General features: G+C 41.4%; 1 protein-coding gene across 1 annotated transcript in view; it reads right to left on the reverse strand.

Annotated features, from left to right (window-relative positions):
- The window catches only part of LOC123485421 (zinc finger protein 850-like), a 14952-nt gene extending 14455 nt beyond the window's left edge, over positions 1 to 497 (reverse strand). The window contains exons 1-2 of the mRNA XM_045216322.1: positions 327 to 497; positions 1 to 239 (exon numbers count right to left, since the gene is read on the reverse strand). The exon at positions 1 to 239 is cut by the window's left edge and continues 383 nt beyond it. Coding sequence (XP_045072257.1) covers positions 1 to 239; positions 327 to 497 — 410 coding nt within the window. The remainder of the gene's footprint in view (positions 240 to 326) is intronic.
- Positions 498 to 144179: the final 143682 nt, after the last annotated feature.

A 144179-nucleotide genomic window follows, 5' to 3' on the forward strand; every position in this document is an offset into this window, starting at 1 on the left:
TGATTAAAACTCTTCCCACATTGAGTACAGCTATATGGTGATTTCTCTCCTGTGTGTGTTCTCTGGTGTGATTTTAAATCTTTTAAAATAACAAAAGTCTTTCCGCAGTCAGAGCAGTCGTAAGGTTTCTCTCCTGTGTGTGTTCTCTGGTGCACTATCAGGGAGCTTGACCGAGTAAAACTCTTCCCACATTGAGTACAGCTATAAGGTTTCTCGCCTGTGTGTGTTCTCTGGTGTATCTTCAGATCGCAAGATGCAACAAAACTCTTCCCACATTGAGTACAGCTATAAGGTTTCTCTCCTGTGTGTGTTCTCTTCTGGTGCACTATCAGGGAGCTTGACTGAGTAAAACTCTTCCCACATTGAGAACACCTATATGGTGATTTCTCTCCTGTGTGTGTTCTCTGGTGTGATTTTAAATCTCTTAAACTAACAAAAGTCTTTCCGCATTCAGAGCAGTCGTAAGGTTTCTCTCCTGTGTGTGTTCTCTGGTGCATTACCAGGGAGCTTGACCGAGTAAAACTCCTCCCACATTGATCACAGTTATAAGGTTTCTCTCCTGTGTGTACTCGCTGGTGTATTTTAAGTTCTGATGAAGACCTGCAACGTTTCCCACAGTCAGAGCAGCAGTGAGATTTCTTCCCAGTGGGTCTCAGATGGTTTTTCTTAAGGTGTTCTGATCTGGAGAGAGACCTTTCTGCCTTGTCAGCATCATGTTGTTGAGGCTCCCCAGAGGATCCACGATAGCCACGTCTCTCTCCTGTGTGAACGACAAAGTCAGACAGATGGTTAAAGAACCACAACAGCAGAAATACACTGTTTATTTGAGGTAAAAGGTGATACCCAGAGCGTACCCATGAAATTGTACAACAATTGAATTAAATTATTTGACAATTGTCTTTTATACAGTCAAGTGAGCAACAATAGTCATATTTTGTCTTGTTTTCACATTAGTAGTAACATCGATGATTCTAGGCTCGAAATAAGTTATTAAAGTTGTTGAAATCCTAAGCAGAGTGCCAGACGACTTTTACTCTCCAATATAGGACCCTTTCTGTGTTTGCTGTTTGTTGCTATGCAACACAATTTGGCTGCAGAAACACCTCCATGCTAATAACCTCTAGTTATGGATGTAGTATATCTGAACTCCTCCATGCTAATAACCTCTAGTTATGGATGTAGTATATCTGAACTCCTCCATGCTAATAACCTCTAGTTATGGATGTAGTATATCTGAACTCCTCCATGCTAATAACCTCTAGTTATGGATGTAGTATATCTGTACTCCTCCATGCTAACAACCTCTAGTTATGGATGTAGTATATCTGAACTCCTCCATGCTAATAACCTCTAGTTATGGATGTAGTATATCAGAACTCCTCCATGCTAATAACCTCTAGTTATGGATGTAGTATATCTGAACTCCTCCATGCTAATAACCTCTAGTTATGGATGTAGTATATCTGAACTCCTCCATGCTAATAACCTCTAGTTATGGATGTAGTATATCTGAACTCCTCCATGCTAACAACCTCTAGTTATGGATGTAGTATATCTGAACTCCTCCATGCTAATAACCTCTAGTTATGGATGTAGTATATCTGAACTCCTATATGCTAATAACCTCTAGTTATGGATGTAGTATATCTGAACTCCTCCATGCTAATAACCGCTAGATATGGATGTAGTATATCTGAACTCCTCCATGCTAATAACCTCTAGTTATGGATGTAGTATATCTGAACTCCTCCATGCTAATAACCTCTAGTTATGGATGTAGTATATCTGAACTCCTCCATGCTAATAACCTCTAGTTATGGATGTAGTATATCTGAACTCCTCCATGCTAATAACCGCTAGATATGGATGTAGTATATCTGAACTCCTCCATGCTAATAACCTCTAGTTATGGATGTAGTATATCTGAACTCCTCCATGCTAATAACCTCTAGTTATGGATGTAGTATATCTGAACTCCTCCATGCTAATAACCTCTAGTTATGGATGTAGTATATCTGAACTCCTCCATGCTAATAACCTCTAGTTATGGATGTAGTATATCTGAACTCCTCCATGCTAATAACCTCTAGTTATGGATGTAGTATATCTGAACTCCTCCATGCTAATAACCTCTAGTTATGGATGTAGTATATCTGAACTCCTCCATGTTAATAACCTCTAGTTATGGATGTAGTATATCTGAACTCCTCCATGCTAATAACCTCTAGTTATGGATGTAGTATATCTGAACTCCTCCATGCTAATAACCTCTAGTTATGGATGTAGTATATCTGAACTCCTCCCTGCTAATAACCTCTAGTTATAGATGTAGTATATCTGAACTCCTCCATGCTAATAACCTCTAGTTATGGATGTAGTATATCTGAACTCCTCCATGCTAATAACCTCTAGTTATGGATGTAGTATATCTGAACTCCTCCATGCTAATAACCTCTAGTTATGGATGTAGTATATCTGCATGGAGCAACAATGGTGAGCGAAGATTTTAGTTTTTCACAACGTATTCTGAATATTACAGCGCACTATCAGTGGAAGATCAGGAGTGCTACTCAAGGAAACTCACATTAAGCTCTGTGTCGCTATTCACTAATTCACCACCATGGGGGAAAACTCAGGGGAGTTCTCAGAGGCTGCCAGCAACAATAGCCTCCATTTACAGGTTGCGTATGACTGCATTTCCCACTACTTTAGGATTATAATTGTAAGGCTCGTTTGAATGTCCTGCTTAATATAATGATTGTGTCATCATCTCAAATCAACTGCTTTATACTTAAAAAACACTTCAACTTCAACCAGTAAAATGCTCTTTGGCTATCTTTGACTTCACCTAACAACATAGACCTACTGTAGGACCCATAACTTCACCTAACAATAACATAGACCTACTGTAGGACCCATAACTTCACCTAACAATAACATAGACCTACTGTAGGACCCATAACTTCACCTAACAACATATACCTACTGTAGGACCCATATCTTCACCTAACAATAACATAGACCTACTGTAGGACCCATAACTTCACCTAACAATAACACAGACCTACTGTAGGACCCATAACTTAACCTAACAATAACATAGACCTACTGTAGGACCCATAACTTCACCTAACAATAACACAGACATACTGTAGGACCCATAACTTCACCTAACAACAACATAGACCTACTGTAGGACCCATAACTTCACCTAACAATAACATAGACCTACTGTAGGACCCATAACTTCACCTAACATAGACCAACTGTAGGACCCATAACTTCACCTAACAATACCATAGACCTACTGTAGGACCCATAACTTTAACCTAACAATAACATAGACCTACTGTAGGATACATAACTTCACCTAACAATAACATAGACCTACTGTAGGACCCATAACTTCACCTAACAACATAGACCTGCTGTCGGACCCATAACTTCACCTAACAACAACACAGACCTACTGTAGGACCCATATCTTCACCTAACAATAACATATACCTAATGTAGGACCCATAACTTCACCTAACAACATAGACCTACTGTAGGACCCATAACTTCACCTAACAATAACATAGACCTACTGTAGGACCCATAACTTCACCTAACAACAACATAGACCTACTGTAGGACCCATAACTTCACCTAACAACATATACCTAATGTAGGACCCATAACTTCACCTAACAACATAGACCTACTGTAGGACCCATAACTTCACCTAACAACATAGACCTACTGTAGGACCTAGAACTTTACCTAACAACAACATAGACCTACTGTAGGACCCATAACTTCACCTAACAACAACATAGACCTACTGTAGGACCCATAACTTCACCTAACAACATAGACCTACTGTAGGACCCATAACTTCACCTAACAATAACATAGACCTACTGTAGGACCTAGAACTTCACCTAACAACAACATAGACCTACTGTAGGACCCATAACTTCACCTAACAGTAACACAGACCTACTGTAGGACCCATAACTTCACCTAACATAGACCTACTGTAGGACCAATAACTTCACCTAACAATAACACAGACCTACTGTAGGACCCATAACTTAACCTAACAATAACATAGACCTACTGTAGGACCCATAACTTCACCTAACAATAACATATACCTACTGTAGGACCCATAACTTCACCTAACAACAACATAGACCTACTGTAGGACTCATAACTTCACCTAACAACATAGACCTACTGTAGGACCCATAACTTCACCTAACAATAACACAGACCTACTGTAGGACCCATAACTTCACCTAACAACAACATAGACCTACTGTAGGACCCATAACTTCACCTAACAACAGAGACCTAATGTAGGACCCATAACTTCACCTAACAACAACATAGACCTACAGTAGGACCCATAACTTCACCTAACAACATAGACCTGCTGTCGGACCCATAACTTCACCTAACAACAACACAGACCTACTGTAGGACCCATATCTTCACCTAACAATAACATAGACCTACTGTAGGACCCATAACTCCACCTAACAATAACATACCTACTGTAGGACCCATAACTTCACCTAACAACAACATAGACCTACTGTAGGACCCATAACTTCACCTAACAACATAGACCTACTGTAGGACCCATAACTTCACCTAACAACAACATAGACCTACTGTAGGACCCATAACTTCACCTAACAACAAGATAGACCTACTGTAGGACCCATAACTTCACCTAACAACATATACCTAATGTAGGACCCATAACTTCACCTAACAACATAAACCTACTGTAGAACCCATAACTTCACCTAACAATAACATAGACCTACTGTAGGACCTAGAACTTCACCTAACAACAACATAGACCTACTGTAGAACCCATAACTTCACCTAACAACAACATAGACCTACTGTAGGACCCATAACTTCACCTAACAACATATACCTAATGTAGGACCCATAACTTCACCTAACAACATAGACCTACTGTAGGACCCATAACTTCACCTAACAATAACATAGACCTACTGTAGGACCTAGAACTTCACCTAACAACAACATAGACCTACTGTAGGACCCATAACTTCACCTAACAACAACATAGTCCTACTGTAGGACCCATAACATCACCTAACAATAACATAGACCTACTGTAGGACCCATAACTTCACCTAACAACATAGACCTACTGTAGGACCCATAACTTCACCTAACAATAACATATACCTACTGTAGGACCCATAACTTCACCTAACAACATAGACCTACTGTAGGACCCATAACTTCACCTAACAATAACATAGACCTACTGTATGACCCATAACTTCACCTAACAACATAGACCTACGGTAGGACCCATAACTTCACCTAACAATAACATAGACCTACTGTAGGACCCATAACTTCACCTAACATAGACCTACTGTAGGACCCATAACTTCACCTAACAACATAGACCTACTGTAGGACCCATAACTTCACCTAACAATAACATAGACCTACTGTAGGACCCATAACTTCACCTAACACCATAGACCTACTGTAGGACCCATAACTTCACCTAACAACATAGACCTACTGTAGGACCCATAACTTCACCTAACAATAACATAGACCTACTGTAGGACGCATAACTTCACCTAACAATAACATAGACCTACTGTAGGACCCATAACTTCACCTAACAACAACAATACCTACTGTAGGACCCATAACTTCACCTAACAACATAGACCTACTGTAGGACCCATAACTTCACCTAACAATAACATAGACCTACTATAGGACCCATAACTTCACCTAACAACATAGACCCACTGTAGGACCCATAACTTCACCTAACAATAACAGACCTACTGTAGGACCCATAACTTTACCTAACAACAACATAGACCTACTGTAAGACCCATAACTTCATCTAACAACAACATAGACCTACTGTAGGACCTATGACTTCACCTAACAACATAGACCTACTGTAGGACCCATAACTTCACCTAACAATAACATAGACCTACTGTAGGACCCATAACTTCACCTAACAACAACATAGACCTACTGTAGGACCCATAACTTCACCTAACAACATAGACCTACTGTAGGACCCATAACTTCACCTAACAACAACATAGACCTACTGTAGGACCCATAACTTCACCTAACAATAACATAGACCTACTGTAGGAACCATAACTTCACCTAACAACATAGACCTACTGTAGGACCCATAACTTCACCTAACAACATAGACCTACTGTAGGACCCATAACTTCACCTAACAACAACATAGACCTACTGTAGGACCCATAACTTCACCTAACAACAACATATACCTACTGTAGGACCCATAACTTCACCTAACAACATAGACCTACTGTAGGACCCATAACTTCACCTAACAATAACATAGACCTACTGTAGGACCCATAACTTCACCTAACAACATAGACCTACTGTAGGACCCATAACTTCACCTAACAACATAGACCTACTGTAGGACCCATAACTTCACCTAACAACAACAACATAGACCTACTGTAGGACCCATAACTTCACCTAACAACAACATATACCTACTGTAGGACCCATAACTTCACCTAACAACATAGAACTACTGTAGACATACTACCAACAACATAGACTACTGTAGGACCCATAACTTTACCTAACAACATAGACCACTGTAGGACCCATAACTTCACCTAACAACATAGACCTATTGCAGGACCCATAACTTCACCTAACAACAACAACATAGACCTACTGTAGGACCCATAACTTCACCTAACAACATAGACCTACTGTAGGACCCATAACCTCACCTAACAACAACATAGACCTACTGTAGGACCCATAACTTCACCTAACAACATAGACCTACTGTAGGACCCATAACCTCACCTAACAATACCATATACAGTGAGGGAAAAAAGTGTTTGATCCCCTGCTGATTTTGTACATTTGCCAACTGACAAAGAAATGATCAGTCTATAATTTTAACGGTAGGTTTATTTGAACAGTGAGAGACAGAATAACAACAAAAACATCCAGAAAAACACATGTCAAAAATGTTATAAATTGATTTGCATTTTAATGAGGGAAATAACTATTTGACCCCTCTGCAAAACATGACTTAGTACTTGGTGGCAAAACCCTTGTTGGCAATCACAGAGGTCAGACGTTTCTTGTAGTTGGCCACCAGGTTTGCACACATCTCAGGAGGGATTTTGTCCCACTCCTCTTTGCAGATCTTCTCCAAGTCATTAAAGGTTTCGAGGCTGACGTTTGGCAACTCGAACCTTCAGCTCCCACCACAGATTTTCTATGGGATTAAGGTCTGGAGACTGGCTAGGCCACTCCAGGTCCTTAATGTGCTTCTTCTTGAGCCACTCCTTTGTTGCCTTGGCTGTGTGTTTTGGGTCATTGTCATGCTGGAATACCCATCCACGACCCATTTTCAATGCCCTGGCTGAGGGAAGGAGGTTCTCACCCAAGATGTGACGGTACATGGCCCCGTCCATCGTCCCTTTGATGCGGTGAAGTTGAAAGATTACCACCTGTGATAGCGAAACACTGTCCTCTCCATTACTCCAGCCTTCTTTAACTTTGGGCGGCATGATGGTAGCAACGTAGGCTAACGCTGGTACACCATTCCAGTCAGCACAGCTAGCAGGACCGATGGAAACCGCAACAACCAGCAGGGATTTAAACAGCAGAAGCCCGGGACTATCCACGGCTAACTGAGGCTAACGGCGTCGCGAGATCCAAATTCAATAGGTAGGCTAGTAAACAAAACACTTTTTAAAGGAAAAACTTTTCCAGACAATGTCAAAAAAACGTATAACGGCCATCGAAGAGACTGTCGACCAATCATGTTCACGTTGTCATGCAGCGTCACGCGGTTGCTAAGCTAATTGGCACGTAATCCCTTTTAAAAAGTCAGGGTATGAGTTGAGAAACCTGCCTATTGCCAGCTTTAATATAGCAGATAGATTGCAGCTTCCATCATTTCCAATCCCCCATATATTATTTTGTAAATATGTATATATATATATACACAATACAGGTCAAAGGTTTGGACACACCTACTCATTCAAGGGTTTTTCTTTATTTGTACTATTTTCTACATTGTAGAATAATAGTGAAGACATCAAAACTGTGAAATAACACATATGGAATCATGTAGTAACCAAAAAAGTGTTAAACAAATCAATAAATATGTTATATTTGAGATTCTTCAAATATAAAATATATAAAATGTTATTGTGTTACTTTTTATAATTTTTGACTTTAGTTTATTTAGTAAATATTTTATTGACTTTATTTAACTGCACTGTTGGTTAAGGGCTTGTAAGTAAGCATTTCACGGTAAGGTCTATTTGGCGCATGTGACAAATACAATTAGATTTGAATTTGTATGCTGTAGCATTAAGATTTCCCTTCACTGGAACTAAGGAGCCTGAACCATGAAAACAGCCCCAGACCATTATTCCTCCTCCACCAAACTTTACAGTTGGCACTATGTATTCGGGCAGGTAGCTTGTAAGTAAGGTCTACACCTGTAGCATGAATCGTTCCTGTTCCCAACGAGGTAAAGAGCGGAATAATTGAAGGAATGAATCCGAGCCTAACGCTCATCACCTGTGGAAGGCGGGGCTTCCAGCGAGGCGCGGATTTCATTGGCCTTGGCAGGTGTCAGTTTAGATCCTTCAACCCAAGTCACGACTCCCCATAGTATGTTTTACCAAAGTTGACTGACCCTTAAGGGAACTACACTGCCATAAATGCAAGGAAATCCTCACTGGCAGTTATAGAAAGACCCATATACTGTATAGTCATTGATTCTTGAAGAATATAACTTATAAATGCCTCAAATGTATTTCCCCATCAAAAACCAAAAATAAGCTTGTATAATGCCACTGGTTGTAAACAAACACTGTATATCTTCAAAACCAGGTGAAAACTGTGATTTTGACCTTATGGATGGCCAGTCCTTATATTCATAGTGTAGTGAATTCCAGGGGGTAGCCCTGAGCTGGACTCAAACCTGGGTCCAGAGACTGTCAAGCCAACACCTTATAACTGTTATACCAAGATGTCTGAACTTCTTGATGAGGTCGCTAGGTTTTGGGTTAAGGTTGCTACAATAGCTCTCTCTATGAATTTGAAAGTGGTTACATTTCTCCAGCCCCCATCCCTCAGCTGTTTACCAAACCATGTCTCAAGGCAGCCATTTTGTTGCTGGGTTTCCCCTTTAAAAAAAGCCACACATCAATCAATCAACCAATCTGCAGTTCAAACAATAACAAAGCTGTCATTCCACCACTGTTTTGGTAATAAGATGATAGATGGGACTGGAGAAATGTAACTACTCTCAAATTCATAGACAGACCTATGGATGCAAGGACTGACCATCCATGACATCAATATTATAGTTTTAACCATGTTGAGGCTATACAGTGTTGGTTTACATTTACATTATTTCTAAACATTGGAGTAGAAAAAGCTTATTTTGGGATCTGATGGGGTAGGACAGTTGAACTAAGCTCATGAGGCATGTGTTATATTCTTCAAGAATCAATGGATATACACTGCTCCAAAAAATAAAGGGAACACTTAAACAACACAATGTAACTCCAAGTCAATCACACTTCTGTGAAATCAAACTGTCCACTTAGGAAGCAACACCGATTGACAATACATTTCACATGCTGTTGTGCAAATGGAATAGACAACAGGTGGAAATTATAGGCAATTAGCAAGACACCCCCAATAAAGGACTGGTTTTGCAGCTGGTGACCACAGACCACTTCTCGGTTTCTATGCTTCCTGGCTGATGTTTTGGTCACTTTTGAATGCTGGCGGTGCTTTCACTCTAGTGGTAGCATGAGACGGAGTCTACAACCCACACAAGTGGCTCAGGTAGTGCAGCACATCCAGGATGGCACATCAATGCGAGCTGTGGCAAGAAGGTTTGCTGTGTCTGTCAGCGTAGTGTCCAGAGCATGGAGGCGCTACCAGGAGACAGGCCAGTACATCAGGAGACGTGGAGGAGGCCATAGGAGGGCAACAACCCAGCAGCAGGACTGCTACCTCTGCCTTTGTGCAAGGAGGTGCAGGAGGAGCACTGCCAGAGCCCTGCAAAATGACCTCCAGCAGGCCACAAATGTGCATGTGTCTGCTCAAACGGTCAGAAGCAGACTCCATGAGGGTGGTATGAGGGCCCGACGTCCACAGGTGGGGGTTGTGCTTACAGCCCAACACCGTGCAGGACGTTTGGCATTTGCCAGAGAACACCAAGATTGGCAAATTCGCCACTGGCGCCCTGTGCTCTTCACAGATGAAAGCAGGTTCACACTGAGCACGTGACAGACGTGACAGAGTCTGGAGACGCCGTGGAGAACGTTCTGCTGCCTGCAACATCCTCCAGCATGACCGGTTTGGCGGTGGGTCAGTCATGGTGTGGGGTGGCATTTCTTTGGGGGGCCGCACAGCCCTCCATGTGCTCGCCAGAGGTAGCCTGACTGCCATTAGGTACCGAGATGAGATCCTCAGACCCCTTGTGAGACCATATGCTGTTGCGGTTGGCCCTGGGTTCCTCCTAATGCAAGACAATGCTAGACGTCATGTGGCTGGAGTGTGTCAGTAGTTCCTGCAAGAGGAAGGCATTGATGCTATAGACTGACCCGCCCGTTCCCCAGACCTGAATCCAACTGAGCACATCTGGGACATCATGTCTCGCTCCATCCACCAACGCCACGTTGCACCACAGACTGTCCAGGAGTTGCCGGATGCTTTAGTCCAGGTCTGGGAGGAGATCCCTCAGGAGACCATCCGCCACCTCGTCAGGAGCATGCCCAGGCATTGTAGGGAGGTCATACAGGCACGTGGAGGCCACACACACAACTGAGCCTCATTTTAACTTGTTTTAAGGACATTACATCAAAGTTGGATCAGCCTGTAGTGTGGTTTTCCACTTTAATTTTGAGGGGGACTCCAAATCCAGACCTCCATGGGTTGATAAATTTGATTTCCATTGATCATTTTGTGTGATTTTGTTGTCAGCACATTCAACTATGTAAAGAAAAAAGTATTTAATAAGATTTATTTCATTCATTCAGATCTAGGATGTGTTATTTGAGAGTTCCCTTTATTTTTTTGAGCAGTGTATATCAATAATTTAAAAGTCCAAATATGGATGTAGCAACTGCAGATTTCACCTTTAACGCCACACATCAGTTCAACAACTGCAGTATGTGCCTCTGTTTTTAAGACACTACTTACTAGTGTTAATCAGGGCCCCGTTTCTCAAAAGCATCTTACTGCTAAGTTCATCGTTAGAACCATTGGATGCCTTAAGATGCCTTTGGGAAACCGGAACCAGATATCCAGTTTCCTCCTCTTCTTCCTCCTCCTTTTTCGATGTGACAGTCATCTCCTCCTCCTCCTCTTTCACTCCAAAAACGGGAGCCCCCTCTTCTTTCACTGTAACATCCTCCTCCTCTTTCACTCTGAACGCGTCTTCCTCTTCTTTCACTGTAACATCCTCCTCCTCTTTCACTCTGAACGCGTCTTCTTCTTCTTTCACTGTAACATCTCCCTCCTCTTTCACTCTGAACGCGTCTTCCTCTTCTTTCACTGTAACATCCTCCTCCTCTTTCACTCTGAACGCGTCTTCCTCTTCTTTCACTGTAACATCCTCCTCCTCTTTCACTCTGAACGCGTCTTCCTCTTCTTTCACTGTAACGTCTTTCTCTTCTTCTTTCACGGTAACAGCCTCACCCTCTACTTGTTTTTGTATTGTAACATCCTCCTCTTCCTCCTCCTCTTTCACTAGAGCTTCTTTCTCCGTCCAGCAGACCTCCTCTTCTTTAGCAGGAGGAGAGTAGCTTAGTGAGCTCATGGTCGGGGATGTTAGCTAGCTAGGCTAGTGCTAACTTAACCAGCCAGCTAGCTGACCAATAACAACAACACCGTAAATATGAAATTAAATGGGATAACTAACTAGACGACAGAAGTGGGTTTAAAACACAGTGGCTAATATACACGAAAGCGTCTAAAGAGCTTTATTGGTTGGGCTATTTTGTCTAGCAAGCTACCGAGGTGTCTGACCAACTGTTGCTGCTGTTGAAAGAAGCGTCCCGTCCACTAGATTATACGTCACACTAGCAGCATAGCCTTAAAGTCCCACATCGCCATCTGCTGACTGGAGTGGGTAACGAAGTTGAGTAAAATGTAGATTTTATTTTCAGACAAAAAGTTAAAGGGTAGGAAGCATGTGTTTTTACTCACCAATGTAACAACATAGTGTGGTTAAAGACTTAGTAACTTAGTTGTAGTCACGATCTGGTTACCTATTAAGTTCAAACAGTTATGTTTTTGAGTTATTACATATTTATTAACTTATTCCCAGATATCTTCTAAACTACCCACAATGCACTATTTCTCAACGTCATATGGAGGATCTACTCTGTGCTACCGAGTTTGTATGCTAGCTCGGTAGCTAGCTCAAGCTTGCAAACGTTAGCCACACCTCATGTTTTTCATGCACTGTGTGGTTGTGTTATCTAGTGTGAACCTGTTAACACAATAGGCTCTGGTGCCTTCTTGCCGTGGGCCACACCTCATGTTTTTCATGCACTGTGTGGTTGTGTTATCTAGTGTGAACCTGTTACCACAATAGGCTCTGGTGCCTTCTTGCCGTGGGCTCAAAACCAAAGAGAAAATCAGACCTGGCAGTGACATACTAGACCCTGGCAGTAAATCTAATACTCAGGTGCTTTAAGTCATGCATGAAAGGTCTGGGGTGGTTCCGTGGTTATAAGTTACTGACCTAAAACTCACTAGTTTCTATAACTCTCGTCTTGCTAAAACTCACTAGCTTCTAGAACTCTGGTCTTCCTAAAACTCACTAGCTTCTAGAACTCTGGTCGTCCTAAAACTCACTAGCTTCTAGAACTCTGGTCTTCCTAAAACTCACTAGCTTCTAGAACTCTGGTCTTCCTAAAACTCATTAGCTTCTAAAACTCACTAGTTTCTATAACTCTGGTCTTCCTAAAACTCACTAGCTTCTAGAACTCTGGTCTTCCTAAAACTCACTAGCTTCTAGAACTCTGGTCATCCTAAAACTCACTGGCTTCTAGAACTCTGGTCTTCCTAAAACTCACTAGCTTCTAGAACTCTGGTCTTCCTAAAACTCACTAGCTTCTAAAACTCACTGGCTTCTAGAACTCTCGTCTTCCTAAAACTCATTAGCTTCTAGAACTCTCGTCCCCTTGGAACGAGCCCAAACAAAACTCATCTCCAATACAGAAAAACGTGCAGTCAAAATAAATTGTGATCCATGACAACGCACTGGCTAAATGCAAAACACAAATCCTTTTGACTGCCCACCCTTGAGACAATCAGCAACCAAGTTGTCCTTACCACGGACATGTCTGATTTCAAGAGGAAACTCCTGCAATATCCGTAGGAACTTTCCACCTCACTGCGGACCTTCTCTCTCTTTTCAGGGTTCACTCGATAGGCATGTTGTTGGATCGGGGCCGAGTCCCCAATGTCATGCTCTAGTACATTTGGGTTGGCACATCTGAGAATGAACTCAGATATTCTACAAGCAGGGCAACAATGTCAATATAATTGTACCCCAAAATGGTCAGTTCGTTGCATAAATTATGATTACTAAATGTTGCATGAATTGTAAATATGAAATATCAAAACAGAATGATCACCCCTTTGTTAATATGTATTGGCAATAATTCACTTAATGTGAGGAATTGAATAATTAAAAATGTATATTTTGTCAGGCTGGATGTTTGAAATATGAGTAGGTAATTTGAGTCATGCTTCTTCAGTAGTGGAATAAAGACAATTAGCACTTGAATGTTGTAAAGAAATACTGGAGTGATGTAAGATTGTTAATAAAACTGATTATAGACCAATTTATTATACTGCGTCCATGTTTATAGGCTGCTAGTACGTTGAAATTAAGTTGTTGTCAAGTCGTTGAAAAAACGACATAAAAATAAATATTTTCAACCAAAACCGAATGTAAACTCAGCAACAAAAAAAAGTCCTCTCACTGTCAACTGTGTTTATTTTCAGCAAACTTAACATGCGTAAATATTTGTATGAACATAACAAGATTCAACAACTGAGACATAAACTGAACAAGTTCCACACACAAATAATGTGTCCCTGGGGGGTCAAAATCAAAAGTAACAGTCAGTATCTGGTGTGGCCACCAGCTGCATTAAGTACTGCAGTGCATCTCCTCCTCATGGACTGCACCAGATTTGCCAGTTCTTGCTGTGAGATGTTACCCCACTCTTCCACCAAGGCACATACAAGTTCCCAGACATTTCTGGGGGGAATTGCCCTAGCCCTCACCCTCCGATCCAACAGGTCCCAGACATGCTCAATGGGATTGAGATCCGGGTTCTTCACTGGCCATGACAGAACACTGACATTCCTGTCTTGCAGGAAATCACACACAGAATGAGCAGTATGGCTGGTGGCATTGTCATGTCAGGATGAGCCTGCAGGAAGGGTACCACATGAGGGAGGATGCCTCCTTGCAGCATGCATAAGGCACGTTCACGCAGATGAGCAGGGACCCTGGGCATATTTCTTTTGGTGTTTTCCAGAGTCAATAGAAAGGCCTCTTTTGTGTCCTAAGTTTTCATAACTGTGACCTTAATTGCCTACCATCTGTAAGTCTTAACGACCGTTCCACAGGTGCATGTTCATTAATTATTTATGGTTCATTGAACAAGCATGGGAAACAGTGTTTAAACCCTTTACAATGAAGATCTGTGAAGTTATTTGGATTTTTACAAATTATCTTTGAAAGACAGGGTCCTGAAAAAGGGACGTTTCTTTTTTTGCTGAGTTTATATTGGACATCAGGCATAGTCTTCTTTTCAATGTCTTTTCAATGACATTTTGCTACGTGGGAAACCTCAATGTCAAAACACAGTTTTAACATGTCCAAATCAATAACCAATATGCAAAAACAGTTTGTGATATATTGAAAACCGAAACTGTACTATCTACACAAATGTGCCACAATAATCATATTAAAACAAGCACCTTATAAACTGCACAAGCACCAACAATAAGTCACTGATATCGATTATGGGGGAGATCAGGTTGTACCTGCTGTTGAAACTAACACAAATAAAAAAACACATGGAAATGGGAGATAACTTTTACCTCACTGGTTAGAGGACAACCTGCAGAAGACAGTCAGCTACATTTTGGAGTGATGCATTTACATTGATGGGTCGCTAAACAAAGGAACGCAACACTTATTTCATCGATATCATGTTGAAATCAATTGCGCAAGAGGGGGGAGATGAGGTTGCACATCCTGTTAAAACGAATAGCTCAAACACCACACGGAATCTGGGAATAATGTGTACATCTCTGGTCAGAGGACAATTTGTAGAAAACAGCTAGCTACATTTTGATTAACGTGTAACACAACTTTTTTTTTATTTATTTTTTTTACTTTTTGTTAAATCACATAAATACTCTTTCAATTCATAGCCTGGGTTTTTCCCAGAGGCTAATATCCATATCACGCTGAAATAAATTGAACAGGGGGAAATGTTTAGGGTTCTACATTGGGACATTATTAATTAAAGTACTCCTTCTACAATGTTAAAACATTCTACATTGTGACATTATTTCATTGATATCATGAAACAACTCATGTATGTATTTTCTGATGTTTGATCAGAGATCTTTTATCAAAGTATCTCTTGTCACATGATCACAGCTATATCATTTATCTCCAGCTATATCATTTATCTCCTGCTAAATTGTTTCTCTCCTGTGTGTGTTCTCTGGTGTGATTTTAAATCTCTTAACCTAACAAAATTATTTCTGCAGTCAGAGCAGTGATAAGGTTTCTCTCCTGTGTGTGTTCTCTGGTGTACTACCAGGCTGCTTGACTGAGTAAAACTCTTCCCACATTGAGTACAGCTATACGGTTTCTCTCCTGTGTGCGTTCTCTGGTGTACTACCAGGCCGCTTGACTGAGTAAAACTCTTCCCACATTGATTACAGCCATAAGGTTTCTCTCCTGTGTGTGTTCTCTGGTGTATCCTCAGATACACAGATGTACCAAAACTTTTCCCACATTGATCACAGCTATAAGGTTTCTCTCCTGTGTGTGTTCTCTGGTGTCTCGTCAGATCGCAAGATGCAACAAAACTCTTCCCACATTGAGTACAGCTATAAGGTTTCTCTCCTGTGTGTGTTCTCTGGTGTATTTTAAGTTCTGATGAAGACTTGCAACGTTTCCCACAGTCAGAGCAGCAGTGAGATTTCTTCCCAGTGGGTCTCAGATGGTTTTTCTTAAGGTGTTCTGATCTGGAGAGAGACCTTTCTGCCTCGTCAGCATCATGTTGTTGAGGCTCCCCAGAGGATCCACGATAGCCACGTCTCTCTCCTGTGTGAACGACAAAGTCAGACAGATGGTTAAAGAACCACAACAGCAGAAATACACTGTTTATTTGAGGTAAAAGGTGATACCCAGAGCGTACCCATTAAATTGTACAACAATTGACATCTTAAATTATTTGACATCAAGTGAGCAACAAGTCATATTTTGTCATTTTTCCACATTAGTAGTAACATCGATGATTCTAGGCTAGAAATAAGTTTAGTTGTTGAAATCCTAAGCAGAGTGCCAGACGACTTTTACTCTCCAATATAGGACCCTTTCTGTGTTTGCTGCTTGTTGATATGCAAGACAATTTGGCTGTAGAAACTCCTCCATGCTAATAACCTCTAGTTATGGATGTAGTATATCTGAACTCCTCCATGCTAATAACCTCTAGTTATGGATGTAGTATATCTGAACTCCTCCATGCTAATAACCTCTAGTTATGGATGTAGTATATCTGAACTCCTCCATGCTAATAACCTCTAGTTATGGATGTAGTATATCTGAACTCCTCCATGCTAATAACCTCTAGTTATGGATGTAGTATATCTGAAGTCCTCCATGCTAATAACCTCTAGTTATGGATGTAGTATATCTGAACTCCTCCATGCTAATAACCTCTAGTTATGGATGTAGTATATCTGAACTCCTCCATGCTAATAACCTCTAGTTATTGATGTAGTATATCTGAACTCCTCCATGCTAATAACCTCTAGTTATGGATGTAGTATATCTGCACTCCTCCATGCTAATAACCTCTAGTTATGGATGTAGTATATCTGAACTCCTCCATGCTAATAACCTCTAGTTATTGATGTAGTATATCTGAATGGAGCAACAATGGTGAGCGAAGATTTTAGTTTTTCACAATGTATTCTGAATATTACAGCGCACTATCAGTGGAAGATCAGGAGTGCTACTCAAGGAAACTCACATTAAGCTCTGTGTCGCTATTCACTAATTCACCACCGTGGGGGAAAACTCAGGGGAGTTCTCAGAGGCTGCCAGCAAAAATAGCCTCCATTTCCAGGTTGCTTATGACTGCATTTCACACTACTTTAGGATTATAATTGTAAGGCTCGTTTGAATGTCCTGCTTAATATAATGATTGTGGCATCGTCACAAAACAACTGATTTATACTTTAAAAACATTTAAACTTCAACCAGTAAAATGCTCTTTGGCTAGCTTTGCTACCAGCCTGTTAATGAGCGTTAGCATTCAAGCTAACAAGAGCTGCATCCAAAATAGGTATTTATATAACATAGACCTACTGTAGGACCCATAACTTCACCTAACAACATAGACCTACTGTAGGACCCATAACTTCACCTAACAACAACATAGACCTACTGTAGGACCAATAACTTCACCTAACAACAACATAGACCTACTGTAGGACCCATAACTTCACCTAACAACATAGACCTACTGTAGGACCCATAACTTCACCTAACAACAACATAGACCTACTGTAGGACCAATAACTTCACCTAACAACAACATAGACCTACTGTAGGACCCATAACTTCACCTAACAACATAGACCTACTGTAGGACCCATAACTTCACCTAACAATAACATAGACCTACTGTAGGACCCATAACTTCACCTAACAATAACATAGACCTACTGTAGGACCTATAACTTCACCAAACAACAACATAGACCTACTGTAGGACCCATAACTTCACCTAACAACATAGACCTACTGTAGGACCCATAACTTCACCTAACAACAACATAGACCTACTGTAGGACCCATAACTTCACCTAACAATAACATAGACCTACTGTAGGACCCATAACACCTTATAACTGTTATACCAAGATGTCTGAACTTCTTGATGAGGTCGCTAGGTTTTGGGTTAAGGTTGCTACAATAGCTTTCTCTATGAATTTGACAGTGGTTACATTTCTCCAGCCCCCAATTTTGCTGCTGTTTAAAACCTAGGTTGCCCCTTTAAAAAAAGCCACACATCAATCAATCAACCAATCTGCAGTTCAAATAATAACAAAGCTGTCATTCCACCACTGTTTTGGTAATAAGATGATAGATGTGACTGGAGAAATGTAACTACTCTCAAATTCATAGACAGACCTATGGATGCAAGGACTGACCATCAATGACATCAATATTATAGTTTTAACCATGTTGAGGCGATACAGTGTTGATTTACATTTACATTGTTTCTAAACATTGGAGTAGAAAAAGCTTATTTTGGGATCTGATGGGGTACGACAGTTGAACTAAGCTCATGAGGCATGTGTTATATTCTTCAAGAATCAATTGCTATATATAAATAATTTAAAAGTCCAAATATGGATGTAGCAACTGCAGATTTCCCCTTTAACACCACACATCAGTTCAACAACTGCAGAGTTTATGTCTCTGTGTTTAAGACAGTACTTACTAGTGTTAATCAGGGCTCGGTTTTCCAAAAGCATCTTACTGCTAAGTTCATCATTAGAACCATTGGATGCCTTAAGATGCCTTTGGGAAACCGGAACCAGATATCCAGTTTCCTCCTCTTCTTCCTCCTCCTTTTTCGATGTGACAGTCATCTCTTCCTCCTCCTCTTTCACTCCAAAAACGGGAGCCCCCTCTTCTTTCACTGTAACATCCTCCTCCTCTTTCACTCTGAACGCGTCTTCCTCTTCTTTCACTGTAACATCCTCCTCCTCTTTCACTCTGAACGCGTCTTCCTCTTCTTTCACTGTAACATCCTCCTCCTCTTTCACTCTGAACGCGTCTTCCTCTTCTTTCACTGTAACATCCTCCTCTTCTTTCACTCTGAACGCGTCTTCCTCTTCTTTCACTGTAACGTCTTTCTCTTCTTCTTTCACGGTAACAGCTTCACCCTCTACTTGTTTTTGTATTGTAACATCCTCCTCTTCCTCCTCCTCTTTCACTAGAGCTTCTTTCTCCGTCCAGCAGACCTCCTCTTCTTTAGCAGGAGGAGAGTAGCTTAGTGACCTCATGGTCGGGGATGTTAGCTAGCTAGGCTAGTGCTAACTTAACCAGCCAGCTAGCTGACCAATAACAACAACACCGTAAATATGAAATTAAATGGGATAACTAACTAGACGACAGAAGTGGGTTTAAAACACAGTGGCTAATATACACGAAAGCGTCTAAAGAGCTTTATTGGTTCGGCTATTTTGTCTAGCAAGCTACCGAGGTGTCTGACTAACTGTTGCTGCTGTTGAAAGAAGCGTCCCGTCCACTAGATTATACGTCACACTAGCAGCATAGCCTTAAAGTCCCACATCGCCATCTGCTGACTGGAGTGGGTAACGAAGTTGAGGGAAATATAGATTTTATTTTCAGACAAAAAGTTAAAGGGTAGGAAGTATGAGTTTTTACTCACCAATGTAACAACACAGTGTGGTTAAAGACTTAGGAACTTAGTTGTAGTCACGATCTGGTTATCTATTAATTTTAAGTTCAAACAGTTATGTTTTTGCTTTATTACATATTTATTAACTTATTTCGGGATATCTTCTAAACTACCCACAATGCACTATTTCTCAACGTCATATGGGGGATCTACTCTGTGCTACCGAGTTTGTATGCTAGCTCGGAAGCTAGCTCAAGCTGGCTAACGTTAGCCACGCCTCATGTTTTTCATGCACTGTGTGGTTGTGTTATCTAGTGGGAACCCGTTAACACGGTTCGGCTCTGGTGCCTTCTTGCCGTGGGCTCAAAAGAAAAGAGAAAATCAGACCTGCTTGTTCCTTTTTGTTTTGTTAACTTTTCAGTAGGGATCTTAGGTTTGATACCGGAGCTACAAGGAATGCGTTGAAATCCCTAAGCAGTATACTTCAAAGCAGTGTGCCGATTCCTGTATCACTTTATCAGCAGCACGTGATCAATGACGTCTGAAGCTTCATTTCGTCAAACAACCACCTGATTGGTTTAGTAATAGGCTTGTTCGACAATGCAGCCGACAATGCAGGCGACTGCCGATTGACTGATCTACAAATCACCTTGCATCATAAATAACTACTCATTATTATTTATAAATCAGTCAACATTTACCCACAATGCAGCATGGATTTGATGCTCTCCAACACGGCCAGTGGTTTAGTAGAAGACATAAAGGCTACGCTGCACAGTCAGTAGGGCGTGTGGGATGTCATCTATAAAAATGTGGCTGTTCTAAATTCTGTGTTGCTCAAAGCCTTTGAGTAATGAACCTATTTTTGACACATTTGGCTGGAAAGCGTCAATGCTACAGGAAGCTTCGTTTCCCCCTCATCACTACTTCTCAGCATGTTCTCTGGTAAGTAGACTACGGGAGTTTTTGTAACTTTTTCCCACTTTTGGCTTTACTGCTAGCGCGCTAGCTGACTGACATCTGGAATCTGTCTATTTTGGATGTTGGGGATTTTCCCCTGCCATCATTCTGTATGTCTCTGCTCTTTTGATCTGCAGTTATGTTTCAGTTGGGTTTTGTTAGTTGGGTTCTAACTGGGTCTCCGGAAGTTGGGCTCCAGCTCGTAGACCATAGCTAGTTGGCTAAATAGCTAACGTTAGCTGGCTGGCTAAGATAACTGCATATAGATAACATGATTTGATATGGACCATAGCTAGTTGGCTAAATAGCTAACGTTAGCTGGCTGGCTAAGATAACTGCATATAGATAACATAGCTAGTTGGCTAAATAGCTAAAGTTAGCTGGCTGGCTAAGATAACTGCATATAGATAACGTTCTATGATATTTTGGTTAGATGGCGTTATGTATTTCCAAAACGTTGGTTTTCCACCATTGGATGCCCTATTATGCACATGCAACATGGTCTAGGGAAAGACGCCTGTTCAACGTCGCACTGAAGACTGTTTCAGAACCGTGGACAGCGACTGCTATCCAACGAGGGAGAAAGCGCATTTGTTATGAAATAATATTATTTTTATTAGTTTTGCACCATTGTTCTAACCATATACAATGTCTTAGAGTGATGGACTGTGCCATCCCCACGGCCTCCACAATGGATCAGTCCACTCAGACTGGCCTCCACAATGGATCAATCCACTCAGACAGGCCTCCACAATGGATCAGTCCACTCAGACTGGCCTCCACAATGGATCAGTCCACTCAGACAGGCCTCCACAATGGATCAGTCCACTCAGACAGGCCTCCACAATGGATCAGTCCACTCAGACTGGCCTCCACAATGGATCAGTACACTCACACAGGCCTCCACAATGGATCAGTCCACTCAGACAGGCCTCCACAATGGATCAGTCCACTCTGACTGGCCTCCACAATGGATCAGTCCACTCAGACAGGCCTCCACAATGGATCAGTCCACTCAGACAGGCCTCCACAATGGATCAGTCCACTCGGACTGGCCTCCACAATGGATCAGTCCACTCAGACAGGCCTCCACAATGGATCAGTCCACTCAGACAGGTCTCCACAATGGATCAGTCCAATCAGACTTGTGCATGTTTATTTTTTTTAAAATACATTTGATAATCTCAGTCGACCAACAGCCTATCAACCAAACAAACGACCAGTCTACTAAATGGGGTCTGTCTTAGTTCAGTGTAGTCTACTAAATGGGGTCTGTCTTAGTACAGTGTAGTCTACTAAATGGGGTCTGTCTTAGTTCAGTGTAGTCTACTAAATGGGGTCTGTCTTAGTTCAGTGTAGTCTACTAAATGGGGTCTGTCTTAGTACAGTGTAGTCTACTAAATGGGGTCTGTCTTAGTTCAGTGTAGTCTACTAAATGGGGTCTGTCGTAGTACAGTGTAGTCTACTAAATGGGGTCTGTCTTAGTACAGTGTAGTCTACTAAATGGGGTCAGTCGTTGTTCAGTGTAGTCTACTAAATGGGGTCTGTCTTAGTTCAGTGTAGTCTACTAAATGGGGTCTGTCTTAGTACAGTGTAGTCTACTAAATGGGGTCTGTCTTAGTTCAGTGTAGTCTACTAAATGGGGTCTGTCTTAGTTCAGTGTAGTCTACTAAATGGGGTCTGTCTTAGTACAGTGTAGTCTACTAAATGGGGTCTGTCTTAGTTCAGTGTAGTCTACTAAATGGGGTCTGTCGTAGTACAGTGTAGTCTACTAAATGGGGTCTGTCTTAGTACAGTGTAGTCTACTAAATGGGGTCAGTCGTTGTTCAGTGTAGTCTACTAAATGGGGTCTGTCTTAGTTCAGTGTAGTCTACTAAAAGGGGTCTGTCTTAGTACAGTGTAGTCTACTAAATGGGGTCTGTCTTAGTTCAGTGTAGTCTACTAAATGGGGTCAGTCGTAGTACAGTGTAGTCTACTAAATGGGGTCTGTCTTAGTTCAGTGTAGTCTACTAAATGGGGTCTGTCTTAGTTCAGTGTAGTCTACTAAATGGGGTCTGTCTTAGTTCAGTGTAGTCTACTAAATGGGGTCAGTCGTAGTTCAGTGTAGTCTACTAAATGGGGTCTGTCTTAGTTCAGTATAGTCTACTAAATGGTGTCAGTCGTAGTTCAGTGTAGTCTACTAAATGGGGTCAGTCGTAGTACAGTGTAGTCTACTAAATGGGGTCTGTCTTAGTACAGTGTAGTCTACTAAATGGGGTCTGTCTTAGTACAGTGTAGTCTACTAAATGGGGTCAGTCGTAGTTCAGTGTAGTCTACTAAATGGGGTCAGTCGTAGTACAGTGTAGTCTACTAAATGGGGTCTGTCTTAGTACAGTGTAGTCTACTAAATGGGGTCTGTCTTAGTTCAGTGTAGTCTACTAAATGGGGTCAGTCGTAGTTCAGTGTAGTCTACTAAATGGGGTCTGTCTTAGTACAGTGTAGTCTACTAAATGGGGTCAGTCGTTGTTCAGTGTAGTCTACTAAATGGGGTCTGTCTTAGTTCAGTGTAGTCTACTAAATGGGGTCTGTCTTAGTACAGTGTAGTCTACTAAATGGGGTCTGTCTTAGTTCAGTGTAGTCTACTAAATGGGGTCAGTCGTAGTACAGTGTAGTCTACTAAATGGGGTCTGTCTTAGTTCAGTGTAGTCTACTAAATGGGGTCTGTCTTAGTTCAGTGTAGTCTACTAAATGGGGTCTGTCTTAGTTCAGTGTAGTCTACTAAATGGGGTCAGTCGTAGTTCAGTGTAGTCTACTAAATGGGGTCTGTCTTAGTACAGTGTAGTCTACTAAATGGGGTCTGTCTTAGTTCAGTGTAGTCTACTAAATGGGGTCAGTCGTAGTTCAGTGTAGTCTACTAAATGGGGTCTGTCTTAGTTCAGTATAGTCTACTAAATGGGGTCAGTCGTAGTTCAGTGTAGTCTACTAAATGGGGTCAGTCGTAGTACAGTGTAGTCTACTAAATGGGGTCAGTCGTAGTTCAGTGTAGTCTACTAAATGGGGTGTGTCTTAGTACAGTGTAGTCTACTAAATGGGGTCTGTCTTAGTTCAGTGTAGTCTACTAAATGGGGTCAGTCGTAGTTCAGTGTAGTCTACTAAATGGGGTCAGTCGTAGTACAGTGTAGTCTACTAAATGGGGTCTGTCTTAGTACAGTGTAGTCTACTAAATGGGGTCAGTCATAGTTCAGTGTAGTCTACTAAATGGGGTCAGTCGTAGTACAGTGTAGTCTACTAAATGGGGTCAGTCGTAGTTCAGTGTAGTCTACTAAATGGGGTGTGTCTTAGTACAGTGTAGTCTACTAAATGGGGTCTGTCTTAGTTCAGTGTAGTCTACTAAATGGGGTCAGTCGTAGTTCAGTGTAGTCTACTAAATGGGGTCAGTCGTAGTACAGTGTAGTCTACTAAATGGGGTCAGTCGTAGTTCAGTGTAGTCTACTAAATGGGGTCTGTCTTAGTACAGTGTAGTCTACTAAATGGGGTCTGTCTTAGTACAGTGTAGTCTACTAAATGGGGTCAGTCGTAGTACAGTGTAGTCTACTAAATGGGGTCTGTCTTAGTTCAGTGTAGTCTACTAAATGGGGTCTGTCTTAGTACAGTGTAGTCTACTAAATGGGGTCTGTCTTAGTACAGTGTAGTCTACTAAATGGGGTCAGTCGTAGTACAGTGTAGTCTACTAAATGGGGTCTGTCTTAGTACAGTGTAGTCTACTAAATGGGGTCAGTCGTAGTTCAGTGTAGTCTACTAAATGGGGTCAGTCGTAGTACAGTGTAGTCTACTAAATGGGGTCAGTCGTAGTTCAGTGTAGTCTACTAAATGGGGTCAGTCGTAGTACAGTGTAGTCTACTAAATGGGGTCAGTCGTAGTTCAGTGTAGTCTACTAAATGGGGTCTGTCTTAGTACAGTGTAGTCTACTAAATGGGGTCTGACTTTTTTGGTTACTACATGATTCCATATGTGTTATTTCATAGTTTTGATGTCTTCACTATTATTCTACAATGTAGAAAATAGTAAAAATAAAGAAAAACCCTTGAATGAGTAGGTGTGTCCAAACTTTTGACTGGTAGTGTACATAGTGTACACTAACTGTAAGTCGCTCTGGATAAGAGCGTCTGCTAAATGACTCAAATGTAAATATACACATATAAATATACACAGACATATATATACAGTGGGGGAAAAAAGTATTTAGTCAGCCACCAATTGTGCAAGTTCTCCCACTTAAAAAGATGAGAGAGGCCTGTAATTTATCATAGGTACACGTCAACTATGACAGACAAAATGAGGAAAAAAAATCCAGAAAATCACATTGTAGGATTTTTAATGAAATTATTTGCAAATTATGGTGGAAAATAAGTATTTGGTCACCTACAAACAAGCAAGATTTCTGGCTCTCACAGACCTGTAACTTATTTTTTAAGAGGCTCCTCTGTCCTCCACTCGTTACCTTTATTAATGGCACCTGTTTGAACTTGTTATCAGTATAAAAGACACCTGTCCACAACCTCAAACAGTCACACTCCAAACTCCACTATGGCCAAGACCAAAGAGCTGTCAAAGGACACCAGAAACAAAATTGTAGACCTGCACCAGGCTGGGAAGACTGAATCTGCAATAGGTAAGCAGCTTGGTTTGAAGAAATTAACTGTGGGAGCAATTATTAGGAAATGGAAGACATACAAGACCACTGATAATCTCCCTCGATCTGGGGCTCCACGCAAGATCTCACCCCTTGGGGTCAAAATGATCACAAGAACGGTGAGCAAAAATCCCAGAACCACACGGGGGGACCTAGTGAATGACCTGCAGAGAGCTGGGACCAAAGTAACAAAGCCTACCATCAGTAACACACTACTCCGCCAGGGACTCAAATCCTGCAGTGCCAGACGTGTCCCCCTGCTTAAGCCAGTACATGTCCAGGCCCGTCTGAAGTTTGCTAGAGTGCATTTGGATGATCCAGAAGAGGATTGGGAGAATGTCATATGGTCAGATGAAACCAAAATATAACTTTTTGGTAAAAACTCAACTTGTCGTGTTTGGAGGACAAAGAATGCTGAGTTGCATCCAAAGAACACCATACCTACTGTGAAGCATGGGGGTGGAAACATCATGCTTTGGGGCTGTTTTTCTGCAAAGGGACTAGGACGACTGATCCGTGTAAAGGAAAGAATGAATGGGGCCATGTATCGTGAGATTTTGAGTGAAAACCTCCTTCCATCAGCAAGGGCATTGAAGATGAAACGTGGCTGGGTCTTTCAGCATGACAATGATTCCAAACACACCGCCCGGGCAACGAAGGAGTGGCTTCGTAAGAAGCATTTCAAGGTCCTGGAGTGGCCTAGCCAGTCTCCAGATCTCAATCCCATAGAATCTTTGGAGGGAGTTGAAAGTCTGTGTTGCCCAGCGACAGCCCCAAAACATCACTGCTCTAGAGGAGATCTGCATGGAGGAATGGGCCAAAATACCAGCAACAGTGTGTGAAAACCTTGTGAAGACTTACAGAAAACGTTTGACCTTTGTCGTTGCCAACAAAGGGTATATAACAAAGTATTGAGAAACTTTTGTTATTGACCAAATACTTATTTTCCACCATAATTTGCAAATATATTCATAAAAAATCCTACAATGTGATTCTCTGGATTTCTTTTTCTCATTTTGTCTGTCATAGTTGACGTGTACCTATGATGAAAATTACAGGCCTCTCCCATCTTTTTAAGTGGGAGAACTTGCACAATTGGTGGCTGAATAAATACTTTTTTTCCCCACTGTATATATATCTCTTTTAAAAATATATTTTCCTTTATTATGGCGGCAGGTAGCTTAGTGGTTAAGAGCGGTGTGCCAGTAACCGAAAGGTCGCTGGTTCTAATCCCCGAGCCGACTAGGTGAAAAATCTGTCGATGTGACCTTAAGCAAGGCACTTAACCCTAATTGCTCCTGTAAGTCGCTCTGGATAAGAGCGTCTGCTAAATGACTTAAATGTAAATGTATTATTTTCCACTAACCCTACCACCTCTCCCCTAATTGCAGCAAACTAATGAACAACAACACTCAGGCTTCTATTTCCAACATTTTACGGACACAATCTATTTTACAATAGTTATATTTTGTTTGTTTTTTACATCACTGGGGTCAAGCTTCCTGCCATCCAGGACCTAGATACTAGGCATGTCAGAGGAAAATCGTCAAAGACTCCAGTCACCCAAGTCATAGACTGTTCTCTCTGCTACCGCACGGCAAGCGGTACCGGAGCGCCAAGTCTAGGACCAAAAGGCTCCTTAACAGCTTCTACCCCCAAGCCATAAGACTGCTGAACAATTCATCCCCTCCTTTGTTTTTACACTGCTGCTACTCGCTGTTTATTATCTAAGCACAGTCACTTTACCCCTACCGACATGTACAAATTACCTGAACTAACCTGTACCCCAGCCCATTACCTCGGTACCGGTACCCCCTGTATATAGCCTCATTATTACCTGGACTAACCTGTACCCCAGCACATTACCTCGGTACCGGTACCCCCTGTATATAGCCTCATTATTACCTGGACTAACCTGTACCCCCACACATTACCTCGGTACCGGTACCCCCTGTATATAGCCTCATTATTACCTGGACTAACCTGTACCCCCACACATTACCTCGGTACCGGTACCCCCTGTATATAGCCTCATTATTACCTGGACTAACCTGTACCCCAGCACATTACCTCGGTACCGGTACCCCCTGTATATAGCCTCATTATTACCTGGACTAACCTGTACCCCGGCCAATTACCTCGGTACCGGTACCCCCTGTATATAGCCTCATTATTACCTGGACTAACCTGTACCCCGGTACATTACCTCGGTACCGGTACCCCCTGTATATAGCCTCGAAGTCGCGAGAGTGTGACTCCCCATAGTATGTTGTACCAAAGTTGACTGACCCTTAAGGGAACCACACTGCCATAAATGCAAGGAAATCCTCACTTGCAGTTATAGAAAGACCCATATACTGTATAGCCATTGATTCTTGAAGAATACAACTTATAAATGCCTCAAATGTATTTCCCCATCAAAAACCAAAACATAAGCTTGTATAATGCCACTGGTTGTAAACAAACACTGTATATCTTCAAAACCAGGTTAAAACTATGATTTTGACCTTATGGACGGCCAGTCCTTGTATTCATAGTGTAGTGAATTCCAGGGGTAGCCCTGAGCTGGACTCAAACCTGGGTCCAGAGACTGTCAAGCCAACACCTTATAACTGTTATACCAAGATGTCTGAACTTCTTGATGAGGTCGCTAGGTTTTGGGTTAAGGTTGCTACAATAACTTTCTCTATGAATTTGAGAGTGGTTACATTTCTCCAGCCCCCAATTTTGCTGCTGTTTAAAACCTAGGTTGCCCCTTTAAAAAAAGCCACACATCAATCAATCAACCAATCTGCAGTTCAAACAATAACAAAGCTGTCATTCCACCACTGTTTTGGTAATAAGATGATGGATGTGACTGGAGAAATGTAACTACACTCAAATTCATAGACAGACCTATGGATGCAAGGACTGACCATCCATGATATCACCATTATAGTTTTAACCATGTTGAGGCGATACAGTGTTGATTTACATTTACATTCTTTCTAAACATTGGAGTAGAAAAAGCTTATTTTGGGATCTGATGGGGTACGACAGTTGAACTAAGGTCATGAGGCATGTGTTATATTCTTCAAGAATCAATGGATATATATAAATAATTTAAAAGTCCAAATATGGATGTAGCAACTGCATATTCCCCCTTTAACACCACACATCAGTTCAACAACTGCAGAGGTTGTGCCTCTGTGTTTAAGACAGTACTTACTAGTGTTAATCAGGGCCCGGTTTCTCAAAACCATCTTACTGCTAAGTTCATCATTAGAATCATTGGATGCCTTAAGATGCCTTTGGGAAACCGGAACCAGATATTCCGTTTTCTCCTCTTCTTCCTCCTCCTCTTTCACTCCAAAAACGGGAGCCTCCTCTTCTTTCACTGTAACATCCTCCTCCTCTTTCACTCCAAAAACTGCATCTTCCTCTTCTTTTACTGTAACATCCTCCTCCTCTTTCACTCTGAACGCGTCTTCCTCTTCTTTCACTGTAACGTCTTTCTCTTCTTCTTTCAAGGTAACAGCTTCACCCTCTACTTGTTTCTGTATTGTAACATCCTCCTCTTCCTCCTCCTCTTTCACTAGAGCTTCTTTCTCCGTCCAGCAGACCTCCTCTTCTTTAGCAGGAGGAGAGTAGCTTAGTGAGCTCATGGTCGGGGATGTTAGCTAGCTAGGCTAGTGCTAACTTAACCAGCCACCTAGCTGACCAATAACAACAACACCGTAAATATGAAATTAAATGGGATAACTAACTAGACGACAGAAGTGGGTTTAAAACACAGTGGCTAATATACACGAAAGCGTCTAAAGAGCTTTATTGGTTGGGCTATTTTGTCTAGCAAGCTACCGAGGTGTCTGACTAACTGTTGCTGCTGTTGAAAGAAGCGTCCCGTCCACTAGATTATACGTCACACTAGCAGCATAGCCTTAAAGTCCCACATCGCCATCTGCTGACTGGAGTGGGTAACGAAGTTGAGTAAAATGTAGATTTTATTTTCAGACAAAAAGTTAAAGGGTAGGAAGCATGTGTTTTTACTCACCAATGTAACAACACAGTGTGGTTAAATACTTAGGAACTTAGTTGTAGTCACGATCTGGTTACCTATTAAGTTCAAACAGTTATGTTTTTGCGTTACTACATATTTATTAACTTATTTCCAGATATCTTCTAAACTACCCACAATGCACTATTTCTCAACGTCATATGGAGGATCTACTCTGTGCTACCGAGTTTGTATGCTAGCTCGGTAGCTAGCTCAAGCTTGCAAACGTTAGCCACACCTCATGTTTTTCATGCACTGTGTGGTTGTGTTATCTAGTGTGAACCTGTTAACACAATAGGCTCTGGTGCCTTCTTGCCGTGGGCTCAAAACCAAAGAGAAAATCAGACCTGGCAGTGACATACTAGACCCTGGCTGTAAATCTAATACTCAGGTGCTTTAAGTCATGCATGAAAGGTCTGGGGTGGTTCCGTGGTTATAAGTTACTGACCTAAAACTCACTAGCTTCTAGAACTCTGGTCTTCCTAAAACTCACTAGCTTCTAGAACTCTGGTCTTCCTAAAACTCACTAGCTTCTAGAACTCTGGTCTTCCTAAAACTCACTAGCTTCTAGAACTCTCGTCTTGCTAAAACTCACTAGCTTCTAGAACTCTGGTCTTCCTAAAACTCACTAGTTTCTAGAACTCTCGTCTTCCTAAAACTCACTAGCTTCTAGAACTCTGGTCTTCCTAAAACTCACTAGCTTCTAGAACTCTGGTTGTCCTAAAACTCACTAGCTTCTAGAACTCTGGTCTTCCTAAAACTCACTAGCTTCTAGAACTCTGGTCTTCCTAAAACTCACTAGCTTCTAGAACTCTGGTCTTCCTAAAACTCACTAGCTTCTAGAACTCTGGTCTTCCTAAAACTCACTAGCTTCTAGAACTCTTGTCTTCCTAAAACTCACTAGCTTCTAGAACTCTCGTCCCCTTGGAACGAGCCCAAACAAAACTAATCTCCAATACAGAAAAACGTGCAGTCAAAATAAATTGTGATCCATGACAACGCACTGGCTAAATGCAAAACACAAATCCTTTTGACTGCCCACCCTTGAGACAATCAGCAACCAAGTTGTCCTTACCACGGACATGTCTGATTTCAAGAGGAAACTCCTGCAATATCCGTAGTAACTTTCCACCTCACTGCGGAGCTTCTCTCTCTTTTCAGGGTTCACTCGATAGGCATGGTGTTGGATCGGAGCCGAGTCCCCAATGTCATACTCTAGTACATTTGGGTTGGCACATCTGAGAATGAACCCTGATATTCTACAAGCAGTGCAACAATGTCAATATAATTGTACCCCAAAATGGTCAGTTCGTTGCATAAATTATGATTACTAAATGTTGCATGAATTGTAAATATGAAATATCAAAACAGAATGATCACCCCTTTGTTAATATGTATTGGCAATAATTCACTTAATGGTGAGGCATTGAATAATAAAACATATATATTTTGTCAGGCTGGATGTTTGAAATATGAGTAGGTTATTTGAGTCATGCTTCTTCAGTAGTGGAATAAAGACAAGTAGCACTTGAATGTTGTAAAGAAATACTGGAGTGATGTAAGATTGTTAATAAAACTGATTATAGACCAATTTATTATACTGCGTCCATGTTTATAGGCTGCAAGTACGTTGAAATTAAGTTGTTGTCAAGTCGTTGAAAAAACGACCTGAAAATACATATTTTCAACTAAAACCGAATGTAAACTCAGCAACAAAAAAAAGTCCTCTCACTGTCAACTGCGTTTATTTTCAGCAAACTTAACATGTGTAAATATTTGTATGAACATAACAAGATTCAACAACTGAGACATAAACTGAACAAGTTCCACACACAAATAATGTGTCCCTGGGGGACACATTATCAAAATCAAAAGTAACAGTCAGTATCTGGTGTGGCCACCAGCTGCATTAAGTACTGCAGTGCATCTCCTCCTCATGGACTGCACCAGATTTGCCAGTTCTTGCTGTGAGATGTTACCCCACTCTTCCACCAAGGCACATACAAGTTCCCGGACATTTCTGGGGGGAATTGCCCTAGCCCTCACCCTCCGATCCAACAGGTCCCAGACGTGCTCAATGGGATTGAGATCCGGGTTCTTCACTGGCCATGACAGAACACTGACATTCCTGTCTTGCAGGAAATCACGCACAGAATGAGCAGTATGGCTGGTGGCATTGTCATGTCAGGATGAGCCTGCAGGAAGGGTACCACATGAGGGAGGATGCCTCCTTGCAGCATGCATAAGGCACGTTCACGCAGATGAGCAGGGACCCTGGGCATATTTCTTTTGGTGTTTTCCAGAGTCAATAGAAAGGCCTCTTTTGTGTCCTAAGTTTTCATAACTGTGACCTTAATTGCCTACCATCTGTAAGTCTTAACGACCGCTCCACAGGTGCATGTTCATTAATTATTTATGGTTCATTGAACAAGCATGGGAAACAGTGTTTAAACCCTTTACAATGAAGATCTGTGAAGTTATTTTGGATTTCTACAAATTATCTTTGAAAGACAGGGTCCTGAAAAAGGGACGTTTCTTTTTTTGCTGAGTTTATATTGGACATCAGGCATAGTCTTCTTTTCAATGTCTTTTCAATGACATTTTGCTACGTGGGAAACCTCAATGTCAAAACACAGTTTTAACATGTCCAAATCAATAACCAATATGCAAAAACAGTTTGTGATATATTGAAAACCGAAACCTAAACTGTACTATCTACACAAATGTGCCACAATAATCATATTAAAACAAGCACCTTATAAACTGCACAAGCACCAACAATAAGTCACTGATATCGATTATGGGGGAGATCAGGTTGTACCTGCTGTTGAAACTAACACAACTAAAAAAACACATGGAAATGGGAGATAACTTTTACCTCACTGGTTAGAGGACAACCTGCAGAAGACAGTCAGCTACATTTTGGAGGGATGCATTTACATTTATGGGTCGCTAAACAAAGGAACGCAACACTTATTTCATCGATATCATGTTGAAATCAATTGCGCAAGAGTGGGGGGAGATGAGGTTGCACGTCCTGTTAAAACGAATAGCTCAAACACCACATGGAATCTGGGAATAATGTGTACATCACTGGTTGAAGGACAATTTGTAGAAAACAGCTAGCTACATTTTGAAGTGTTGCATTTTGATTCAAGTGGGTTGCCAACAAGGTAAGTGTAACACAACTTTTTTTTTCTTTCACTTTTTGTTAAATCACATGTATACTCTTTCAATTCAGAGCCTGGATTTTTCCCAGAGGCTAATATCCATATCATGCTGAAATAAATTGAACAGGGGGAAACGTTTAGGGTTCTACATTGTGATATTAATTAAAATACGCCTCTACAATGTTTAAATATTCTACACTGTGACATTATTTCAGTGATATCATGAAACAACTCCTTCATGTATGTATTTTCTGATGTTTGATCAGAGATATTTTATCAGAGTATCTCTTGTCACATGATCACAGCTATATGTCTTCTCTCCTGTGTGAGTTCTCAGATGTACTATAAGGCCACTTGACTGCATAAAACTCTTCCCACATTGAGTACAGCTATATCATTTATCTCCTGCTATAAAGTTTATCTCCTGTGTTGTGTGTGTTCTCTGGTGTGATTTTAAATCTCTTAACCTAACAAAAGTCTTTCCACAGTCAGAGCAGTCGTAAGGTTTCTCTCCTGTGTGTGTTCTCAGATGTACTATCAGCGCGCTTGACTGAGTAAAACTCTTCCCACATTGAGTACAGCTATAAGATTTCTCTCCTGTGTGTGTTCTCTGGTGTTTCGTCAGATCGCAAGATGCAACAAAACTCTTCCCACATTGAGTACAGCTATAAGGTTTCTCTCCTGTGTGTGTTCTCTGGTGCACTATCAGGGAGCTTGACCGAGTAAAACTCTTCCCACATTGAGTACAACTATATGGTGATTTCTCTCCTGTGTGTGTTCTCTGGTGTGATTTTAAATTTCTTAACCTAACAAAAGTCTTTCCACAGTCAGAGCAGTCGTAAGGTTTCACTCCTGTGTGTGTTCTCAGATGTACTATCAGCGCGCTTGACTGAGTAAAACTCTTCCCACATTGAGTACAGCTATAAGGTTTCTCTCCTGTGTGTGTTCTCTGGTGCACTATCAGGGAGGTTGACCGAGTAAAACTCTTCCCACATTGAGTACAACTATATGGTGATTTCTCTCCTGTGTGTGTTCTCTGGTGTGATTTTAAATCTCTTAAACTAACAAAAGTCTTTCCGCAGTCAGAGCAGTCGTAAGGTTTCTCTCCTGTGTGTCTTCTCAGATGTACTATAAGGTAGCTTGACCGAGTACAGCTATAAGATTTCTCTCCTGTGTGTGTTCTCTGGTGCACTATCAGGGCGCTTGACCGAGTAAAACTCTTCCCACATTGAGTACAACTATATGGTGATTTCTCTCCTGTGTGTGTTCTCTGGTGTGATTTTAAATCTATTAAATTAACAAAAGTCTTTACGCAGTCAGAGCAGTCGTAAGGTTTCTCTCCTGTGTGTGTTCTCTGGTGCACTATCAGGGAGCTTGACCGAGTAAAACTCTTCCCACATTGATCACAGCTATAAGGTTTCTCTCCTGTGTGTACTCGCTGGTGTATTTTAAGTTCTGATGTAGACCTGCAACGTTTCCCACAGTCAGAGCAGCAGGGAGATTTCTTCCCAGTGGGTCTCAGGTGGTTTTTCTTAAGGTGTTCTGATCTGGAGAGAGACCTTTCTGCCTCGTCAGTATCATGTTGTTGAGGCTCCCCAGAGGATCCACGATAGCCACGTCTGTCTCCTGTGTGAACGACAAAGTCAGACAGATGGTTAAAGAACCACAACAGCAGAAATACACTGTTTATTTTAGGTAAAAGGTGATACCCAGAGCATACCCATGAAATTGTACAATAACTGACATCTTTAATTATTTGACAATTGTCTTAAGACAGTCAAGTGAGCAACAATAGTCATATTTTGTCTTGTTTTCAGATTAGTAGTAACATCGATGATTCTAGGCTCGAAATAAATTATTAAAGTTGTTGAAATCCCAAGCAGAGTGCCAGACGACTTTTACTCTCCAATATAGGACCCTTTCTGTGTTTGCTGTTTGTTGCTATGCAACACAATTTGGCTGCAGAAACTCCTCCATGCTAATAACCTCTAGTTATGGATGTAGTATATGAGAACTCCTCCATGCTAATAACCTCTAGTTATGGATGTAGTATATCTGAACTCCTCCATGCTAATAACCTCTAGTTATGGATGTAGTATGTCTGAACTCCTCCATGCTAATAACCTCTAGTTATGGATGTAGTATATCTGAACTCCTCCATGCTAATAACCTCTAGTTATGGATGTAGTATATCTGAACTCCTCCATGCTAATAACCTCTAGTTATGGATGTAGTATATCTGAACTCCTCCATGCTAATAACCTCTAGTTATGGATGTAGTATATCTGAACTCCTCCATGCTAATAACCTCTAGTTATGGATGTAGTATATCTGAACTCCTCCATGCTAATAACCTCTAGTTATGGATGTAGTATATCTGAACTCCTCCATGCTAATAACCTCTAGTTATGGATGTAGTATATCTGAACTCCTCCATGCTAATAACTTATAGTTATGGATGTAGTATATCTGACCTCCTCCATGCTAATAACCTTTAGTTATGGATGTAGTATATCTGAACTCCTCCATGCTAATAACCTCTAGTTATGGATGTAGTATATCTGAACTCCTCCATGCTAATAACCTCTAGTTATGGATGTAGTATATCTGAACTCCTCCATGCTAATAACCTCTAGTTATGGATGTAGTATATCTGAACTCCTCCATGCTAATAACCGCTAGTTATGGATGTAGTATATCTGAACTCCTCCATGCTAATAACCTCTAGTTATGGATGTAGTATATCTGAACTCCTCCATGCTAATAACCTCTAGTTATGGATGTAGTATATCTGAACTCCTCCATGCTAATAACCTCTAGTTATGGATGTAGTATATCTGAACTCCTCCATGCTAATAACCTCTAGTTATGGATGTAGTATATCTGAACTCCTCCATGCTAATAACCGCTAGTTATGGATGTAGTATATCTGAACTCCTCCATGCTAATAACCTCTAGTTATGGATGTAGTATATCTGAACTCCTCCATGCTAATAACCTCTAGTTATGGATGTAGTATATCTGAACTCCTCCATGCTAATAACCTCTAGTTATGGATGTAGTATATCTGAACTCCTCCATGCTAATAACCTCTAGTTATGGATGTAGTATATCTGAACTCCTCCATGCTAATAACCTCTAGTTATGGATGTAGTATATCTGAACTCCTCCATGCTAATAACCGCTAGTTATGGATGTAGTATATCTGAACTCCTCCATGCTAATAACCGCTAGTTATGGATGTAGTATATCTGAACTCCTCCATGCTAATAACCTCTAGTTATGGATGTAGTATATCTGAACTCCTCCATGCTAATAACCTCTAGTTATGGATGTAGTATATCTGAACTCCTCCATGCTAATAACCTCTAGTTATGGATGTAGTATATCTGAACTCCTCCATGCTAATAACCGCTAGTTATGGATGTAGTATATCTGAACTCCTCCATGCTAATAACCGCTAGTTATGGATGTAGTATATCTGAACTCCTCCATGCTAATAACCTCTAGTTATGGATGTAGTATATCTGAACTCCTCCATGCTAATAACCTCTAGTTATGGATGTAGTATATCTGAACTCCTCCATGCTAATAACTTCTAGTTATGGATGTAGTATATCTGAACTCCTCCATGCTAATAACTTCTAGTTATGGATGTAGTATATCTGAACTCCTCCATGCTAATAACCTCTAGTTATGGATGTAGTATATCTGAACTCCTCCATGCTAATAACCTCTAGTTATGGATGTAGTATATCTGAACTCCTCCATGCTAATAACCTCTAGTTATGGATGTAGTATATCTGAACTCCTCCATGCTAATAACCTCTAGTTATGGATGTAGTATATCTGAACTCCTCCATGCTAATAACCTCTAGTTATGGATGTAGTATATCTGAACTCCTCCATGCTAATAACCGCTAGTTATGGATGTAGTATATCTGAACTCCTCCATGCTAATAACCGCTAGTTATGGATGTAGTATATCTGAACTCCTCCATGCTAATAACCGCTAGTTATGGATGTAGTATATCTGAACTCCTCCATGCTAATAACCGCTAGTTATGGATGTAGTATATCTGAACTCCTCCATGCTAATAACCTCTAGTTATGGATGTAGTATATCTGAACTCCTCCATGCTAATAACCTCTAGTTATGGATGTAGTATATCTGAACTCCTCCATGCTAATAACCTCTAGTTATGGATGTAGTATATCTGAACTCCTCCATGCTAATAACCTCTAGTTATGGATGTAGTATGTCTGAACTCCTCCATGCTAATAACCTCTAGTTATGGATGTAGTATGTCTGAACTCCTCCATGCTAATAACCTCTAGTTATGGATGTAGTATGTCTGAACTCCTCCATGCTAATAACCTCTAGTTATGGATGTAGTATGTCTGAACTCCTCCATGCTAATAACCTCTAGTTATGGATGTAGTATGTCTGAACTCCTCCATGCTAATAACCTCTAGTTATGGATGTAGTATGTCTGAACTCCTCCATGCTAATAACCTCTAGTTATGGATGTAGTATGTCTGAACTCCTCCATGCTAATAACCTCTAGTTATGGATGTAGTATGTCTGAACTCCTCCATGCTAATAACCTCTAGTTATGGATGTAGTATATCTGAACTCCTCCATGCTAATAACCTCTAGTTATGGATGTAGTATATCTGAACTCCTCCATGCTAATAACCGCTAGTTATGGATGTAGTATATCTGAACTCCTCCATGCTAATAACCTCTAGTTATGGATGTAGTATATCTGAACTCCTCCATGCTAATAACCTCTAGTTATGGATGTAGTATATCTGAACTCCTCCATGCTAATAACCGCTAGTTATGGATGTAGTATATCTGAACTCCTCCATGCTAATAACCTCTAGTTATGGATGTAGTATGTCTGAACTCCTCCATGCTAATAACCTCTAGTTATGGATGTAGTATGTCTGAACTCCTCCATGCTAATAACCTCTAGTTATGGATGTAGTATGTCTGAACTCCTCCATGCTAATAACCTCTAGTTATGGATGTAGTATGTCTGAACTCCTCCATGCTAATAACCTCTAGTTATGGATGTAGTATGTCTGAACTCCTCCATGCTAATAACCTCTAGTTATGGATGTAGTATGTCTGAACTCCTCCATGCTAATAACCTCTAGTTATGGATGTAGTATGTCTGAACTCCTCCATGCTAATAACCTCTAGTTATGGATGTAGTATATCTGAACTCCTCCATGCTAATAACCTCTAGTTATGGATGTAGTATATCTGAACTCCTCCATGCTAATAACCTCTAGTTATGGATGTAGTATATCTGAACTCCTCCATGCTAATAACTTCTAGTTATGGATGTAGTATATCTGAACTCCTCCATGCTAATAACTTCTAGTTATGGATGTAGTATATCTGAACTCCTCCATGCTAATAACCTCTAGTTATGGATGTAGTATATCTGAACTCCTCCATGCTAATAACCTCTAGTTATGGATGTAGTATATCTGAACTCCTCCATGCTAATAACCTCTAGTTATGGATGTAGTATATCTGAACTCCTCCATGCTAATAACCTCTAGTTATGGATGTAGTATATCTGAACTCCTCCATGCTAATAACCTTAGTTATGGATGTAGTATATCTGAACTCCTCCATGCTAATAACCTCTAGTTATGGATGTAGTATATCTGAACTCCTCCATGCTAATAACCTCTAGTTATGGATGTAGTATATCTGAACTCCTCCATGCTAATAACCTCTAGTTATGGATGTAGTATGTCTGAACTCCTCCATGCTAATAACCTCTAGTTATGGATGTAGTATGTCTGAACTCCTCCATGCTAATAACCTCTAGTTATGGATGTAGTATGTCTGAACTCCTCCATGCTAATAACCTCTAGTTATGGATGTAGTATGTCTGAACTCCTCCATGCTAATAACCTCTAGTTATGGATGTAGTATGTCTGAACTCCTCCATGCTAATAACCTCTAGTTATGGATGTAGTATGTCTGAACTCCTCCATGCTAATAACCTCTAGTTATGGATGTAGTATATCTGAACTCCTCCATGCTAATAACCTCTAGTTATGGATGTAGTATGTCTGAACTCCTCCATGCTAATAACCTCTAGTTATGGATGTAGTATATCTGAACTCCTCCATGCTAATAACCTCTAGTTATGGATGTAGTATATCTGAACTCCTCCATGCTAATAACCTCTAGTTATGGATGTAGTATATCTGAACTCCTCCATGCTAATAACCTCTAGTTATGGATGTAGTATATCTGAACTCCTCCATGCTAATAACCTCTAGTTATGGATGTAGTATATCTGAACTCCTCCATGCTAATAACCTCTAGTTATGGATGTAGTATATCTGAACTCCTCCATGCTAATAACCTCTAGTTATGGATGTAGTATATCTGAACTCCTCCATGCTAATAACTTCTAGTTATGGATGTAGTATATCTGAACTCCTCCATGCTAATAACCTCTAGTTATGGATGTAGTATATCTGAACTCCTCCATGCTAATAACCTCTAGTTATGGATGTAGTATATCTGAACTCCTCCATGCTAATAACCTCTAGTTATGGATGTAGTATATCTGAACTCCTCCATGCTAATAACCTCTAGTTATGGATGTAGTATATCTGAACTCCTCCATGCTAATAACCTCTAGTTATGGATGTAGTATATCTGAACTCCTCCATGCTAATAACCTCTATTTATGGATGTAGTATATCTGAACTCCTCCATGCTAATAACCTCTAGTTATGGATGTAGTATATCTGAACTCCTCCATGCTAATAACCTCTAGTTATGGATGTAGTATATCTGAACTCCTCCATGCTAATAACCTCTAGTTATGGATGTAGTATATCTGAACTCCTCCATGCTAACATGCTAATAACCTCTAGTTATGGATGTAGTATATCTGAACTCCTCCATGCTAATAACCTCTAGTTATGGATGTAGTATATCTGAACTCCTCCATGCTAATAACCTCTAGTTATGGATGTAGTATATCTGAACTCCTCCATGCTAATAACCTCTAGTTATGGATGTAGTATGTCTGAACTCCTCCATGCTAATAACCTCTAGTTATGGATGTAGTATATCTGAACTCCTCCATGCTAATAACCTCTAGTTATGGATGTAGTATATCTGAACTCCTCCATGCTAATAACCTCTAGTTATGGATGTAGTATATCTGAACTCCTCCATGCTAATAACCTCTAGTTATGGATGTAGTATATCTGAACTCCTCCATGCTAATAACCTCTAGTTATGGATGTAGTATATCTGAACTCCTCCATGCTAATAACCTCTAGTTATGGATGTAGTATATCTGAACTCCTCCATGCTAATAACCTCTAGTTATGGATGTAGTATATCTGAACTCCTCCATGCTAATAACCTCTAGTTATGGATGTAGTATATCTGAACTCCTCCATGCTAATAACCTCTAGTTATGGATGTAGTATATCTGAACTCCTCCATGCTAATAACCTCTAGTTATGGATGTAGTATATCTGAACTCCTCCATGCTAACATGCTAATAACCTCTAGTTATGGATGTAGTATATCTGAACTCCTCCATGCTAATAACCTCTAGTTATGGATGTAGTATATCTGAACTCCTCCATGCTAATAACCTCTAGTTATGGATGTAGTATGTCTGAACTCCTCCATGCTAATAACCTCTAGTTATGGATGTAGTATGTCTGAACTCCTCCATGCTAATAACCTCTAGTTATGGATGTAGTATGTCTGAACTCCTCCATGCTAATAACCTCTAGTTATGGATGTAGTATGTCTGAACTCCTCCATGCTAATAACCTCTAGTTATGGATGTAGTATGTCTGAACTCCTCCATGCTAATAACCTCTAGTTATGGATGTAGTATATCTGAACTCCTCCATGCTAATAACCTCTAGTTATGGATGTAGTATATCTGAACTCCTCCATGCTAATAACCTCTAGTTATGGATGTAGTATATCTGAACTCCTCCATGCTAATAACTTCTAGTTATGGATGTAGTATATCTGAACTCCTCCATGCTAATAACTTCTAGTTATGGATGTAGTATATCTGAACTCCTCCATGCTAATAACCTCTAGTTATGGATGTAGTATGTCTGAACTCCTCCATGCTAATAACCTCTAGTTATGGATGTAGTATGTCTGAACTCCTCCATGCTAATAACCTCTAGTTATGGATGTAGTATGTCTGAACTCCTCCATGCTAATAACCTCTAGTTATGGATGTAGTATGTCTGAACTCCTCCATGCTAATAACCTCTAGTTATGGATGTAGTATATCTGAACTCCTCCATGCTAATAACCTCTAGTTATGGATGTAGTATATCTGAACTCCTCCATGCTAATAACCTCTAGTTATGGATGTAGTATATCTGAACTCCTCCATGCTAATAACTTCTAGTTATGGATGTAGTATATCTGAACTCCTCCATGCTAATAACTTCTAGTTATGGATGTAGTATATCTGAACTCCTCCATGCTAATAACCTCTAGTTATGGATGTAGTATATCTGAACTCCTCCATGCTAATAACCTCTAGTTATGGATGTAGTATATCTGAACTCCTCCATGCTAATAACCTCTAGTTATGGATGTAGTATATCTGAACTCCTCCATGCTAATAACCTCTAGTTATGGATGTAGTATATCTGAACTCCTCCATGCTAATAACCTTAGTTATGGATGTAGTATATCTGAACTCCTCCATGCTAATAACCTCTAGTTATGGATGTAGTATATCTGAACTCCTCCATGCTAATAACCTCTAGTTATGGATGTAGTATATCTGAACTCCTTCATGCTAATAACCTCTAGTTATGGATGTAGTATGTCTGAACTCCTCCATGCTAATAACCTCTAGTTATGGATGTAGTATGTCTGAACTCCTCCATGCTAATAACCTCTAGTTATGGATGTAGTATGTCTGAACTCCTCCATGCTAATAACCTCTAGTTATGGATGTAGTATGTCTGAACTCCTCCATGCTAATAACCTCTAGTTATGGATGTAGTATGTCTGAACTCCTCCATGCTAATAACCTCTAGTTATGGATGTAGTATGTCTGAACTCCTCCATGCTAATAACCTCTAGTTATGGATGTAGTATATCTGAACTCCTCCATGCTAATAACCTCTAGTTATGGATGTAGTATGTCTGAACTCCTCCATGCTAATAACCTCTAGTTATGGATGTAGTATATCTGAACTCCTCCATGCTAATAACCTCTAGTTATGGATGTAGTATATCTGAACTCCTCCATGCTAATAACCTCTAGTTATGGATGTAGTATATCTGAACTCCTCCATGCTAATAACCTCTAGTTATGGATGTAGTATGTCTGAACTCCTCCATGCTAATAACCTCTAGTTATGGATGTAGTATGTCTGAACTCCTCCATGCTAATAACCTCTAGTTATGGATGTAGTATGTCTGAACTCCTCCATGCTAATAACCTCTAGTTATGGATGTAGTATGTCTGAACTCCTCCATGCTAATAACCTCTAGTTATGGATGTAGTATATCTGAACTCCTCCATGCTAATAACCTCTAGTTATGGATGTAGTATGTCTGAACTCCTCCATGCTAATAACCTCTAGTTATGGATGTAGTATATCTGAACTCCTCCATGCTAATAACCTCTAGTTATGGATGTAGTATATCTGAACTCCTCCATGCTAATAACCTCTAGTTATGGATGTAGTATATCTGAACTCCTCCATGCTAATAACCTCTAGTTATGGATGTAGTATATCTGAACTCCTCCATGCTAATAACCTCTAGTTATGGATGTAGTATATCTGAACTCCTCCATGCTAATAACCTCTAGTTATGGATGTAGTATATCTGAACTCCTCCATGCTAATAACCTCTAGTTATGGATGTAGTATATCTGAACTCCTCCATGCTAATAACTTCTAGTTATGGATGTAGTATATCTGAACTCCTCCATGCTAATAACCTCTAGTTATGGATGTAGTATATCTGAACTCCTCCATGCTAATAACCTCTAGTTATGGATGTAGTATATCTGAACTCCTCCATGCTAATAACCTCTAGTTATGGATGTAGTATATCTGAACTCCTCCATGCTAATAACCTCTAGTTATGGATGTAGTATATCTGAACTCCTCCATGCTAATAACCTCTAGTTATGGATGTAGTATATCTGAACTCCTCCATGCTAATAACCTCTAGTTATGGATGTAGTATATCTGAACTCCTCCATGCTAATAACCTCTAGTTATGGATGTAGTATATCTGAACTCCTCCATGCTAATAACCTCTAGTTATGGATGTAGTATATCTGAACTCCTCCATGCTAATAACCTCTAGTTATGGATGTAGTATATCTGAACTCCTCCATGCTAACATGCTAATAACCTCTAGTTATGGATGTAGTATATCTGAACTCCTCCATGCTAATAACCTCTAGTTATGGATGTAGTATATCTGAACTCCTCCATGCTAATAACCTCTAGTTATGGATGTAGTATATCTGAACTCCTCCATGCTAATAACCTCTAGTTATGGATGTAGTATGTCTGAACTCCTCCATGCTAATAACCTCTAGTTATGGATGTAGTATATCTGAACTCCTCCATGCTAATAACCTCTAGTTATGGATGTAGTATATCTGAACTCCTCCATGCTAATAACCTCTAGTTATGGATGTAGTATATCTGAACTCCTCCATGCTAATAACCTCTAGTTATGGATGTAGTATATCTGAACTCCTCCATGCTAATAACCTCTAGTTATGGATGTAGTATATCTGAACTCCTCCATGCTAATAACCTCTAGTTATGGATGTAGTATATCTGAACTCCTCCATGCTAATAACCTCTAGTTATGGATGTAGTATATCTGAACTCCTCCATGCTAATAACCTCTAGTTATGGATGTAGTATATCTGAACTCCTCCATGCTAATAACCTCTAGTTATGGATGTAGTATATCTGAACTCCTCCATGCTAATAACCTCTAGTTATGGATGTAGTATATCTGAACTCCTCCATGCTAACATGCTAATAACCTCTAGTTATGGATGTAGTATATCTGAACTCCTCCATGCTAATAACCTCTAGTTATGGATGTAGTATATCTGAACTCCTCCATGCTAATAACCTCTAGTTATGGATGTAGTATGTCTGAACTCCTCCATGCTAATAACCTCTAGTTATGGATGTAGTATGTCTGAACTCCTCCATGCTAATAACCTCTAGTTATGGATGTAGTATGTCTGAACTCCTCCATGCTAATAACCTCTAGTTATGGATGTAGTATGTCTGAACTCCTCCATGCTAATAACCTCTAGTTATGGATGTAGTATGTCTGAACTCCTCCATGCTAATAACCTCTAGTTATGGATGTAGTATATCTGAACTCCTCCATGCTAATAACCTCTAGTTATGGATGTAGTATATCTGAACTCCTCCATGCTAATAACCTCTAGTTATGGATGTAGTATATCTGAACTCCTCCATGCTAATAACTTCTAGTTATGGATGTAGTATATCTGAACTCCTCCATGCTAATAACTTCTAGTTATGGATGTAGTATATCTGAACTCCTCCATGCTAATAACCTCTAGTTATGGATGTAGTATGTCTGAACTCCTCCATGCTAATAACCTCTAGTTATGGATGTAGTATGTCTGAACTCCTCCATGCTAATAACCTCTAGTTATGGATGTAGTATGTCTGAACTCCTCCATGCTAATAACCTCTAGTTATGGATGTAGTATGTCTGAACTCCTCCATGCTAATAACCTCTAGTTATGGATGTAGTATATCTGAACTCCTCCATGCTAATAACCTCTAGTTATGGATGTAGTATATCTGAACTCCTCCATGCTAATAACCTCTAGTTATGGATGTAGTATATCTGAACTCCTCCATGCTAATAACTTCTAGTTATGGATGTAGTATATCTGAACTCCTCCATGCTAATAACTTCTAGTTATGGATGTAGTATATCTGAACTCCTCCATGCTAATAACCTCTAGTTATGGATGTAGTATATCTGAACTCCTCCATGCTAATAACCTCTAGTTATGGATGTAGTATATCTGAACTCCTCCATGCTAATAACCTCTAGTTATGGATGTAGTATATCTGAACTCCTCCATGCTAATAACCTCTAGTTATGGATGTAGTATATCTGAACTCCTCCATGCTAATAACCTTAGTTATGGATGTAGTATATCTGAACTCCTCCATGCTAATAACCTCTAGTTATGGATGTAGTATATCTGAACTCCTCCATGCTAATAACCTCTAGTTATGGATGTAGTATATCTGAACTCCTTCATGCTAATAACCTCTAGTTATGGATGTAGTATGTCTGAACTCCTCCATGCTAATAACCTCTAGTTATGGATGTAGTATGTCTGAACTCCTCCATGCTAATAACCTCTAGTTATGGATGTAGTATGTCTGAACTCCTCCATGCTAATAACCTCTAGTTATGGATGTAGTATGTCTGAACTCCTCCATGCTAATAACCTCTAGTTATGGATGTAGTATGTCTGAACTCCTCCATGCTAATAACCTCTAGTTATGGATGTAGTATGTCTGAACTCCTCCATGCTAATAACCTCTAGTTATGGATGTAGTATATCTGAACTCCTCCATGCTAATAACCTCTAGTTATGGATGTAGTATGTCTGAACTCCTCCATGCTAATAACCTCTAGTTATGGATGTAGTATATCTGAACTCCTCCATGCTAATAACCTCTAGTTATGGATGTAGTATATCTGAACTCCTCCATGCTAATAACCTCTAGTTATGGATGTAGTATATCTGAACTCCTCCATGCTAATAACCTCTAGTTATGGATGTAGTATGTCTGAACTCCTCCATGCTAATAACCTCTAGTTATGGATGTAGTATGTCTGAACTCCTCCATGCTAATAACCTCTAGTTATGGATGTAGTATGTCTGAACTCCTCCATGCTAATAACCTCTAGTTATGGATGTAGTATGTCTGAACTCCTCCATGCTAATAACTTCTAGTTATGGATGTAGTATATCTGAACTCCTCCATGCTAATAACCTCTAGTTATGGATGTAGTATGTCTGAACTCCTCCATGCTAATAACCTCTAGTTATGGATGTAGTATATCTGAACTCCTCCATGCTAATAACCTCTAGTTATGGATGTAGTATATCTGAACTCCTCCATGCTAATAACCTCTAGTTATGGATGTAGTATATCTGAACTCCTCCATGCTAATAACCTCTAGTTATGGATGTAGTATATCTGAACTCCTCCATGCTAATAACCTCTAGTTATGGATGTAGTATATCTGAACTCCTCCATGCTAATAACCTCTAGTTATGGATGTAGTATATCTGAACTCCTCCATGCTAATAACCTCTAGTTATGGATGTAGTATATCTGAACTCCTCCATGCTAATAACTTCTAGTTATGGATGTAGTATATCTGAACTCCTCCATGCTAATAACCTCTAGTTATGGATGTAGTATATCTGAACTCCTCCATGCTAATAACCTCTAGTTATGGATGTAGTATATCTGAACTCCTCCATGCTAATAACCTCTAGTTATGGATGTAGTATATCTGAACTCCTCCATGCTAATAACCTCTAGTTATGGATGTAGTATATCTGAACTCCTCCATGCTAATAACCTCTAGTTATGGATGTAGTATATCTGAACTCCTCCATGCTAATAACCTCTAGTTATGGATGTAGTATATCTGAACTCCTCCATGCTAATAACCTCTAGTTATGGATGTAGTATATCTGAACTCCTCCATGCTAATAACCTCTAGTTATGGATGTAGTATATCTGAACTCCTCCATGCTAATAACCTCTAGTTATGGATGTAGTATATCTGAACTCCTCCATGCTAACATGCTAATAACCTCTAGTTATGGATGTAGTATATCTGAACTCCTCCATGCTAATAACCTCTAGTTATGGATGTAGTATATCTGAACTCCTCCATGCTAATAACCTCTAGTTATGGATGTAGTATATCGGAACTCCTCCATGCTAATAACCTCTAGTTATGGATGTAGTATGTCTGAACTCCTCCATGCTAATAACCTCTAGTTATGGATGTAGTATATCTGAACTCCTCCATGCTAATAACCTCTAGTTATGGATGTAGTATATCTGAACTCCTCCATGCTAATAACCTCTAGTTATGGATGTAGTATATCTGAACTCCTCCATGCTAATAACCTCTAGTTATGGATGTAGTATATCTGAACTCCTCCATGCTAATAACCTCTAGTTATGGATGTAGTATATCTGAACTCCTCCATGCTAATAACCTCTAGTTATGGATGTAGTATATCTGAACTCCTCCATGCTAATAACCTCTAGTTATGGATGTAGTATATCTGAACTCCTCCATGCTAATAACTTCTAGTTATGGATGTAGTATATCTGAACTCCTCCATGCTAATAACTTCTAGTTATGGATGTAGTATATCTGAACTCCTCCATGCTAATAACCTCTAGTTATGGATGTAGTATATCTGAACTCCTCCATGCTAATAACCGCTAGTTATGGATGTAGTATATCTGAACTCCTCCATGCTAATAACCTCTAGTTATGGATGTAGTATATCTGAACTCCTCCATGCTAATAACCTCTAGTTATGGATGTAGTATATCTGAACTCCTCCATGCTAATAACTTCTAGTTATGGATGTAGTATATCTGAACTCCTCCATGCTAATAACCTCTAGTTATGGATGTAGTATATCTGAACTCCTCCATGCTAATAACCGCTAGTTATGGATGTAGTATATCTGAACTCCTCCATGCTAATAACCGCTAGTTATGGATGTAGTATATCTGAACTCCTCCATGCTAATAACCTCTAGTTATGGATGTAGTATATCTGAACTCCTCCATGCTAATAACCTCTAGTTATGGATGTAGTATATCTGAACTCCTCCATGCTAATAACCTCTAGTTATGGATGTAGTATATCTGAACTCCTCCATGCTAATAACCTCTATCAATCAATCAATCAATCAATCAATTTTATTTTATATAGCCCTTCGTACATCAGCTAATATCTCGAAGTGCTGTACAGAAACCCAGCCTAAAACCCCAAACAGCTAGTAATGCAGGTGTAGAAGCACAGTGGCTAGGAAAAACTCCCTAGAAAGGCCAAAACCTAGGAAGAAACCTAGAGAGGAACCAGGCTATGAGGGGTGGCCAGTCCTCTTCTGGCTGTGCCGGGTGGAGATTATAACAGAACCATGCCAAGATGTTCAAAAATGTTCATAAGTGACAAGCATGGTCAAATAATAATCAGGAATAAATCTCAGTTGGCTTTTCATAGCCGATCATTAAGAGTTGAAAACAGCAGGTCTGGGACAGGTAGGGGTTCCATAACCGCAGGCAGAACAGTTGAAACTGGAATAGCAGCAAGGCCAGGCGGACTGGGGACAGCAAGGAGTCACCACGGCCGGTAGTCCCGACGTATGGTCCTAGGGCTCAGGTCTCTCAGTTGGCTTTTCATAGCCGATCATTAAGAGTTGAAAACAGCAGGTCTGGGACAGGTAGGGGTTTCGTAACCGCAGGCAGAACAGTTGAAACTGGAATAGCAGCAAGGCCAGGCGGACTGGGGACAGCAAGGTGTCAGCATGCCCGGTAGTCCTGACGTATGGTCCTAGGGCTCAGGTTCTCAGAGAGAAAGAGAGAACGAGAGAATTAGAGAGAGCATACTTAAATTCACACAGGACACTGGATAAGACAGGAGAAGTACTCCAGGTATAACCAACTAACCCCAGCCCCCGACACATAAACTACTGCAGCATAAATACTGGAGGCTGAGACAGGAGCGGTCCGGAGACACTGTGGCCCCATCCGAAGAAACCCCGGACAGGGCCAAACAGGAAGGATATAACCCCACCCACTCTGCCAAAGCACAGCCCCCGCACCACTAGAGGGATATCCTCAACCACCAACTTACAATCCTGAGACAAGGCCGAGTATAGCCCACAGAGGTCTCCACCACAGCACAAACCAAGGGGGTGGCGCCAACCCAGACAGGAAGATCACGTCAGTAACTCAACCCACTCAAGTGACGCACCCCTCCTAGGGACGGCATGAAAGAGCACCAGCAAGCCAGTGACTCAGCCCCTGTAACAGGGTTAGAGGCAGAGAACCCCAGTGGAGAGAGGGGAACCGGCCTGGCAGAGACAGCAAGGGCTGTTCGTTGCTCCAGAGCCTTTCCGTTCACCTTCACACTCCTGGGCCAGACTACACTCAATCATATGACCTACTGAAGAGATAAGTCTTCAGTAAAGACTTAAAGGTTGAGACCGAGTCTGCGTCTCTCACATGGGTAGGCAGACTGTTCCATAAAAATGGAGATCTATAGGAGAAAGCCCTGCCTCCCGCTGTTTGCTTAGAAATTCTAGGGACAATTAGGAGGCCTGCGTCTTGTGACCGTAGCGTACGTATTGGTATGTACGGCAGGACCAACTCGGAAAGATAGGTAGGAGCAAGCCCATGTAACGCTTTATAGGTTAACAGTAAAACCTTGAAATCAGCCCTTGCCTTAACAGGAAGCCAGTGTAGGGAAGCTAGCACTGGAGTAATATGATCAAATTTCTTGGTTCTAGTCAGGATTCTAGCAGCCGTATTTAGCACTAACTGAAGTGCTCTAGTTATGGATGTAGTATATCTGAACTCCTCCATGCTAATAACCTCTAGTTATGGATGTAGTATATCTGCATGGAGGAACAATGGTGAGCGAAGATTTCACAGTGTATTCTGAATATTACCACACATTATCAGAGCAAGATCGGGAGTGCTACTCAAGGAAACTCACATTAAGCTCTGTGTCGCTATTCACTAATTCACCACTAATTCAGTAAAATGCTCTTTGGCTACCTTTGCACACTAAGTGTATGCCAAATTGGCCCATAACTTCACCTAACAATAACATACAGTACCAGTCAAAAGTTTGGACACAACTACTCATTCAAGGGTTGTTCTTTATTTTTACTATTTTCTACATTGTAGAACAATAGTGAAGACATCAAAACTATGAAATAACACATATGGAATCATGTAGTAACCAAAATAGTGTTAAACTAATCAAAATATATTTTATATTTGAGATTCTTCAAATAGCCACCCTTTGCCTTGATGACAGCTTTGCACACTCTTGGCATTCTCTCAAGCAGCTTCATCTGGAATGCTTTTCCAACAGTCTTGAAGGAGTTCCCACATATGCTGAGCACTTGTTGGCTGCTTTTCCTTCAATCTGCGGTTCAACTCATCCCAAACCATCTCAATTGGGTTGAGGTCGGGGGATTGTGGAGGCCAGGTCATCTGATGCAGCACTCCATCACTCTCCTTCTTGGTAAAATAGCCCTTACACAGCCTGGAGGTGTGTTGGGTCATTGTCCTGTTGAAAAACAAATGATAGTCCCACTAAGCCCAAACCAGATGGGATGGTGTATCACTGCAGAATGCTGTGGTAGCCATGCTGGTTAAGTGTGCCTTGAATTCTAAATAAATCACAGACAGTGTCACCATCAAAGCACCCCCACATCACCACACCTCCTCCTCCATGCTTCACGGTGGGAACTACACACGCGGAGATCATCCGTTCTATTATATTATATTATATATATATACATTTCTCCAGCCCCCATCCCTCAGCTGTTTACCAAACCAAGTCTCTGGGCAGCCATTTTGTTGCTGTTTAAAACCTAGATTGTCCCTTTAAAAAAGCCAAACATCAATCAATCAACCAATCTGCAGTTCAAACAATAACAAAGCTGTCATTCCGCCACTGTTTTGGTAATAAGATGATGGATGGGACTGGAGAACTGTAACTTCTCTCAAATTCATAGACAGACCTACAGTGAGGGAAAAAAGTATTTGATCCCCTGCTGATTTTGTATGTTTGCCCACTGACAACGACATGATCAGTCTATAATTTTAATGGTAGGTTTATTTGAACAGTGAGAGACAGAATAACAACAAAAAAATGCAGAAAAATGCATGTCAAAAATGTTTTAAATTGATTTGCATTTTAATGAGGGAAATAAGTATTTGACTCCTCTGCTAAATATGACTTAGTACTTGGTGGCAAAACCCTTGTTGGCAATCACAGAGGTCAGACGTTTCTTGTAGTTGGCCACCAGGTTTGCACACATCTCAGGAGGGATTTTGTCCCACTCCTCTTTGCAGATCTTCTCCATGTCATTAAGGTTTCGAGCATGACGTTTGGCAACTCGAACCTTCAGCTCCCTCCACAGATTTTCTATGGGATTAAGGTCTGGAGACTGGCTAGGCCACTCCAGGACCTTAATGTGCTTCTTCTTGAGCCACTCCTTTGTTGCCTTGGCCGTGTGTTTTGGGTCATTGTCATGCTGGAATACCTATCCACGATCCATTTTCAATGCCCTGGCTGAGGGAAGGAGGTTCTCACCCAAGATTTGACGGTACATGGCCCGTCCATCGTCCCTTTGATGCGGTGAAGTTGTCCTGTCCCCTTAGCAGAAAAACACCTCCAAAGCATAATGTTTCCACCTCCATGTTTGACGGTGGGGATGGTGTTCTTGGGGTCATAGGCAGCATTCCTCCTCCTCCAAACACGGTGAGTTGAGTTGATGCCAAAGAGCTTGATTTTGGTCTCATCTGACCACATCACTTTCACCCAGTTCTCCTCTGAATCATTCAGATGTTCATTGGCAAATTTCAGACGGGCCTGTATATGTGCTTTCTTGAGCAGGGGGACCTTGCGGGCGCTGCAGGATTTCAGTCCTTCACGGCGTAGTGTGTTACCAATTGTTTTCTTGGTGACTATGGTCCCAGCTGCCTTGAGATCATTGACAAGATCCTCCCGTGTAGTTCTGGGCTGATTCCTCACCGTTCTCATGACCATTGCAACTCCACGAGGTGAGATCTTGCATGGAGCCCCAGGCCAAGGGAGATTGACAGTTATTTTGTGTTTCTTCCATTTGCGAATAATCGCACCAACTGTTGTCACCTTCTCACCAAGCTGCTTGCCGATGGTCTTGTAGCCCATTCCAGCCTTGTGTAGGTCTACAATCTTGTCCCTGACATCCTTGGAGAGCTCTTTGGTCTTGGCCATGGTGGAGAGTTTGGAATCTGATTGATTGATTGCTTCTGTGGACAGGTGTCTTTTATACAGGTAACAAGGTGAGATTAGGAGCACTCCCTTTAAGAGTGTGCTCCTAATCTCAGCTCGTTACCTGTATAAAAGACACCTGGGAGCCAGAAATCTTTCTGATTGAGAGGGGTCAAATACTTATTTCCCTCATTAAAATGCAAATCAATTAATAACATTTTTTACATGCGTTTTTCTGGATTTTGTTGTTGTTATTCTGTCTCTCACTGTTCAAATAAACCTACCATTAAAATTATAGACTGATCATTTATTTGTCAGTGGGCAAACTTACAAAATCAGCAGGGGATCAAATACTTTTTTCCCTCACTGTATATCTTTTAAAATATATTTTCCTTTATTATGGCGGCAGGTAGCTTAGTGGTTAAGAGCGGTGTGCCAGTAACCGAAAGGTCGCTGGTTCTAATCCCGAGCCGACTAGGTGAAAAATCTGTCGATGTGCCCTTGAGCAAGGCACTTAACCCTAATTGCTCATGTAAGTCGCTCTGGATAAGAGCGTCTGCTAAATGACTAAAATGTAAATGTATTATTTTCCACTAACCCTACCACCTCTCCCCTAATTGCAGCAAAGTAATGAACAACAACACTTAGGCTTCTACTTCCAACTTATACATACTATATACATTTTACGGACACAATCTATTTTACAATAGTTATATTTTGTTTGTTTTTTTACATCACTGGGGTCAAGCTTCCTGCCATCCAGGACCTAGATACTAGGCATGTCAGAGGAAAATCGTCAAAGACTCCAGTCACCCAAGTCATAGACTGTTCTCTCTGCTACCGCACAGCAAGCGGTACCGGAGCGCCAAGTCTAGGACCAAAAGGCTCCTTAACAGCTTCTACCCCCAAGCCATAAGACTGCTGAACAATTCATCCCCTCCCTCCTTTGTTTTGTCTTGTTATGCCTCGGTACCGGTACCCCCCTGTATATAGCCTCATTATAACCTGGACTAACCTGTACCCCAGCCCATTGACTCTGTACCGGTACCCCCTGTGTATAGCCTCATTATTACCTGAACTAACCTGTACCCCAGCCCATTACCTCGGTACCGGTACCCCCTATATATAGCCTCATTATTACCTGGACTAACCTGTACCCCAGCACATTACCTCGGTACCGGTACCCCCTGTATATATAGCCTCATTATTACCTGGACTAACCTGTACCCCAGCCCATTACCTCGGTACCGGTACCCCCTGTATATAGCCTCATTATTACCTGGACCAACCTGTACCCCAGCCCATTACCTCGGTACCAGTACCCCCTGTATATAGCCTCATTATTACCTGGACTAACCTGTACCCCGGCACATTACCTCGGTACGGTACCCCCTGTATATAGCCTCATTATTACCTGGACTAACCTGTACCCCGGCACATTACCTCGGTACCGGTACCCCCTGTATATAGCCTCATTATTACCTGGACTAACCTGTACCCCAGCCCATTACCTCGGTACCGGTACCCCCTGTATATAGCCCCCAGCCCATTACCTCGGTACAGGTACCCCCTGTATATAGCCTCTAAGTCGCGAGAGTGTGACTCCCCCATAGTATGTTGTACCAAAGTTGACTGACCCTTAAGGGAACCACACTGCCATAAATGCAAGGAAATCCTCACTAGCAGTTATAGAAAGACCCATATACTGTATAACCATTGATTCTTGAAGAATATAACTTATAAATGCCTCAAATGTATTTCCCCATCAGAAACCAAAACATAAGCTTGTATAATGCCACTGTTAGTAAACAAACACTGTATATCTTCAAAACCAGGTTAAAACTGTGATTTTGACCTTATGGACGGCCAGTCCTTGTATTCATAGTGTAGTGAATTCCAGGGGGTAGCCCTGAGCTGGACTCAAACCTGGGTCCAGAGACTGTCAAGCCAACACCTTATAACTGTTATACCAAGATGTCTGAACTTCTTGATGAGGTCGCTAGGTTTTGGGTTAAGGTTGCTACAATAGCTTTCTCTATGAATTTGAGAGTGGTTACATTTCTCCAGCCCCCATTCCTCAGCTGTTTACCAAACCAAGTCTAAGAGCAGCCATTTTGTTTCTGTTTAAATCCTAGGTTGTCCCTTTGAAAAAGCCACACATCAATCAATCAACCAATCTGCAGTTCAAACAATAACAAAGCTGTAATTCCACCACTGTTTTGGTAATAAGATGAGGATGGGGCTGGAGAAATGTAACTACTCTCAAAATCATAGACAGACCTATGGATGCAAGGACTGACCATCCATGGTATCAACATTATAGTTTTAACCATGTTGAGGCTATTCAGTGTTGGTTTACATTTACATTATTTCTAAACATTGGAGTAAAAAAAGCTTATTTTTGGATCTGATGGGGTACGACAGTTGAACTAAGGTCATGAGGCATGTGTTATATTCTTCAAGAATCAATGGATATATATAAATAATTTAAAAGTCCAAATATGGATGTAGCAACTGCAGATTCCCCCTTTAACACCACACATCAGTTCAACAACTGCAGAGTTTGTGCCTCTGTTTTTAAGACAGTACTTACTAGTGTTAATCAGGGCCCGGTTTCCCAAAAGCATCTTACTGCTAAGTTCATCATTAGAACCATTGGATGCCTTAAGATGCCTTTGGGAAACCGGAACCAGATATCCAGTTTCCTCCTCTTCTTCCTCCTCCTTTTTCGATGTGACAGTCATCTCCCCCTCCTCCTCTTTCACTCTGAACACGTCTTCCTCTTCTTTCACTGTAACATCCTCCTCTTCTTTCACTCTGAACGCGTCTTCCTCTTCTTTCACTGTAACATCCTCCTCCTCTTTCACTCTGAACGCGTCTTCCTCTTCTTTCACTGTAACGTCTTTCTCTTCTTCTTTCACGGTAACAGCTTCACCCTCTACTTGTTTTTGTATTGTAACATCCTCCTCTTCCTCCTCCTCTTTCACTAGAGCTTCTTTCTCCGTCCAGCAGACCTCCTCTTCTTTAGCAGGAGGAGAGTAGCTTAGTGACCTCATGGTCGGGGATGTTAGCTAGCTAGGCTAGTGCTAACTTAACCAGCCAGCTAGCTGACCAATAACAACAACACCGTAAATATGAAATTAAATGGGATAACTAACTAGACGACAGAAGTGGGTTTAAAACACAGTGGCTAATATACACGAAAGCGTCTAAAGAGCTTTATTGGTTGGGCTATTTTGTCTAGCAAGCTACCGAGGTGTCTGACTAACTGTTGCTGCTGTTGAAAGAAGCGTCCCGTCCACTAGATTATACGTCACACTAGCAGCATAGCCTTAAAGTCCCACATCGCCATCTGCTGACTGGAGTGGGTAACGAAGTTGAGTAAAATATAGATTTTATTTTCAGACAAAAAGTTAAAGGTTAGGAAGCATGAGTTTTTACTCACCAATGTAACAACACAGTGTGGTTAAAGACTTAGGAACTTAGTTGTAGTCACGATCTGGTTACCTATTAAGTTCAAACAGTTATGTTTTTGCGTTATTACATATTTATTAACTTATTTCCAGATATCTTCTAAACTACCCACAATGCACTATTTCTCAACGTCATATGGAGGATCTACTCTGTGCTACCGAGTTTGTATGCTAGCTCAAGCTTGCAAACGTTAGCCACACCTCATGTTTTTCATGCACTGTGTGGTTGTGTTATCTAGTGTGAACCTGTTACCACAATAGGCTCTGGTGCCTTCTTGCCGTGGGCTCAAAACCAAAGAGAAAATCAGACCTGGCAGTGACATACTAGACCCTGGCAGTAAATCTAATACTCAGGTGCTTTAAGTCATGCATGAAAGGTCTGGGGTGGTTCCGTGGTTATAAGTTACTGACCTAAAACTCACTAGTTTCTATAACTCTGGTCTTCCTAAAACTCACTAGCTTCTAGAACTCTGGTCTTCCTAAAACTCACTAGCTTCTAGAACTATGGTCTTCCTAAAACTCACTAGCTTCTAGAACTCTGGTCTTCCTAAAACTCACTAGCTTCTAGAACTCTGGTCTTCCTAAAACTCACTAGCTTCTAGAACTCTGGTCTTCCTAAAACTCACTAGCTTCTAGAACTCTGGTCTTCATAAAACTCATTAGCTTCTAGAACTCTGGTCTTCCTAAAACTCACTAGCTTCTAGAACTCTGGTCTTCCTAAAACTCACTAGCTTCTAAAACTCACTGGCTTCTAGAACTCTTGTCTTCCTAAAACTCATTAGCTTCTAGAACTCTCGTCTTCCTAAAACTCATTAGCTTCTAGAACTCTCGTCTTCCTAAAACTCATTAGCTTCTAGAACTCTCGTCCCCTTGGAACGAGCCCAAACAAAACTCATCTCCAATACAGAAAAACGTGCAGTCAAAATAAATTGTGATCCATGACAACGCACTGGCTAAATGCAAAACACAAATCCTTTTGACTGCCCACCCTTGAGACAATCAGCAACCAAGTTGTCCTTACCACGGACATGTCTGATTTCAAGAGGAAACTCCTGCAATATCCGTAGTAACTTTCCACCTCACTGCGGAGCTTCTCTCTCTTTTCAGGGTTCACTCGATAGGCATGTTGTTGGATCGGGGCCGAGTCCCCAATGTCATACTCTAGTACATTTGGGTTGGCACATCTGAGAATGAACCCTGATATTCTACAAGCAGTGCAACAATGTCAATATAATTGTACCCCAAAATGGTCAGTTGGTTGCATAAATTATGATTACTAAATGTTGCATGAATTGTAAATATAAAATATCAACACCAAATGATCACCCCTTTGTTAATATGTATTGGTAATAATTCACTTAATGGTGAGGCATTGAATAATAAAACATGTATATTTTGTCAGGCTGGATGTTTGAAATATGAGTAGGTGATTTGAGTCATGCTTCTTCAGTAGTGGAATAAATACAAGTAGCACTTGAATGTTGTAAAGAAATACTGGAGTGATGTAAGATTGTTAATAAAACTGATTATAGACCAATTTATTATACTGTGTCCATGTTTATAGGCTGCAAGTACGTTGAAATTAAGTTGTCAGGTCGTTGAAAAAACGACCTGAAAATACATATTTTCAACTAAAACCGAATGTAAACTCAGCAACAAAAAAAGTCCTCTCACTGTCAACTGTGTTTATTTTCAGCAAACTTAACATGTGTAAATATTTGTATGAACATAACAAGATTCAACAACTGAGACATAAACTGAACAAGTTCCACACACAAATAATGTGTCCCTGGGGGGACACATTATCAAAATCAAAAGTAACAATCAGTATCTGGTGTGGCCACCAGCTGCATTAAGTACTGCAGTGCATCTCCTCCTCATGGACTGCACCAGATTTGCCAGTTCTTGCTGTGAGATGTTACCCCACTCTTCCACCAAGGCACATACAAGTTCCCAGACATTTCTGGGGGGAATTGCCCTAGCCCTCACCCTCCGATCCAACAGGTCCCAGACGTGCTCAATGGGATTGAGATCCGGGTTCTTCACTGGCCATGACAGAACACTGACATTCCTGTCTTGCAGAAAATCACGCACAGAATGAGCAGTATGGCTGGTGGCATTGTCATGTCAGGATGAGCCTGCAGGAAGGGTACCACATGAGGGAGGATGCCTCCTTGCAGCATGCATAAGGCACGTTCACGCAGATGAGCAGGGACCCTGGGCATATTTCTTTTGGTGTTTTCCAGAGTCAATAGAAAGGCCTCTTTTGTGTCCTAAGTTTTCATAACTGTGACCTTAATTGCCTACCATCTGTAAGTCTTAACGACCGTTCCACAGGTGCATGTTCATTAATTATTTATGGTTCATTGAACAAGCATGGGAAACAGTGTTTAAACCCTTTACAATGAAGATCTGTGAAGTTATTTTGGATTTCTACAAATTATCTTTGAAAGACATGGTCCTGAAAAAGGGACGTTTCTTTTTTTGCTGAGTTTATATTGGACATCAGGCATAGTCTTCTTTTCAATGTCTTTTCAATGACATTTTGCTACGTGGGAAACCTCAATGTCAAAACACAGTTTTAACATGTCCAAATCAATAACCAATATGCAAAAACAGTTTGTGATATATTGAAAACCGAAACCTAAACTGTCCTATCTACACAAATGTGCCACAATAATCATATTAAAACAAGCACCTTATAAACTGCACAAGCACCAACAATAAGTCACTGATATCGATTATGGGGGAGATCAGGTTGTACCTGCTGTTGAAACTAACACAACTAAAAAAACACATGGAAATGGGAGATAACTTTTACCTCACTGGTTAGAGGACAACCTGCAGAAGACAGTCAGCTACATTTTGGAATGATGCATTTACATTTATGGGTTGCTAAACAAAGGAACGCAACACTTATTTCATCGATATCATGTTGAAATCAATTGCGCAAGAGGGTGGAGATGAGGTTGCACGTCTTGTTAAAACTAACAGCTCAAACACCACACGGAATCTGGGAATAATGTGTACATCACTGGTCAGAGGACAATTTGTAGAAAACAGCTAGCTGCATTTAGAAGTGTTGCATTTTGATTAACGTGGAACACAACTTTTTTTTATATTTTTTTACTTTTTGTTGAATCACATAAATACTCTTTCAATTCATAGCCTGGATTTTTCCCAGAGGCTAATATCCATATCACGCTGAAATAAATTGAACAGGGGGAAATGTTTAGGGTTCTACATTGTGACATTATTAATTAAAATACTCCTTCTACAATGTTAAAACATTCTACATTGTGACATTATTTCATTGATATCATGAAACAACTCATGTATGTATTTTCTGATGTTTGATCAGAGATCTTTTATCAAAGTATCTCTTGTCACATGATCACAGCTATATCATTTATCTCCTGCTAAAAAGTTTCTCTCCTGTGTGTGTTCTCTGGTGTCTCGTCAGATGGCAAGATACAACAAAACTCTTCCCACATTGAGTAAACTATAAGGTGATTTCTCTCCTGTGTGTGTTCTCTGGTGCACTATCAGGGAGCTTGACCGAGTAAAATTCTTCCCACATTGAGTACAACTATATGGTGATTTCTCTCCTGTGTGTGTTCTCTGGTGTGATTTTAAATCTATTAAATTAACAAAAGTCTTTCCGCAGTCAGAGCAGTAGTAAGGTTTCTCTCCTGTGTGTGTTCTCTGGTGTCTCGTCAGATGGCAAGATGCATAAAAACTCTTCCCACATTGAGTACAGCTATAAGGTTTCTCTCCTGTGTGTGTTCTCTGGTGCACTATCAGGGAGGTTGACCGAGTAAAACTCTTCCCACATTGAGTACAACTATAAGGTGATTTCTCTCCTGTGTGTGTTCTCTGGTGCACTATCAGGGTGTTTGACCGAGTAAAACTCTTCCCACATTGAGTACACCTATATGGTGATTTCTCTCCTGTGTGTGTTCTCTGGTGTGATTTTAAATCTATTAAATTAACAAAAGTCTTTCTGCAGTCAGAGCAGTCGTAAGGTTTCTCTCCTGTGTGTGTTCTCAGATGTACTATCAGGGAGGTTGACTGAGTATAACTCCTCCCACATTGATCACAGCTATAAGGTTTCTCTCCTGTGTGTGTTCTCAGATGTACTATCAGGGAGCTTGACCGAGTATAACTCCTCCCACATTGATCACAGCTATAAGGTTTCTCTCCTGTGTGTACTCGCTGGTGTATTTTAAGTTCTGATGAAGACCTGCAACGTTTCCCACAGTCAGAGCAGCAGTGAGATTTCTTCCCAGTGGGTCTCAGATGGTTTTTCTTAAGGTGTTCTGATCTGGAGAGAGACCTTTCTGCCTCGTCAGCATCATGTTGTTGAGGCTCCCCAGAGGATCCACGATAGCCACGTCTGTCTCCTGTGTGAACGACAAAGTCAGACAGATGGTTAAAGAACCACAACAGCAGAAATACACTGTTTATTTGAGGTAAAAGGTGATACCCAGAGCGTACCCATGAAATTGTACAACAACTGACATCTTTAATTATTTGACAATTGTCTTAAGACAGTCAAGTGAGCAACAATAGTCATCTTTTGTCTTGTTTTCAGATTAGTAGTAACATCGATGATTCTAGGCTCGAAATAAGTTATTAAAGTTGGTAAAATCCTAAGCAGAGTGCCAGAAGACTTTTACTCTCCAATATAGGACCCTTTCTGTGTTTGCCGTTTGTTGCTATGCAACACAATTCGGCTGCAGAAACTCCTCCATGCTAATGCAGAAATCGCTAGTTATGGATGTAGTACATCTGCATGGAGCAAAAATGGTGAGCAAAGATTTTAGTTTTTCACAATGTATTCTGAATATTACCACACATTATCAGAGCAAGATCGGGAGTGCTCCTCAAGGAAACTCACATTAAGCTCTGTGTCGTAAAATGCTCTTTGGCTACCTTTACACACTAAGTGTATGCCAAATTGGCCCATAACTTCACCTAACAATAACATACAGTACCAGTCAAAAGTTTGGACACAACTACTCATTCAAGGGTTGTTCTTTATTTTTACTATTTTCTACATTGTAGGACAATAGTGAAGACATCAAAACTATGAAATAACACACATGGAATCATGTAGTGACCAAAATAATAATAATAATAATAAAATAGTGTTAAACTAATCAAAATATATTTTATATTTGAGATTCTTCAAATAGCCACCCTTTGCCTTGATGACAGCTTTGCACACTCTTGGCATTCTCTCAAGCAGCTTCATCTGGAATGCTTTTCCAACAGTCTTGAAGGAGTTCCCACATACAGTGGGGCAAAAAAGTATTTAATCAGCCACCAATTGTGCAAGTTCTCCCACTTAAAAAGATGAGAGAGGCCTGTAATTTTCATCATAGGTACACGTCAACTATGAAAGACAAAATGAGAAAAAAAAATCCAGAAAATCACATTATAGGATTTTTAATGAATTTATTTGCAAATTATGGTGGAAAATAAGTATTTGGTCAATAACAAAAGTTTTGTCAATACTTTGTTATATACCCTTTGTTGGCAATGACACAGGTCAAACGTTTTCTGTAAGTCTTCACAAGGTTTTCACACACTGTTGCTGGTATTTTGGCCCATTCCTCCATGCAGATCTCCTCTAGAGCAGTGATGTTTTGGGGCTGTCGCTGGGCAACACGGACTTTCAACTCCCTCCAAAGATTTTCTATGGGGTTGAGATCTGGAGACTGGCTAGGCCACTCCAGGACCTTGAAATGCTTCTTACGAAGCCACTCCTTCGTTGCCCGGGCGGTGTGTTTGGGATCGTTGTCATGCTGAAAGACCCAGCCACGTTTCATCTTCAATGCCCTTGCTGATGGAAGGAGGTTTTCACTCAAAATCTCACAATACATGGCCCCATTCATTCTTTCCTTTACACGGATCAGTCGTCCTGGTCCCTTTGCAGAAAAACAGCCCCAAAGCATGATGTTTCCACCCCCATGCTTCACAGTAGGTATGGTGTTCTTTGGATGCAACTCAGCATTCTTTGTCCTCCAAACACGACGAGTTGAGTTTTTACCAAAAAGTTATATTTTGGTTTCATCTGACCATATGACATTCTCCCAATCCTCTTCTGGATCATCCAAATGCACTCTAGCAAACTTCAGACGGGCCTGGACATGTACTGGCTTAACCAGGGGGACACGTCTTACACTGCAGGATTTGAGTCCCTGGCGGCGTAGTGTGTTACTGATGGTAGGCTTTGTTACTTTGGTCCCAGCTCTCTGCAGGTCATTCACTAGGTCCCCCCGTGTGGTTCTGGGATTTTTGCTCACCGTTCTTGTGATCAATTTGACCCCACGGGGTGAGATCTTGCGTGGAGCCCCAGATCGAGGGAGATTATCAGTGGTCTTGTATGTCTTCCATTTCCTAATAATTGCTCCCACAGTTGATTTCTTCAAACCAAGCTGCTTACCTATTGCAGATTCAGTCTTCCCAGCCTGGTGCAGGTCTACAATTTTGTTTCTGGTGTCCTTTGACAGCTCTTTGGTCTTGGCCATAGTGGAGTTTGGAGTGTGACTGTTTGAGGTTGTGGACAGGTGTCTTTTATACTGATAACAAGTTCAAACAAGTGCCATTAATACAGGTAACGAGTGGAGGACAGAGGAGCCTCTTAAAGAAGAAGTTACAGGTCTGTGAGAGCCAGAAATCTTGCTTGTTTGTAGGTGACCAAATACATATTTTCCACCATAATTTGCAAATAAATTCATTAAAAATCCTACAATGTGATTTTCTGGATTTTTTTTTCTCAATTTGTCTGTCATAGTTGACGTGTACCTATGATGAAAATTACAGGCCTCTCTCATCTTTTTAAGTGGGAGAACTTGCACAATTGGTTTCTGACTAAATACTTTTTTTCCCCCACTGTATGCTGAGCACTTGTTGGCTGCTTTTCCTTCACTCTGCGGTTCAACTCATCCCAAACCATCTCAATTGGGGTGAGGTCGGGGGATTGTGGAGGCCAGGTCATCTGATGCAGCACTCCATCCTTGGTAAAATAGCCCTTACACAGCCTGGAGGTGTGTTGGGTCATTGTCCTGTTGAAAAACAAATGATAGTCCCACTAAGCCCAAACCAGATGGGATGGCGTATCACTGCAGAATGCTGTGGTAGCCATGCTGGTTAAGTGTGCCTTGAATTCTAAATAAATCACATACAGTGTCACCATCACAGCACCCCCACATCACCACACCTCCTCCTCCATGCTTCACGGTGGGAACTACACACGCGGAGATCATCCGTTCACCCACATCGCGTCGCACAAAGACACGGCGGTTGGAACCAAAAATCTCAATTTCCACCGGTCTAATGTCCATTGCTCGTGTTTCTTGGCCCAAGCAGATCTCTTCTTCTTATTGGTGTCCTTTAGTAGTTGTTTTTTTGCAGCAATTCAACCATGAAGGCCTGATTTACCCAGTCCCCTCTGAACAGTTGATGTTGAGATACGTCTGTGACTTGAAATCTGTGAAGTCTTTATTTGGGCTGCAATTTCTGAGACTGGTAACTCTAATGAACTTATCCTCTGCAGCAGAGGTAGCTCTGGGTCTTCCATTCCTGTGGCGGTCCTCATGAGAGCCAGTTTCATCATAGCGCTTGATGGTTTTTGTGACTGCACTTAAAGAAACTTTCAAAGTTCTTGAAATTTTCCGGATTGACTGACCTTCATGTCTTAAAGTTATGATGGACTGTCGTTTCTCTTTGCTTATTTGAGCTGTTCTTGCCATAACATGGACTTGGTCTTTTACCAAATAGGGCTATCTTCTGTATACCAACCCTACCATGTCACAACACAACTGATTGGCTCAAACGCATTAAGAAGGAAAAAATGCCACATATTAACTTAAGAAGGCACACCTGTTAATTGAAAATGCATTCCAGGTGACTACCTCATGAAGCTGGTTGAGAGAATGCCAAGAGTGTGCAAAGCTGTCATCAAGGCAAAGGGTGGCTACTTTGAAGAATCTCAAATATAAAATACAGTGGTGTGAAAAAAGTATTTGCCCTCTTCCTGATTTCTTATTTGTTTGCCACACTTAAATGTTTAAGATCAAACGAATTTAAATATTAGTCAAAGATAACACAAGTAAAACACAAAATGCAGTTTTGAAATGAAGGTTGTTATTATTAAGGGAAAACTAAATCCAATTCAGCCACATTGGAGGGTTTTCGAGCATGAACTGCCTTCTTAAAGGTCATGCCACAGCATCTCAATAGGATTCAGGTCAGGACTTTGACTAGGCCACTCCAAAGTCTTCATTTTGTTTTTCTTCAGCCATTCAGAGGTGGACTTGCTGGTGTGTTTTGGATCATTGTCCTGCTGCAGAACCCAAGTTCGCTTCAGCTTGAGGTCACGAACACATGGACGGACAGGATTTTTTGGTAGACAGCAGAATTCACGGTTCCATTTATCACAGCAAGTCTTCCAGGTCCTGAAGCAGAAAAACAGGCCCGGACCATCACACTACCACCACCATATTTTATTGTTGGTATGATGTTATTTTTCTGAAATGCAGAGGTTTTTTTTTTTTTTTGGGGGGGAATCAGCTTAATATTGCAGATAGATTGTATCTTCTATCAATGTAATTGTCTGCATCACTTCCAATCCCCCATGTTTATTTTTTATTTTTATATATATACTCCCCTTTATTACTTTTCAACCCCACCATCATTTCCCTACTTGGGGTAAATTAGTGAACAACAATGCCCAGGCCTCTACTTCCAGCCTATACTTACGATCTACCCCTTATGGACACAGTCAATTTTACAATAATTCTATTATATATATTATATATTTTTTTTGTTTTTGCTCCTGAACTTCTTCTACTCTCAACCTCTCCGATCATTTTCATGATGTCCATCCGGTTTGCTTCTATATTGCCATATCTGAAATGCAGTGTTACTTTTACGCCAGATGTAATAGGACACACACCTTCCAAAAAGTTCAACTTTTGTCTCGTCAGTCCACAGAGTATTTTCCCAAAGGTCTTGGGGGATCATCAAGATGTTTTCTGGCAAAAATGAGACGAGCCTTAATGTTATTTTTGCTCAGCAGTGGTTTTCGTCTTGGAACTCTGCCATGCAGGCCATTTCTGCCCAGTCTCTTTCTTGTGGTGGAGTCATGAACACTGACCTTAACTGAGGCAAGTGAGGCCTGCAGCTCTTTGGATGTTGTTGTGAGGTCTTTTGTGACCTCTTGGATGAGTCGTCGCTGCGCTCTTGGGGGTAATTTTGGTCGGCCGGCTACTCCTGGGAAGGTTAACCACTGTTCCATGTTTTCGCCATTTGTGGATAATGGCTCTCACTGTGGTTCGCTGGAGTCCCAAAGCTTTAGAAATGGCTTTATAACCTTTTCCAGACTGATGGATCTTTTGGTCTACTTCACGTTGTCAGGCAGGTCCTATTTAAGTGATTCCTTGATTGAGAACAGGTGTGGCAGTAATCAGGCCTGGGTGTGGCTAGAGGAATTGAACTCAGGTGTGATAAACCACAGTTGAGTTGTGTTATAACAGTGGGGGCAAACACTTTTTCCCACAGGGCCATGTGGGTTTGGATTTTGTTTTCCCTTAATAATAACAACCTTCATTTCAAAACTGCATTTTGTGTTTACTTGTGTTATCTTTGACTAATATTTAAATTTGTTTGATGATCTGAAACATTTAAGTGTGACAAACATGCAAACAAATAAGAAATCAGGAAGAGGGCAAACACTTTTTCACACCACTGTATATTTTGATTTGTTTAACACTTTTTTGTTTACTACATGACTCCATATGTGTTATTTCATAGTTTTGATGTCTTCACTATTATTCTACAATGTAGAAAATAGTTTAAAAAATAAAGAAAAACCCTGGAATGAGTAGGTGTGTCCAAACTTTTGACTGGTACTGTACATGTACAAATTACCTCAACTAACCTGTATCCCAGCCCATTACCTCGGTACCGGTACCCCCTGTATATAGCCTCATTATTACCTGGACTAACCTGTATCCCAGCCCATTACCTCGGTACCGGTACCCCCTGTATATAGCCTCATTATTGTTATTTTATTGTGTTACTTTTTACTTTAGTTTATTTAGTAAATATTTTCTTGACTTTATTTATTTAACTGCACTGTTGGTTAAGGGCTTGTAAGTAAGCATTTCACGGTAAGGTCTATTTGGCGCATGTGACAAATACAATTAGATTTGAATTTGTATGCTGTAGCATTAAGATTTCCCTTCACTGGAACTAAGGAGCCTGAACCATGAAAACAGCCCCAGACCATTATTCCTCCTCCACCAAACTTTACAGTTGGCACTATGTATTCGGGCAGGTAGCTTGTAAGTAAGGTCTACACCTGTAGCATGAATCGTTCCTGTTCACAACGAGGTAAAGAGCGGAATAATTGAAGGAATGAATCCGAGCCTAACGCTCATCACCTGTGGAAGGCGGGGCTTCCAGCGAGGCGTGGATTTCATTGGCCTTGGCCTTGTCAGGTGTGATTTTAGATCCTTCAACCAAAGTCACGACTCACCATAGTATGTTTTACCAAAGTTGACTGACCCTTAAGGGAACTACACTGCCATAAATGCAAGGAAATCCTCACTGGCAGTTATAGAAAGACCCATATACTGTATAACCATTGATTCTTGAAGAATATAACTTATAAATGCCTCAAATGTATTTCCCCATCAAAAACCAAAACATAAGCTTGTATAATGCCACTGTTTGTAAACAAACACTGTATATCTTCAAAACCAGGTTAAAACTATGATTTTGACCTTATGGATGGCCAGTCCTTGTATTCATAGTGTAGTGAATTCCAGGGGTAGCCCTGAGCTGGACTCAAACCTGGGTCCAGAGACTGTCAAGCCAACACCTTATAACTGTTATACCAAGATGTCTGAACTTCTTGATGAGGTCGCTAGGTTTTGGGTTAAGGTTGCTACAATAACTTTCTCTATGAATTTGAGAGTGGTTACATTTCTCCAGCCCCCATCCCTCAGCTGTTTACCAAACCATGTCTCAAGGCAGCCATTTTGTTGCTGGGTTTCCCCTTTAAAAAAAGCCACACATCAATCAATCAACCAATCTGCAGTTCAAACAATAACAAAGCTGTCATTCCACCACTGTTTTGGTAATAAGATGAGGATGGGACTGGAGAAATGTAACTACTCTCAAAATCATAGACAGACCTATGGCTGCAAGGACTGACCATCCATGACATCAATATTATAGTTTTAACCATGTTGAGGCGATACAGTGTTGGTTTACATTTACATTATTTCTAAACATTGGAGTAAAAAAAGCTTATTTTTGGATCTGATGGGGTACGACAGTTGAACTAAGGTCATGAGGCATGTGTTATATTCTTCAAGAATCAATGGATATATATAAATAATTTAAAAGTCCAAATATGGATGTAGCAACTACAGATTTCACCTTTAACGCCACACATCAGTTCAACAACTGCAGAGTTTGTGCCTCTGTGTTTAAGACAGTACTTACTAGTGTTAATCAGGGCTCGGTTTGTCAAAACCATCTTACTGCTAAATTCATCATTAGAATCATTGGATGCCTTAAGATGCCTTTGGGAAACCGGAACCAGATATCCAGTTTCCTCCTCTTCTTCCTCCTCCTTTTTCGATGTGACAGTCATCTCCTCCTCCTCCTCTTTCACTCCAAAAACGGTGACATCCTCCTCTTCTTTCACTGTAACATCCTCCTCCTCTTTCACTCTGAACGCGTCTTCCTCTTCTTTCACTGTAACATCCTCCTCCTCTTTCACTCTGAACGCGTCTTCCTCTTCTTTCACTGTAACATCCTCCTCCTCTTTCACTCTGAACGCGTCTTCCTCTTCTTTCACTGTAACATCCTCCTCCTCTTTCACTCTGAACGCGTCTTCCTCTTCTTTCACTGTAACGTCTTTCTCTTCTTCTTTCACGGTAACAGCTTCACCCTCTACTTGTTTTTGTATTGTAACATCCTCCTCTTCCTCCTCCTCTTTCACTAGAGCTTCTTTCTCCGTCCAGCAGACCTCCTCTTCTTTAGCAGGAGGAGAGTAGCTTAGTGACCTCATGGTCGGGGATGTTAGCTAGCTAGGCTAGTGCTAACTTAACCAGCCAGCTAGCTGACCAATAACAACAACACCGTAAATATGAAATTAAATGGGATAACTAACTAGACGACAGAAGTGGGTTTAAAACACAGTGGCTAATATACACGAAAGCGTCTAAAGAGCTTTATTGGTTGGGCTATTTTGTCTAGCAAGCTACCGAGGTGTCTGACTAACTGTTGCTGCTGTTGAAAGAAGCGTCCCGTCCACTAGATTATACGTCACACTAGCAGCATAGCCTTAAAGTCCCACATCGCCATCTGCTGACTGGAGTGGGTAACGAAGTTGAGTAAAATGTAGATTTTATTTTCAGACAAAAAGTTAAAGGGTAGGAAGCATGAGTTTTTACTCACCAATGTAACAACACAGTGGCGTTTTAAAGACGTAATAACGTAGTTGTAGTCATAATCTGGTTAACTATAAGTACAAACATTGTTATGTTTTTGGGGTTATTACATATTTATTAACTTATTTCCAATATCTTCTAAACTACCCACAATGCACTATTTCTCAACATCATATTGATCTAGTCTGTGCTACAGTTTGTATGCTAGCCCCTCTAACGCAAGGTTTAATTACTCTAACCTAAAAAAATACTTGTTACTCATTGATAATTGCCGTCCACTTTGTGTTTTAAATAACGATTCTAAGCTAATAGCTCTGGTTTTGGATGCCATTATAGATGAGTCCCGGACAGGGTTGATGAGAAATAGACAAATCTCGAATAATGTCACACTGGTATTAAATATCATAGATTACTCAGATTTGGTCTCTGATGAGAGTTTTATTCTCTTTTGGGATTTTATAAAGCCTTCGATACATTTTAGTCATTTTAGCAGACGCTCTTATCCAGAGCGACTTACAGTTAGTGAGTGCATACATTTTCATACTGCCCCCCCGTGGGAAACGAACCCACAACCCTGGCGTTGCAAGCGCCATGCTCTACCAACTGAGCTAGAGGGATAAAGTAGAACATTACTATTTTTCATGCCCTTAAAACATTTGTCTTTGGAGATTTATTTTGTAAATCTATTAATACTCTATATAGAAATGATAATAGCTCTATCAAATTGAAAGCAGAAATGTACTTAATATGCCATTTAGCAGACACTTTTATCCAAAGCGACTTACAGTCATGTGTGCATAAATTTTTACGTATGGGTTGTCCCGGGGATCGAACCCACTACACAAGCGCCATGCTCTACCAATTGAGCTACAGAGGACCACAAGGTTTGAATTAATGTGGGGTATCAGACAAGGGTGACCAAGTTCACCTCTCTTCCTATTAGACACACAGCTTCTTACTTCTCATATTAAGAGAAGTGTTTTAAAGGGTATTTCTACTGCAGGAGATCATTATTAGTCAGTTACCTGATGACCCAACCCTCTTTCCATTGATCATCCTTGAGATGTTTCAACAACTTGAATTGGAGTCCTCCTGGGGTAAATTCAAATGATTGGACATGATTTGGAAAGGCGCACACACCTGTCTATATAAGGTCCCACAGTTGACAGTGCACGTCAGAGCAAAGACCAAACCATGAGGTCGAAGGAATTGTCTGTAGAGCTCCGAGACAGGATTGTGTCGAGGCACATGTCTGGGGAAGGGTACCAAAACATTTCTGCAGCATTGAAGATCCCCAAGAACACAGTGGCCTCCATCATTCTTAAATGAATACGTTTGGAACCACCAATACTCTTCCTAGAGCTGGCCACACGGCCAAACTGAGCAATCGGGGGAGAAGGTCCTTGGTCAGGGAGGTGACCAAGAACCCGGTGGTCACTCTGACAGAGCCCCAGAGTTCCTCTGTGGAGATGGGAGAACCTTCCAGAACGACAACCATCTCTGTAGCACTCCACCAATCAGGCCTCTATGGTAGAGTGGCCAGAGGGAATCCACTGCTCAGTAAAAGGCACATGAAGCCCGCTTGGAGTTTGCCAAAAGGCACCTAAAGGATTCTCAGACCATGAGAAACAAGATTCTATGGTCTGATGAAACCAAGATAGAACTCTTTGGCCTGAATGCCAAGCGTCACGTCCGGAGGAAACCTGGCACCATCCCTACGGTGAAGCATGGTGGTGGCAGCATCATGCTGTGGGGATGTTTTACAGCGGCAGGGACTGGGAGACTAGTCAGCATCGAAGGAAAGATGATCGGAGCAAAGTACAGAGAGATCCTTGATGAAAATCTGCTTCAGAGTGCTCAGGACCTCAGACTGGGGCGAAGGTTCGCCTTCAAACAGGACAACAACCCTAAGCACACAGCCAAGACAATGCAGGAGTGTCTCTGAATGTCCTTGAGTGGCCCAGTCAGAGCCCGGACTTGAATCCGATCGAACATCTCTGGAGAGACCTGAAAATAGCTGTGCAGTGAAGCTCCCCATCCAACCTGACAGAGCTTGAGAGGATCTGCAGAGACAAATGGGAGAAAATCCCCAAATACAGATGTGCCAAGCTTGAAGTGTCATACCCAAGAAGACTCGAGGCTGTAATCACTGCCAAAGGTGCTTTAAAAAAGTACTGAGTAAAGGGTCTGAATACTTATTAAATGTATTATGGTGTATTGTGTGTAGGTTGATGAGGGGAAAAAACAATTTAATCCATTTTAGAATAAGGCTGTAACGTAACAAAATTTGGAAAAAGTCAAGGGGTCTGAATACTTTTCGAATGCAATGTAAATGCAACATTTAAAGTTTTGATTTCATGAGCCTGAAAAAATAAATTTTTCATACGCACAACATTTTTGTTTATATCCCTGTCAGTGAGCATTTCTCCTTTGCCAAGATAATCCATCCACTTGACAGGTGTGGCATATCAAGAAGCCGATTAAACAGTATGATCATTACACAGGTGCACCTTGTGCTGGGGACAATAAAAGGCCACTTTAAAATGTGCAGTTTTGTCACATAACACAATGCCACAGATGTCTCAAGTTTTGAAGGAGTGTGCAATTGGCATGCTGCCTGCAGGAATGTCCACCAGAGCTGTTACCAGAGAATTTAATGTTCATTGCTCTACCATAAGCCGCCTCCAACATCGTTTCAGAGAATTTGGCCGTACGTTCAACCGGCCTCACAACCACAGACCACGAATATGGCGTCATGTTTGCGAGCGGTCATCATTGTGAACATAGTGCCCCATGGTGGCGGTGGGGTTATGGTATGGGCAGGCATAAGCTATGGACAACAAACACAATTGCATTTTATCGATGGCAATTTGAACGCACAGAGATACCATGAGCTGAAAATGTCCCAGTTCTTCCATGGCCTGCATACTCGCCAGATGACATGGGTGACATACCCATTGAGCATGTTTGGGATGCTCTGGATCGACAAGGTGTTCCAGTTCCCGCCAATATCCACCAACTCTGCACAGCCATTGAAGAGGAGTGGGACAACATTACACAGGACACAACCAACAGCCTGATCAACTCTATAAGCAGGAGATGTGTCGCACAGCATGAGGCAAATGGTAGTCACGCCCCTACTTACAGTATCTCTGACCAACAGATGCATATCTGTATTCCCAGTCATGTTAAATCCATAGATTAGGACCTAATGAATGTATTTCAATTGACTGATTTCCTCATATGAACTGTAACTCATAAAAAACGTTAATTGTTGCATGTTGCCTTTATATTTTTGTCTTCGGTCTCTTGGCCCCTTGAAGTGTCCCCTGTAGCTCAGTTGGTAGAGCATGGTGCTTGCAACGCCAGGGTTGTGGGTTCGTTTCCCATGGGGGGCCAGTATGTAAATGTATGCACTAACTAACTGTAAGTCTCTCTGGATAAGAGCATCTGCTAAATGACTCACTAACTGTAAATCTCTCTGGATTAGAGCGTTCTGCTAAATGACTCACTACTGTAAGTATCTCTGGATAAGAGCGTCTGCTAAATGACTCACTACTGTAAGTCTCTCTGGATAAGAGTGTCTGCTAAATGACTCACTAACTGTAAGTCTCTCTGGATTAGAGCGTTCTGCTAAATGACTCACTACTGTAAGTCTCTCTGGATAAGAGCGTTCTGCTAAATGACTCACTAACTGTAAGTCTCTCTGGATAAGAGCGTCTGCTAAATGACTCAATAACTGTAAGTCTCTCTGGATAAGAGCGTTCTGCTAAATGACTCACTACTGTAAGTCTCTCTGGATAAGAGCGTTCTGCTAAATGACTCACTACTGTAAGTCTCTCTGGATAAGAGCGTTCTGCTAAATGACTCACTAACTGTAAGTCTCTCTGGATAAGAGCGTCTGCTAAATGACTCACTAACTGTAAGTCTCTCTGGATAAGAGCGTTCTGCTAAATGACTCACTACTGTAAGTCTCTCTGGATAAGAGCGTTCTGCTAAATGACTCACTACTGTAAGTCTCTCTGGTTAAGAGCGTTCTGCTAAATGACTCACTAACTGTAAGTCTCTCTGGATAAGAGCGTTCTGCTAAATGACTCACTACTGTAAGTCTCTCTGGATAAGAGCGTCTGCTAAATGACTCACTAACTGTGAGTCTCTCTGGATAAGAGCGTCTGCTAAATGATGTAAATGTAAGTGGCACCCGTGTTATAGTTCTAAGAAGACGAAAACTGATAAGTACCTTTGGAAATTGAACATGAAAGCTGATTATGTTTCAGAAATGGAACTTTGCATATAATGAAGTATTTAAAAAATCTATTTTACATACCAGCTCTAAAATCCGCTGGCACCGCACTGTTTTCACAGTTCGATAGAAGCTCCTGATAAGGTGAGACTGGCGATGCATCTGGAAGAGAAGCGTTCAACACATCAACACCACCGTCCACTGGCACCTCAATATTTGCACGTTACAACTGTGCCATCTCGCAATTGGCTAGACCAGTGAATAATAAAGGTAGAGTCATTCATTATCCTGCAAAACACTGACTTTCACATCAGGCAAGTGAATTACTCTAACAGTTAAAGTGAGGGTATATCAGAGACATAAATCAGGCCAGATGACCTGCTCCTTCATGAACTTGAAGCAGCTTCTTTCCCAGGTGTTGCCATGGATACATGGTTTATTTTTGTTCTTCTTTCTGGGGCTGAGTGGTGGACTTTCTTTTCATCCAGGAACTGAACTACGGCAAGCTTCATGATCTAAAGGCAGGAGAAAAGAGGGAGAACTAAGCGTAAAGACTTACAATTAACTAATAATCATTTACAATCACACGATACCCAGTGAAACCCTAAGATATTTACCTTGTGAGAGGCGAACAGAAACAAACAAGGGCTATGCTATGTCTATAAATGGCTCAATGGAAACCCAGCATATCCATCCTGGCAAGGAAGAAGATATTATTTCTTCAGCACATTTGTAGCGTTGGTGAAGCGAAGATTATCGGATAATCCAGAGAGGTGAAAAATGCCTATCTTGGCAAAGGGTAGGTGAAGAAATCAACAGTGTTCCTGAACCTCTTGTAGATGACGAAAGTGCTGCCCATTTCGTTGACGACCACAGTACAACAGCAATGTCTTGGTTTTGTAACAGGACACAGTTGTCTCCCTCTGACCTTTTCACAGCAAATTCTCCAAAGTAAAACTGCTCATGCTGATTGGTCACTGATGTCCTCTGTTGTGCTCTCAGAGAACTGGAGGTGTTGTTTCTTCTCTGATAGTCGACCAACAATCTGCTCCAGTGGGTGGGCTGATGAACAACCTGCTCCAGTGGGTGGGCTGATGAACAACCTGCTCCAGTGGGCGGGCTGATGAACAACCTGCTCCAGTGGGTGGGCTGATGAACAACCTGCTCTAGTGGGTGGGCAGGCTGATGAACAACCTGCTACAGTGGGCGGGCTGATGAACAACCTGCTCCAGTGGGCGGGCTGATGAACAACCTGCTCCAGTGGGTGGGCTGATGAACAACCTGCTCCAGTGGGTGGGCTGATGAACAACCTGCTCTAGTGGGTGGGCAGGCTTGCGAAGCAGTCCCTTCATTTGCCCAAGGAAGTTCTTAAATGGGAAACAAGAGATGTTGTCAAGGGCACTATACTTCTTGGCTTCCTCCTCTCCCTTGTAACAATTCCCCAGGTCGTTTCTGTAAATGAGAATGTGTTCTCAGTCAACTTAACTGGTAAAACAAGGGTTAAATAAAATAAATCAATCCTTGGCAGCGGTGCACCAATCCATGCATGTTGTATGACACTTGTTATTTTCCATCAAGTTTGCTGCAGTGGTCAACAAACAGAACCAAGAGGCTGTGGGCAGCTTGATCTGGAGTGTTACATTCAACAGGATGGTGATGCCAACTGCAAGAAGCATGGAGGTGTTGTACACTCGAGTTGGTACAAGCCCTTTCAATCTGACTGGCCCAGTGTACATGAGGAACTGTCTGAATTCCGTAGCTTTCCAGCGCTCAACTTCCTCCATGGGATCTTTGCTTCCTGTTGAACTCGCACGGAACATTGGGTCTGAAGGTCATGAGTACTTTGGAGGTCTCCTTTACCGCACTGGGGCGCCAATCTTGTTGCCAGACGTCCTTTTAGCCAAAGATGCAACAACTTCCTTGTCACTCCTAGTCACCAGATGTAATCCAGTGGGAACTGTGTCACCAAACCAACAGACAGCAAAGCAAGTGGTGTTTCTCCACACCGATGGCTGTCATCAGGGAGTTCATCAGGGACCTCATTGGCCAGTCTCAGAGTTGCATCTGTTTGAGGGAAAGTCATTCTGTTCTCGTAGTAGAACCATTTTTGAGTGCACTTGTCACATCCACAGCGTCCACTGTGGCCCTTAACATTTTCCCCCAATTGCCTGAGCAGGGGTGTGTCACAGATGAACGCTGACATCTTGAAAGGAAGCCGTGTCCCTTTAAAAACTCCTTCCCTTTCCGGTGGCTGTGCCTCCTCAACAAAATGATTCAAAAACCCAGACTGTTTGGCTTCTTCTTCCCAAAGTAAAGGCCAATGAGAAACGGGAGTTTGTTTTGCTGGACATTATCCACCTATTGCTAAATTCATCCAAGGATTGGCCAGAACTGGGCAGTTGAACTTTTGTAAAGTGGGAGTGCCATCAATGTTGATTTGGATAGAAATTGACTTAAATGTCTGCAAGTCTGGGAATTCTGGGCCAGTATTCCATGCTCAATTCCAGAGTGGTGATATATACCTCTAGAGGTCTGTTCCTTTCTCAGCAGGGTTCTTGGGTCTTTAGGCAGGTCTGCATGATCCTTGGAGAGAATTGTCAATCGTTTTCGAGAGTGCAATGTGAGGGAAAATAATGTCAATAACCAACTCTGCCGATTGTGTCCTAGAGTCCTAACTATCTTCAGTGTTTGAGGGAATGTCAGAAGGGGGCTTCACACTCAGCATCTACAAACCTGTTGGTTTGTTCCTGTTGCCACAAGGGTTGCAGTTTGCCGTTGGCCTGTTGGATCCATGCCATGATGACTTCACTTTGAAGAGGAAGCCCCCCCAGTGGTACAGTCTGGAATAGCAGCATCCATGCCATGATGACTTCACTTTGAAGAGAAAGCCGAAAGCCCCCCCAGTGGTACAGTCTGGAATAGCAGCATCCATGCCATGATGACTTCACTTTGAAGAGGAAGCAAATTTAACAATGCTCAGAAGTGGATTCAATTGCATGGCAAGGTAGTTTTTCATGGTGTATTTGAGTCTTTCCATTTAATTAAACCGCCATAGAAAACGTAGATTGACTAGGGTTAGAGGAAGCAACAGATCTGGAGATGAAAATGACGAGGGTTTCAAGTTGATTTTGATTGGTCCGAGGCACCGGAAACAAAAATGGTACCACCCTCCCGACCCAACTCTGAAATATGGAAGAGATACAACCAGGAGGGGCGTGGTCTAAACTAGTAACGGTCACAGCAAACTAACGCTCTTATTTAAATCAACACTGTTAAGGACAAGCATATTAATAATAATAATAATAATAATATGCCATTTAGTAGACGCTTTTATCCAAAGCGACTTACAGTCATGCGTGCATACATTTTTACGTATGTGTGGTCCCGGGGATCAAACATTGCTCTACCAATTGAGCTACAGAGGACCATTAAGGTTAGAATATTGCAGAGAACAATCTAATTATTAATGTTGTAGAAAATTGTCTTTGTCCTCCGTCAAACACAAAGTACTTTCAGAGTTTTTTGTAGAATTAAGATAGACTTTATTACAATCAATATAGCCGAGGTGGTCTGCAGAGCATCTAACTTTCCACCTCTCAGCTCTCAGTTTATACAGTCAATTTACATACATTTTAGCTTAATCCCTCCCTCTTTGGTTCCTCCACCACTGTCTCCAGTTTTCACCTCTTGACCGCTCCGCCCACTTCCTTAATGGCGGTATCTGACTTCCCTCCCTTCTAGTTCCGTGTCTGGAAACAATAGTGGTGGGACCAAGCCCTGTCATGACCCCCTAATTGGCTCTGTTCTGACCCCCTAATTGATTCCCAAACCTATCAATCAATACTTAAAAAACATGGCAGGTCCATAATAAATTTTCTCAAACATACACAAGCCTCCTCCCTCTGTACCACCCAGTCCAAACGCCCCCCGTCATGCTGTGATTAACCAGGTTTAGTCTGAACTCTGTTCAACCCCTGGCTCTGTTCCAGGACTATGCCTAAGGAGAGAGGCGAAGGGCAGCAGTCTGGTTTCAGTCACTGATAAGGCAGGACAGCCGTGGATTAGAGAGGAGCGAGGAATTAGACCCGAAGACAGGTCAGATGAAAAGAGAAGTCGGAAGTTTACAGACACTTACAGGTGGGAGTCATTAAAAGTCGTTGAGGTATGAAGAGAGATGTCTATATTATACTGTGTATATTTAATACTGTATGAGTTCTGTTGGTGTACTCTACCTGTATGTACTGGTATCTCAAACGGCATCCTATCCCTATAGAACTCTGGTCAAAAGTAGTGCACTATATAGGGAACAGGAAACCATTTGAGACACACTTGGGTGTGTGTGTGTGTGTATATGTACAGTTGAAGTCGGAAGTTTACATACACTTAGTTTGGAGTCATTAAAACTTGTTTTTCAACCACTCCACAAATGTCTTGTTAACAAACTATAGTTTTGGCAAGTCAGTTAGGACATCTACTTTGTGCATGACACAAGTAATTTTTCCAACAATTGTTTACAGAGAGATTATTTGATTTATAATTCACTGTATCACAATTCCAGTGGGTCAGAAGTTTACATATACTAAGTTGACTGTGCCTTTAAACAGCTTGGAAAATTCCAGAAAATGATGTCATGGTTTAGAAGCTTCTGATAGGCTATTTGACATACTTTGAGTCAATTGGAGGTGTACCTGTGGATGTATTTCAAGGCCTACCTTCAAACTCAGTGCCTCTTTGATTGACATCATGGGAAAATCAAAAGAAATCAGCCAAGACCTCAGAAAAAATTGTATACCTCCACAAGTCTGGTTCATCCTTGGGAGCAATTTCCAAACGCTTGAAGGTACCACGTTCATCTGTACAAACAATAGTACGCAAGTATAAACACCATGGGACCACGCAGCCGTCATACCGCTCAGGAAGGAGACGCGTTCTGTCTCCTAGAGATGAACATACTTTGGTGCGAAAAGTGCAAATCAATCCCAGAACAACAGCAAAGGACCTTGTGAAGATGCTGGAGGAAACAGGTACAAAAGTATCTATATCTACAGTAAAATGAGTCCTATATCGACATAACCTGAAAGGCCGCTCAGCAAGGAATAAGCCACTGCTCCAAAACCTCCATAAAAAAGCCAGACTACGGTTTGCAACTGAACATGGGGACAAAGATCGTACTTTTTGGAGAAATGTCCTCTGGTCTGATGAAACAAAAACAGAACTGTTTGGCCATAATAACCATAGTTATGTTTGGAGGAAAAAGGGGGTCTTGCAAGCCAAAGAACACCATCCCCAACCGTGAAGCACGGGGTGGCAGCATCATGCTGTGGGGGTGCTTTGCTGCAGGAGGGACTGGTGCACTTCACAAAATAGACGGCATCATGAGGAAGGAAAAGTATTTAGATATATTGAAGCAACATCTCAAGACAGCAGTCAGGGAGTTAAAGCTTGGTCGCAAATGGGTCTTCCAAATGGACAATGACCCCAAGATACTAGTTTTTAAGGCACTGCATTGCGTGTAACTGTGACTGAATCCTGGTGAATTGCGGGGGAGGAGACTCATGGGCGGCGCCATTGGCCCAGGGTAGGGGAGGGAATGGCGGCAGATGGCTTTGATAGACATGGCGTTTGAACGCCAGTGGTTCGATCCCAAGGGGCCAGATAAAAAATCACTAACTGTAAGTCGCTCTGGATAAGAGCGTCTGCTAAATGACTAAAATGTAAAATGTAAACATACTTCCAAAGTTGTGGCAAAATGGTTTAAGGACAACAAAGTCAAGGTATTGGAGTGGCCATCACAAAGCCCTGACCTCAATCCTATAGAACATTTGTGGGCAGGACTGAAAAAAGTTTGTGCGAGCAAGGAGGCCTACAAACCTGACTCAGTTACACCAGCTCTGTCAGGAGGAATGGGCCAAAATTCAACTAACTTATTGTTTGTGGAAGGCTACCCAAAACGTTTGACCCAAGTTAAACAATTTAAAGGCAATGCTACCAAATACTAATTGAGTGTATGTAAACTTCTGACCCACTGGGAATGTGATGAAAGAAATAAAAGCTGAAATAAATCATTCTCTCTACTTTTATTCTGACATTTCACATTCTTAAAATAAAGTGGTGATCCTAACTGACCTAAGACAGGGAATTTTTACTAGGATTAAATGTCAGAAATTGTGAATCTGAGTTTAAATGTATTTGGCTAAGGTGTTGTAAACTTCCGACTTCAACTGTATACCAGGCAGGGCAGTAACTACACCAGTTAGAGGAACCAATTAAGTTTTTGCCTAGCAACAGAGATGTACCCATGTTTAACTCTGGCTCCGTGTTCGTCATGTTGTGATTAACATTTACATTTTTGTCATTTAGCAGACGGTCTTATCCAGAGCGACTTACAAATTGGTGCATTCACCTTATGATAGCCAGTGGGACAACCACTTTACAATATATAAACATTTAAAAAATAACATTTCTTTTTTTAGCTCCGTGTTCGTCATGTTGTGATTAACTATGTTTATCTGTAGTCTGAGTCTGAAGAGATGTAACTACTGTATAGTCCACTGAATAATTCCCATCATCCCCACTCTGGGACTTTATTGGTCCCACATCTTTACAAATGGATATAGTGACTAATATATGAATACAGGGATATGTAGTGACTAACATAAGAAGAACCATGTTTACGATATAAAGCACTAAGGTTATACTTTCAAACATTACCAATTCCAAAGGTAACAACATAAATGTTTCTACTCAAAATAAAATATAAGTGTCAGTATCCTAACACATAAAAAATACACAACAATAATGCAGCTCTGTTTCAAACATAATGTCTATTTAAGACAGTTATCTTGCAATTGTATAAGCAATACATGAACTAGTGGATTATTTCTAATATTATTTCTCATAATATATTTTATTAATGTTTACAAGGTCTAGTAATGCTTGCTCTCCATTTCGGACACTTCCCTAACAACCGACTTCTGAATCTAAGTAGAACCTGTTTCCTTCCCTAACAACCGACTTCTGAATCTAAGCAGAACCTGTTCACTTCCCTAACAACCGACTTCTGAATCTAAGCAGAACCTGTTTCCTTCCCTTACAACCGACTTCTGAATCTAAGCAGAACCTGTTTACTTCCCTAACAACCGACTTCTGAATCTAAGCAGAACCTTGTTTAGGGGATTAAGAGACATGTCCGTGGACACTCGTAACCGGAAAACCCTTTGTAACATACATCTACTACATAGGTTAAGACATGAGAGAGGCGTAGTCTATCTTTTTTAGGGTTCCTGGTTTTCCTCAGGTGTCCCCCATATGGGACTCCCAGTTCCAACACCAAAATCCATTTCAAATGTTACCTCACCTACTTTCCTTAACTAATGCTTCATCTATGTTTGCTTATTATCCCATTTCTGACCTCATTCTAGAGTCATTATCACCACAAAAGTAATATGGAACAGGATATATAAGTATGGGAGGATGAATATCTGTAAGTCCAGGTTTCTCCAGCTGTTGCTGGTCCTTGTAGTCATGACAAGCCCCTCCTCCTGCCACCACCCTATAAAAGACATTCTGGGTTTCCGTAAGGGCAGTCAAGTGGTCCTCCTTTGACGTTGCTTCCCATTAGAATTCGTATAGTGTCCTGGTTTCCCTGGTAACTGGGATCCCCTCTGTCATGTTCATGTCCATTCGGGTTCCGGTCCTTATGGTCGTTCTCCTCACAGTCATTTGTTTCACCGTGGTTCTGATCAACTGGGTTTTCAGCAATGGCAACAAACAGCAAAAAGACTATTCCCGTTACTGCCAGTGCTATGCTTATTATCATTGCCATTTTTAGTGAACATTGCTCCCCGTTTTCCAAATGTCAAGAACCAGCCAATCCCAGGCACACGTGTCCTGCCCAGCATTGTTCTGGACTTCCTGTCTCAATCCTTTAAGCTTGATCATTGCCTCAGAGAATATTCCTCCTGGGGGGCAGTATTATTAGGACTAAAAGTTCAGCCCTTGTTTCCGAACATAACACAGACTCCGCCTTTTTCTGTTAGGGAGCCAATCTAGAGCCTGTCAATTCTGCCAGGTCATCCTACTTGTTCCTGTACTTGTTCTCCCAGCATTGACAATGCTGATGTAACCGGTGTGAAATGGCTAGCTAGTTAGCGGTGCGCACTAGTAGCGTTTCAATCGGTGACGTCACTCGTCTGAGACCTTGAAGTAGTTGTTTCCCTGCAAGGGCAGTGGCCTTTTGTGGAGCGACGGGTAACGGTGTTTCGAGGGTGACTGTTGTCGATGTGTGCAGAGGGTCCCTGGTTCAAGCCCAGGTAGGGGCGAGGAGAGGGACGGAAGGAACACTGAAGATTACACTAGAGTCAGTATAATTTATGAACCTCTGTTGATTGTAATGTATTTAATTGTACCATTCCACATTTTTATTAAGAGTTATCCAAAGAAATATTGATTCAAATCCTGATTTATTCTCACTCCTAGCTTTAAATTAATTGGGAATTCCTCTAGGTTGGCCTTTAGCACCTATCTGTACGTTTGGGGTCAGCTTCACATGCCCTTTCTGATCTATTTAATTTAGTATCTTGTATATCAACGTTTAAGGCCTTCCAGTCAACTATTTAAAACATTTTGTATCAGCTGTACTCTGGCACAGATCCCTTTCCATCCTTTTGGCCATAATGTCCTTAGTTGGCCCCTGACAGACCCAGAAGAAATTCTCAATGGCCCCCCGACTGATCCTCATAAGGAACGATCAGTGGTGATGCCAGTGTCTGATTTCCGCATCCTTCCGGGATAACTATGACCCCAGTACTTGACCCTGCTGCCTGACACATTTTTCTTAGAGGGGTGTCTGCATTCCAAAAGCTATCTGTATCTAGGTGCCATGTTGTTTCACATTCTCCCTTGAATTCTCCCAAATTATATAACCCGATTGTTATGTTGTAACACTCATATTTCTGCTCATAGTCTATTTGATATTTCTTTGGTGCTTCCATTTTCCTGGTTTCTATTCTAACGTCTAATTGCTTACACTTCTCTCCCCATCCTGGTAGATTATAAAATTGTTCATATTTAGGATTTCCTAAAATATGACAAACATTCTGCTGGGCAATACGGTCTTTCCGAGTCCCTTAGATGACAGAAGTTGTGATTTAAACGTAGCACAGTCCTGGTAGCTGTGGGGATTTGGGACTACTGTTATTGTAATGTAGTATATTGTGGCCGTCTATACCAGTCATTGTAATGTAGTATATTGTGGCCATCTATACCAGTCATTGTAATGTAGTATATTGTGGCCATCTATACCAGTCATTGTAATGTAGTATATTGTGGCCATCTATACCAGTCATTGTAATGTAGTATATTGTGGCCATCTATACCAGTCATTGTAATGTAGTATATTGGGCCCGTCTATACCAGTCATTGTAATGTAGTATATTGTGGCCGTCTATACCAGTCATTGTAATGTAGTATATTGTGGCCATCTATACCAGTCATTGTAATGTAGTATATTGGGCCCATCTATACCAGTCATTGTAATGTAGTATATTGTGGCCGTCTATACCAGTCATTGTAATGTAGTATATTGTGGCCATCTGTACCAGTCATTGTAATGTAGTATATTGTGGCCATCTATACCAGTCATTGTAATGTAGTATATTGTGGCCATCTATACCAGTCATTGTAATGTAGTATATTGGGCCCATCTATACCAGTCATTGTAATGTAGTATATTGTGGCCATCTATACCAGTCATTGTTTAGCTCCTCCTTCCATTCTCTTCCTTCTGCTTCTGCTGGGGCTCTAACATGTAAGGGGTTTAGTGAACTTTCCCAAGGAATAACTACTTCGGCAACACTGCCCCCTGGACACGTAGTATTTGTAAGTACTACATCAAATTGTTTATCTAAGTCTTGGACTGTTATTCTTATGTCTATGATCCACCTGTCGTTCCTTTTATTATCCTGAGGTCACAGTTACCCATGATCCACCTGTTGTTCCTTTTATTATCCTGAGGTCACAGTTACCCATGATCCACCTGTCATTCCTTTTACTATGCTGAGGTCACAGTTACCCATGATCCACCTGTCGTTCCTTTTATTATCCTGAGGTCACAGTTACCCATGATCCACCTGTCGTTCCTTTTATTATCCTGAGGTCACAGTTACCCATGATCCACCTGTCGTTCCTTTTATTATACTGAGGTCACAGTTACCCATGATCCACCTGTCGTTCCTTTTACTATCCTGAGGTCACAGTTACCCATGATCCACCTGTCGTTCCTTTTATTATACTGAGGTCACAGTTACCCATGAACCACCTGTCGTTCCTTTTACTATCCTGAGGTCACAGTTACCCATGATCCACCTGTCGTTCCTTTTATTATACTGAGTTCACAGTTACCCATGATCAACCTGTGGTTCCTTTTATTATCCTGAGGTCATAGTTACCCATGATCCACCTGTCGTTCCTTTTATTATCCTGAGGTCACAGTTACCCATGATCCACCTGTCGTTCCTTTTATTATACTGAGGTCACAGTTACCCATGATCCACCTGTCGTTCCTTTTATTATACTGAGGTCACAGTTACCCATGGTCCACCTGTCGTTCCTTTTATTTGAGGTCACAGTTACCCATGATCCACCTGTCGTTCCTTTTATTGTCCTGAGGTCACAGTTACCCATGATCCACCTGTCGTTCCTTTTATTATCCTGAGGTCACAGTTACCCATGATCCACCTGTCGTTCCTTTTATTATCCTGAGGTCACAGTTACCCATGATCCACCTGTCGTTCCTTTTATTATCCTGAGGTCACAATTACCCATGATCCACCTGTCGTTCCTTTTATTATCCTGAGGTCACAGTTACCCATGATCCACCTGTCGTTCCTTTTATTTTGAGGTCAAAGTTACCCATGATCCACCTGTCGTTCCTTTTACTATCCTGAGGTCACAGTTACCCATGATCCACCTGTCGTTCCTTTTATTATCCTGAGGTCACAGTTACCCATGATCCACCTGTCGTTCCTTTTATTATCCTGAGGTCACAGTTACCCATGATCCACCTGTCGTTCCTTTTATTATCCTGAGGTCACAGTTACCCATGATCCACCTGTCGTTCCTTTTATTATCCTGAGGTCACAGTTACCCATGATCCACCTGTCGTTCCTTTTATTATCCTGAGGTCACAGTTACCCAACGCAATTTCCCCATAATCTTGTGCTGGTTCCTCCTACACCAATAATGATTTGACCCTCGTACTTTAATAGCGATCCCTTTCTGTACTTCAGTTGTGGTTCCTGCTTGTGCAAGAATATACATTCCAATCCTGTCTGTTTCTCTTCTCTGTCTTTTTCTTGTGCTCTTTACTATTGTCAGTATGCCATTTTCCTTACTCAACTGTTCTGGTTTCCAATTTCTGTTAGGGGGACTAGTCAAGGGTAGAGAAATCAATGGTGGGGAAATCTGGTGAGTCTTGGTGGTCTTGTAGGATCTTGGAGGTCTTGTAGGATCTTGGAGGTCTTGTAGGATCTTGGAGGTTACGTAGTATTTATAAGGTCCTCTGAATGGGGAGCAGCATTTATTTTTCAACTGGAAACAATGAGCCCAATCAGTCCTCCATGACAACAACATCATAAGCAACAGAATGGGGCTATTCAATCCTTCGTTTTTGAGTTATGCTCAGGAGAAACAATTTGTCTAATCTATACTTCCATAATTCCAACTCCTGTTCTTGAAGACTGGAAATCTGACAGACAGTTTTTTTCTGTAGGCCTAAAGATATAACCTAATCGTATTATTATCTGTAGTAGAGAGCAATGGGTTAGAAGATGCCTACATAACAAACTCATAAAGTTAAATGCAACATCCATTTGGCCAGCTACATAAACTCTAACATTGACTTATCCTGCAATAGATGTTCAATTGGTAATATTAAATGTGTCTTCTTCTAATGCCTCTTAATCAGGTTGACGTTTATTGTGATGAGTCTTGTCCTGGAGGCAGAACTGAGGGATTTCTGCTAGATGGGCCAGCTGCAGTCAACATTGGCTATACTGTCAATTTTCATGAAAACACAAATGTAAGGTTAGGTTTATTTAATGTTAGGGTTAGGCATTAGGGTTAGCAGTGTGGTTAAGGTTAGGGTTATTTCATGTTAGGGTTAGGCATTAGGGTTAGCAGTGTAAAGTAACTGAAAGTAATCAGATTACGTTACTGAGTGTCAGTAATCCAAAAGTTAGTTACTGATGAGAATTCTGGACTGTAGATTTAGAAAGTAACTTACCCAGGCCTCCCAAGTGGTGTAGCAGTCTAAGGCACTGTGTCGCAGTGCTTGAGGAGTCACTACAGACCCGGGTTCGATCCCAGGCGGTGTCACATCCTACTGTGACTGTGAGACCCATGAGGCGCCACTACAGACCCGGGTTCGATCCCAGGCGGTGTCACAGCCTGCCGTGACTGTGAGACCCATGAGGCGTCACTACAGACCCGGGTTCGATCCCAGGCGGTGTCACAGCCTGCCTTGACTGTGAGACCCATGAGGCGTCAATACAGACCCGGGTTCGATCCCAGGCGGTGTCACAGCCTGCCGTTGTGAGGCCGGTGGGACGGACCTAAAACAAGTGAGGCGTGATCAATCTCTGGCAACAACTCTGGTGGACTTCCGCAGTCAGCACGCCGCTTCTTCAAAACTCTAGATGTGGCATTGCATTGTGTGATAAAACTGCATATTTTAAAGTGGCCTTTTATTGTGCCTAGCACAAGGTGCACCTGTGTAATGATCATGCTGTTTAATCAGCTTCTTGATATGCCACAGCTGTGAAGTGGATGGATTATTATGGCAAAGGAGGAGAAATGCTCACTAACAGGGATGTGAACAACATTTGAGAGAAATAAGCTTTTTGTGAGTATGGAACATTTGTGGGATCTTTTATTTCAGCTCATGAAACATGGGACCAACACTTTAGGTTGTTGCGTTTATATTTTTGTTCAGTATAGTTTATTTATATAGCACATTTCAGACATGAAATGCAACGCAATTCACAGGAAAAAAATGAATAAAAGCTATGAAAATAAAAACATAAATATTTACTAGACAACAAACAGTGGATAAAAAACTAAAGAATATCAATAAAAGCTGAAAGACTAAAGAGCATCTAAGGAAATATCATTGGTTAAAACAGTAAGAATATGATGTAATATCCAGCCCAAAATATAAGCTGGTTTTACTACACTGTTTATAAACAATATAATTGTACAAAAAAAAATCTGTAATCACATAAATTATTATGATTACTAAATGTTACATGAAATGGAAATATCAAAACCGAATGTACACCCCTTTGTTCATATGTATTGGCAATAATTCATTTCCAATAGGGAGGCATGGAATAATTACAAATGTATCTTTTGTCAGGCTGGATGTTTGAAATATGAGTAGGTGATTTGAGTCATGCTTCTTCAGTAGTGGAATAAAGACAATTAGCACTTGAATGTTGTAAAGAAATACTGGAGTGATGTAAGATTGTTAATAAAACAGTTCATAGACGCATGTGTTATCCTGCGTCCATGTTTATAGGCTGCAAGTACGTTGAAATGAAGTTGTTTTCAAGTCGTTGAAACAATGACCTAAAAAATACATATTTTTAACTTTAACTTTCAACCAAAACCAAACGTAGATTGGACCTCGAGTATAGTCTTATTTTCAACGTCTTTTCAACTATATTTTGCAAGGTGGGTTACTGCCCAATGTCAAAACACAGTTTTAACGTGTCCAAATCAATAACCAATATGCAGAAACAGTTTGTGATAAATGGAAAACATAAACATAAAATGTACTATCGACACAAACATGTTCCACAATAGTAATCATAATACTTGTATTTTTAAACAACCACCTTATTAACTGCACAAGCACCAAAAACACTGTTGTTTTGACAAGTGGCAATATTATCGATTAGGGGGAAAATCAGGTTGTAAGTGCTGTTGAAACTAACACAACAAAAAAATACACATGGAAACGGGACGATATCTTTTACTTCACTGGTTAGAGGACAACCTGCAGAAGACAGTCAGCTACATTTTGGAGTGATGCATTTAAATTTAGCGGTCCCCAAAACGAAGAGAAACGCAACACTTATTTGTCATCACTCATATCGATATCACGTTGAAATCAATTGCGCGAGAGGGGGAGATGAGGTTGCACGTCCTGTTAAAACTAACAGCTCAAAAACCACACGGAATCTGGGAATAATGTGTACATCACTGGTCAGAGGACAATTTGTAGAAAACAGCTAGCTACATTTTGAAGTGTTGCATTTTGATTCAAGTGGGTCGCCAACGTGGTACGTGTAACACAACTCATTTCAGAGCCTGGATTTTCCCCCTGATGAGGCTAATATCCATATCACGCTGAAATCAATAGAACAGGGGGAAAACGGTTGGGGCGGCGCACAATTGGCCCAGCGTCGTCCAGGGTAGGGGAGGGAATGGCCAGCAGGGATGTAGCTCAGTTGGTACGCCAGGGTTCGATTCCCACGGGGGGCCAGTATGAAAAATAAAAAAATAATGTATGCACTTACTAACTGTAAGTTGCTCTGGATAAGAGCGTCTGCTAAATGACAATTTTTTAAAAATGTAAATGGTTCTACTTTGTGAAATTCATTAAAATACTCATACAACAATGTTAAAACATTGTGACATTATTTAATTGATATCATGAAACAACTCCTTCAAGTATGTACTTTCTGATGTTTAATCAGAGTTCTTTTAGCAGCGTATTTCTTGCCACATTGATCACAGCTATAAGGTTTCTCTCCAGTGTGTGTTCTCAAATGTACCTTCAGGTTGCTTGAATCACTAAAACTAATCCCACATTGATCACAGCTATAAGGTTTCTCTCCAGTGTGCGTTCTCAAATGTACCATCAGGATGCTTGATCGACTAAAACTCTTCCCACATTGATCACAGCTATAAGGCTTCTCTCCTGTGTGTGTTCTCTGGTGTGATTCTAAATATTTGGATGAAACAAAACTCTTCCCACAGTCAGAGCAGTGATAAGATTTCTCTCCTGTGTGTGTTCTCTGGTGGATAGTCAGCTGGCTAGATGAAGTAAAATTCTTCCCACAATGGTCACAGCTATAAGGTTCCTCTCCTGTGTGTGTTCTCTGATGTACTATCAGGCAGCTTGATTGAGTAAAACTCTTCCCGCATTGATCACAGCTATAAGATTTCTCTCCTGTGTGCATTCTCAAATGTACCATCAGCTTGCTTGATTGACTAAAACTCTTCCCGCATTGATCACAGCTATAAGGTTTCTCTCCTGTGTGTGTTCTCTGGTGTACTAGTCAGGCTGGTAGATGTAGTAAAACTCTTCCCGCATTGATCACAGCTATAAGGTTTCTCTCTTGTGTGCGTTCTCTGATGTACCGTCAGGTAGCTTGATTGAGTAAAACTCTTCCCGCATTGATCACAGCTATAAGGCTTCTCTCCTGTGTGTGTTCTCTGGTGTGATTATTGGGAAAAAACTCTTAGTCAGAGTGGGGCTAGATGTATAGGGAGTAAGTAAAACTCTTCCCGCATTGATCGCAGCTATAAGTTTCTCTCCTGTGTGTGTTCTCAAATGTTCCTTCAGGAAGCTTGAGCGAGTAAAACTCTTCCCACATTGATTACAGCTATAGGGTTTCTCTCCTGTATGGATTCTAATATGTCTTTTAAGGTCTGCTGAAGAGTTGAATATCTTCCCACAGTCAGAGCAGCAGTGAGATTTCTTCCCTGTGGGTCTCCGCTGGTGTTTCTTGAGGTGTTCTGATCTGGAGGGACTCTTCTCTGACTCCTCAGCTTCATGATGTTGTTGAGGCTCCCCAGAGGATCCACGATAGTCACGTCTCTCTTCTGTGTGAACGACAAAGTCAGACAGATGGTTAAAGGGCCACAACAGCAGAAATACTGTTTATTTGAGGTAAAAGGTGATGCCCAGAGCGTACCCATGAAGCTGTACAACAATTGACATCTGTTAAATTATTTGACAATTGTCTTAAGACAGTCAAGTGAGCAATAATAGTAATATTTTGTCTTGTTTTCACATTAGTAGTAACATCGATGATTGTAGGCTAGAAATATTAATACACACAAAACATATCAACAAAATCATCCACTGTGAAAGTTGATACTTGCAGACCCTTCATATGTAGGCTATGAGCAGTACTTCGTTAAATTGATCAAATCAGTTATTGTTTTCTTGATCAAACCGTGAGCAACACCTGTCAAACTCATTTCTCTCAAAACACAGGGATGTCGATTCCCACGGGACTAGTATTACCAGAGGACCTTGGAGTTCGCCAAAAAACAGTAGGTTATTCTGGCTTGAATTGTTACTCTCCTGCCATGTAAAAATGACTGCCATGGCAGATTCAGACGGGACTAAAATTACAGATGTGGTGTTTTGTGCTTGTGCATATAATTACATTCAGAACCGCGGACAGCGACAGTATCCAAAGCGGGAGAAAGTACATTTGTTATAAAATAATATTAGATTTATTAGTGTTGCATCATTTTTTTGTACATAATATAACCATATACAATTTATGTATCACATGTCTTAGAGCGATGGACTGTGCCATCTCCGTGGCCTCCACAAAGTCTTGTGCACCAGCTGTTCCGGACGACTGTATGATCACTCTCTCCTTAGCCGATGTGAGTATGACCTTTAACCCCTGTAAATCTAAGCCGTTGGGGGAGGGGGGCTAAACGGACATATGGAATTGTTTTAAGATGGTCGTACTATGGATTACTTAAATTACTTAGATTGAAGCAAATTTGCGTCAATTGACTCCAAGGGGTTAAACAGGTTAATCTTCACAGACAGATTACCAGGACGCGTACTCAGAGCATGCACTGACCAGCTGGCAAGAGTCTTCACTGACATTTTAAAACGTCTCCCTGACCGCGTCTGTAATACCTACATGTTTCAAGCAGAGGCATTAATATGGAGTTGGTCCCCCCTTTGCTGCTATAACAGCCTCCACTCTTCTAGGAAGGCTTTCCACTAGATGTTGGAACATTGCTGCGGGGACTTGCTTCCATTCAGCCACAAGAGCTTTAGTGAGGTCGGGCACTGACGTTGGGCGATTAGGCCTGGCTCGCAGTCGGCCTTCCAATTCATCCCAAAGGTGTTCGATGGGGTTGAGGTCAGGGCTCTGTGCAGGCAAGTCAAGTTCTTCCACACCGATCTCGACAAACCATTTCTGTTTGGACTTCGCTTTACGCACAGGGGCATTGTCATGCTGAAACAGGAAAGGGCCTTCCCCAAACTGTTGCCACAAAGTTGGAAGCACAGAATCGTCTAGAATGTCACTGTATGCTGTAGCGTTAAGATTTCCCTTCACTGGAACTAAGGGGACCGAACCATGAATAACAGCCCCAGGCCATTATTCCTCCTCCACCAAACATTACAGTTGGCACTATGCATTGGGGCAAGTAGTGTTCTCCGGGCGTCCGCTAAACCCAGATTCGTCCGTCGGATTGATCACTCCAGAGAACGCCTTTCTACTGCTCCAGAGTCCAATGGCAGCGAGCTTTACACCATTCCAGCCGACACTTGGCATTGCGCTTGGTGATCTGGGGCTTGTGTGTGGCTGCTCGGCCATGGAAACCCATTTCATGAAGCTCCCGACTAACAGTTATTCTGCTGACGTTGCTTCCAGAGGCAGTTTGGAACGCGCTTCAGCACTCGGCGGGCCCGTTCTGTGAGCTTGTGTGGCCTACCACTTCGCGGTTCAGCCGTTGTTGCTCCTAGACGTTTCCACTTCACAATAACAGCACTTACAGTTGACCGGGGCAGATCTAGCAGGGCAGAAATTTGACAAACTGACTTGTTGGAAAGGTGGCATCCTATGACGGTGCTACGTTTAAAGTCACTGAGCGCTTCAGTAAGGCCATTCTACTGCCAATGTTTGTCTATGGAAATTGCATGGCTGTGTGCTCGATTTTATACACCTGTCAGCAACGGTTGTGGCTGAAACAGCTGAATCAACTAATTTGAAGGGGTGTCCACATACTTTTGTATATATAGTGTTTTTGCGACTGCTCGACTAAAAAAATCTCAGTCTAAAAAAATCTCTGTCGACAAAACAGCCTATCGACCAAACAATCGACCAGTCGACTAGGGTCAGCCCTAAAAAAAATGAAAATACATTTGCAGAATATTATACAATGACTTATCAACAGCTCCAACAATTTGACCCCCACAGGAAAGCCTCACTGGCAGATATAGAAAGACCCATAAACTGGATAGTCATTGATTCCTGAAGAATATAACTTTTAAATGCCTCAAATATTTCAACTGTCTTACCCCATCAGAAACCAAAACATGAGCTCATATAACGCCACTGGTTGTAAACAAACACTGTATAGCCTCAATCTGGTTAAAACTGTGATTTTTACCTTATGGACGGCCAGTCCTTGTATTCATAGTGTAGTGAATTCCAGGGGTAGCCCTGAGCTGGACTCAAACCTGGGTCCAGAGACTGTCAAGCCAACACCTTATAACTGTCAGACCAAGATGTCTGAACTTCTTGATGAGGTCGCTAGGTTTTGGGTTAAGGTTGCTACAATAGCTTTCTCTATAAATTTGAGAGTGGTTACATTTCTCCAGCCCCCATCCCTCAGCTGTTTACCAAACCAAGTCTAAGGGCAGCCATTTTGTTTCTGTTTAAATCCTAGGTTGTCCCTTTAAAAAAGCCACACATCAATCAATCAACCAATCTGCAGTTCAAACAATAACAAAGCTGTCATTCCACCACTGTTTTGGTAATAAGATGATGATGGGGCTGGAGAAATGTAATTACTCTCACATTCATAGACAGACCTATGGATGCAAGGACTGACCATCCATGATATCACCATTATAGTTTTAACCATGTTGAGGCTATACAGTGTTGGTTCACATTGTTTCTAAACCTTGGAGTAAAAAAAGCTTATTTTGGGATCTGATGGGGTACGACAGTTGAACTAAGCTTATGAGGCATGTGTTATATTCTTCAAGAATATAAATAATTTAAAAGTCCAAATATGGATGTAGCAACTGCAGATTTCCCCTTTAACACCACACATCAGTTCAACAACTGCAGAGTTTGTGCCTCTGTTTTTAAGACAGTACTTACTAGTGTTAATCAGGGCCCGGTTTCTCAAAAGCATCTTACTGCTAAGTTCATCATTAGAACCATTGGATGCCTTAAGGTGCCTTTGGGAAACCGGAACCAGATATCCAGTTCCCTCCTCTTCTTCCTCCTCCTTTTTCGATGTGACAGTCATCTCCCACTCCTCCTCTTTCACTCTGAACGCGTCTTCCTCTTCTTTCACTGTAACATCCTCCTCCTCTATCACTCTGAACGCGTCTTCCTCTTCTTTCACTGTAACATCCTCCTCTTCTTTCACTCTGAACGCGTCCTCTTCTTTCACTGTAACGTCTTTCTCTTCTTCTTTCACGGTAACAGCTTCATCCCTCTACTTGTTTTTGTATTGTAACATCCTCCTCTTCCTCCTCCTCTTTCACTAGAGCTTCTTTCTCCGTCCAGCAGACCTCCTCTTCTTTAGCAGGAGGAGAGTAGCTTAGTGAGCTCATGGTCGGGGATGTTAGCTAGCTAGGCTAGTGCTAACTTAACCAGCCAGCTAGCTGACCAATAACAACAACACCGTAAATATGAAATTAAATGGGATAACTAACTAGACGACAGAAGTGGTTTAAAACACAGTGGCTAATATACACGAAAGCGTCTAAAGAGCTTTATTGGTTGGGCTATTTTGTCTAGCAAGCTACCGAGGTGTCTGACTAACTGTTGCTGCTGTTGAAAGAAGCGTCCCGTCCACTAGATTATACGTCACACTAGCAGCATAGCCTTAAAGTCCCACATCGCCATCTGCTGACTGGAGTGGGTAACGAAGTTGAGTAAAATGTAGATTTTATTTTCAGACAAAAAGTTAAAGCGTAGGAAGCATGAGTTTTTTTACCCACCAATGTAACAACACAGTGTGGTTAAAGACTTAGTAATTAGTTGTAGTCACGATCTGGTTACCTATAAGTACAAACAGTTATGTTTTTGCGTTATTACGTATTTATTAACTTATTTCCGGATATCTTCTAAACTACCCATAGTGCACTATTTCTCAACGTCATATGGGGGATCTACTCTGTGCTACCGAGTTCATATGCTAGCTCAAACGGACTAATCTCAGCCACACCTCATGCTCTTCTCAGACTGTGTGGCCAAAGACTTTTATAACTAACCCAAGATAGACCAGAGCCTGTCGTTTCCAATGGGAGCAAATTAATCATAGTGGGCAGAACAAGCAAGGAGGTGGGCAGAGCCAAGCAGGAGCGAGAGAGCTCCTATTGGCCCGTTCTATAATCTATTTGCATATTTCCTTTAGGGAACGCCTACTTTGTGAAGATTGCCCCCATGTGCAATAACTCAATTCGCCCTTGCACTCCTTCTAAACAACGCAATTTTTTACAACTTTGGCAAAGGGTAAAGTCTACAAAACGTAGTCCACTCTGTTTGTTACAGATTCTAGTGATGGAAACAGAAAACTGTATTGAGATTGCCAAAATCCATCTCGCTCCATCTTCTCCCACTGCCTCTGCTTCCTCTCAACACCAGCCCAACATCACTCACTCACACACACACACACACACACACACACACACACACACACACACACACACACACACACACACACACACACACACACACACCAACTGGCACTCACACTCACAAGTGCCTGAATGATTTATTGGAGAGATAACCGTGAAAGAAGAAGAGGAAGAAGTTACAGTGAAAGAAGAGGAAGACGCGTTCAGAGTGAAAGAGGAGGAGGATGTTACAGTGAAAGAAGAGGAAGACGCGTTCAGAGTGAAAGAGGAGGATGTTACAGTGAAAGAAGAGGAAGACGCGTTCAGAGTGAAAGAGGAGGAGGCCGTTTTTGGAGCGAAGAGGGAGGGAGAGATAACTGTCACATTGAAGGAGGAGGAGGAAGAGACTGAAGGTCTAATTAACACCAGTAAGTGCTGTCTTAAAAATAGTATCACTAACTGTTGTTGAACTGAGACGTGGTTTTAAAACGCCATTCAACTGAAGTGATACATGTGATTATGTTCTTTTTTAATGTAGAAATTGTAAAAACTATATTAAGTAGCCTAATAATGGACTGAAGGAGCCGTTTGAACCAGAATCTGGGCTGACAGGAGACGTTCAATATGGAGATCCTCCTTTTCAAGCTTAATAATGTCAAAATACGTTCTGGACTAAGCAAAGAATGGAGTTTCGCTGAGCAACTATGATCAGTACTGCTGTCCCACCGGTATGTACTCCCAAAAAAGGTTTAAATAAAAAGTTACAAGTGTAACAGTGTTGCTTCCGTCCCTCTCCTCGCCCCAACCTGGGCTCGAACCAGGGACCCTCTGCACACATCGACAACAGTCACCCTCGAAACACCGTTACCCGTCGTTCCACAAAAGGTAGCGGCCCTTGCAGGGAAACAACTACTTCAAGGTCTCAGAGCAAGTGACGTCGCCGATTAAAACGCTTCGAGCGCGCACCGCTAACTAGCTAGTCATTTCACACCGGTTACATCAGCATTTTACATAAGCAACCAAAATAATACCTTAAATACCTTGTCTGGAAATAAGTGTTGTTTTTGAGCCCCTAATCCACCTCTTCTGCACCCAGGAGGATCCAATTGAGATCTTCCCTGTATGTAGCCTCTGCTTCCAGGCTGATCAGGTGAAAGCCTGGTGGACCCTTTACTCAGTACTTTGTTGAAGCACCTTTGGCAGCGATTACAGCCTCGAGTCTTCTTGGGTATGACGCTACAAGCTTGGCACACCTGTATTTGGGGAGTTTCTCCATTCTTCTCTGCAGATCCTCTCAAGCTCTGTCAGGTTGGATGGGGAGTGTCGCTGCTCAGCTATTTTCAGGTCTCTCCAGAGATGTTTGATCGGGTTCAAGTCCGGACTCTGGCTGGGCTACTCAAGGACATTCAGAGACTTGTCCCGAAGCCACTCCTGCGTTGTCTTGGCTGTGTGCTTAGGGTCGTTGTCCTGCTGGAAGGTGAACCTTTGCCCCAGTCTGAGGTCCTGAGCACTCTAGAGAAGGTTTTCATCAAGGATCTCTCTGTACTTTGCTCTGTTCATCTTTCCCTCGATCCTGATAGTCTCCCAGTCCCTGCTGCTGAAAAACATCCCCACAGCATGATACTGCCACCACCAAGTTTCGCCGTAGGAATGGTGCCAGGTTTCCTCCAGACATGACGCTTGGCATTCAGACCAAAGAGTTCAATCTTGTTTCTCATGGTCTGAGAGTCCTTAAGGTGCCTTTTGGCAAACTCCAAGCGGGCTGTCATGTGCCTTTGACTGAGGAGTGGCTTCTGTCTGGCCACTCTACCGCAAAGGCCTGATTGGTGGAATGCTGCAGAGATGGTTATCCTTCTGGAAGGATCTCCCATCTCCACAGAGGAGCTCAGTCAGAGTGACCATCAGGCCCTTCTTCCCCGATTGCTCAGTTGCATTTTAAAATAAGGCTGTAACAAAATGTGGAAAAAGTCAAGGGGTCTGAATACTTTCCGAATGCACTGTATTATTATCAGCCTATAACGTGACATTATCTATTATTATAGAGCTCTGATCAGCCTATAAACATGACATTATCTATTATTATAGAGCTCTGCTCAGCCTATAAACATGATCTATTATTATAGAGCTCTGCTCAGCCTATAAACATGATCTATTATTATAGAGCTCTGCTCAGCCTATAAACATGATCTATTATTATAGAGCTCTGCTCAGCCTATAAACATGGCATTATCTATTATTATAGAGCTCTGATCAGCCTATAAACACGACATTATCTATTATTATAGAGCTATGATCAGCCTATAAACATGACCAACCTATAAACATGACATTATCTATTATTATAGAGCTCTGATCAGCCTATAAACATGACATCTATTATTATATAGCTCTGATCAGCCTATAAACATGACATTATCTATTATTATAGTGCTCTGATCAGCCTATAAACATGACATTATCTATTATAGAGCTCTGAGCAGCCTATAAACATGACATTATCTATTATTATAGAGCTCTGATCAGCCTATAAACATGACCAACCTATAAACATGACATTATCTATTATTATAGAGCTCTGATCAGCCTATAAACATGACATTATCTATTATTATAGAGCTCTGATCAGCCTAAAACATGACATTATCTATTATTATAGAGCTCTGATCAGCCTATAACCATGACATTATCTATTATTATAGGGCTCTGCTCAGCCTAAAACATTATCTATTATTATAGAGCTCTGCTCAGCCTATAAACATGACATTATCTATTATTATAGAGCTCTGCTCAGCCTATAAACATGACATTATCTATTATTATAGAGCTCTGCTCAGCCTAAAACATGATCTATTATTATAGAGCTCTGTTCAGCCTATAAACATGACATTATCTATTATTATAGAGCTCTGAGCAGCCTATAAACATGACATTATCTATTATAATAGAGCTCTGATCAGCCTATAAACATGACATTATATATTATTATAGAGCTCTGCTCAGCCTAAAACATGACATGATCTATTATTATAGATCTCTGCTCAGCCTATAAAAATGACATTATCTATTATTATAGAGCTCTGATCAGCCTATAAACATGACATTATCTATTATTATAGAGCTCTAATCAGCCTATAAACATGACATTATCTATTATAGAGCTCTGAGCAGCCTATAAACATGACATTATCTATTATTATAGAGCTCTGATCAGCCTATAAACATGACCAACCTATAAACATGACATTATCTATTATTATAGAGCTCTGATCAGCCTATAAACATGACATTATCTATTATTATAGAGCTCTGATCAGCCTAAAACATGACATTATCTATTATTATAGAGCTCTGATCAGCCTATAACCATGACATTATCTATTATTATAGGGCTCTGCTCAGCCTAAAACATTATCTATTATTATAGAGCTCTGCTCAGCCTATAAACATGACATTATCTATTATTATAGAGCTCTGCTCAGCCTATAAACATGACATTATCTATTATTATAGAGCTCTGCTCAGCCTAAAACATGATCTATTATTATAGAGCTCTGTTCAGCCTATAAACATGACATTATCTATTATTATAGAGCTCTGAGCAGCCTATAAACATGACATTATCTATTATAATAGAGCTCTGATCAGCCTATAAACATGACATTATATATTATTATAGAGCTCTGCTCAGCCTAAAACATGACATGATCTATTATTATAGATCTCTGCTCAGCCTATAAAAATGACATTATCTATTATTATAGAGCTCTGATCAGCCTATAAACATGACATTATCTATTATTATAGAGCTCTAATCAGCCTATAAACATGACATCATTTATTATAGAGCTCTGATCAGCCTATAAACATGACATTATCTATTATTATAGTGCTCTGATCAGCCTATAAACATGACATTATCTATTATAGAGCTCTGAGCAGCCTATAAACATGACATTATCTATTATTATAGAGCTCTGATCAGCCTATAAACATGACCAACCTATAAACATGACATGATCTATTATTATAGAGCTCTGATCAGCCTATAAACATGACATTATCTATTATTATAGAGCTCTGATCAGCCTAAAACATGACATTATCTATTATTATAGAGCTCTGATCAGCCTATAACCATGACATTATCTATTATTATAGGGCTCTGCTCAGCCTAAAACATTATCTATTATTATAGAGCTCTGCTCAGCCTATAAACATGACATTATCTATTATTATAGAGCTCTGCTCAGCCTATAAACATGACATTATCTATTATTATAGAGCTCTGCTCAGCCTATAAACATGACATTATCTATTATTATAGAGCTCTGCTCAGCCTAAAACATGATCTATTATTATAGAGCTCTGTTCAGCCTATAAACATGACATTATCTATTATTATAGAGCTCTGAGCAGCCTATAAACATGACATTATCTATTATAATAGAGCTCTGATCAGCCTATAAACATGACATTATATATTATTATAGAGCTCTGCTCAGCCTAAAACATGACATGATCTATTATTATAGATCTCTGCTCAGCCTATAAAAATGACATTATCTATTATTATAGAGCTCTGATCAGCCTATAAACATGACATTATCTATTATTATAGAGCTCTAATCAGCCTATAAACATGACATCTATTATTATAGAGCTCTGATCAGCCTATAAACATGACATTATCTATTATTATAGTGCTCTGATCAGCCTATAAACATGACATTATCTATTATAGAGCTCTGAGCAGCCTATAAACATGACATTATCTATTATTATAGAGCTCTGATCAGCCTATAAACATGACCAACCTATAAACATGACATTATCTATTATTATAGAGCTCTGATCAGCCTATAAACATGACATTATCTATTATTATAGAGCTCTGATCAGCCTAAAACATGACATTATCTATTATTATAGAGCTCTGATCAGCCTATAACCATGACATTATCTATATTTATAGAGCTCTGCTCAGCCTAAAACATTATCTATTATTATAGAGCTCTGCTCAGCCTATAAACATGACATTATCTATTATTATAGAGCTCTGCTCAGCCTATAAACATGACATTATCTATTATTATAGAGCTCTGCTCAGCCTATAAACATGACATTATCTATTATTATAGAGCTCTGCTCAGCCTAAAACATTATCTATTATTATAGAGCTTTGTTCAGCCTATAAACATGACATTATCTATTATTATAGAGCTCTGAGCAGCCTATAAACATGACATTATCTATTATAATAGAGCTCTGATCAGCCTATAAACATGACATTATCTATTATTATAGAGCTCTGCTCAGCCTAAAACATGACATGATCTATTATTATAGATCTCTGCTCAGCCTATAAAAATGACATTATCTATTATTATAGAGCTCTGATCAGCCTATAAACATGACATTATCTATTATTATAGAGCTCTAATCAGCCTATAAACATGACATTATCTATTATTATAGAGCTCTGCTCAGCCTATAAACATGACATTATCTATTATTATAAAGCTCTGATCAGCCTATAAACATGACATTATCTATTATTATAGAGCTCTGATCAGCCTATAAACATGACATTATCTATTATTGTAGAGCTCTGCTCAGCCTATAAACATGACATTATCTATTATTATAGAGCTCTGATCAGCCTATAAACATGACATGATCTATTATTATAGAGCTCTGATCAGCCTATAAACATGACATTATCTATTATTATAGAGCTCTGCTCAGCCTATAAACATGACATTATCTATTATTATAGAGCTCTGCTCTGCCTATAAACATGGCATTATCTATTATTATAGTGCTCTGATCAGCCTATAAACATGATCTATTATTATAGAGCTCTGATCAGCCTATAAACATGACATTATATATTATGATAGAGCTCTGCTCAGCCTATAAACATGACATTATCTATTATTATAGAGCTCTGATCAGCCTATAAACATGACATTATCTATTATTATAGAGCTCTGCTCAGCCTATAAACATTATCTATTATTATAGAGCTCTGATCAGCCTATAAACATGACATTATCTATTATTATAGAGCTCTGATCAGCCTATAAACATGACATTATCTATTATTATAGTGCTCTGATCAGCCTATAAACATGACATTATCTATTATTATAGAGCTCTGAGCAGCCTATAAACATGACATTATCTATTATTATAGAGCTCTGATCAGCCTATAAACATGACCAACCTATAAACATGACATTATCTATTATTATAGAGCTCTGATCAGCCTATAAACATGACATTATCTATTATTATAGAGCTCTGATCAGCCTAAAACATGACATTATCTATTATTATAGAGCTCTGCTCAGCCTATAACCATGACATTATCTATTATTATAGAGCTCTGCTCATGTCCCGGTTTACTAAGCCAGAACCCAGAAGCAGACCAGGACAAGGTACGTTGAGACAAAGATGAGTGTTTATTTAATAGATTCCCGAGTGAGGTTGAATAATCCAGGGAACAGAGCGGGTGGCGTGGATGGGTTGTTGAGGGTGCAGTGGTTGGTCCGGTAATGGCTCGGCAGCCGCCGACCATCAGGCAGAGGTTGGGAGAAGGTTCCGGGTGAGAGACTGTAGATAGAAACAAACGGAGGTAAGTACACGGCAAGCCAACAAGGTGCAAAACAACAAAACTAACACTAGTAGCTCAGAGGCTGATACGCTGACAAACATACTGTTCATGGCTAACGATCCGGCAGGAACTGGATGTTAGGCCAGAGCCTAAGAAGGGTGATGATCAGGACCAGGTGTGCAGATTGCTGATGGGATGCAGGTGCGGAAATCAAGAGCGCTCCCCGGAGCGTTCCCCGAACCCTCGGGAAACTGGAGATCACGAACAGAAACACTAGTCACCAGACAGGACCCGACTCAGACTGCCGGGATCGGTACAGCTCAGCCTAAAACATTATCTATTATTATAGAGCTCTGCTCAGCCTATAAACATGACATTATCTATTATTATAGAGCTCTGTTCAGCCTATAAACATGACATTATCTATTATTATAGAGCTCTGATCAGCCTAAGACATGACATTATCTATTATTATAGAGCTCTGCTCAGCCTATAAACATGACATTATCTATTATTATAGAGCTCTGATCAGCCTATAAACAAGACATTATCTATTATTATAGAGCTCTGATCAGCCTATAAACATGACATTATCTATTATTATAGAGCTCTGATCAGCCTATAAACATGACATTATCTATTATTATAGAGCTCTGATCAGCCTATAAACATGACATTATCTATTATTATAGAGCTCTGATCAGCCTATAAACATGACATTATCTATTATTATAGAGCTCTGATCAGCCTATAAACATGACATTATCTATTATTATAGAGCTCTGATCAGCCTATAAACATGACATTATCTATTATTATAGATCTCTGATCAGCCTATAAACATGACATTATCTATTATTATAGAGCTCTGATCAGCCTATAAACATGACATTATATATTATTATAGAGCTCTGATCAGCCTATAAACATGACATCTATTATTATATAGCTCTGATCAGCCTATAAACATGACATTATCTATTATTATAGTGCTCTGATCAGCCTATAAACATGACATTATCTATTATAGAGCTCTGAGCAGCCTATAAACATGACATTATCTATTATTATAGAGCTCTGATCAGCCTATAAACATGACCAACCTATAAACATGACATGATCTATTATTATAGAGCTCTGATCAGCCTATAAACATGACATTATCTATTATTATAGAGCTCTGATCAGCCTAAAACATGACATTATCTATTATTATAGAGCTCTGATCAGCCTATAACCATGACATTATCTATTATTATAGGGCTCTGCTCAGCCTAAAACATTATCTATTATTATAGAGCTCTGCTCAGCCTATAAACATGACATTATCTATTATTATAGAGCTCTGCTCAGCCTATAAACATGACATTATCTATTATTATAGAGCTCTGCTCAGCCTATAAACATGACATTATCTATTATTATAGAGCTCTGCTCAGCCTAAAACATGATCTATTATTATAGAGCTCTGTTCAGCCTATAAACATGACATTATCTATTATTATAGAGCTCTGAGCAGCCTATAAACATGACATTATCTATTATAATAGAGCTCTGATCAGCCTATAAACATGACATTATATATTATTATAGAGCTCTGCTCAGCCTAAAACATGACATGATCTATTATTATAGATCTCTGCTCAGCCTATAAAAATGACATTATCTATTATTATAGAGCTCTGATCAGCCTATAAACATGACATTATCTATTATTATAGAGCTCTAATCAGCCTATAAACATGACATCATTTATTATAGAGCTCTGATCAGCCTATAAACATGACATTATCTATTATTATAGTGCTCTGATCAGCCTATAAACATGACATTATCTATTATAGAGCTCTGAGCAGCCTATAAACATGACATTATCTATTATTATAGAGCTCTGATCAGCCTATAAACATGACCAACCTATAAACATGACATGATCTATTATTATAGAGCTCTGATCAGCCTATAAACATGACATTATCTATTATTATAGAGCTCTGATCAGCCTAAAACATGACATTATCTATTATTATAGAGCTCTGATCAGCCTATAACCATGACATTATCTATTATTATAGGGCTCTGCTCAGCCTAAAACATTATCTATTATTATAGAGCTCTGCTCAGCCTATAAACATGACATTATCTATTATTATAGAGCTCTGCTCAGCCTATAAACATGACATTATCTATTATTATAGAGCTCTGCTCAGCCTATAAACATGACATTATCTATTATTATAGAGCTCTGCTCAGCCTAAAACATGATCTATTATTATAGAGCTCTGTTCAGCCTATAAACATGACATTATCTATTATTATAGAGCTCTGAGCAGCCTATAAACATGACATTATCTATTATAATAGAGCTCTGATCAGCCTATAAACATGACATTATATATTATTATAGAGCTCTGCTCAGCCTAAAACATGACATGATCTATTATTATAGATCTCTGCTCAGCCTATAAAAATGACATTATCTATTATTATAGAGCTCTGATCAGCCTATAAACATGACATTATCTATTATTATAGAGCTCTAATCAGCCTATAAACATGACATCTATTATTATAGAGCTCTGATCAGCCTATAAACATGACATTATCTATTATTATAGTGCTCTGATCAGCCTATAAACATGACATTATCTATTATAGAGCTCTGAGCAGCCTATAAACATGACATTATCTATTATTATAGAGCTCTGATCAGCCTATAAACATGACCAACCTATAAACATGACATTATCTATTATTATAGAGCTCTGATCAGCCTATAAACATGACATTATCTATTATTATAGAGCTCTGATCAGCCTAAAACATGACATTATCTATTATTATAGAGCTCTGATCAGCCTATAACCATGACATTATCTATATTTATAGAGCTCTGCTCAGCCTAAAACATTATCTATTATTATAGAGCTCTGCTCAGCCTATAAACATGACATTATCTATTATTATAGAGCTCTGCTCAGCCTATAAACATGACATTATCTATTATTATAGAGCTCTGCTCAGCCTATAAACATGACATTATCTGTTATTATAGAGCTCTGCTCAGCCTAAAACATTATCTATTATTATAGAGCTTTGTTCAGCCTATAAACATGACATTATCTATTATTATAGAGCTCTGAGCAGCCTATAAACATGACATTATCTATTATAATAGAGCTCTGATCAGCCTATAAACATGACATTATCTATTATTATAGAGCTCTGCTCAGCCTAAAACATGACATGATCTATTATTATAGATCTCTGCTCAGCCTATAAAAATGACATTATCTATTATTATAGAGCTCTGATCAGCCTATAAACATGACATTATCTATTATTATAGAGCTCTAATCAGCCTATAAACATGACATTATCTATTATTATAGAGCTCTGCTCAGCCTATAAACATGACATTATCTATTATTATAAAGCTCTGATCAGCCTATAAACATGACATTATCTATTATTATAGAGCTCTGATCAGCCTATAAACATGACATTATCTATTATTATAGAGCTCTGCTCAGCCTATAAACATGACATTATCTATTATTATAGAGCTCTGATCAGCCTATAAACATGACATGATCTATTATTATAGAGCTCTGATCAGCCTATAAACATGACATTATCTATTATTATAGAGCTCTGCTCAGCCTATAAACATGACATTATCTATTATTATAGAGCTCTGCTCTGCCTATAAACATGGCATTATCTATTATTATAGTGCTCTGATCAGCCTATAAACATGATCTATTATTATAGAGCTCTGATCAGCCTATAAACATGACATTATATATTATGATAGAGCTCTGCTCAGCCTATAAACATGACATTATCTATTATTATAGAGCTCTGATCAGCCTATAAACATGACATTATCTATTATTATAGAGCTCTGCTCAGCCTATAAACATTATCTATTATTATAGAGCTCTGATCAGCCTATAAACATGACATTATCTATTATTATAGAGCTCTGATCAGCCTATAAACATGACATTATCTATTATTATAGTGCTCTGATCAGCCTATAAACATGACATTATCTATTATTATAGAGCTCTGAGCAGCCTATAAACATGACATTATCTATTATTATAGAGCTCTGATCAGCCTATAAACATGACCAACCTATAAACATGACATTATCTATTATTATAGAGCTCTGATCAGCCTATAAACATGACATTATCTATTATTATAGAGCTCTGATCAGCCTAAAACATGACATTATCTATTATTATAGAGCTCTGCTCAGCCTATAACCATGACATTATCTATTATTATAGAGCTCTGCTCATGTCCCGGTTTACTAAGCCAGAACCCAGAAGCAGACCAGGACAAGGTACGTTGAGACAAAGATGAGTGTTTATTTAATAGATTCCCGAGTGAGGTTGAATAATCCAGGGAACAGAGCGGGTGGCGTGGATGGGTTGTTGAGGGTGCAGTGGTTGGTCCGGTAATGGCTCGGCAGCCGCCGACCATCAGGCAGAGGTTGGGAGAAGGTTCGGGTGAGAGACTGTAGATAGAAACAAACGGAGGTAAGTACACGGCAAGCCAACAAGGTGCAAAACAACAAAACTAACACTAGTAGCTCAGAGGCTGATACGCTGACAAACATACTGTTCATGGCTAACGATCCGGCAGGAACTGGATGTTAGGCCAGAGCCTAAGAAGGGTGATGATCAGGACCAGGTGTGCAGATTGCTGATGGGATGCAGGTGCGGAAATCAAGAGCGCTCCCCGGAGCGTTCCCGAACCCTCGGGAAACTGGAGATCACGAACAGAAACACTAGTCACCAGACAGGACCCGACTCAGACTGCCGGGATCGTTACAGTACCCCCCTCCGACGAACGCCACCGGGCGGACTCCCGGAGCGCCAGGATGGAGGCGGTAGAAGTCACTGATGAGGTCCGCATCTAGGACCTGTCGCCGCGGAATCCAACTCCTCTCTTCAGGGCCATACCCCTCCCAGTCCACGAGATACTGGAAACCCCGGCCCCGCCGTCTGGAATCCATGATGCGACGCACCGTGTAGGCAGGACCACCTCCGATCATCCGAGGAGGAGGAGGAGGAGGCGGAGGAGGCAACAGAGGACTGAGGAAGACAGGCTTGAGGCAGGAGACATGAAAGGTGGGATGGACTCTGAGCGTCCTCGGTAGTTTGAGTCGAACTGCCACTGGATTGATCACCTTCTCCACCACAAACGGACCAATGAACTTCGGTAACAACTTCCTAGACTCAGTCCGTAACGGAAGATCCCGTGTGGCCAACCAAACCCTATCTCCGATGGTATAGGTGGGAGCGGGGATCCGGCGACGATTCGCCTGGAGCTGATACCGGTCCGAACCTCTAAGGAGTACCTTTCTGGCCCGATGCCAGGTCCGGTGGCAACGCGAATATGGGCCTGAACAGAAGGCACTGAGAGCTCCTTCTCCTGAGAAGGGAACAGGGGAGGTTGGTAGCCATACAGGCACTGGAAGGGAGACATCCCAGTGGCAGATGTAGGGGAGAGTATTGTGGGCATACTCAACCCAAGGCAACTGAGAGACCCAGGAGGTGGGGTTGGAAGAGACCAGACAGCGTAGCGTGGATTCCATCTTCTGGTTGGCTCTCTCCGCCTGACCATTGGATTGGGGGTGAAAACCAGATGTGAGACTGACTGTAGCTCCAATGGCCAAACAGAAGGACTTCCAGACAGCAGAGGTAAACTGAGGGCCACGGTCGGAAACGATATCACTGGGCAAACCGTGGACCCTGAAAACCTCCCTAACCAGGATCTCGGACGTCTCCGAGGCAGAGGAAGCTTGGCAATTGGCACAAAGTGGGCGAACTTGCTGAATCTGTCCACGATAGTCAGAACGACCGTGTTCCCCTCAGAAGCGGGCAACCCAGTGACGAAGTCCAGGGCCAGATGCGACCATGGTCGCGGGGAATAGGAAGGGGGTGAAGTAGTCCAGAGCTGGGCCGATTGGTACTCTTATTCTGCGCACACACTGGACAGGCAGCAACAAAACCCCCGAGTATCCTCGGCCATGGCAGGCCACCAAAAACGTCTGCGAAGAAACGCCATAGTCCGAGCCACGCCAGGGTGACAAGCCATCTTGCTGGCGTGGGACCATTTGAGGACAGCAGGACGAACCGACTCAGGCACAAACAACCGACCGGGTGGACCGTTACCGGGACCGGGCTGAGTCCGAAGGGCCGCCAGCACCTCCTCCTCAATCTTCCACATAACTGCTCCCACGACGCAGTTCCGGGGAGAATAGTCTCGGTCTTGGACCCACTCTCCTCCGTCTTGGAGAACATCCGGGACAAGGCGTCCGCCTTGCCGTTCTTAGATCCAGGTCGGAACGTCAGGGAAAACTTGAATCGTCCGAAAAACAACGCCCACCTGGCCTGGACGGGGAGTTGAGACGTTTAGCCGATTGCACGTAAGCAAGATTCTTGTGGTCAGTCCAGACAGTAAACGGTTGCTCCGCCCCCTCCAACCAGTGGCGCCACTCCTCCAAGGCAAGTTTCACCGCGAGAAGCTCCCGGTTACCCACATCGTAATTCCTCTCCGCAGGCGAAAGGCGACGAGTAGTAGGCGCAGGGATGGAGTTTACTGTCCGTGGAGCATCGCTGCGACAGGATGGCGCCAACTCCCACATCAGACGCGTCCACTTCAACGGCGAACTGACGGGCCGTGTCCGGTTGAGAGAGAATCGGTGCGTTGGTGAATCGCCTCTTCAAATCCAGAAACGTTCGATCCGCCTCGGATTCCACTTGAAGGTCCTGATACTGGAAGTCAAGGCAGTTAACGGAGCGGCCACACGGCTGTAATCCCGGATGAATCTGCGGTAGAAATTCGCAAACCCCAAAAATCTCTGGAGCTGCAATCTCGTACCGGGCTGGGCCCATTCCAGAACCGCTCTAACCTTCTCCTGGTCCATCCTAATCTCTCCCCTGGAGATGATGTACCCGAGAAAGGATGTCGTGTGGGCGTGAAACTCGCACTTCTCGGCCTTCACGAACAGGCGATTCTCCAACAATCGCTGCAGAACCTGCCGGACATGCTGGACGTGGTCGGAAGGTTCCTTCGAGAAGATCAGAATGTCATCCAGGTAAACAAACACAAAGAGACCGATCATATCTCTCAGGACGTCGTTCACCATACTCTGGAATACCGCTGGAGCATTGGTCAGTCCAAACGGCATCACCTGATACTCGAAGTGACCCATCGGTGTATTGAAACCCGTCAACCACTCGTCCCCCTCTCTGATCCGGACCATGTGATACGCATTGCGTAGGTCTAGCTTGGTGAATACCGTAGCACCCTGTAAGGAGTCGAAGGCAGAACTCATCAAGGGCAGGGGATACTTGTTCTTGACCGTGATGGCATTCAACCCCCGATAATCAATACTACGGTCGAAGAGAGCCATCCTTCTTACCCACAAAGAAGAATCCTGCCCCCAGGGGTGATGACGAGGGACGAACGAGACCAGCCGCTAGGGACTCCTTGATGTAGGTCTCCAACGCCTCACGTTCAGGTCGGGAGATACTGTATAACCTTCCCTTGGGGTAGACAGCTCCCGGGAACAGGTTGATGGCACAATCATATGGTCGGTGGGGAGGGAGTGACAGAGCCTTCTGCTTACTGAAAACTTCCCCAAATCGTGATATGTCTCGGGAACCAGGGACAAATCTGGGGGTTTAGCCTCAATCACCTGACTGGGAACCGAGTGGGGGCAGGCAGTCTTGAGACAGTTAGCATGACAATCAAGGCTCCAACTCGTTACCTTGCCCGTCACCCAATCGAACGTGGGATTGTGTTCCTTCAGCCAGGGGTATCCAAGGACCAGAGGAACATGGGAAGACGGCAGAATGAAGAATGAAATCATCTCAGAATGATTCCCCGACAACCGCATCTTAACCGGTTCAGTCCTCATCGTGATACGTGCCAGACTACTGCCGTTCAGAGTGGTCGCTTCAATGGCTTCCGGCAATTGCTCCTTGGAAAGCCCCAGCTGTTCCACCAACTCGGCATCAAGAAAGCTTCCATCGGCACCTGAATCGATAAAAGCGTTAATCGCTAAGCTTTGATTCCTGTTCACAAGGGTAGCCGGGAAACGGGGTCTGACAGAGGTACTGAGAGGTTGAAACTGGCTCGCTAAAAGTCCTCCCAACTTTAGCGAGCCGGGCAGTTTGACGACCGCCGGGAACAAGTGGAGATGTAATGTCCCGAGCGACCACAGTAGAGGCAGCAGTTGGTCTTACGTCTATGTTGACGCTCCTCCTTGGTTAACCCGTGCCGCCCCACTTGCATGGGTTCAGAATCGGGAGAGAGGTCCTCTCCACTAATCCTTTGTGGTGGAGAATGATCGACGTGTTCTGGTCCACCACCCGACCCGACTGGGAACTGAGAAGCTGATCGATTGGACGGACCCCATTGCTTCTCCCTCCTTCGCTCTCGGACTCGATTATCCACCCGAATAGACAAGGCTACCAAGCTGTCCAGGTCACTAGGCTCCGGATAGGAGATCAACTCATCCTTGAGCTGCTCCGACAGACCCTGGTAAAAGGCCGCTTGCAGAGACTCCTCGTTCCACCCACTCTCCACAGCCAACGTCTTGAACTCGATCACGAAGTCGGCCACGCTGCGAGTTCCTTGGTGAAGAGAAAACAGGCGCCTAGCTGCGTCCCTCCCTCGGACGGAATGGTCGAAGAGCTTCCTCATCTCGGCCGTGAACCCCTGGTATGAAGCCATGCAGGGATCCTGTCGTTCCCAAACGGCTGAAGCCCACTCCAGCGCTCGCCCACGCAGCAACTCAATCACAAAGGCTATCCTAGCCTTGTCTGTGGCATAAGAGTAGGGCTGTAGATCGAACACTAATCCACACTGCATAAGGAAGGAACGGCATCTTCCCAGCTCCCCCTCATATTTATCCGGCGTCGGAACCTTGGGCTCACGGAGGGACACAACTTCAGAAGCGGCAGGCGAGATGGGTGAAACCGGTAGTGGATCCTCCACCGGACACTTGCGTTGGTTCTGGACCTCCGTCAGACCGGTAGAAAGGTTCCCGAACTGACAACGCGATCTCCTGTAGTACCGTGCTATGATGGCCCAACATCTTCTCCTGCTGGGTAATGGCATGGCGAACAGAGTCCAGGTCCGCTGGGTTCATTACTGGCCGGATCGTTCTGTCACGGTTTACTAAGCCAGAACCCAGAAGCAGACCAGGACAAGGTACGTTGAGACAAAGATGAGTGTTTATTTAATAGATTCCCGAGTGAGGTTGAATAATCCAGGGAACAGAGCGGGTGGCGTGGATGGGTTGTTGAGGGTGCAGTGGTTGGTCCGGTAATGGCTCGGCAGCCGCCGACCATCAGGCAGAGGTTGGGAGAAGGTTCCGGGTGAGAGACTGTAGATAGAAACAAACGGAGGTAAGTACACGGCAAGCCAACAAGGTGCAAAACAACAAAACTAACACTAGTAGCTCAGAGGCTGATACGCTGACAAACATACTGTTCATGGCTAACGATCCGGCAGGAACTGGATGTTAGGCCAGAGCCTAAGAAGGGTGATGATCAGGACCAGGTGTGCAGATTGCTGATGGGATGCAGGTGCGGAAATCAAGAGCGCTCCCCGGAGCGTTCCCGAACCCTCGGGAAACTGGAGATCACGAACAGAAACACTAGTCACCAGACAGGACCCGACTCAGACTGCCGGGATCGTTACAGCTCAGCCTAAAACATTATCTATTATTATAGAGCTCTGCTCAGCCTATAAACATGACATTATCTATTATTATAGAGCTCTGTTCAGCCTATAAACATGACATTATCTATTATTATAGAGCTCTGATCAGCCTAAAACATGACATTATCTATTATTATAGAGCTCTGCTCAGCCTATAAACATGACATTATCTATTATTATAGAGCTCTGATCAGCCTATAAACAAGACATTATCTATTATTATAGAGCTCTGATCAGCCTATAAACATGACATTATCTATTATTATAGAGCTCTGATCAGCCTATAAACATGACATTATCTATTATTATAGAGCTCTGATCAGCCTATAAACATGACATTATCTATTATTATAGAGCTCTGATCAGCCTATAAACATGACATTATCTATTATTATAGAGCTCTGATCAGCCTATAAACATGACATTATCTATTATTATAGAGCTCTGATCAGCCTATAAACATGACATTATCTATTATTATAGATCTCTGATCAGCCTATAAACATGACATTATCTATTATTATAGAGCTCTGATCAGCCTATAAACATGACATTCCATGAGAGCAAGATTAGATTTGAAGCTCTACATCTCAAGTTTATTTTGTATTATGTTGTGAAGACTGACCTCAGGCTATTGTGGGATATAGTCTGGATTAAACCTCATAGAAAGACGGTTTTAGCATGTGGAGGTTTCATTCAGGTCGCTGTTTAGCTAAATGATATGTCTGTCTTTGGCAGGAGAGAGATCAGACTCTCACTCTGACAGCGGGAAGAGTCCTTCAGGGGAACCAGACCCAGAGACGGCCAAACCAGAGAGACGACATCAATGCTCCCACTGTGAAAAGAGTTTTACTCATTTAGGGAGTCTGAAAATGCACGAGAGAATACATACAGGAGAAAGGCCTTACCACTGCTCCCACTGTGGAAAGAGTTTTACTCAGTTAGGGGCCCTGGTTGGGCATGAGAGAACACACACAGGAGAGAAGCCTTATCACTGTTCCCATTGTGGAAAGAGTTTTACTCATTTATGGAGTGTGAAAATGCACGAGAGAATACATTCAGGAGAAAAGCCTTACCACTGCTCCCACTGTGGAAAGAGTTTTACTCTTAGGGGCCCTGGTTGGGCATGAGAGAACACACACAGGAGAGAAGCCTTATCACTGTTCCCACTGTGGAAAGAGTTTTATGTGGTATGGGAGCCTGAATGAGCATGAGAGGACACACACAGGAGAAAAGCTCTACCAATGTTCCCAGTGTGAAAAGAGTTTTACCCATCAAGGGAGCCTGAAAGTGCATGAAAGAATACACACAGGAGAAAAGCCCTACCAATGTTCCCAGTGTGAAAAGAGTTTTACCCGATCATGGGGCCTGAAAAAGCATGAGAGAACACACACAGGAGAAAAGCCCTACCAACATACTAAAACACTGGAGGAGAAGACATACCATTGCTCTCATTGTGGAAAGACATTTTCCCAGTCAGAGGACCTGAAATCCCATGAGAGAATAGAGAGGCTGTGTTCTGACTTATGTTTTTGATTTAAAAAATGCTAGCTAGTTTCGTCAACAACAACAACAGCTAGTCAGCCACTTTGGTAGCTTGCTAAACAACATAGCCGAAACATTATAGCTCTTGGGATTATTTCGGTGTATATTAGTCACTGTGTTTAATAAAATATATGTTGTATAGATAGTTACCCCATTTATTTAATATGTAAGTTACTAATCAGCTGGCTGAATAGCTAGAATAGCCTAACACTAGGCTAGTAGCTCATCTTAACTAGCTAACATCCTCCTATCTGGCTAAGTAACACTAGGCTAATGCTAACTAGCTAGCGAACATCCTCCTATCTGGCTAAGTAACACTAGGCTAATGCTAACAAGCTAGCTAACATCCTCCTATCTGGCTAAGTAACACTAGGCTAATGCTAACTAGCTAGCTAACATCCTCCTATCTGGCTAAGTAACACTAGGCTAATGCTAACAAGCTAGCTAACATCCTCCTATCTGGCTAAGTAACACTAGGCTAATGCTAACAAGCTAGCTAACATCCTCCTATCTGGCTAAGTAACACTAGGCTAATGCTAACAAGCTAGCTAACATCCTCCTATCTGGCTAAGTAACACTAGGCTAATGCTAACTAGCTAGCGAACATCCTCCTATCTGGCTAAGTAACACTAGGCTAATGCTAACTAGCTAGCTAACATCCCCGACCATGAGCTCACTAAGCTACTCCCCTCCTGCTAAAGAAGAGGAGGTCTGCTGGATGGAGAAAGAGGGTCTGTGGCTGAACATTGTTGTGAAAGAGGAGAAGGAAGAGGAGGATGTCACAGTAAAGAAAGAAGATGAGGAAGTTACAGTGAAAGAAGAAGAAGAAGAGAGAGAGGAGGATGCCGTTCTTGGAGTGAAGGAGGAGGGAGAGATAACTGTCATGTTGGAAGAGGAGAAGGAAACAGTACTTACTTGAGGGAGTGTGCAATTGGCATGCTGACTGCAGGAATGTCCACCAGAGCTGTTGCCAGAGAATTTAATGTCAATTTCTCTACCATAAGCCGATCCCACAGACCACGTGTAACCACACCAGCCCAGGACATCCACATCCGGCTTGTTCACTTAAGGGATCGTCTGAGATCAGCCGCCCGAACAGCTGATGAAACTGAGGAGTATTTCTGTCTGTAATAAAGTCCTTTTGTGTGGAAAAAACTAATTCTGATTGGCTGGGCCTGGCTCCCCAGTGGGTGGACCTATGCCCTCCCAGTTCCACCCATAGCTGCACCCCTCCCCAGTGGGTGGACCTATGCCCTCCCAGGCCCACCCATAGCTGCACCCCTCCCCAGTGGGTGGACCTATGCCCTCCCAGGCCCACCCATGGCTGCACCCCTCCCCAGTCATGTGAAATCCATAGATTAGGGCCTTATTCATTTATTTCAATTGACTAATTTCCTTATATATATATAGTAATCTGCTCCTCCTCGATTAACTTCACTCTTTTCAGCTTCTGCCCACCATTTAATAACACAACCACACCACAGATAGAACAATGAGCCAGATATTTCATCTGATGTATAAATGTTAAGCATCCGGTTGACGTTTCCACTCACTACCAAATATGGTGATGAGAGGAAGCCCAGTGGCGGGAGAAGATGGAGATCGAGTGAGACATTCTGCACATTTTCTCCTCGATTAAACATTTAATCTCAATACAGTTTTATGTATCCAAAACTTGAATCTATAATAAACACAGTGGTCTAGGTTTTGTAGACTTTACCCTTTGCCACTGTAAAAAATAAAAAATAAAGGGCGAATTGCCTGCCGTTCTGTACTTTTTGGACTCTGATCTGGATTACTGATCTCTGCCTGCCCTGAGACTGCCTGCCGTTCTGTACTTTTTGGACTCTGATCTGGATTACTGATCTCTGCCTGCCCTGAGACAGCCTGCCGTTCTGTACTTTTTGGACTCTGATCTGGATTACTGATCTCTGCCTGCCCTAACACTGCCTGCCGTTCTGTACTTTTTGGACTCTGATCTGGATTACTGATCTCTGCCTGCCCTGAGACAGCCTGCCGTTCTGTACTTTTTGGACTCTGATCTGGATTACTGATCTCTGCCTGCCCCTAACACTGCCTGCCGTTCTGTACTTTTTGGACTCTGATCTGGATTACTGATCTCTGCCTGCCCTGAGACAGCCTGCCGTTCTGTACTTTTTGGACTCTGATCTGGATTACTGATCTCTGCCTGCCCTGAGACAGCCTGCCGTTCTGTACTTTTTGGACTCTGATCTGGATTACTGATCTCTGCCTGCCCTTGACCTGTTGTTTACCTGCCCCCTGATTTTGTAATAACCTTTTGTTACTTCGACACTGTCAACATCTGGGTCTTCTCCTGAAACGTGATACAGTGAATGGGAGTATATTTAGGTGGTTTAAATTATTAACTTTCCTGCTAACCTTCTAGAAGTTGACGGTGCCAAAATCTTGCCAATGCATTCATTATTCTACTAACTATGACTGAGTGTGAGACATGTTTTCCATAATGTACAGTACCAGTCAAAAGTGTGGACACCTATTCATTCAAGGGCTTTCCTTTATTTTTACTATTTTATTTACATTGTAGAATAATAGTGAAGATGTCAAAACTATGAAATAACACATATGGAATCATGTAGTAACCAAAAAAGTGTTAAACAAAGTCGGGGGAGAAGGGCCTTGGTCAGGGAGGTGACCAAGAAAACAATGGTCACTCTGACAGAGCTCCAGAGTTCCTCTGTGGAGATGGGAGAACCTTCCAGAAGGACAACCATCTCTGCAGCACTCCACCAATCAGGCCTTTATGGTAGAGTGGCCAGACGGAAGCCAATCCTCAGTAAAATGCACATGACAGCCCACTTGGAGTTTGCCAAATCGCACCTAAAGGACTCTCAGACCATGAGAAACAAGATTATCTGGTCTGATGAAACCAAGATTGAACTCTTTGGCCTGAATGCGAAATGTCACGTCTGGGGGAAACCAGGCACCATCCCTACAGTGATGCATGGTGGTGGCAGCATCATGCTGTGGGGATAATTTTTCAGCGACAGGGACTGGGAGACTAGTCAGGATCGAAGGAAAGATGAACGGAGCAAAGTACAGAGAGATCCTTGATGAAAACCTGCTCCAGAGCACTCAGGACCTCAGACTGGGGGGCGAAGGTTCACCTTCCAACCGGACAACGACCCTAAGCACACAGCCAAGACAACGCAGGAGCGGCTTCGGGACAAGTCTCTGAATGTCCTTGAGTTGCCCAGCCAGAGTCCGGACTTGAATCCGATCAAACATCTCTTGAGAGACCTGAAAATAGCTGTGCAGTGACGCTCCCCATCCAACCTGACAGAGCTTGAGAGGATCTGCAGAGAAGAATGGGAGAAACTCCCCAAATACAGGTGTGCCAAGCTTGTAGCGTCGTACCCAAGAAGACTTGAGGCTGTAATCGCTGCCTAAGGTGCTTCAACAAAGTACTGAGTAAAGGGTCTGAATGCTTATGTACATTTCATATTTCAGTTTGTATTTGTTATACATTTGCCAAAAATTCTAAAAACCAGTTTTTGCTTTGTCGTTATGGGGTATTGTGTGTGTGTGTGTGTGTGTATATTGATGAGGGATAAAAAACAATTGAATCCATTTTAGAACAAGGCTGTAACGTAACAATGTGGAAAAGTGAAGGGGTCTGAATACTTTCCGACTGCACTGTATATGAAGTGCCATGGAGGGCACAATATTACAATGTTGCAGTCCAGAAAAGAGAGCTTTACCATCTCTGCCAAAAGCCTCTGGTGGAGATTGTAGAACTGTCATCAACATGCTTCAGTATTCTCCCTTCTCTCTAGGAGCATTTGGGTGCCAAGAACCCCATAGACTCCTCTGGACCGTACCTCTCCCAGAACCCCATAGGCTCCTCTGGACCGTACCTCTCCCAGAACCCATAGGCTCCTCTGGACCGTACCTCTCCCAGAACCCATAGGCTCCTCTGGACCATACCTCTCCCAGAACCCCATAGGCTCCTCTGGACCATACCTCTCCCAGAACCCATAGGCTCCTCTGGACCGTACCTCTCCCAGAACCCATAGGCTCCTCTGGACCGTACCTCTCCCAGAACCCATAGGCTCCTCTGGACCATACCTCTCCCAGAACCCATAGGCTCCTCTGGACCGTACCTCTCCCAGAACCCCATAGGCTCCTCTGGACCGTACCTCTCCCAGAACCCATAGGCTCCTCTGGACCGTACCTCTCCCAGAACCCATAGGCTCCTCTGGACCGTACCTCTCCCAGAACCCATAGGCTCCTCTGGACCGTACCTCTCCCAGAACCCATAGGCTCCTCTGGACCGTACCTCTCCCAGAACCCATAGGCTCCTCTGGACCGTACCTCTCCCAGAACCCATAGGCTCCTCTGGACCGTACCTCTCCCAGAACCCATAGGCTCCTCTGGACCGTACCTCTCCCAGAACCCATAGACTCCTCTGGACCATACCTCTCCCAGAACCCATAGGCTCCTCTGGACCGTACCTCTCCCAGAACCCCATAGACTCCTCTGGACCATACCTCTCCCAGAACCCATAGGCTCCTCTGGACCGTACCTCTCCCAGAACCCATAGACTCCTCTGGACCATACCTCTCCCAGAACCCATAGGCTCCTCTGGACCATACCTCTCCCAGAACCCATAGGCTCCTCTGGACCGTACCTCTCCCAGAACCCATAGGCTCCTCTGGACCGTATATATGAAGCGATGTATGTAGAAAAGTTATTCAAGCAACCTTTTTCAGCGAGCGGTTGATTGGACTGGCAGTGGACGAAGTGCACACTGTTGTTCACCGGTTAGTCTATATTTCAGTCTACATGTTCAGATGAACTCCTGGTTAGCTATTGCCGCTAGCTAGCTGTATCATTCATCCTACTTCGCTATCAACTGGCCAGCTGCATCATTCATCCTACTTTACTATCAACTGGCCAGCTGCATCATTCATCCTACTTTACTATCAACTGGCCAGCTGCATCATTCATCCTACTTTACTATCAACTGGCCAGCTGTATCTATAATTCATCCTACTTTACTATCAACTGGCCAGCTGCATCATTCATCATACTTTACTATCAACTGGCCAGCTGCATCATTCATCCTACTTTACTTTCAACTGGCCAGCTGTATCTATCATTCATCCTACTTTACTGATCAACAGGCTAGCTGCATCTATCATTCATCCTACTTTACTATCAACTGGCCAGCTGCATCTATCATTCATCCTACTTCACTATCAACTGGCTAGCTGTATCTATCATTCATCCTACTTTACTATCAACTGGCTAGCTGTACCTATTATTCAGCCTACTTTACTATCAACTGGCCAGCTGCATCATTCATCCTACTTTACTATCAACTGGCCATCTGCATCGTTCATCCTACTTTACTATCAACTGGCTAGCTGTATCTATCATTCATCCTACTTCACTATCAACTGGCTAGCTGTATCTATCATTCATCCTACTTTACTATCAACTGGCTAGCTGTACCTATTATTCAGCCTACTTTACTATCAACTGGCCAGCTGCATCATTCATCCTACTTTACTATCAACTGGCCATCTGCATCGTTCATCCTACTTTACTATCAACTGGCCAGCTGCATCATTCATCCTACTTTACTTTCAACTGGCCAGCTGTATCTATCATTCATCCTACTTTACTGATCAACTGGCCAGCTGCATCATTCATTCTACTTTACTATCAACTGGCCAGCTGCATCATTCATCCTACTTTACTATCAACTGGCCATCTGCATCGTTCATCCTACTTTACTATCAACTGGCCAGCTGCATCATTCATCCTACTTTACTTTCAACTGGCCAGCTGTATCTATCATTCATCCTACTTTACTGATCAACTGGCCAGCTGCATCATTCATTCTACTTTACTATCAACTGGCCAGCTGCATCATTCATCCTACTTTACTATCAACTGGCCATCTGCATCGTTCATCCTACTTTACTATCAACTGGCTAGCTGTATCTATCATTCATCCTACTTTACTATCAACTCGCTAGCTGTATCTATCATTCATCCTACTTCGCTATCAACTGGCCAGATGCATCTATCATATCCTACTTCGCTATCAACTGGCCAGCGGCATCATTCATTCTACTTTACTATCAACTGGCCAGCTGCATCATTCATCCTACTTTACTATCAACTGGCCATCTGCATCGTTCATCCTACTTTACTATCAACTGGCCAGCTGTATCTATCATTCATCCTACTTTACTATCAACTGGCCAGCTGCATCATTCATTCTACTTTACTATCAACTGGCTAGCTGCATCAATCATTCATCCTACTTTACTATCAACTGGCCAGCTGCATCATTCATCCTACTTTACTATCAACTGGCCAGCTGCATCATTCATCCTACTTTACTATCAACTGGCCATCTGCATCGTTCATCCTACTTTACTATCAACTGGCCAGCTGTATCTATCATTCATCCTACTTTACTATCAACTGGCCAGCTGCATCATTCATGCTACTTTACTATCAACTGGCCAGCTGCATCAATCATTCATCCTACTTTACTATCAACTGGCCAGCTGCATCATTCATCCTACTTTACTATCAACTGGCCAGCTGCATCAAGGGTCTTTAGATGCCAGGGGGGGAAAAAATATCTAATATCAGAGAGCTCTTACCCAACTCTGTGGAAACCCAAGGGGCCTCCAGAGTTATCCAAGCCTGAGACTGGGTTTGGTCATTTGTAAGTCTAAATTGAATTAATGATGATAGACACATTGCAGTTTCTGAATGACATCAACAGAGCCAAGCTCAAATTCAAGGTACAGTACAGAAGCTAACACAAGGATATGGATGGATCTCAATAGTCTGAACCCAAGGTTATGGGTGCATCTCAATAGTCTGAACCCAAGGTTATGGGTGCATCTCAATAGTCTGAACCCAAGGTTATGGATGCATCTCAATAGTCTGAACCCAAGGTTATGGGTGCATCTCAATAGTCTGAACCCAAGGATATGGGTGCATCTCAATAGTCTGAACCCAAGGATATGGGTGCATCTCAATAGTCTGAACCCAAGGTTATGGATGCATCTCAATAGTCTGAACCCAAGGTTATGGATGCATCTCAATAGTCTGAACCCAAGGTTATGGGTGCATCTCAATAGTCTGAACCCAAGGTTATGGATGCATCTCAATAGTCTGAACACAAGGTTATGGGTGCATCTCAATAGTCTGAACACAAGGTTATGTAAATCACTAATATTGATTAGGGGGGGAAATCAGGTTGTACGTGCAGTTGAAACTAACACAACTAAAAATACACATGGAAACTGGAGATATCTTTTACCTCACTGGTAGAGGACAACCTGCAGAAGACAGGCAGCTACATTTTGGAGTGATGCATTTAAATTTAGCGGTCCCCAAAACGAAGAGAAACGCAACACTTATTTGTCATCACTCATATCGATATCATGTTGAAATCAATTGCGGGGGAGATGAGGTTGCACGTCCTGTTAAAACGAACAGCTCAAAAACCACATGGAATCTGGGAATAATGTGTACATCACTGGTCAGAGGACAATTTGTAGAAAACAGCTAGCTACATTTAGAAGTGTTGCATTTTGATTCAAGTGGGTCGCCAACGTGGTAAGTGTAACACAACTCATTTCAGAGCCTGGATTTTCCCCCTGATGAGGCTAATATCCATATCACGCTGAAATCAATAGAACAGGGGGAAAACGGTTGGAGCGGCGCACAATTGGCCCAGCGTCGTCCAGGGTAGGGGAGGGAATGGCCAGCAGGGATGTAGCTCAGTTGGTAGAGCATGGCATTATATGAAAAAAAAAAAATAATGTATGCACTTACTAACTGTAAGTTGCTCTGGATAAGAGCGTCTGCTAAATGACTAAAAATGTAAAATGTAAATGGTTCTACATTGTGAAATTCATTAAAATACTCATACAACAATGTTAAAACATTGTGACATTATTTAATTGACATCATGAAACAACTCCTTCATGTATGTACTTTCTGATGTTTAATCAGAGTTCTTTTACCAGCGTATCTCTTGCCACATTGATCACAGCTATAAGATTTCTCTCCAGTGTGCGTTCTCAAATGTACCATCAGGATGCTTGATCGACTAAAACTCTTCCCACATTGATCACAGCTATAAGGTTTCTCTCCAGTGTGCGTTCTCAAATGTACCATCAGGTTGCTTGATGCACTAAAACTCTTCCCACATTGATCACAGCTATAAGGTTTCTCTCCAGTGTGTGTTCTCAAATGTGCCATCAGGTTGCTTGAATCACTAAAACTCTTCCCACATTGATCACAGCTATAAGGCTTCTCTCCAGTGTGCGTTCTCAAATGTGCCATCAGGTTGCTTGAATCACTAAAACTCTTCCCACATTGATCACAACTATAAGGTTTCTCTCTAGTGTGTGTTCTCAAATGTGCCATCAGGTTTCTTGATCGACTAAAACTCTTCCCACATTGATCACAGCTATAAGGTTTCTCTCCTGTGTGTGTTCTCTGATGTACTATCAGGCAGCTTGATTGAGTAAAACTCTTCCCGCATTGATCACAGCTATAAGATTTCTCTCCTGTGTGTGTTCTCTGATGTACTATCAGGCAGCTTGATGTAGTAAAACTCTTCCCGCATTGATTACAGCTATAAGGTTTCTCTCCTGTATGGATTCTCATATGTCTTTTAAGGTCTGCTGAAGAGTTGAATATCTTCCCACAGTCAGAGCAGCAGTGAGATTTCTTCCCTGTGGGTTTCCGCTGGTGTTTCTTGAGATGTTCTGATCTGGAGGGACTCTTCTCTGCCTCCTTAGCGTCATGATGTTGTTGAGGCTCCCCAGAGGATCCACGATAGTCACGTCTCTCTTCTGTGTGAACGACAAAGTCAGACAGATGGTTAAAAGCCCACAACAGCAGAAATACTGTTTATTTGAGGTAAAAGGTGATGCCCAGAGCGTACCCATGAAGCTGTACAACAATTGACATCTGTTAAATTATTTGACAATTGTCTTAAGACAGTCAAGTGAGCAATAATAGTAATATTTTGTCTTGTTTTCACATTAGTAGTAACATCGATGATTGTAGGCTAGAAATATTAATACACACAAAACATATGAACAAAATCATCCACTGTGAAAGTTGATACTTGCAAATCAGTTATTGTTTTCTTGATCAAACCGTGAGCAACACCTGTCAAACTCATTTCTCTCAAAACACAGGGGATGTCGATTCCCACGGGACTAGTATTACCAGAGGACCTTGGAGTTCGCCAAAAAACAGTAGGTTATTCTGGCTTGAATTGTTCCTCTCCTGCCATGTAAAAATGACTGCCATGGCAGATTCAGACAGGACTAAAATTGCAGATGTGGTGTTTTTGTGCTTGAGCATATAATTACATTCAGAACCGCGGACAGCGACAGTATCCAAAGCGGGAGAAAGTACATTTGTTATAAAATAATATTAGATGTATTAGTGTTGCATCATTATTTTGTACATAATATAACCATATACAATTTATGTATCACATGTCTTAGAGCGATGGACTGTGCCATCTCCGTGGCCTCCACAAAGTCTTGTGCACCAGCTGTTCCGGACGACTGTATGATCACTCTCTCCTTAGCTGATGTGAGTATGACCTTTAACCCCTGTAAATCTAAGCCATTGGGGGAGGGGGGCTAAACTGACATATGGAATTGTTTTAAGATGGTCGTACTATGGATTATTTAAATTACTTAGATTTAAGCAAATTTGCGTCAATTGACTCCAAGGGGGTTAAACAGGTTAATCTTCACAGACAGATTACCAGGACGCGTACTCAGAGCATGCACTGACCAGCTGGCAAGAGTCTTCACTGACATTTTAAAACGTCTCCCTGACCGCGTCTGTAATACCTACATGTTTCAAGCAGAGGCATTAATATGGAGTTGGTCCCCCCTTTGCTGCTATAACAGCCTCCACTCTTCTAGGAAGGCTTTCCACTAGATGTTGGAACATTGCTGCGGGGACTTGCTTCCATTCAGCCACAAGAGCTTTAGTGAGGTCGGGCACTGACGTTGGGCGATTAGGACTGGCTCGCAGTCGGCCTTCCAATTCATCCCAAAGGTGTTCGATGGGGTTGAGGTCAGGGCTCTGTGCAGGCAAGTCAAGTTCTTCCACACCGATCTCGACAAACCATTTCTGTTTGGACTTTGCTTTACGCACAGGGGCATTGTCATGCTGAAACAGGAAAGGGCCTTCCCCAAGCTGTTGCCACAAAGTTGGAAGCACAGAATCGTCTAGAATGTCACTGTATGCTGTAGCGTTAAGATTTCCCTTCACTGGAACTAAGGGGTCCGAACCATGAATAACAGCCCCAGGCCATTATTCCTCCTCCACCAAACATTACAGTTGGCACTATGCATTGGGGCAAGTAGTGTTCACCGGGCATGCGCTAAACCCAGATTCGTCCGTCGGATTGATCAATCCAGAGAACGCCTTTCTACTGCTCCAGAGTCCAATGGCAGCGAGCTTTACACCACTCCACCCGACACTTGGTATTGCGCATGGTGATCTGGGGCTTGTGTGCGGCTGCTCGGCCATGGAAGCCCATTTCATGAAGCTCCCGACTAACAGTTATTCTGCTGACGTTGCTTCCAGAGGCAGTTTGGAACGCGCTTCAGCACTCGGCGGGCCCGTTCTGTGAGCTTGTGTGGCCTACCACTTCGCGGTTCAGCCGTTGTTGCTCCTAGACGTTTCCACTTCCCAATAACAGCACTTACAGTTGACCGGGGCAGCTCTGGCAGGGCAGAAATTTGACGAACTGACTTGTTGGAAAGGTGGCATCCTATGACGGTGCTACGTTTAAAGTCACTGAGCGCTTCAGTACGGGCCATTCTACTGCCAATGTTTGTCTATGGAAATTGCATGGCTGTGTGCTCGATTTTATACACCTGTCAGCAACGGTTGTGGCTGAAACAGCTGAATCGACTAATTTGAAGGGGTGTCCACATACATTTGTATATATAGTGTATTTGCAAATGCTCGACTAAAAAAATCTCAGTCTAAAAAAATCTCTGTAGACAAAACAGCCTATCGACCAAACAATCGACCAGTCGACTAGGGTCAGCCCTAAAAAAAATGAAAATACATTTGCAGAATATTATCCAATGACTTATCAACAGCTCCAACAATTTGACCCCCACAGGAAAGCCTCACTGGCAGATATAGAAAGACCCATAAACTGGATAGCCATTGATTCCTGAAGAATATAACTTTTAAATGCCTCAAATGTTTCAACTGTCTTACCCCATCAGAAACCAAAACATGAGCTCATATAACGCCACTGTTTGTAAACAAACACTGTATAGCCTCAATCTGGTTAAAACTGTGATTTTGACCTTATGGATGGCCAGTCCTTGTATTCATAGTGTAGTGAATTCCAGGGGTAGCCCTGAGCTGGACTCAAACCTGGGTCCAGAGACTGTCAAGCCAACACCTTATACCTGTTATACCAAGATGTCTCAACTTCTTGATGAGGTCGCTAGGTTTTGGGTTAAGGTTGCTACAATAACTTTCTCTATGAATTTGAGAGTGGTTACATTTCTCCAGCCCCCAATTTTGCTGCTGTTTTAAACCTAGGTTGCCCCTTTAAAAAAAAGCCACACATCAATCAATCAACCAATCTGCAGTTCAAACAATAACAAAGCTGTCATTCCACCACTGTTTTGGTAATAAGATGAGGATCGGACTGGAGAAATGTAACTACTCTCAAAATCATAGACAGACCTATGGATGCAAGGACTGACCATCCATGATATCAACATTATAGTTTTAACCATGTTGAGGCGATACAGTGTTGGTTTACATTTACATTGTTTCTAAACATTGGAGTAAAAAAAGCTTATTTTGGGATCTGATGGGGTACGACAGTTGAACTAAGCTCATGAGGCATGTGTTATATTCTTCAAGAATCAATGGCTATATATAAATAATTTAAAAGTCCAAATATGGATGTAGCAACTGCAGATTTCCCCTTTAACACCACACATCAGTTCAACAACTGCAGAGTTTGTGCCTCTGTTTTTAAGACAGTACTTACTAGTGTTAATCAGGGCCCGGTTTCTCAAAAGCATCTTACTGCTAAGTTCATCATTAGAACCATTGGATGCCTTAAGATGCCTTTGGGAAACCGGAACCAGATATCCAGTTTCCTCCTCTTCTTCTTCCTCCTCCTTTTTCGATGTGACAGTCATCTCCCCCTCCTCCTCTTTCACTCTGAACGCGTCTTCCTCTTCTTTCACTGTAACATCCTCCTCCTCTTTCACTCTGAACGCGTCTTCCTCTTCTTTCACTGTAACATCCTCCTCCTCTTTCACTCTGAACGCGTCTTCCTCTTCTTTCACTGTAACGTCTTCCTCTTCTTCTTTCACGGTAACAGCTTCACCCTCTACTTGTTTTTGTATTGTAACATCCTCCTCTTCCTCCTCCTCTTTCACTAGAGCTTCTTTCTCCGTCCAGCAGACCTCCTCTTCTTTAGCAGGAGGAGAGTAGCTTAGTGAGCTCATGGTCGGGGATGTTAGCTAGCTAGGCTAGTGCTAACTTAACCAGCCAGCTAGCTGACCAATAACAACAACACCGTAAATATGAAATTAAATGGGATAACTAACTAGACGACAGAAGTGGGTTTAAAACACAGTGGCTAATATACACCGAAAGCGTCTAAAGAGCTTTATTGGTTGGGCTATTTTGTCTAGCAAGCTACCGAGGTGTCTGACTAACTGTTGCTGCTGTTGAAAGAAGCGTCCCGTCCACTAGATTATACGTCACACTAGCAGCATAGCCTTAAAGTCCCACATCGCCATCTGCTGACTGGAGTGGGTAAAATATCACAGTAAAATATTATGATGACTATAACATTTGTTGTCACCTTCAATTCTTGCACATTTCCTCATAAAAAGTATGTATTTTCCGAACTCCTAAACTCGGAACCAATCAGAGGTCCCGTACATAACCCTGGTGATCAAGGCAGACAATGGCCTGCTTCTATCTACGATGGAACTACAGCCTCTTGTGAAAACTGCTGTCTGATGAAGAGTAACAGATATATCTTGCTCCCAAATACTGAAATCAGATACATATAATGTTTCGAGTGCACTTGAAATATTCAGCATGCAATACGAATTGTCTTGATAGTATGAAGAGGTAACTCCATGGACCATTTATCAAATGTATTGAAAGCTAGTCAATGTTACAGTTTGAATAGCCTAGCCAGCTACTGGAAATGGCAATTTGTGTTTCATTATCTAGCTATCTCTCTGTCAATGAATTGCATTTTTTAATCATGTTTTGGCATGATTATATGTCTCATTTCAAGTAACTAGCTGCAGGCTTAAAGAAACATTCCAATCATATACTTTGCATAGAAACCCAAATATTATTACATTATAAATACATAAATACATTATTCTAACTATGACTGAGTGTGAGACAAGTTTTCCATAATGTACGTTTCATGCATATACATTTGAACAAAGAACACTATAACAAAAAGTGTTTCACCATTCATTGAGTACGGAGAGAAACAGCAAAGGTGTCTCAGGCAGTATGTGAAGTATCTAAATATAGTTTAACCTACCAATCAATGTGTATCAAGTGCTATGGAGGGCACAATCTTACAATGTTGCAGTCCAGAAATGAGAGCTTTACCCTCTATGCCAAAGTCTGGGCATCTGATGGAGGCTGTAGAACTGTCAAACACATGCTTCAGTATTCCCCCTTCTCTCTAGGAGCATTTGTGTGCCCAGTCCCCAAAGGTGTATGGAAAAGATCCCCCCCTGCTCACCAATGTAGCTGACCCATGTAGAGAGACAAGTGCCTTAGCAGAATGCAATCTAAAGCTTGTGTGGTCCAGAGATGAGAACTTTACCATCTTTGGTAAAAGTCTGGGCTACTGACGGGGGCAAATACATTCTCCCCACTGCATGTCGTTACACTAGCTAATAACTCAGCACTGGGAATAAACACTACTTTAGTTTTTTTCTGTTAGTTAAACAGCAGTTACCTTGCCAGCTACATCAATCAACTAAAGAGTTGCCAGTTTCTGCTCTGCTTGCTTTTACAATTCGGAAAAGAGTGTAACACACTGACAGCAGCTCCCACTGTTCAACTCTCCCGTGCTGGTCCAGCCAGCCTTCCAGTGTCAGGGCCGTGTAGAAATGGTGTGGTGTGGAATCAAGTGCAGAAGCAGAAAGAGAGTCCAAAATACTTTACTGGAAAAGCGAGTCAATAATCCAAAATAGCCGGAGGCACAACGCACACAGGCGTAAAACAAAAGCGCGCATAAACAGGCGCGCAAAAACTCCTCAACCGAGAAGTAAGCAAAATACAGAGGTGGCGTACCAAACAACGGTACGAAAACGACACCGACACGAAACAATTACACACAACACAACACACACAACAGGGAAACTAAATAGGGTGCCTAATTAGACAAAACACAAGACAGGTGTGACTAACAGACAAAACTAGTCAAACAGGAAACATAGAGCGGTGGCAGCTAGTACTCCGGAGACGACGAACGGCGAAACCTGCCCGAACAAGGAGGAGGAGCTGCCTCGGCCGAAACCGTGACATCCAGAAGCTTCGCCTTTCACACAGTCTGTCCACCCGCTCAGTGGTGTCTGCACAGCCCTAAATCCAGCAGACTGAGAACTCCAAACAGCCTACCCGACCGCTCTGAGGCGTTCGCATGATCCTAATGCACACCGTTACCGCTTGTTGTATCACATTGCAATGATAAAACAGGGTGGGAGTGCAATTTCAGAGTGTGGGAGGGACATGACCCCCCCAGACTGTTTTTTCTGTAGGCCTAAAGATATAACCTAATCATATTATTATCTATAGTAGAGAGCAATGGGTTAGAAGAAGCCTACATAACAAACTCATAAAGTTAAATGCAACATCCATTTATGGCCAGCTACATAACCTCTAACATTGACTTATCCTGCAATAGATGTTCAATTGGTAATATTACATGTCTTCTTCCAATGCCTCTTAAGCAGGTTGACGTTTATTGTGATGAGTCTTGTCCTGGAGGCAGAACTGAGGGATTTCTGCTAGATGGGCCAGCTGCAGTCAACATTGGCTATACTGTCAATTTTCATGAAAACACAAATGTAAGGTTAGGGTTATTTAATGTTAGGGTTAGGCATTAGGGTTAGCAGCGTGGTTAAGGTTAGGGTTATTTCATGTTAGGGTTAGGCATTAGGGTTAGCAGTGTGGTTAAGGTTAGGGTTATTTAATGTTAGGGTTAGGCATTAGGGTTAGCAGTGTGGTTAAGGTTAGGGTTATTTCATGTTAGGGTTAGGCATTAGGTTTAGCAGTGTGGTTAAGGTTAGGGTTATTTAATGTTAGGGTTAGGCATTAGGGTTAGCAGTGTGGTTAAGGTTAGGGTTATTTAATGTTAGGGTTAGGCATTAGGGTTAGCAGTGTGGTTAAGGTTAGGGTTATTTAATGTTAGGGTTTGGCATTAGGGTTAGCAGTGTGGTTAAGGTTAGGGTTATTTAATGTTAGGGTTAGGCATTAGGGTTAGCAGTGTGGTTAGGTTAGGGTTATTTCATGTTAGGGTTAGGCATTAGGGTTAGCAGTGTGGTTAAGGTTAGGGTTATTTAATGTTAGGGTTAGGCATTAGGGTTAGCAGTGTGGTTAAGGTTAGGGTTATTTAATGTTAGGGTTAGGCATTAGGGTTAGCAGTGTGGTTAAGGTTAGGGTTATTTAATGTTAGGGTTAGGCATTAGGGTTAGCAGCGTGGTTAAGGTTAGGGATATTTCATGTTAGGGTTAGGCATTAGGGTTAGCAGGTGGTTAAGGTTAGGGTTATTTAATGTTAGGGTTAGGCATTAGGGTTAGCAGTGTGGTTAAGGTTAGGGTTATTTCATGTTAGGGTTAGGCATTAGGGTTAGCAGTGTGGTTAAGGTTAGGGTTATTTCATGTTAGGGTTAGGCATTAGGGTTAGCAGTGTGGTTAAGGTTAGGGTTATTTAATGTTAGGGTTAGGCATTAGGGTTAGCAGCGTGGTTAAGGTTAGGGTTATTTAATGTTAGGGTTAGGCATTAGGGTTAGCAGTGTGGTTAAGGTTAGGGTTATTTCATGTTAGGGTTAGGCATTAGGGTTAGCAGTTTGGTTAAGGTTAGGGTTATTTAATGTTAGGGTTAGGCATTAGGGTTAGCAGTGTGGTTAAGGTTAGGGTTATTTAATGTTAGGGTTAGGCATTAGGGTTAGCAGTGTGGTTAAGGTTAGGGTTATTTCATGTTAGGGTTAGGCATTAGGGTTAGCAGTGTGGTTAAGGTTAGGGTTATTTAATGTTAGGGTTAGGCATTAGGGTTAGCAGTGTGGTTAAGGTTAGGGTTATTTAATGTTAGGGTTAGGCATTAGGGTTAGCAGTGTGGTTAAGGTTAGGGTTATTTCATGTTAGGGTTAGGCATTAGGGTTAGCAGTGTGGTTAAGGTTAGGGTTATTTCATGTTAGGGTTAGGCATTAGGGTTAGCAGTGTGGTTAAGGTTAGGGTTATTTCATGTTAGGGTTAGGCATTAGGGTTAGCAGTGTGGTTAAGGTTAGGGTTATTTCATGTTAGGGTTAGGCATTAGGGTTAGCAGTGTGGTTAAGGTTAGGGTTATGTAATGTTAGGGTTAGGCATTAGGGTTAGCAGTGTGGTTAAGGTTAGGGTTATTTCATGTTAGGGTTAGGCATTAGGGTTTGCAGTGTGGTTAAGGTTAGGGTTATTTAATGTTAGGGTTAGTCATTAGGGTTAGCAGTGTGGTTAAGGTTAGGTTATTTAATGTTAGGGTTAGGCATTAGGGTTAGCAGTGTGGTTAAGGTTAGGGTTATTTCATGTTAGGGTTAGGCATTAGGGTTAGCAGTGTGGTTAAGGTTAGGGTTATTTAATGTTAGGGTTAGGCATTAGGGTTAGCAGTGTGGTTAAGGTTAGGGTTATGTAATGTTAGGGTTAGGCATTAGGGTTACCAGTGTGGTTAAGGTTAGGGTTATTTCATGTTAGGGTTAGGCATTAGGGTTACCAGTGTGGTTAAGGTTAGGGTTATTTAATGTTAGGGTTAGGCATTAGGGTTAGCAGTGTGGTTAAGGTTAGGGTTATTTCATGTTAGGGTTAGGCATTAGGGTTAGCAGTGTGGTTAAGGTTAGGGTTATTTAATGTTAGGGTTAGGCATTAGGGTTAGCAGTGTGGTTAAGGTTAGGGTTATTTCATGTTAGGGTTAGGCATTAGGGTTAGCAGTGTGGTTAAGGTTAGGGTTATTTCATGTTAGGGTTAGGCATTAGGGTTAGCAGTGTGGTTAAGGTTAGGGTTATTTCATGTTAGGGTTAGGCATTAGGGTTAGCAGTGTGGTTAAGGTTAGGGTTATTTAATGTTAGGGTTAGGCATTAGGGTTAGCAGTGTGGTTAAGGTTAGGGATATTTAATGTTAGGGTTAGGCATTAGGGTTAGCAGTGTGGTTAAGGTAAGGGTTATTTAATGTTAGGGTTAGGCATTAGGGTTAGCAGTGTGGTTAAGGTTAGGGATATTTAATGTTAGGGTTAGGCATTAGGGTTAGCAGTGTGGTTAAGGTTAGGGTTATTTCATGTTAGGGTTAGGCATTAGGTTTAGCAGTGTGGTTAAGGTTAGGGTTATTTCATGTTAGGGTTAGGCATTAGGGTTAGCAGTGTGGTTAAGGTTAGGGTTATTTAATGTTAGGGTTAGGCATTAGGGTTAGCAGTGTGGTTAAGGTTAGGGTTATTTAATGTTAGGGTTTGGCATTAGGGTTAGCAGTGTGGTTAAGGTTAGGGTTATTTAATGTTAGGGTTAGGCATTAGGGTTAGCAGTGTGGTTAAGGTTAGGGTTATTTCATGTTAGGGTTAGGCATTAGGGTTAGCAGTGTGGTTAAGGTTAGGGTTATTTAATGTTAGGGTTAGGCATTAGGGTTAGCAGTGTGGTTAAGGTTAGGGTTATTTAATGTTAGGGTTAGGCATTAGGGTTAGCAGTGTGGTTAAGGTTAGGGTTATTTAATGTTAGGGTTAGGCATTAGGGTTAGCAGCGTGGTTAAGGTTAGGGATATTTCATGTTAGGGTTAGGCATTAGGGTTAGCAGTGTGGTTAAGGTTAGGGTTATTTAATGTTAGGGTTAGGCATTAGGGTTAGCAGTGTGGTTAAGGTTAGGGTTATTTCATGTTAGGATTAGGCATTAGGGTTAGCAGTGTGGTTAAGGTTAGGGTTATTTCATGTTAGGGTTAGGCATTAGGGTTAGCAGTGTGGTTAAGGTTAGGGTTAGGCATTAGGGTTAGCAGTGTTGTTAAGGTTAGGGTTATTTAATGTTAGGGTTAGGCATTAGGGTTAGCAGTGTGGTTAAGGTTAGGGTTATTTCATGTTAGGGTTAGGCATTAGGGTTAGCAGTGTGGTTAAGGTTAGGGTTATTTCATGTTAGGGTTAGGCATTAGGGTTAGCAGTGTGGTTAAGGTTAGGGTTATTTCATGTTAGGGTTAGGCATTAGGGTTAGCAGTGTGGTTAAGGTTAGGGTTATTTAATGTTAGGGTTAGGCATTAGGGTTAGTAGCGTGGTTAAGGTTAGGGTTATTTAATGTTAGGGTTAGGCATTAGGGTTAGCAGTGTGGTTAAGGTTAGGGTTATTTCATGTTAGGGTTAGGCATTAGGGTTAGCAGTGTGGTTAAGGTTAGGGTTATTTAATGTTAGGGTTAGGCATTAGGGTTAGCAGTGTGGTTAAGGTTAGGGTTATTTCATGTTAGGGTTAGGCATTAGGGTTAGCAGTGTGGTTAAGGTTAGGGTTATTTCATGTTAGGGTTAGGCATTAGGGTTAGCAGTGTGGTTAAGGTTAGGGTTATTTCATGTTAGGGTTAGGCATTAGGGTTAGCAGTGTGGTTAAGGTTAGGGTTATTTCATGTTAGGGTTAGGCATTAGGGTTAGCAGTGTGGTTAAGGTTAGGGTTATGTAATGTTAGGGTTAGGCATTAGGGTTAGCAGTGTGGTTAAGGTTAGGGTTATTTCATGTTAGGGTTAGGCATTAGGGTTTGCAGTGTGGTTAAGGTTAGGGTTATTTAATGTTAGGGTTAGTCATTAGGGTTAGCAGTGTGGTTAAGGTTATCGTTATTTAATGTTAGGGTTAGGCATTAGGGTTAGCAGTGTGGTTAAGGTTAGGGTTATTTCATGTTAGGGTTAGGCATTAGGGTTAGCAGTGTGGTTAAGGTTAGGGTTATTTAATGTTAGGGTTAGGCATTAGGGTTAGCAGTGTGGTTAAGGTTAGGGTTATGTAATGTTAGGGTTAGGCATTAGGGTTACCAGTGTGGTTAAGGTTAGGGTTATTTCATGTTAGGGTTAGGCATTAGGGTTACCAGTGTGGTTAAGGTTAGGGTTATTTAATGTTAGGGTTAGGCATTAGGGTTAGCAGTGTGGTTAAGGTTAGGGTTATTTCATGTTAGGGTTAGGCATTAGGGTTAGCAGTGTGGTTAAGGTTAGGGTTATTTAATGTTAGGGTTAGGCATTAGGGTTAGCAGTGTGGTTAAGGTTAGGGTTATTTAATGTTAGGGTTAGGCATTAGGGTTAGCAGTGTGGTTAAGGTTAGGGTTATTTCATGTTAGGGTTAGGCATTAGGGTTAGCAGTGTGGTTAAGGTTAGGGTTATTTCATGTTAGGGTTAGGCATTAGGGTTAGCAGTGTGGTTAAGGTTAGGGTTATTTCATGTTAGGGTTAGGCATTAGGGTTAGCAGTGTGGTTAAGGTTAGGGTTATTTCATGTTAGGGTTAGGCATTAGGGTTAGCAGTGTGGTTAAGGTTAGGGTTATGTAATGTTAGGGTTAGGCATTAGGGTTAGCAGTGTGGTTAAGGTTAGGGTTATGTAATGTTAGGGTTAGGCATTAGGGTTAGCAGTGTGGTTAAGGTTAGGGTTATTTCATGTTAGGGTTAGGCATTAGGGTTTGCAGTGTGGTTAAGGTTAGGGTTATTTAATGTTAGGGTTAGTCATTAGGGTTAGCAGTGTGGTTAAGGTTAGGGTTATTTAATGTTAGGGTTAGGCATTAGGGTTAGCAGTGTGGTTAAGGTTAGGGTTATTTCATGTTAGGGTTAGGCATTAGGGTTAGCAGTGTGGTTAAGGTTAGGGTTATTTAATGTTAGGGTTAGGCATTAGGGTTAGCAGTGTGGTTAAGGTTAGGGTTATGTAATGTTAGGGTTAGGCATTAGGGTTACCAGTGTGGTTAAGGTTAGGGTTATTTCATGTTAGGGTTAGGCATTAGGGTTACCAGTGTGGTTAAGGTTAGGGTTATTTAATGTTAGGGTTAGGCATTAGGGTTAGCAGTGTGGTTAAGGTTAGGGTTATTTCATGTTAGGGTTAGGCATTAGGGTTAGCAGTGTGGTTAAGGTTAGGGTTATTTAATGTTAGGGTTAGGCATTAGGGTTAGCAGTGTGGTTAAGGTTAGGGTTATTTAATGTTAGGGTTAGGCATTAGGGTTAGCAGTGTGGTTAAGGTTAGGGTTATTTCATGTTAGGGTTAGGCTTTAGGGTTAGCAGTGTGGTTAAGGTTAGGGTTATTTCATGTTAGGGTTAGGCATTAGGGTTAGCAGTGTGGTTAAGGTTAGGGTTATTTCATGTTAGGGTTAGGCATTAGGGTTAGCAGTGTGGTTAAGGTTAGGGATATTTAATGTTAGGGTTAGGCATTAGGGTTAGCAGTGTGGTTAAGGTTAGGGTTAGGCATTAGGGTTTGCAGTGTGGTTAAGGTTAGGGTTATTTCATGTTAGGGTTAGGCATTAGGGTTAGCAGTGTAAAGTAACTGAAAGTAATCCGATTACGTTACTGAGTGTCAGTAATCCAAAAGTTAGTTACTGATGAGAATTCTGGACTGTAGATTTAGAAAGTAACTTACCCAGGCCTCTCAAGTAGTGTAGCGGTCTAAGGCACTGTGTCGCAGTGCTTGAGGCGTCACTACAGACCCGGGTACGATCCCAGGCGGTGTCACAGCCTGCCGTGACTGTGAGACCCATGAGGCAGAGCAAAAAAAAGGATCAGGATCTCGTCACGGTATCTTTGGCATTTAAATTGCCATCAGTAAAATGCATTTGTGTCCGTAGCTTATGCCTGCCCATACCATAACCCCACCATGGAGCATTCTGTTGACATCAGCAAACCGCTCACCCACACGACGCCATACACGTGCTCTGCGATTGTGAGGCTGGTTGGACGTATGGCCAAATTCTCTAAAACAACGTTGGAGGCGGCTTATGGTAGAGAAATTAACATTCAATTCTCTGGCAACAACTCTGGTGGACATTCCTGCAGTCAGCACGCCAATTACATGCTTCTTCAAAACTCTAGTCATCTGTGGCATTGCATTGTGTGATAAAACTGCATATTTTAAAGTGGCATTTTATTGTGCCTAGCACAAGGTGCACCTGTGTAATGATCATGCTGTTTAATCAGCTTCTTGATATGCCACAGCTGTGAAGTGGATGGATTATTATGGCAAAGGAGGAGAAATGCTCACTAACAGGGATGTGAACAACATTTGAGAGAAATAAGCTTTTTGTGAGTATGGAACATTTCTGGGATCTTTTATTTCAGCTCATGAAACATGGGACCAACACTTTACGTTGTTGCGTTTATATTTTTGTTCAGTATAGTTTATTTATATAGCACATTTCAGACATGAAATGCAATGCAATTCACAGGAAAAAATGAATAAAAGCTATGAAAATAAAAACGGAAATATTTACTAGACAACAAACAGTGGATAAAAAATTAAAGAATATCAATAAAAGCTGAAAGACTAAAGAGCATCTAAGGAAATAACATTGATTAAAACAGTAAGAATATGATGTAATATCCAGCCCAAAATATAAGCTGGTTTTAGTACACTGTTTATAAACAATATAATTGTGCAAAAAAAATAATCAGTTAGTCACATAAATTATTATGATTACTAAATGTTACATGAAATGGAAATATTATGAAATATCAAAACCGAATGTACACCCCTTTGTTCACATGTATTGGCAATAATTCATTTCCAATAGGGAGGCATGGAATAATAAAAAATGTATATTTTGTCAGGCTGGATGTTTGAAATATGAGTAGGTGATTTGAGTCATGCTTCTTCAGTAGTGGAATAAAGACAATTAGCTCTTGAATATTGTAAAGAAATACTGGAGTGATGTAAGATTGTTAATAAAACAGTTCATAGACGCATGTGTTATCCTGCGTCAATGTTTATAGGCTGCAAGTAAGTTGAAATGAAGTTGTTTTCAAGTCGTTGAAACAACGACCTAAAAAATACATATTTTTAACTTTAACTTTCAACCAAAACCAAACGTAGATTGGACCTCGAGCATAGTCTTCTTTTCAACATCTTTTCAACTATATTTTGCAAGGTGGGATACTGCCCAATGTCAAAACACAGTTTCAACATGTCCAAATCAATAACCAATATGTAGAAACAGTTTGTAATAAATGGAAAACCTAAACATAAAATGTACTATCTACACAATCATGTTCCACAATAATAATCATATTGCTTGATTTTTTTTTTACGAGCACCTTATTAACTGCACAAGCACCAAAAGCACTGTTGTTTTGACAAGTGGCAATAAATCACTAATATCGAATTAGGGGGAAAATCAGGTTGTACGTGCTGTTGAAACTAACACAACTAACACAACAAAAAAATACCCATGGAAACGGGCGATATATTTTACTTCACTGGTTAGAGGACAACCTGCAGAAGACAGTCAGCTACATTTTGGAGGGATGCATTTAAATTGAGCGGTCCCCAAAACGGAGAGAAACGCAACACTTATTTGTCATCACTCATATCGATATCATGTTGAAATCAATTGCAGGAGAGGGGGGAGATGAGGTTGCACGTCCTGTTAAAACTAACAGCTACAAAACCACACGGAATCTGGGAATAATGTGTACATCACTGGTCAGAGGACAATTTGTAGAAAACAGCTAGCTACATTTAGAAGTGTTGCATTTTGATTCAAGTGGGTGGCCAACGTGGTAAGTGTAACACAACTCATTTCAGAGCCTGGATTTTCCCCCTGATGAGGCTAATATCCATATCACGCTGAAATCAATAGAACAGGGGGAAAACGGTTGGGGCGGCGCACAATTGGCCCAGCGTCGTCCAGGTTAGGGGAGGGAATGGCCAACAGGGATGTAGCTCAGTTGGTAGAGCATGGCGTTTGCAACGCCAGGGTTGTGGGTTCGATTCCCACGGGGCGCCAGTATGAAAAATTAAAAAATAAAGTATGCACTTACTAACTTGCTCTGGATAAGAGCGTCTGCTAAATGACTAAAAATGTAAAATGTAAATGGTTCTACATTGTGAAATTCATTAAAATACTCATACAACAATGTTAAAACATTGTGACATTATTTAATTGATATCATGAAACAACTCCTTCATGTATGTACTTTCTGATGTTTAATCAGAGTTCTTTTACCAGCGTATCTCTTGCCACATTGATCACAGCTATAATGTTTCTCTCCAGTGTGCGTTCTCAAATGTACCATCAGGATGCTTGATCCACTAAAACTCTTCCCACATTGATCACAGCTATAAGGTTTCTATCTAGTGTGTGTTCTCAAATGTACCATCAGGTTGCTTGATGCACTAAAACTCTTCCCACATTGATCACAGCTATAAGGTTTCTCTCCAGTGTGTGTTCTCAAATGTACCATCAGGTTGCTTGAATCACTAAAACTCGTCCCACATTGATCACAGCTATAAGGTTTCTCTCCAGTGTGCGTTCTCAAATGTATCATCAGGTTGCTTGAATCACTAAAACTCTTCCCACATTGATCACAGCTATAAGGCTTCTCTCCAGTGTGCGTTCTCAAATGTGCCATCAGGTTGCTTGAATCACTAAAACTCTTCCCACATTGATCACAGCTATAAGGTTTCTCTCTAGTGTGTGTTCTCAAATGTACCATCAGGTTGCTTGATCGACTAAAACTCTTCCCACATTGATCACAGCTATAAGGTTTCTCTCTAGTGTGTGTTCTCTGATGTACTATCAGGCAGCTTGATTGAGTAAAACTCTTCCCGCATTGATCACAGCTATAAGGTTTCTCTCCTGTGTGTGTTCTCTGATGTACTATCAGGCAGCTTGATGTAGTAAAACTCTTCCCGCATTGATTACAGCTATAAGGTTTCTCTCCTGTATGGATTCTCATATGTCTTTTAAGGTCTGCTGAATAGTTGAATATCTTCCCACAGTCAGAGCAGCAGTGAGATTTCTTCCCTGTGGGTTTCCGCTGGTGTTTCTTGAGGTGTTCTGATCTGGAGGGACTCTTCTCTGCCTCCTCAGCTTCATGATGTTGTTGAGGCTCCCCAGAGGATCCACGATAGTCACGTCTCTCTTCTGTGTGAACGACAAAGTCAGACAGATGGTTAAAGGCCCACAACAGCAGAAATACTGTTTATTTGAGGTAAAAGGTGATGCCCAGAGCGTACCCATGAAGCTGTACAACAATTGACATCTGTTAAATTATTTGACAATTGTCTTAAGACAGTCAAGTGAGCAATAATAGTAATATCTTGTCTTGTTTTCACATTAGTAGTAACATCGATGATTGTAGGCTAGAAATATTAATACCCACAAAACATATGAACAAAATCATCCACTGTGAAAGTTGATACTTGCAGGCCCTTCATATGTAGGCTATGAGCAGCACTTCGTTAAATTGATCAAATCAGTTATTGTTTTCCTTGATCAAACCGTGAGCAACACCTGTCAAACTCATTTCTCTCAAAACACAGGGATGTCGATTCCCACGGGACTAGTAATACCAGAGGACCATGGAGTTCGCCAAAAAACAGTAGGTTATTCTGGCTTGAATTGTTACTCTCCTGCCATGTAAAAATGACTGCCATGGCAGATTCAGACGCGACTAAAATTGCAGATGTGGTGTTTTGTGCTTGTGCATATAATTACATTCAGAACCGCGGACAGCGACAGTATCCAAAGCGGGAGAAAGTACATTTGTTATAAAATAATATTAGATGTATTAGTGTTGCATCATTATTTTGTACATAATATAACCATATACAATTTATGTATCACATGTCTTAGAGCGATGGACTGTGCCATCTCCGTGGCCTCCACAAAGTCTTGTGCACCAGCTGTTCCGGACGACTGTATGATCACTCTCTCCTTAGCCGATGTGAGTAAGACCTTTAACCCCTGTAAATCTAAGCCGTTGGGGGAGGGGGGCTAAACTGACATATGGAATTGTTTTAAGATGGCCGTACTATGGATTACTTCAATTACTTAGATTGAAGCAAATTTGCGTCAATTGACTCCAAGGGGTTAAACAGGTTAATCTTCACAGACAGATTAAGAGGCATTAATATGGAGTTGGTCCCCCCTTTGCTGCTATAACAGCCTCCACTCTTCTAGGAAGGCTTTCCACTAGATGTTGGAACATTGCTGCGGGGACTTGCTTCCATTCAGCCACAAGAGCTTTAGTGAGGTCGGGCACTGACGTTGGGCGATTAGGCCTGGCTCGCAGTCGGCCTTCCAATTCATCCCAAAGGTGTTCTATGGGGTTGAGGTCAGGGCTCTGTGCAGGCAAGTCAAGTTCTTCCACACCGATCTCGACAAACCATTTCTGTTTGGACTTCGCTTTACGCACAGGGGCATTGTCATGCTGAAACAGGAAAGGGCCTTCCCCAAACTGTTGCCACAAAGTTGGAAGCACAGAATCGTCTAGAATGTCACTGTATGCTGTAGCGTTAAGATTTCCCTTCACTGGAACTAAGGGGACCGAACCATGAATAACAGCCCCAGGCCATTATTCCTCCTCCACCAAACATTACAGTTGGCACTATGCATTGGGGCAAGTAGTGTTCTCCGGGCGTCCACTAAACCCAGATTCGTCCGTCGGAATGATCACTCCAGAGAACGCCTTTCTACTGCTCCAGAGTCCAATGGCAGGGAGCTTTACACCACTCCAGCCGACACTTGGCATTGCGCATGGTGATCTGGGCCTTGTGTGCGGCTGCTCGGCCATGGAAACCCATTTCATGAAGCTCCCGACTAACAGTTATTCTGCTGACGTTGCTTCCAGAGGCAGTTTGGAATGCGCTTCAGCACTCGGCGGGCCCGTTCTGTGAGCTTGTGTGGCCTACTACTTCGCGGTTCAGCCGTTGTTGCTCCTAGCATCTCTGTCGACAAAACAGCCTATCGACCAAACAATCGACCAGTCGACTAGGGTCAGCCCTAATAAAAATGAAAATACAATTGCAGAATATTATACAATGACTTATCAACAGCTCCAACAATTTGACCCCCACAGGAAAGCCTCACTGGCAGATATAGAAAGACCCATAAACTGTATAGCTATTGATTCTTTAAGAATATAACTTTTAAATGCCTCAAATGTTTCAACTGTCTTACCCCATCAGAAACCAAAACATGAGCTCATATAAGGCCACTGTTTGTAAACAAACACTGTATAGCCTCAATCTGGTTAAAACTGTGATTTTGACCTCATGGACGGCCAGTCCTTGTATTCATAGTGTAGTGAATTCCAGGGGTAGCCCTGAGCTGGACTCAAACCTGGGTCCAGAGACTGTCAAGCCAACACCTTATAACTGTTATACCAAGATGTCTGAACTTCTTGATGAGGTCGCTAGGTTTTGGGTTAAGGTTGCTACAATAGCTTTCTCTATGAATTTGAGAGTGGTTACATTTCTCCAGCCCCCATCCCTCCGCTGTTTACCAAACCAAGTCTAAGGGCAGCCATTTTGTTGCTGTTTAAATCCTAGGTTGTCCCTTTAAAAAAGCCACACATCAATCAAACAATCTGCAGTTCAAACAATAACAAAGCTGTAATTCTTCAAGAATCATTGGCTATATATAAATAATTTAAAAGACCAAATATGGATGTAGCAACTGCAGATTTCCCCTTTAACACCACGCATCAGTTCAACAACTGCAGAGTTTGTGCCTCTGTTTTTAAGACAGTACTTACTAGTGTTAATCAGGGCTCGGTTTCTCAAAACCATCTTACTGCTAAGTTCATCATTAGAATCATTGGATGCCTTAAGATGCCTTTGGGAAACCGGAACCAATATCCAGTTTCCTCCTCTTCTTCCTCCTCCTTTTTCGATGTGACAGTCATCTCCTCCTCCTCCTCTTTCACTCCAAACACGGGAGCCTCCTCTTCTTTCACTGTAACATCCTCCTCCTCTTCCACTCTGAACACGTCTTCCTCTTCTTTCACTGTAACATTATCGTATCTGGAGATTATGCCTTTGTTAAATGTTTTGGAGGAACAGAGAATGTTGTTTTATGATCTTAGTTCAAATGTAGCGTTGAGAGGGTGATGCCCCAGGGGAGACTGGTGATTGGCCAGAAGAGGGGAGTCACTCCTCTTTTCTCATTGTTTATAAATAGGGGGTAAACGTTGAGACGGCAGAACGACCATATCAATCTGGGGAGTCGTTCTCCAGGCAACGCGTGTCTGTGATTTATGCTGTAACCTCGTGGTATGAATAAAAACTTCTGACACGATGCAGCATAACGGACTTTTTGTTCATCAGCAATAATTGCCACCATTCATCATATACGACATAATGGCGCCCAACGTGGGGCTGGTTTTGCGTCTCCTCTTTGTTTCAGTCAACCGCCGGCCTAACCTGCTCTGAAGCATGGCCAAAAAAGGGTGAGTGTGTTCTTACCGCTTCGGAGTTGGTTAGATTGGATATGACTTGTGTACACTGAGGAGATGTTTCATATGACCTGGCCTCAAGTGGTGTTGTTGCTGGTCGACTGGAGTCTGCTAAAATTTATTCCATCGGAAACGACAGTTAATTGGAATGTAGAGCATTAAACGGTAGGATTTAAGTATTGAAAGTGTATAATTCATTGGTAACGAGGACAATGGATTGATAGAGAATAAAGGCTGGAAGATATCTGCATTTTTAGGGCACCGGGGGATCTGGAAAAGACCTCTTAATCGAGGCGATTCATTAGGGATGGGCCACAAATCCTGGGCTTAGTTAGACTGAATCAGGTTGATTCCTTAAGCGGGAATTATGAAGTGAATTGGTGTATTTATGTTATACTTCTCCTCTGGCCGACGGGAAATTGGTTGGGGTTAACCGCTTGATATGAGATTCATCTTTCAAGGCAGCATAAAGTTAGATGGAGATATTATTGATAATCATGGACAATGATTGGGCCGCGGTGCGGGGTGTTCATTTGTATAGCTAGTAGGCTGCAGTTAGCTGGAGGTTGGTGTTAATGCTGGATTGTTTCAGGCCACGTGGTGCCTCGTGGCTAAGGCTTGATTGTATGGTTAAGGCTAAATGCTAATTGTGTTTTGTGCCACGGGGTACCTTAGGCTAAGCTAATGCTAACTGCTAAGGCTAATTGTGTTGCGTGCTACATGCTAACGGATATCCTTAGAGATTCCATTGCGATGGATTAAAGTCTCTTAAATTTGTCTCTGTCTGTAAGTCAGGTTGTATGTTTTGTGAGCGCTGTTAAATGTTGTTTGACTATAAGGGGGAAATGGGAAGTTACAGCTGGCTGTTATTCTTTCTGTTTGGGGAGAGAGAGTAGAAAATCTTCCTTCCACGGTGAGAAGGGATTTTTGAATGGTTGTGCGCATGCGTTTAATTTTGCGATACTACCCTACAGAAAGGGGAGGTTATGACACGAGATTAGGACACGTGTTGATTTTACGGGGCTAAAAACTACGAAATGAGGTTGGCTAAGCCTACAACACAAAATGGTGGCTTAAGGTCATAGGTCCCATTTGGCGTTACCCTGCAAGGGAAAATAGACAGAGGAGAAATTTTAACACGAATCTTATAAGTTTAAACGGCGGTGGATTAAGATGAAACTTGTTTTGGGACCTATTAAATTTATAAATTAAATATATGTTGACGAAGTATAATGCATTAAATATATGATAATGGATTATAATAGATTGAATTAAATAATTAAATAACGGATTAAAATAATGGTTTTGAGCGATCTATTCGTCCTGAGTTAAAGTCTTAGAGCGAATGTAAAACGGACGAATATTGAATGTGGATAACTTATTTAATTGCATAAACTGCTGAAATCTTGTGTGTTTCTATGTTTTTTGAAATATGAGAGGAACATGGAACGGCGAGATGAGAGAGAGAGGAGGGGTGACGTCACATGACGTGACATCACATGATGCAGGAGAGGATCGGATCAGGCTAGTACACCAAATCATCCTAACAAGATATGTGATGTTATGACAATTTTACATGGGCTTGGCAAATACTATTTCATTAAAAATTGCATTTTGGTGGCTCTGTGTATCACTGAGGTTTGATTACGGATGTGTTGGGAATCAAGGATGGATGGAGGATTGTTCTGTAAATTTAAGATAATTAGAGCTAATAGAGCAAGGGGTTATGGGAATTGGAGTATTGAAGGGTTGTAAGGTTAGAAGGTTTTGTTTATGGGTATTTTAGTCTGAAGATTACTAACTTGCATTTACTTGCATTTGATGGGTTGTGGTAATATACTCAACACTAATTGATAAATTGGTGATATAGGAATAAAAAATTGGTTTTAAATTATTCATAATTTTTAATTGAGTTTTTTTAATTGGTTTTTATTTTTAATTGAAGGGTTTTTGAATAAGGCATTTAATTGAATTTTTTTTAAATATTCATAGTTTATTTAATTGAATTTTTTGGGAGGAGAAAGGAAAAAAAAAAAATTATTTTATTTTTTATTTTTTTGAAGGTTGTTAGGGTTATATTAATAATTTAAGGGGGGAAGCCTAAATAAGTTATATAGTCTAAAATAACATAGGTCACAATAAAGGAATATAAAAGGCTTGATATAGGGGAAAATGGATTAAAATAGTCATTTTTTAATCAAAGTAGGGTTAGAGAGTAGTGTTAGAAAGACTAATGGCAGATGTTAGTACACCTTTCTCACATACGGATTCAGCAGAAAGACACCCACCTTACGAGAAGGAAGCTTTCAGTGATCATCTAGCAGGGTGATTATGGCATCAGAGATGAAGACGAATACGAGCAGAAACGACGATGAAGATGAATTCAAAACTCCAGAAGGAAGAAAATGGGATGTCTGGGAACTTAAGGAGATGAGGAGGATGAAGATGAGTGATTGAGAGAGGTCATGGGTGGATATGACTCTGATCAGAAGGAAGTGGCAAGAGAGGAAAGAAGGATACTGGAGACTTGATCTCTGATGAAAGTTGAACGAAGAAGGAGACAAGAGATTCGAGTTCTGATGAAGAAAGTGATGAAGATTTGGAGATTAAAGGTGTTGTATGTTCAAGAGGATTTTATCCTACAATGACTAGCAAAGAAGAAATGGAGGTATAGACCGATGCTTATCATGCCTGGATAAAGCGAATAGTTTAGAAGAAGTAACACTGCTGAAGATACAGAAGAGGAGAAACTGCTGAGGAAAGGATCCCAAGAATTGAAGAAGAAGAACACATTGAGGCCACTAGTAAGAAGATGATGGAAGATGATATTTCGAGGACAGAACTTGGAACTAAGGTTGAAGAATACTGATATGTCAACGACGAGAAGGAACAGGACCAAGAAAACTGCTGAGAGAATCCCAAGAACAGGAGAAAACAACAGAGGAAGATGAAGGAGAAAGTGAAGATCACCTGTTCTAGAAGAGATGAAGGGGGGTGCATTGCTGAGAGCATCGATTAGAGAAGAAGAGGAAATAGCTAACAGTTGAAACAACTGACCATTAGAAGTGATAGTGAATAGGGGAAAAACTTATCTGGGTTCAGTCTAAAAAGGTTAAACATATCACTCTGTAAAATAAACTAATTAGGTTAGGATAGGGATTGGAAGTAGTAAAATAGTTTAATTACTCTTAGGGAATCAATTGAGCTCTGCTATAAAAGTCAAAGAGGAAGTAAAAGAGACATACTAATATTAGAAGATGCTGTTATGGCAGTGTTGGGAAGAGATGCATGGTGTAAATTGAAGTGTTCAATCAGAGGCACACTAGATGACTGACTGTCTGGTAGAATATTTTAAGAAGTAGGGTTTTTTGGGAATCATTTGCTTAAAAGATAATATCATAGGAAGGATGATAATGTATTAGATTACATGTTAGACAATCTGTCTGGGAAAATAAACTTAATAGAGTGACTGTTATTCTGGGTTACATCTTGACACCAAGAGATTTGAGGTTAGGCTAAAGGTGTTTAGTCGGTTTTGCCAAGTCTGTGTGTAATGAGTCAGAAGCAGGTGGGGAACTTTCCCAATCACATATTCTAAAATTTGGTGGTAAGAGATTTTGTCAATAAGTCAGGGGAAAAGGTTTTAAATGTTATGAGGGAAAAGATTAGATTAAAATAAGTTAGGAGTAGATTAGGGTTTGAAGAACTCTGAGACAGTAAGCTAAGTTTCAAAGTTAGTAGTAAGACAGAGAGAGAACAGTGAGGAAGGACATTTTAAAGTTTAGTGGGAAGATATGGTAGGAGTTTAGATCTGTTAGGAGCAGATGCATTGAGAAAGTATGTGTTGCTGAATGATAAGAGAAGATTGAGGGTGATTGAGTATCTATATTTACAGTTTCCAGCAGGGAGATCAAGTTCATTATAGGTGTATTTTGGGTAATCAAAAGTTTGAAAGTCAGGGATTTAGAGATAGGACTGAGATTTGGGGAAAAAGTGACACTAGTGGGGATAGATGGAAGTACAAGTAAAGAGTTCAAAGTCTTAGGGGAAAACTGGGGAAAATTAGGAGTAACTAAGGACATCAACACGTGAGTCTATTATAACAACAGTAAGAAGCAATTTAACTCTTTCAACATTGATAGTTATTAAAGTCATAAATATATCGCATTTGATTATAAGGGAACCAATACAGCACCAATTTTAGGGGGGAAAATACTTATTAGGGTTTAGGAGGGGGACGTTTCTCCCATATGGAGAGATAATTATGGAGAATAAGTATTGTTATCAGGATCAGGAGTAAAAGGAGGTATAGTTTGGAAGAGGTTAGGAGGGACTGTTCACTTATTTGGCGTAATGTTACAAAGAGAAAGGTTAGGGAGAATATGTGTACTTATCTAGTGCAAGCATTAAAATTTGTTTTGGTTAAGAATTATTGGTTAAAGGGCTATGTAAATTGTAAGGTGATGCTTATAATGGAAGATTTGAAGTCTGGAAGTTTCCACAGTCACAGAGGGAGTTAAAGATAAGTTTATTACAGTAGTCACTCCAACAGTGAATAATACACATGGGATATGGGGAACTTTTGCATTAGAAGTAATTAGGGTTGATACAGCAACTAAATCAACGACGGTAATGGTAACTTTGGAAGGGATTAATGATACGATGTAGGTAGTATGGCATCGACAACAACTGTTCTGAAATTAAAGGGGGTTAGCAAGAAGGACTCAGGGGTTTATGTTACGGATGGAGAGGGCTGTCAATGATAGTTAAAATAGGAGAGCAGATAGAAACAATATAGATTAATCTGAAATGGAGAATATAGATTCATCATGGAAGCTGCAGGATGGGGTCTTTTGATTTTCATGACAGAGGGGGGGGGTATCTGATCAGTACTGGTCGTTCCTCTGTTGTGGAAATTAGAGATAGATTAACTCATTCTGTAAGGTCAGTGAGGAATCTTGAGGGTTGATGTCTGTTGGGGATACCAGCCCAAGACGTGTTAGACGGTCGCGCGGCCTCTATCAGGTATGGGTTAGGGTTATGCTTTGGCATGACTGTGGTGTCGGCAACAGTCATTGACAGATAAAATAATGTAGTTGTCAGAACAGTAGGGTTTAAGTGTTCTTGGTTAAGTTAATTACCCTATGGGAATTGTTAGATGGAAAGTAAAGTCAGGTAACAGTGGAAACCTGAAGTATTCAGGTGAACCAGTGAGGATAAAAGTTGTTTTATAAAACATATGAGGTAAGGGGTATGTTTATGGGAATATCAGAGTGTGATGTTAAATGATAACTTTGGATAAGTATGACCTTAAGGGTAGTAATGACAAATAATAGGTTATTTTTATATATCAGGTAGTAAGAAGAGCAGGACTTTGATGGTTAAAAGATTAGCTTTTGACTGACAATGTGACTATGGGAATTTTAGAGATATTTGGTAGGTTTGTGATGATAGAGTATTTTCTTACCCTATGGGGGATAGGATGTTGTTACAGGTCAACGTTTAAGCTTCCATATGAGGTTTTTACCATTAAAAGAGGAGTGGTACCAACACAGAAATTTGAAACTAGAGTTCAAAATAGGATGGAAAGGGACATGTCATAGTCTTCAGGTCTATCATTGAAGGATGAATTATAGGGAGAAGGGGGGACTTCATTCATGGTATGGTGTAACATTTGGGAAGATAATATTGATAAATATTAGTTATACTGTGAGTCCAGATAGTTCAGATAATATCACTGGGGTTATAGATGCATTATAAGGGATGCATTTGAAAGGATTTGGTTACAAGATCAATTAGGCCAGTAGGGGCAGTGATGGGTCAGATTCTAGTTTCAGCTTTGATAACACTGTGATGTTTGTAATTTGTGACTGATCTTTGAAAAAGTTATGATATTGAGATAGGTTGGAGAGTGATTCCTGGAGACAACACACAGATGCCGGTGTTGACTGTTCCT

Source organism: Coregonus clupeaformis, unplaced genomic scaffold, assembly GCF_020615455.1.
Source record: "Coregonus clupeaformis isolate EN_2021a unplaced genomic scaffold, ASM2061545v1 scaf0682, whole genome shotgun sequence".
NCBI classification, from domain to species: Eukaryota; Metazoa; Chordata; class Actinopteri; order Salmoniformes; family Salmonidae; genus Coregonus; species Coregonus clupeaformis.